Source organism: Rhinolophus sinicus, linkage group LG09 (assembly GCF_036562045.2).
Source record: "Rhinolophus sinicus isolate RSC01 linkage group LG09, ASM3656204v1, whole genome shotgun sequence".
NCBI lineage: Eukaryota > Metazoa > Chordata > Mammalia > Chiroptera > Rhinolophidae > Rhinolophus > Rhinolophus sinicus.
Window position 1 is genome coordinate 85,434,046 of NC_133758.1, and position 127,134 is coordinate 85,561,179.

Here is a 127,134-nt window from a genome sequence, read left to right on the forward strand (position 1 = left end):
CCACGCTGGCAGGTTAGGACTCCGTGAAAATGAGCAGCATAAACATCAAAATAACCCACAACAGACGCCTTAAGCAAAGAGTTTGCATTATGATTACAAAACATACATATTGATTTGGGGGTAGTAACACAGATCATTCAAAAACTATTTACATCTTTTTCATTCAAATAACAAGCACGACAGAATGCAGATTGTGTGCAAGGTGCTGCAATAGATGCTGTGGATATTGTGTGCCAGGCTTTGTGGATCTTTAGAAGCAGATGCACTTCTTAAGATTTTTTATTGTTACTTATGTTTTTCATTCGAAGCATACCAAGTTATAGTGACAGAGGAAAGTGCTACATAACACCAAAGGGAAATACACCAAAAGAAAAAAAGCCTCTCCCTAAAATTAGTTGATAATACAAAGGGTGCCAAAAAAATGTATACACATTTTAAGAAAGGAAAAAAAACTATTAAAATTGTAATACTCAATATATACCGATAACAAAAGATGAGTACAAGTCACATTTGATTTCTGCAATGACAAGAGGGGTTCAAAGTTGTTACCATCAGCATCCAGACACTTCTGATTACGGCAAACAACTGCTTGAGCAACGTTGACCAAAGTGTCCACTTGTATACATTTTTTTGGCACCCCCAGCATTTATATTAATTGAATGTCAATAACACTAGACCTACTACGATCATATGCACAGCCTCAAGAGAATAGTGTTATGAATAATGATAAAGTAGAAAGAATGCTTTCTACAGTAATAAAATATTTGATCTTTCTGTACTCTGTGCTGGGGGAAGCAAAACAAAAAAATTGTAACAAACATATGAAGAATCCTCATTAGACTAAGAAAAAAACTACCAAGAAAAAGTGATTTTATGTCCTTTGTTAAACAACTTAAACATTTATCTAAACAAGCATTATTATATTTAAGGAGCCAAATTCTGCCTCAAAGGGAACCAGCTGGCCATGAAATATAATCTCTTTAGCTGGATGGAGGATAAACAAAGTTTAGTCCTTCGTGCAGAACATGCAATGAAGATAGAAAGCACATTGCCCTGGGATTTGTCAGAGCAGGTGTCAGCAGCCTCTGTGATGGTTGCCAAGTCTTTATTTATTCACTTTCTCAGTAACTGGAAGACAGAAGCGTTCTAGTATCTTTAGATATTCACACACACATGCCCAGAATGGATGCACTTTGAGGCAGCTAGGTTAAATCTATAAGCAGAAACATTGCGAAAAATACCTGGTTCATGTTTGCTACTCTACTGAAAATGTGGGGGTAGGGCATCCCCCCAAAGAACCTCTCTTCCCACAATTCCAGTGACTGTTCCTAGGGCCTCTTTACAGTTCCCAAGAATTTCCTCTTATAATGCAAATATTCTTTAGACAGACCACACCTTACATTCATCATTGCAAAAGCTTTAGTGAAGCCGGAAGACAGATAACACCAGAGCATAGTTATGATCTTATGATCTGAGGGGAGGACAATCAGTTCTATGTGGTTATCTGGTCTCATGGGTGTGGGTATCTGGGCCAACGTGACAGAGACAGGCAAAGAGTGTTGTTGGTGAAGAAAGGGAGTAGCTGCTTCTTTTCTTGCTGTTCTCCTTTCATCTGTGTTGACCTCTCAGAGGACGGTACACCAGATCAGCTTTGAGGCAGAATACCATACCACAATTATATTGTATGCATATTTATGCTATTGGCTAGATCAGTAAACAACAATAATGGAGTTCTGACTAGAAGCGGCACACTGTATTTGGGATTTATGGGAATAACAAACAATATAGTTTGGTTTACCCCTAGTTTGCTAGCAAACAGAAGTTTTTACTGCTCTTTACCTAGTGACCAGAGCCAGGTGGAGCAATGTAATTAAAATTTTCCAGGTCACCACAAAAAAATTTAAAAAGGCTTAAGTGCACTTGGATCAATAAGGAAACATATTTTCTGTTTTCCTCCTATATTTTTCTTTTCTTTTCCTTTTCTTTTTAAGTTGATCCTAAATAAAGTTTCTTTAGTCTATACATAAGAACAGAAATATTATGTAAGATTGATGACAGAATACTAAGTGGAGATCTTTAAAAATCTTTATAATTTGATAAATACTATAACCAAATAAAAACTCACAGCCACCTTTAGGCTTTCTACAATAGGGGGTTTTTAGCCTATTCGCTCTGTGTTTTCCATACACAACCATATCTGTAAGGCATTTTGTTGTGTCTTCTTGACTACCCAATATCCATCTCCTGCTTCTTTAAGATGAATTGTAGTTTTCCTTGACAAACTATTTATCCACACATACACACCCCACCTCTCAATCTGTGCATTTTGGGTGGCATAGCATCCTGGTCTCTGGCCAGTCAGAGCAACAGACCCAGGAGCATGGCTTAGGGACCACATGACCCAAGTTGGTCCCATTACAATGGCTGCCAGGATTTGTGTGGAAACTACCAGAGAGACACTTTCTCCCTTTTCCTCTGGACTTGAAACTTGGAGAAGTCAGGCCGAGAGCTAGCCTGAGAACAAAGCTAACACAGGAGATGGCAGAATAAGGAGAAATGGCAAAACTAGGTCCTGATGATATTATTTGAGTCCTGTATCAAGCCCTTAGATATTCTTCTACATAAGCCAATATATTCTTTCTATTAAGCTATTTGGAGTTAACTTTCCTCTCCCATGCAATCGGAGGAGACCTATCTGATACAGAGACCAATTTGGTTGTTTCTTCTTAATCTATGACAATTATGTCCTTTCTGTTTTTATTCCCTAATTCATTATATTAGATATTTAACAAAATTACTATATGTCCTTAACAAAAGTATACTTTCTTTCACACTTCATGTCCAAAGAAACTTTGAGGAATAAGCTGTGACATAGCTGGCATTTCCTACAATAGACAAACTATTTAGGAGGAATCTTGTCATTGAGTTGTAATCCTGTTTCTTTGCATTGGTGTCATACGCTACACAGTTTCATGTTGACTTAAACTTAAAGTCCAAATTTTCACTTAAAATGCTTTCAGAATGATTACATTATGAAACGGCACTGACATGAAACATGACAACAGAAGTAAAGATTACCTGGTAGAAGTCAGGCAGTGCAATTAAAGACAATAGAAATTGCCAAATCTTTTTAATAGATCATCGAATTATAAAAGCTAGGAGCGATTAATACAAACAATACATGCTATAAAGAACCATAGTCAGACCCCCAAATAACTATCTGTCAAAAACCTTTGGCTGACTTTCAAGAGAAGCTATTTAACTTCCAGAAACACTTAATTCAATTAAAGATAAAGTATGAGTTTAATCAAATTGGAAATGCAGACAAAATCCCAGTGCTCACCCATGTTATGCTCGTATAATATCAATGTATTAATCCTAAATGTGTTAAAGAAGTTAGCCTCCTAGGAAATGTGTTTTCCACGTGGTGCTATACATGACTGCCCATGGATGAGAATGATATAGAACAGCCTATAGATTCCAGATATAAAGAAGAGTTAGAGTCAATCTTTATAAAGCTAAAGACATAAAATGTCATTATTTACATAAATTTATTAACACACAGGTACTAAATTTTATTTATAGATTCTGGTTCTAAGAGGCAGACTGGCATATGCTGATCTCTTCCACATAAAACCAAAAACTAAGAGAAGAGAGGGAGAAAAGGAAGGAGGAAGGAAAGAGGAAGGGAGGGAGGGGAAGAGAAAGAGAAGGAAAGGGAGGGGCAAGGAAAGGAAGGAAGAAGGGAAGGTGGTGGGAGGAAGTCTTAAGAAAGGCAACTCAGGGTGGGCATGATACTGTGAAGTGTCACTGAAAGAAAGACTGGCAGCCGTAATCACAGCCATAAGTTTAAGAGGCATCCATTGAATGGGAAGCCATCATAATTGGAAGTCATTATAGGCAGGAAACCTTTGGGGCCTTTACAACTGGAGCACGTCACAGCTGCTATGCTAAGAAAAGTCAAGACAGCCATCCTGAATGAAAACACCGCCTTTGCTATGGACGCGTGGTCTGGTATCAGAACTACATCATCCCCACTGGGAGTCAATTTGGATACCATGGAGGAGACTGCCATAGCCCAGCATATACGCAGGGTAATTCTATCATAGAAGGTAAATGTCTAAATAAGGTTTACTAATTACATGGCAACACCAAGAAAGACTGTCAACAAACTCAGCCCTTCAACTCACAAGAAAGAACTTAACACCTGATGAAATGAGTTAATAGAAAGGTCTTCAATTAATATTTAATACTATAGGAGAAATAAAGCAGGGAATTTAATCAAGAACAAGTGGTTATGACACAAGAATAAATAGTAATAAAAATAATCAGTTAAAGGTCTTAAAAATGAAAAATATACTCATCAAAATATAATAAATAGACTGAACAACATATTGGATGTACTGCAAAGAAAATTGGTGAGCTGGAGTATATTGCTGAGGAATTCTTCCAGAACATAAACAGGTAAAGAGATATAAACTCTTGAGAAAATTCTAAGAGACACAGCAAACAGGTTCAGAAGTGCTAATATCTGACTTAAAGAATTCCTGTAAGAGGAGAAGAAAGACAAAAAGTAATAGCTATGGTTGGAGGAATAGAGGCGAAGAATTTCTAAACTAAGTGACAGGATTCCTTTGTCAAAAGAGCTCACCAAGTGCTACAGAAAAATAATTCTGTAAGAACAAAATCCAAGTCTAGAAACATCAGAATAAAACTACAGACCATAAAGGACGAGGAAAAAATGTTTCTATTTCTCCTCTTCCTTCTCTACCGAGGAAAGATTTCCTTCCTTCCACCTCTTTCTTCGGAGGTGGCAGCAAGGCCAAAGGCACAGGAGGCAGTCATGAGCCTGGCGCTGAAGGGGTGGTTGGGCCATGGGGCCTGCAACGGATTCAAAGCGGCGGCAGTGCATCCAGAAGAGGAACACCCCACAAAGCAAATGGCCTATATTCTTTAAAACCATCAAGATCATTAAAAAAAGGGGGGACAGGCTGAGGAACTCCTCCAGGAAGAAGGAGAATAAAGTCACATAACAACTAAATACATCTAATCCTGGACAAGAAAGGGAAAAATATGCACACACATTGTTGGCACATTTGAAAAAATTTGAATGGAGTCTGTGGAGAGGATTGTGATCTTGCCTCTGTGCCAATTCCTGCTTTGGATGATTGTATTGTCATTATGTAAAAGAGTATCTTCGTTTTGGATAAATATACATTTACATATTTAGGTGTGCTGGAGCATCATGTGTATCACTTGTTTTCAAATTATATAGAAAAATAATAATGACGGCTATATGATAAAAAGGTAAAGAGAAAACAAATGTTGACAATTGGGGAATCTCGGGAAAGAAGCTATGGCACTTCTTTGTACTGTTTTTACAATGCCTCTGTAACTTGAAAAGTAATACAAAGTAAATTTTTAAAAATAGAAAAAATATCTAAAAGCCACAAGTGCAAAAGAGAGGGAAAAAGGTAACTCACAAAGGAAGAATCACATTAATATTAGGCTTCTCATCAACAATGTAAGAAGATAAAGAATTAACATGATCAGAACGTTAAAGGAATATAATTTTGAGAATAGAAGTCTACAGGTAGCCAAATCTTCACCAAAAAGTAAAATAAGACACTTTTATACAAAGAATTCAGTTTATCTTCTATTGACCTTCCTTGAAATAATTGCTAATAGCAAAATACCAAACAAACAAATAGATGAGACAGAATTAGTGGTATTCAAGAAGCGCAAGAGGGCTAGTAAATCGTCATGGTTATAGCCACATTAGTAATGGTTATTTTTAAAACTGACTTCATTTACAAACGAGAACTGCAATTCCAAATGAGAAAAATTAGATTCATTGAGGTGGTAGTTAGGGACTACAGGTGAACAGGAGAAAATAGAGATACTTATTAACTATATATGTATATGATAAAAATGTGAAGGCAACAGAAAAATGAAAGCATCAAAGTATAATTTCCAAAAAGTTAAAAACATGATTTCAACTCATTGAAATAAAGAACACATGTCAAAGGTTTATAAACAGTTTACTTGTAAGCATTTAAAAATGCTAGAATAAAATTGCTAGGTTAGATACCATTTTTTTTTTAAGTCTCCGAAGCACATCCTTTCAATGTCATTAAAGAGCAAAGATCTACCCAAGGATTGTTTCAGGCAGGGTTCTGCATCCTTTTCTGTAAAGGACCAGAGAGTATATATTCTTGATGTTTCAGGCCACAGGGTCTCTATCACAACTATTAAACCCTGTTGTCACCCCAAAGTAGCCATAGACAATATGTATATAAACTAATGGGCATGGTTGAATTTAGCTCCTGTTGGGCCGGATTTGCCCTACGGGCTGTAGTTTATAAAACCCTGATCTAGAGATATATACTGTGTTTGACTAACTGTTTATTGTTGATTAAAGTTCCCAGATTTAGTGTATTTACATATTAACTTACACTTTTTTTTCCAGTGGGAATGTAAATTTTTTCCTTTGTTAGAAAACATAACCTCAAAGGTTATGGCTTGTTGCCTGGGAGAAAATCACCAGTTTTATATTTAACCCAGAAATTTTATTCTAATAACACTTTATTAAATAGATATAAATACATAGCTCCTTAAATGTTATTTGAATTTGCTGGAGTATCTTACCAGTTTCCTTATTAATCAAATAAATAAAATATTTGACATGAGAGTCATGCTGTTACCTTTTTAAAAATTATACGTTGGCAATACAAAGTGCCCAAAAGGGCAAGTGTGTGTGTGTGTGTGTGTGTGTGTGTGTGTGTGTGTGTATTTATCATTTCTAATATGGACAGAAAGCTACAAATTATCATGTATTAATTTGGTGCAAAAGTACTTGCGGTTCTTGCAATTATTTTTAACTTTTTAAACCTCATTTACTTTTGTGCCAACCTCATAACTTCAAAGTTCAGCACTGGTAGAGTCCCTAGATTATTAAATAATCTATGGATGGTCCTTAGTATCTCCTAATATGATATGAAAGGATATACTTTATTCCCTTCTGCCTTATTTCCAAGTTCTCAGAAAAAAAATTAACAGGGAGAAAAAAAAGGGAAAATACTTTATTTAATGTAATATAACAGGAAATGAGAGAAAATAATAATCATTATAAGTTGAAAATTCAAGACAGGAGAGCAGAAATACTCTAAACATATCAGTAATTACAATATATATGAATGGATTCCATTCTCAAAATAGATTTAAACTAATCAAGCTCTATTAACAAAAAAATGAGTATTGTATACATAAGAAACACCTTTAGCAAAATGACACGGGGCAGGTTTTAAAAAGTAGGGAAAAACCTAGCAGGCAAATTCTAGTTAAAAGAAAAAAGATAATGTCAGATAAACAAATAATTTAAAGCAAAAGTCATTCAGAAATGAAGGAATGACTTATTCATATAAAAGCCATAAAATGTTAAGCACCAAGCAATATAATATTTATCAAAAAAAAATTGGAACTCCAAAGAGAAACTAACAACTTCACAATTACAGTAGGAATCTTTAAGATGCCTGTCTCAAGATATTAACAGATCAAACAGATTCAAAATAAGTATGGGCAATGTCTGAACAACATACCTTAATATTTCCTAATATATACAAGTATATATATGCGTATCTATGTATATACTCACATATACACATACATATACATACAGAGGGTGCCAAAAATGTATATACAATTAAGAAAGGAAAAAACTGTATTAAAATTGTAATAATATAGACCAATAACAAAAGATGAATACAAGTCACGTTTGACTTCTGCAATTACAAGAGGTGCTCACAGTGGTTACCATCAGCGTCCAGACACTTCTGATTACGGCGAACTTGAGCAATGTTGACCAAAGTGTCCACTTGTATACATCTTTTTGGCCCCCCGATACATAAATTTATGTTACCATTCCACAATCTAAAAAATTTTGGACTCTGAAACACACATCATATCTCAAGTGGTTTCTATAGGAATTGTAGACTGGTGCAGTATTTCTTCTGCACTCTGAATCTCAGATAAAAAGGGCAATGAGGGTAGCTTTTCCACTCCGATATCTATTTTCCAATCCTAAAGCTTCCCAATCAAGTATGTTTCTGTGGCAAGTCTCCAGTTTTATGACTATTATAATATGTTAACTTAAACTGTTTAATTTTTTCTTTCTTTTCTTTCATGCAGAGAATAATGGAATGCAAATATTTTCCCTTGCCTAGAGGCAGGGTTTGAATATTAAGGAAAAAACTAATATTTTGATTGCTAATGATTCAGCCTGTGAGGGTAATGAACCATCAAAGGTTTATTGTGGAAAAAAAACACACAAAAAAACAGGAGAATTAAACTTGAGGGAAGAAAAAGTACCTGTGAGGAAAGTCTGAATAGAAAGGAATGGATTTCCCACCACCTTTCTCATCCCTGGCTGAAAGGAAGTTGGAAGGAGGTGAGTAAATGAAAGGGGGTACCAGAAGGAGCCCCAGGAGCTTTGGAGCCCAAGGAGAGAGCTTACTGTGTGGGAAGAAACAAGTAGGTAGACCTAACTGAGGACCACCGCCACGAGCACCCTTCCAGTGGCCAGACAGTGAATGCAGGTTAAGTAAGCAGGAGCTTTCACTTGAGTGAGAATGTCACTACTCCAGTTGATCCTCTCTATATCAACAAGAATGCATTTAATTAAAACCCAGTTTTTCACCTGTTCATTTTGAGCAGGGATGATGCCTTTTGAGTTACAGGATTTTACTAAGCCCTGTCTGAATAACCCACAGAAAAAATTTCCCTCCCGATTATACTTTGGGACCTCTCTAAACCCAAAATAGGGTAGATAGAATCCTGAACAACTAGTGTAGTAGTGATGATGGGGAAATCACTCCTTGCATTGCTGTGGCAGGGGGGAGTGGTGCAGAACTAAACAAGATTTTGTTTTGTAAGTGGCCTATGAGACTGTCCTATATGTAAATGACTTGTAAATATAGACTAGTTCAAGCCCCTAGCTATTCGAACAGCTCTTTATCAATAATGTGGGCAGTTTTAATTACTGAACAAATCTACAGACTTTGAAAAAGAGTACAAGGAATCATATTACAAATAATTGCAGCGAATGGAACAGATTTAACACAAAAATGGATTTTGTATGGGCACTACTAAAACAAACTACAATAACAGCAAAACCCTGAGCAACCTCTGTAATCTTACAGACCTATTTCTTATGTTGAGTAGGTCTATATGTTAAGCCTGGAGAAGGAAGCAAGCTCATGGCTTTCACATTTTCATAGACCATCATTCCGCCCATTCCAATATGCCTGAATTCCATTCATACCTGAATTCCACTCTTCCTTAAGAGTTTCTATAAATAACCAAACCAAAGGGAGCATTATGTTAATCATCTTCAAAAAAAGATAAAATCATGACTCTCACACAAATATATTAACACGTCAAAGATAGTTAGCCTATTAATTGAGGAACCCATTACAATGGGTTCCAAAGGAGACCTCAAATAAGACACATTTATGAATCTGCAATATTGAGATGAATTTGCAAAACTGGCCTTTCCACAGGAGGAAAACATGTTTTCCCTCCATTAGACAGAATTTCTTGGCGCATCTATAGACAAGAATTATTTGCATTGTTACCATTTTCTACAATTTAACTCTACTCTGCACAGAGTTGTAAAATAGCTTCCTTAGAGACAAAGTTGCATATCCCTGTAGGATCAGATAATCCCCAAAGGCTTTAGTATTGTATAGAATATACAGACAGTCATCTCCTTTGCTTCTTCCAATGCATTATATTTCCCCTTACAAATATTACTTGAATACAATTTTTAAATTGTCACAACTATTTCTGCAACTCTATACGTCAAGCTGAAGGTTCTGATTTAAAGGAAATGCTCATCATTAATGTGGATTATAATAAAATGTCAAGGTTTTTGATAATTGTCAAAGTATCAATGACAGTGAGTAGGCAGAAATGATTAGTTCTTGTTCTGAGACTTAGTAGATATACTTACCGTTTGCAAAAACTTAGGCAAGGGTAAAGAGAGAGAAAAATATTTTGTCAATCATTACTTTAAAAATAACACTGCGTAGAAGAAACATCTTGATAATCATCAACAGCATGTCAATAAATACTTTTATATGTGCTGCAATATTTCTAAGATCAGTAGAAGGGCTCTCTTAATTCTCAAGAAAGATTACTGAGGGGAGAAGTGGCAGTAGTTCAGACTTTCTTAGAGACATTTTAAAGAGACCGGGGCCACCCAAATTGTCATCCTTGAAATATTCTTTACATTCCAAGACAAATTAAAATATGGTGAATTAAGTGCTAATGGTAGTTGACATATTAACTATGGATCCAAATACTGGTACAATATAGTTTTTCTTTAATATATTGCATATCACATATGCACACACCAAATATGTACATTATATATAGCAAAAAGTCTGCTTTTACAATTTTGAATTATCATATCTTTGTATAAATGTTATAGCATTGACATATAATTTTTAGGGGCTCTCCTCCAAGTCTTTTGGTTACAAATAAAACCCTATATTGTAACACCAGAAAAGGATCTAAATTGTTTTTAATATTACTTGTTGATATGACAGAATTATATTGCAACAAAATGTAAGGACTCCCTCTTATATTTTTCCAAAGAAAGCTGGGGAAATTCTGCTATTACAGAAAAGCATACATAGAAAAGCTATTATAGAAAAGCATATACAGAATAACCTTCTTGCCAAAATCAACTAGAAAATGCATGAAACAACAGTTTGACATCAGGCTCCAGACAGCAGGCAGAACTGGAAAGCCGGAGTCCTGCAGTGAAGGTGAGCACACTGAGGTGAGCCTCTGCACTGTTTTTCCTCAAGGCACCTGCATATCTGCAGCAGAGAGAAACAGAGGCTAAACAGAAAGACAAACTTGGCCTGCAGCACTCTCACTGGGAGGAAGAGACAGAATTTGAGTTGAAGGCAGCCAGTGGGGTTAAGACGTGAAGAAGAGAAAACACGTAAAAGTGATCCTGAAAGGCTGCATGCAATTTCCCTGCAAAGAGTCTGTCACCTTCAAAACTGTACATACACAAAGCACGACTCCCAGAAACAAAACCATAAGTAGCGCTATGCTAAAGAGCTAGGCAAAGATTTTAGCAGTGCAGTAGTACTGAGGATGTGTAGATTATAATTCAGGGCTCACAGAGGTAGAGAGGACATAGGAAACGTCCCCATGACAACACTTGAGACCACAGAAAGACAATAGCGTAGAAATAAGGGCTACATTAAAGGAATGAAGGCAAATTAGAACTGCCCCAGTCCGATGAGTGTTAAGAATCCACTCTCAGCTACATCAAGGTGATCTGCCATAACTCTATCTTCCTATCAAAATGAAATTAAATTATCTTTGGGAAAAGACATTATCATCAAGGACCTCTATAGTTCTTCATTCAGACGTCCAATAGTCTACCAAATTTTACTAGAGAACACTAGAAATTGGATATTATAAGAAATCAGGAAAAAATTGAGAATAGAAATAGAACTAAAGATGGCCCAGATACTGGAGTTATCATTAGAGACTTTAAAATAACAATGTTTTATATATTTATGAAAATAGAGAAAATAATGAAGAATTTATAAGAAAATAGGAATCCACTAAAAAGGATTAAGTGGAAATTGTACAACTGAAAATATAATAATTGAAATTAAGAATCCAATAGCAGAATTTAATAGCAGATAAGGCAAAAGTGAAGATTAATAAACTGGAAGATAGTAACTAGAAAACATCCACATGGAAAGTCAGAAAGAAAATTCAATGGGGACAATTCAATGGGGGAAAGAATAGTCTTTTTAAAAGTGGCCCTGGGACCACTTCACATCTACATGCAAAATAATAAAGTTGAACCTGTAACTCAAAATTAACTCAAAATGGATTGTAGCCCTAAATGTAAAGCTAAAGCCATAAAACTTTTGGAAGAAAACAGGTATATTTACAAGACCTTACTCTTCAAGACCTTAGATTTGGCAGTAGTTTCTTCAATATTCCACCAAAAGCACAGCTACAAAAGGAAATAAATTGGATTTCATCAAATTAAAACGTTTGCACTTCAAAGGACATCATCAAGAAAAAAAATACAACTCACAAAATGTAAGAAAATATTAGCAAATCATATATATGATAAAGGACGCATCTAGTATAAAGAACTCTTACAACTCAACAATAAAAAGACAACCAAATTTAAACATGAGCAAAGGATTTCTATAGATATTTCTCATTATTTAAAGGCAAATCAAAACTACAATGAGAAATCATCTCCCAACCGTTAAGATCACTAAAATAAAAAGACAGACAATAAAAGGTATTGGTCAGTATGTGGAGAAATTGGAAATCTCATACATTTCTGGTGGGATTATAACATTTTGCAACCACTTTGGGGAAAAAGTTTGGCAGTTCCTCAAAAAGTTAGACATGGTGTTAATATGAGTATATTCAAGAGAACTAAAAGCATATGTCCACACCAAAATGTGTACATGAATGTTCGTAGCAGTATTCATAATAGTCAAAGAAGTAGAAACAATCCAAATGTCACTGATAAGTAATATAAAATGTGGTAGATCCATACAATAGAATAGTATTTGGTCATAAAAAGAAACGAAGTACTTATACATGTTATATACCTTGAAAATATTACGTTAAGTGAAAGAAGTCACACAAAAGCCATATTTTGTGATTCCATTATATGAAATGTCCATAATAGGCAAATTTATAATGACAGAAAGTGATTATCAGCTTCCAGGGGCTGGGAAGAAGATGGAATATGGACTGACTGATAATAGGTACAAAGTTTCCTGTACAAAGTTTCTGTTCAGGAGTGCTAAAAATATTCTAAAATTAGTATTTACAACTCTGTAAATATAATAAAATTAGATAATATATTTACAACTCTGTAAATATAATAAAAACCACCAGGTTTTTATTATATTTACATTTAAACCACCAAGGTTTTACTATATTTACATTTGTCGTACTTTAAAGGGGTAAATTTTATGGCATGTGAATTATATCCCAATAAAGCTGTTATAAATTTAATCACATTAAGAAACAAAACTGAAAAAATCCATCGTAGATATATGTTAAAAGAAATACTACAAGAGTTCTTCAGTTAAAAGGAAAATGATCCAGCTGAAAGTTTTGTGATACAGGAATTAAGGAAAAGCACCAAAAATTCAGAATGTAAGTAATTCTTAATCAATGTTAGTTGATTTTTTTAAAAAGTATCTTTAAAAATGGATCACAAAACAAGGTCTTATTTAACTTAAAATATATGGAAACTAACATATCACAACAATAGCACAAAAGGTGAGAAAGTTAATGGAATCAGAATGTTTGAAAGATCCTTACATCATCCAGAAAACAATAAAAACACTTATTTCAGGTAGATTACAACTTAATGTAGACAGTAATAGTTCTAGGATGTATGTTGTAATCTCTACATTAACTAACTACAAAAGAATATTTTTAATGCATTACTACAAAGCTAATAGAAGTAGAAAAAGAACAAAATATACTTACTAATTCAAATAAAGTTAGGAAAGGAAGAAAAAGAGACAAAGGCAAGAAGAAGTAAATTTAAATCAAGCCTAATGTAGTAAATTTAAACATAAATCTATTTTAGCTTTTACTTCCCTTGACTTTGAAGTCAAATTCATAAAATCCTCTTTGAACACGAGGCCCATAAGTTTAGTACCTATGTTTTCTTCTATGCAGTTTACTGTTTCAGGTCTTATGTTTAGGTCTTTGATCCATTTTGAATTAATTTTGATACACAGTGACAGATAGGAGTCTAATTTCATTCTTTTGCATGTGGCTTTCCAATTCTCCCAGCACCATTTATTGAAGAGGCTGTCTTTTCTCCACTGCATGTTTTTGGCTTCTTTGTCGAAAATTATCTGTCCATGTTTATGTGAATTTATTTCTGGGTTCTCAATTCTATTCCATTGACCTGTAACTATATCAAACTAAAAAGCTTCTGCACAGCAAAAGAAACCATTGGCAAAATAAAGAGGCAACCAACCAAGTGGGAGAAGATTTTTGCAAACAACACCTCCGATAAGGGGCTAATATCCAAAATATATAAGGAACTCATACAACTCAACAACAAAAACAAACAATCCAATTAAAAAATGGGCAGAGGACCTGAAGAGACATTTCTCCAAAGAGGACATACAAATGGCCAAGAGATATATGAAAAAATGCTCAACATCACCAATCATCAGAGAAATGCAAATAAAAACCACAAGGAGATACCACCTCACACCAATTAGAATGGTTAGCAATCAATAAGACAAATAATAATAAGTGCTGGAGAGGCTGCAGAGAAAAAGGAACTGTCTCATACACTGTTGGTGAGAATGCAGATTAGTGCAACCACTATGGAACGCAGTGTGAAGGTTCCTCAAAAAATTAAGCATAGAATTACCATATGATCCAGCAATCCTTCGCCTGGGTATCTACCCAAACAATCTGAAAACATTTATCCATAAACATATATGTGCTCCGATGTCCACTGCAGCTTTATTCACAGTGGCCAAGATGTGAAAACAACCAAAGTGTCCTTCGATAGATGATTGGATAAAGAAGTTGTGGTATATATACACAATAGAATACTATTCGGCCATAAGAAAGATGAAACAGTGCAATTTGCGACAACGTGGATGGATCTTGAGATTATAATGCTAAGCGAAGTAAGTCAGACAGAAAAAGTAGAGAACCATATGATTTCATTGATATGTGGTATATAAAACTGAAAACAACAAAAGAACAACAAAAAGAAATGAAGAAACAAAACTCATAAACATAGACAATAGTTTAGTGGTTACCAGAGTGTAAGGGGGTGGGAGAGTGGTAGAAGAGGGTAAAGGGGATCAAATATATGGTGATGAAAAGAGAAATGACTCTGGGTGGTGAACACACAATGTGGTATATAGATGACGTATTACAGAATTGTACACCTGAAATCTATGTAACTTTACTAACACTTGTCACCCCAATAAACTTTAATTAAAAAAATTTTAAACACAAATATAATGGTAATTAAATTAAATATAAATTGACTATATACTACAATTAAAATAAAATTATTCAAAATACATTTTTTTAAAATCTGCATCTGCTTACAAGGCACCCACGTTGAATGTAAGAAAACAAATTTGAAAGAAATATATGGAAAAAAAGGTGATATGCAAACACTAACTAAAAGAGAGGTGTTTACTAAGATCATATAAAATAAACTTTAAGGCAAACAATAGTAATAACTAGAAATAGAGACATAAAAATGTAATTTTTTAAAACAGTCAATTCAAAAGTATACCACTATATATATAAAAGTATACTACATATATATCATATACTATATATATATAATATCACACACACACACACACACAGGGTGCCAAAAAAGTGTATATACATTTTAAGAAAGGAAAAATATGTATTAAAATTATGCCGATGGCAACCACTTTGACCACCTCTTGCAATTGCAGAAATCAAACATGACTTGTATTCATCTTTTGTTATTGGTATATATTGAGTGTTACAATTTTAATACAGTTTTTGCCTTTCTTACAATATGAATACATTTTTTGGGCACCCTCTGTGTGTGTGTGTGTGTGTGTGTGTGTGTGTGTGTGTGTGTGTATATATATATATACCTATTAACAGAGTGTCAAAGTATGATAAGCAATAACTTGACAGAGCTCAAAGGAGAAATAGATAATCCACAATCCTGGTTGGAGAGGTTAACAAAATTTAGTAATAATCAAAGAAGACAAAGATATAAATCAGAATGTAGAAAAACACAGCTCATTGACCTATATAAAACTCTATCCAATACGACGGAATTCACATTCTTTTAAGGTGTGTATGAATCACTTATTAAAGTAGACCATCTAATCTCAAATAAACTTGAAAAAAATTGAGTCAAACAATAAATTCTTTCACCAGTAGTAATTAAGCTAGAAATTAATATATCAAGAGATATCTAGAAAACCCTCCACGAGTTTAGAAATTAAACAATACAATTCTAGGTAATTCATAAGTCAAAGAAACAGTGATTGAAAATAGGAAATATTTTTAATTGAATGATAATGAAAATACAAAATATATCAAAACTTATGTGAAAAGGTAAAGGCTTAATTGCAATTATTAGAAAATAAGAAAAGTTAAAAACCAGTTACCTATGTTTCTATCTCAAAAGTAGGAAGCAAAAGAAAGAAAATAATAAGGATAAGAACAGAATCAGTAAAACATAAACAAACATGCAAAAAACATTTTTAAAGCCAATATCTGAAAATAAATGATAAAATGGATTAACTTTTAGAGAGGCTAAACCAGAAAAAAACATAAAAGAAAACACAAATTACCATTATAAGAAATTTAAGAAGTGAACATTATTAAAGATTTTACAGTCATTCAAAGTATAATAAAAGGGTATTATGAACAATTTTATGTCACAGCATTCAAGAATTAGGATGAAATAAAAAATTATTGAAAACCACACCTTCTCATAACATATTAATATGATATAGAAAATTAAAATAGTCCCATACCTGTTAAAGAAATTGAATCTGTAATGAAAAATCTTCCCAAAAATAAAAATCCAGGTCCAGATAGATCCATGGTGAACTATTGAAAACATTAAAAAAAAAAAAAAAAAATCACTTTTCTAATGAAGAGAGGGAACACTTCTATCTTGTTTTATGTGGCCAACATAATCTGATACTAAACTCTGTCAAGGATATTACAAGGAAGAAAAATTATAAGCCAGTATTCTTAGAAACATAGGTATAAAGACCTTACATGTAAAAATAAATTGAATTCAGGAAAGTATAAAATCGTAAAGATAAAAACATCAAAAAGATTTCCTAATCTTGACTTAAACAACCTGTATTAAATACTACTTCCAACACAACAGAATACATATTCTTTTAAAGGACATATGAAACATTTAGAAAAATAGATTATTATTATGGTCAACAGACCAAGTGGGATATAGTCAAAGTATGCAAACTTGGTTTAATATACAAAATTCAATCAATGAGAGATGTACTTTCAATCTGGTGGAGTAAACTCCTACCAGATAAATCCACTCAGAGATAACAACTATAATTACTAAACAAAATACAACTAACTAGAGGTACTGGAAAATGAACAAAAGTTAGCCAATTCTGGAGGCAATTAAACTTGGAAGAAGGATAGCATGGGGTGAATTTCTCTTTTTCATAACATGTAGAGTAAGGGGCTGTATTCATGCCATATTTAGATTAGTTAAAACTCCAGTACAAACCATTAAGATTTTTAGGCAATAGAACCAGAGGACAAGTTCAAAGTGGTCATAGCTGTTGAATCTCAGAAAGAAGAGAAACAGGAAGCCATAAATTTTCTATATAAACTCTGATCAAATCTCTAGTTGAATTTGATAAAATCCAACATCTGTTTATGATAAAAATTCTCAAAAATAGCAACAGAAAGACATTTATTCATTTTAATAAAGGGAATCTACCAAAAAATCTACAATTAACATTATACTTAATAGTGACAGTCTGAAATCTTTCCTCCTAATTGAAAAAAAAAATTCCAATCACAATAATATTAAAAATAATAGAATACTGATGAATAAGTGTAATAAAAGTAGTTCAAAAACTACATACCGAAAACTTTAAAATACTGCTGAAAGAAATGAAAAAAGACTTAAACAAAAGGAAAATAAGCCATATTCATGCACTGAAAGATTCAACATTTTTGAAAAAGCCATGCTCCATAAATTGAGCTACACATTCAAGTTTGAGCTATACTCAAGTTTGAGTCATAGACTCAACACAATAAACATCAAAACCCAGTAGTTTTATTTTGCAGAAATTAAAAAGTAGATCTTAAAATTTATATAGAGATGCAAATCACCTAGAATAGCCAAAATGATTTTGAAAAAGAGGAAAAAGTTAGGAGAGTTATACTGTCTGATTTCAAAACATACTGTAAAGTTATAGTAATCTGAACAATGTGGTTCAGGCATAAGGATAGTCACATAGACCAATAGAACAGAAAAGACAGTCCAGAAATAAACTCACATTTACATCCAATTGACCTTTGACAAAAGCAAAAGATAATTTGATGGGAAAAGAATCTAAAAAAAATAGAAAAAATGTCCAGACACTAAAAATAAATTTAGACATACCTCACATCATATGTAAACATTAACTGGAAATGGATCACAGTCCTACATATATAAAAATATAACTTTTATAGAAGAATATATAGGAGAAAATCTTTGTGACTTTGAATTAAGTAGCAAAATTAAAACCACCAAACCAATAAATAGTATTTAATAAGAGTTTATTGTGCATATAAAATAGTTCACAAACTGGGAGCTTTCAAATTTAAAATTGATATGAAGCTCCGGGGCATGACATTATAGGATGGCTTATAAAGTGAAAAGGTGAAAATTGTTTGACCTTTAAAATGACTGGTTAATACAATGGGGTTTCCAGATGGGAAGGGATTGGTTAAAAGTGATTATCTTGTGCCATTTTTAGGAATATGACTTACGTTTCTCGTATGATTATCAGAAGCATTTATGTAAGAAGCAGCCCAAATTATTTCACTTGTTTTACTAAATTAAGTTAAATTCAGTTTTACTTGTTTGAGTTGAATGATTTTGTCTGCTCAGGGAATTTTCAAGACTGGTCTCTATTTTGTATTTAATTTTAACACAGGCAAGAATTTTAGAGCAGCTATTATAATCATAGTCAGTGACATAAACAAAAATATTCTGGTAATAAATGAAATATTAAGAAATCTTAGTAAATATACAGGAACTATGTGGAAGAAACTAATGAATCCTAAAAGTGAAAAATGAAATCTCTGCAAAACAAAACGAAATGAAAAAAACAAACCTTGGAAAGGCTTAGCAAAAAAAAAAAAAAAAACATAGAGAAAACAGAGGAAACAGTGAAATTGATGATACAAGAATAGAAATTATTTAACTGGGAAAAAAAAAGCACCCTACCCCCAAGAAAAATTAGAAGAAAATGAGCCAAGACTCAGAGAAGCCTGGGACAATATCAAAAAAATCTAACACATGTAGAATTGGAGTCCCAGAATGAAAGAATGTGGCAGAAAAAAAAAACTACGAGGTGTGATCCAAAAACACGGTGAATGTTTAAATTTAAAAAAAAAAAAAAAAAATTAGGGCAACCATTTGGCTCATTTGGTTAAAGCGCAGTGCTCATAACACCAAGGTCACTGGTTCAATTCCCACATGTGCCAGTGAGCTGCGCCCTCCACAACTAGATTGAAAACAAGGACTTGATTTGGAGGTGATGAGTCCTGGAAAAACACACTATTCCCCAATATTCCCCAATAAAAAAATTAAAACAAAAAAAATTTATCTGTTATCTCTACTTTTTTGCTAAGCCTATCCAAAGCTTTTTTTTTTTAATTGCAGATTTCATTTTTCAGTTTTAGAATTAATTTGTTTCTTTCACATAGTTCCTGTATCTTTACTATGATTTTCTAATATTTCATTACAATAAAAGACACATTGCCATGAATCCCCCTCAAAATACTCCCCCTCACTTCGAACACACTTATCCCATCGTTCTTTCCACTTTCTGAAGCAGTTCTGGAAGTCCTCTTTTGTGAGTGTCTTTAATTGTGCTGTCATGGCTGCCTTGATGTCCTGAATCAATTCAAAATGTTTTCCTTTCATGGTCATTTTGACTTTGGGGAAGAGCCAGAAATAACAGGGTGCCAGATCAGGTGAACAAGGTGGATAAGGATACTTCGTAATGTTTTTATTTGACAGAAATTGCCGTACCAGAAACAATATGTAACACAGAGCATTGTCATGAGAGGATGAAGGCACTCATGAAAGAGGACTTCCAGAACTGCTTCAGAAAGTGGCAAAAATGATGGGAAAGTGTGGTTGAAGCAAGGGGGTGTATTTTGAGGGGGATAAATGGCAATGTGTCTTTTACTGTAATAAAATTTTTTTAGTTAAATATTCACCGTATTTTTTTATCACACCTTGTATTTTAAGAAACAACAGTCAAAAATTTCCAAAATTTGATTAAAGGCATAAACATAGATACTGAAGAAGCTTGGTGAACCATGAACATGATAAATGTGAAGTAGCTATGTGTAGGCATCTCACAGTCTATTTGCAAAAAACAAAGAAAAAGAGAAAATCTTGAAAGCAGTCAGAAAAAATGACATAATTACACAGGGAACAATAATTCAAATGCTCACAGACTTTTCATCTAAAACTATGGAGACCAGAATTTCATGAAACAATTATTTCCAAGATGGTGAAAGAAAAAAAAATGTCAACCCAGAATTCCATACACAGCAAGAATGAAGATGAAATAATAAAATTTTCAAATAAAACTAAGAAAATTTGTCACCCAGTATATCTGCTGAAATGCTAAATAAAATTCTTCTGAGTGAAGGGAAATGATAACCAATGAAACTTCAGATCTTCAGGAAGGAATAAAAATATTTGGCAATGTAAATATCTTCCCACTTAATATCTTTAAAATACTCCTAGGCGTTTAAGCCAAAAATTATAAAATGTTCTTGTGGTATTTATAATTTATGTAGATGCAACACATATGAAAATTATCACATAAAGTATTGGTTGGGAATAAAAGACATATATACTTAAATGGCTTCTATATTATGTGAACTATTAATAGTATATTATTAACTCTAAATTGAGGTAAAAAGTTAAGGATACATATATATATATATTAAGGATATATATATATGAAAGGCTATATATAGGATATATATTAAGGATTAAGGATATATATACCCCCAGAGCAACCACTTTACCTGGGATTATAGTCTTCTAAAAAGCAAAATCTGTGTTTTATTCACCTTTCATCCTGAATCATTCGCCACAGAATAATGAATCTAATGAAACTGAATATAATGAAACAACGTTTGTTAAGATGTTTTGAATCAATTCCTTTTAACTAGCTCACACTTGCTCACAGCTGAGGTATGACTCTACTCTTAGTACAATGACATATAGTAAAGGCATCATAAATTCTTTGTTACTACTACTGTTATTATTATTATCATTATTATTATTTTCTTAATGTCTTTGGAAAATAATACCCTAGGTTACAATTTCTGAATTATCAAAGAATAATAAATTATCATTTAAGGGCACAGGTATAGAGTACCCAGACAGGTTTTTGAGTTTCACTGACTACGCGGCCTCTCAATTTATTTGTGTGTAAAGTGAGATCATGATAAAACTCACTTTACTGGGCTTTTGAGAAGACTAAATAAAAATTCATGTAAATTGTTTAGCATAGTATTTGGCACACACACAAAAAAATCAAACAAAAAAAACACACATTCAAAAAATATAGGGTGCACTTATTAAAGGGAGTTTTGGGGTTGATGGTACTCAGCACAACTCTTCAAAATTTTGTAATCCATGGATAATTACATATATCAACTCTGTACTAATCAGAACATCCATTCCCCAGCCTTGGTGGATCACAGTGGTGTCATATAACTCCACCGTGTTATGAGAGCTTCCATATTTTCAAACTACTTGTGTCCACAATTAAACAGCAAGATTGGCTCTACCACCCTATGAAATGATTAAAACACTGATCAACAATCTTTTTGCAAAATCCTTGGGACCTGATGTCTTTTGGAACTCAGAACTTCTTAGATTTAAGAAAGTTGCAGATATCTCATGTAACAACCCCAGGGGGATCTGGCAGTAGCTCTTAATCATTCACATCAATAATTCTTCAATCATACATATGACTATTCACACAAGGTGAGATAGATAAAGTCTATAACTTGCCATAGATCAGTTCATGTCAGATCTTACCACTTAATGAGTTTGCTACAAAATGTGCCATTTTTTCCAGCTTTTCAACTTTAGAATTACAAATAAGGGATTGTGAACCTATGATAGCACACACTTAAATTGCATTTACCGTGAGCTAGGCATGTTCTAAATGCTTTACATATCAACATATTAATATGTGAGCCACAACAAGGCTAGCAGGTACACACTATGGTTAGCTTCATTTTACAAATGAGGAAACTGAGGTACAAAGAGGTTAAGTAATTTACCCAAAATTATACACCGAATAGAATGTGGGATTGGAGTTTTCTTCCAGAGTTTATTCCTTAACCACTTTGCAATGCTGGCTCTCTGAAATCTAATTTAAATCCTAATTATCTATAAACTAACACATTTAAAGGTCATCCTAAGAAAAACAATTTCTAAATTCAGCTGGGTATCAGTCAGTTTCTGGCCAATGTGACCAATAGAGCTATAGAAAAATTCCCCTGCTCTATGTGCATTCTTACACTGTGAACAGAAATAGAAAACTTTACTCATAAAGTACCAATACGTACAATATTCACCAATTTGTACCAATAACCACATTTATTTTTTCTCTGCTATGCTGGCAGGAAAAGAAATAGCAGGGAGTGAGAAATTGGTGGGGGAGGCAAGCAGAAGGGAAAATAACATGTGAAAATCAATAGAATCCCAGTGGGTAGTCTTTTGTCATCCCCATGTGCTCATCCTTTCCCTTGAGAGAAGAGGGTGGCAAGTTGTCTGGGCTTGACTAGAAGTCATACTGCTTCAGGTCTCCCAGATCTCCTTTGGGGAATTATATAACAGTCACATTAGAAGGCTGGTTATTGATTTAGAACATTTCTCATCTCTGATTCACTCAATGTATTAAATGCAACTTGAAAAGCTTTAGCAGAATTTTCTGTAACTTAAATTCAACTACAAACATACAATGGTTTCTTTGAGGCCCCTAGTAACTGTAGCAAATTATTATACCTTTTCTTTGAAAATCAAGTGATGAGCATTTTCCAAATTAGATTTCCTTATAGGAATATAGTAACCATAATCTGTCCAAGTATCTTCTGTTTAGGTGATTGGCTTTGCAATCTAGGACGCTAGCATTGAAAATGCAGTGGTGTTTTTTTTAATGAGAGTTTTGATTGTTAACCAAAGAAACAGGTATTCATTTTGTCCTTTGCCATCCTGGATATAGTCAAATCTAGGCTGTGTCTGAAGGTTGAAGATTATCTTAATTATATGTATATATTCCTGTTGAAAAACAATCTGCCTTATTTTATATTCTTGCTTTCCTAGTCTCATTTCATGCTCTGGACCCCTAGGTAATCACAATGTTGGCTCTTACATTTGAAAAACAAGTTTAGTGAGATGAGATTTGATTCTCCTTGTAAAAATGTTGGTCCACTGTAATGTTGTATTTATGGCATTCAGAGCACATACAGAAAGTAAAGAAATCTAGGAATCAAAGGGTCCAAGAACTTACTTAGTTATAAAAAAAATGAAAAAGCTTAGTTAGCCGGACCCATCTCAAAAGATCTGAAAAACTAATGAGAATGTAACAATAAATGAATGACCATCAGACCCCAGCCTTGGATGCCACCAAGGAGTATTTAAAAACAAACAAAAACTTATGATAAAATGGGCAAAAGTGGAAAAGGACCAGACTATATAGATGAAACTTTCAAGTAACTCAGTAGCCCTATTATCTCTCTCCCGAAGGGCAGAAAGACCATCACCGCCGCTGTGGGACAGTGAAATATTCTCCTCATTGCCTAACGGAACCAATCTCCTCTCTTATGGGTGATCACAGCAAGGGTAAGTGCACTAAGTGAATCAGGGAAAGAGATTGCCAGCAGGGATGTCTGCACACAAGGCGTAAAAGAGCTCTTCTCGGGGTTTTACCAGGACAATCACATTAAGGGAAGAGAAATTTTCAATCAACTAGGAAGAAAAGGTTATTATCCCGGAAGTCCTCTTTTTTTTTCACCTGGATACAAGTAAACATCATGCGTTAAGAAGAAGGAAACTAGCATTTGCATATCCCAGTGGCCTAGGCAACTTGATGGGGACTTTGGTCATGTGATCTCATTTGACAGTGTAATCAATAGTATGATTTTGATTTCTTCTTCCCTCATTTTACTGAGGAGCATAAAGGAGAGAAGCTTAGTGACTCGTTCACCGTCATTCTATTAGTAAATGATAAAATGGGATTCAAACACAGGTCTGTGTGACTTCAAAGCATATGCTCTTGCCACTGCATTTGGAAAACTTTGCCTCCCAACAAACAGATTCCCTTCTTGCCTCACCTCTCAGAAATGCAAGCTCATTCCTTTAGTTCTTAATTGAGGCAGGAATTCTCCTTCAAACTGGACCGCCCTTGCTTCCCCTCAAGCAGAAACTCCCCTTTCGTCCATTGTTTTCCTTTGAACATCTCCAGGGAATCCCATCTGCAAAAACACTTGGGGTTGGAGACCAGCAAAGTCAGGACAAAAGGACAAAATCCTTTTAAAATGTGCTTTTTGAAATAGAGGGAATGGACATTGTTTTTGTAACACAAATGAGTCCTGGCAGTTTGGGTTTAGGTCTAGTCTACGAAGACGACTCCTCAAAATGACATCTGTGTCCCCAGGGACCAGGTTTGTCCTGGAATGCCTAGACTACAGGCCTCGTCAGTGGACACTGCTCCACAAGGATCTCTGCGTCTGGGGATGGAGAATGTGGAAATGGACACTGAGCCCCGTCCTCAGGTCCTCGACTGTCTTCATTTGCCTTCACACCAGCCTTGACAGCACAGGTGAGGGAAAATTAAAGTGAGTGTGGGGAAAGAAATGTGACACTACAGATTAAATACAAGTTTTCTAACAGTCCAGAGGCCAACCAGACACAACCTACAGCAGAGCTTAATTGTACCTACACAGTAGTTCCACCATTGTTTGCACAATTCAGGATACCTCCTTTGCTGCTACTAAGGTATGTGAGGGGCTAGATTTCAGGATCACATGGACCGTGTTTACAGGTAGCTCGCTCAGGTTATAAAGAGACATGATGAATTCTTCTCACCACAGAACGCTTCTGCAGAGACCAGAATTGTACTGCTCTTCAGATGTGCTGTCTCTCTTCTTGTCCAACAATCCTTCCTAGCTTTCTTAGTAGTGGATAACAGCCTCCTCATTTTTTCAGAAATTCGGTATTACTCAACTTTATTAAACTCTCAACCTTCTGAGAATACTTGACTTCTATGTGTTGCCTATATACACATTTTTAAAACTGCGCGTGTCATCTTAATTTATACTTTATGATACTCTGTGAGAATGAGAGTCAAAAGTAAAAGTCTCCTGAAGTCAGTATATGAAAGATTAAAGTTCTTCCTAAGACTGGGAAATTCGGGAAGATGGACTTTAAATGAGTAAGCTTAGCACGCAATGACTAATAACAAGAGATAGAAAAGAGAGAAGAAAACCCCTCAGGCCAGTCCTCGATGCACTAACTGTTAAAGAATGTTTACTTAACCAATTCTCTTTGTGCTGATTTCATGTTCATCAAGTAAGCTCCGGGCTATAATCTGACATCTCATATTCAATTATCTACAGGAAGAGAATGGATTGGTCACAGAGTATAGTTCTCTGGTTAGTGTAACAACTGCATTTCCCAATAAAAATTAATAAACTGGTGCTCAGTTTTGGGTATGAACCTTGTGAGCTTGGTTTACATGAAACTGTCACTGAGAAATGCATCCATTCATATGAGTTGACTAAAACTTCAAGCTCAGACAAGCTCAGGGCCGGATCATGTGCTGTGATAAATTCACCAAAATAAAGTCCCCTCACAGGGATCTGTGCAGCATCTAGAAAGCCAGCTGCTGGCATGGCTCTGACAACACATCTCTCACAAACTGGGTCTCTCGACACATTTCTATTACTCTGTGCACCAGTGTTAACCGCTGCAGCCCATTAATTGTTGGCATCCTAGTCCGCCCTCTGTGCAGGAATTTACCACAAACAGAACATACTCTTCACATCTAATTGGGAGAAAATGCACTTTTGTTGTTTTCTCATGCCACTTATGTCAATTATCAATTGTCACTTTTAGCAAGAAAAATGAAATTCAAGATGAGAAAGCCAATAATCACTGCCTTCCTCTTACCACCAAGAACAGCAAGCTAATACATAAAAGATAACACTATCAAAAAATATTCTAGACTTACAGGCTTTTTCCAATTTATTATACATGTTTACTTTCACCAGTTTCGATTAAAAAAAAAAAACCAAGGTTATTTTCCTGTGCAATTTTTCTGTGTCTTGAACATCTAAAAGCAGACAGATTTGCAAATCCATCATCAAGGTAGGATATTGTAAATCTATTTTATTTATGTTTACCCATGTTATCTGGAGAGTTGTTTGCTTTTCCCACTGTTTCTGGGGGAAAATGAGAGCTCTCCTTTACAGGACCACCATAAACAATACTAATGTAATATCATGACAGACAACATGAAGAAGCACTTTTCTATCAATTTCCAGGTGTATTTTGAATTAAATTAACCGGTATTTATTGAGTCCCTAATATGCGAGTCCAGCATGGAGGAATAGTTTATATTCATGAAAATGTTATATTTGAAGTAGGTTTTATGAGTTTGTTTGAAACTGTCTTGAGACAAAGACAGGTAGGGGGTGAGTAGTCATTTGTTCTCATGTTGCCACCATAGAAAGTTTCTTTTTTCTGGGAAAAATGAAATAAGATCGATAAGCGTCAGTACTAACTATATTATGGGCAAAGGAGAAAGAAAGTTTACCTTGAACATCTCAGCCATGGAGTCTTAGGAGTAGTCCTGGTGATCGGTAATAGCCCTTGAGACTGACTCATCAAGGATGGTTACTGCCACCACAGTCCTGTGGAAAGACAGTATGCCTCCGTGGCTACAAATTACAAGCAATATCACACTTTAAACCCACCTATTCCAATTCCTCAATAAAATTGTGGTGAAAAGGGAGAAGAAAAAAATGTTACATTGATGATAAATGATATCCATAACAAAAGTATACAATTTCTTACCTCTTGTATTAGGTCTTTTTAAATATATTCTGTGCTTATTGTTTTTATAATGTAGGGGATGATGTGTCTTCTGACTGGGAGGAGAGGCTGAGGAACCGTAAATTCCTCACAGTCCTGGGGAATGGGACTGCATTTTCAGGCTGCCTTTGAAAAAGGAATGAGTGATCTTTGATAAGGATACAACTTGCTAGGTTTAGAGAATCGACTATGCCAAGAGTTACACTGTTCTCTTTCCCATGAGGAACCACAAAGCCCCTCTGAGAACTTAAAGATGCAATGTAGCTTATTAGAAACAATATTGAAAGTCCCACAGACTGAATTTTGGTAGCTTAGATATATTTTCTTGGTTTATTTTGGTTTTCCTCTTTCTGTGGTGTTTCATTTTTAATCTCCCTTCATCCACGTCATCTCAACTTCTATTTATTCATTAAGTTCTATTTTTCATTAAGTTTCAATAATTCCAGCTTCTCTAGTATCTGTGATTTAATATACAGTGGGCACTAGCCATTAGCCATTCTGCTTCTTAATAGAGCTCTAATGTCTTTTTCTTTTTAAGTGTATTTTTCCAGGACCCATCAGCTCCAAGTGAAGTAGTTGTTTGAATCTAGTTGTGGAGGTCACAGCTCACAGTGGCCCATGCGGGGATCGAACCAGCAACCTTATTGTTAAGAGCACTGCACTCTAACCAACTGAGCTAACGGCTGCCCCTCTAATGTCTTTTTAGGAAATGATTTACCCTCTTTGGGTACGATCGCAGCTCGAGAGTAACTGTAGGTACCCTCCTGATCAGGCTCCCATCTCTAAGTACAGCCAAAGGATGCACATGTGACCTGACATCAGCCTATTGAATGCTTTCATCCTCCACCATCAAAGTGAAGCAAGAACAAACACATGATTGACAGTCATATACCAGACTGCTCCAGCCATGCTATGGTATTTGTAATTCCTGCTTCTCTGTTCTTCCGAGCTACCTGGAATCCTCCCCATTCTCAAGTCTGGCCTCCTACCTAGCATCCAACTGATTTTGGATGCTCTCATCAGGAACTGAGAGCTCCTGATAACTTTTGAAACAACTTCAGTTTTTGCCTCATTGCGCCAGTGTACTTCTGTTGCTTGCAACCAATATCCCTCACTAACATACTACATATATCAGTACAGATGCTTCTGCACTTATCATCGGGTGACATCCTGATAAACCTATCATCAATTGAAAATATCATAAGTTGAAAATATATGTAATACATCTAACTTATGGAACATCATGGCTTAGCTTAATTGACCCTAAACTAGCTCAGAACACTTACATTCGCTTACAGGTGGGTAAAATCATCTAACACAAAGTCTATTATATAAGAAAGTGCTGAATAGCTCATGTAACTTATTGAAAGCTATATTGAACGTGAAAAACAGAATGGTTGTGTGAATACTCACCATTAACGTACACAGCTAAAAGTACGTGGGGCCTGAAGAATATTTGAGGCATGGAACTAAAATTAATTGCTGGATTATGAGAATGTGACAGCAACAGGATCACTAATATCTCTTCTGATGAGGCTTGAGAATAGCTGGTAGAAAGCACTGGGGCATCAATGCATATTGATGGTTTAACAGGCATAGTATTCATCAGCATATCGCTTTTACACTGTCATTAAGTAAAAAAAATCATTAAGTCAAACCATCGTAAGTCAGGGACCATCTGTACCTGCTTATATACTTTACCATAATTTTTGTAGCTCTATTTTGTCTCCCCTATAGGACTTTACATTACAGAGTTAATATTTACTAAATGCTGAAAATCTTAGGATAATAGAAAACATAACCTGAAAGGGATTTAAAAAATAAGTTAGCGATGAAGAAACAGACACGACAGCTCACGTAACTTGCCACAGTTCACATACTTAGCAGTGGAATCAGGACCGGAACAAAGATTCCCTGCTTTGCTGTTTATTACTTTTTCCACTACAACAAGCTTCCTTCTTATTCATTAAGTGATTTTTTTTGAAAACACTAAGACTAAACTATGAATCATTTCTCAGATAATATTCAAAGAGAATATAATATGCATTCAAATAAGGAGACTAAGAGCAGTTACAGAGCACTCTAACAAAACAATAGACCTACATCTTCATTTTAGGATGTCATCCTGCAGAGCTAATGGGACACAGGAACTAATTCCCAAGAAAGTGCCAAAGAAAGTAATTTCCCATAAGAACCCAAGGAAATATACTGCTCCAATGATGACTGCAATAACTGATATACTATTCAAAAGCCCTCATTTATCATGAACTTTATAGAGTTATTTCCATACTGAATAGAATTTTTTTCTCTCAGTTTCTTCCACGAGTTAGCTGCAATACTTAATGTCCCAGGGTTAACTCCAAGGTATCACGTTGGATTCAGAATGACTATTTGCATAAGTGTAGCTGGAAGAAGTTTAAGAATTGTGCTGAGAGGTCTGTAATTCGTATTAGAGAAGAAGCCGGGAACATTGCTACAAGAGAGCTGAGCACACGTCCCTTGCAGTCCGTGCATTCTTTAACGTGGTTATGAAAGAACTACTCTAATGAGAGACATCCTGTATTGCTCCTGCCAGATATTTCCATCTCTGGGGTTTAAATCTAAGTCCAAAAGGAAATGTTTCCTGTTCTGGGGTTTAAATCATCAATGTCAAAGAGCAGAACTTTTAGTTGCAATGTTTTCATTATCTTCCACACAGTTTCTATATTTTCCACACAACTTCTGTGGCAAATTAATAGTTTGTTCTTCTTTCTTTCGGCATGATAAATATGAACTATTTACAACAACATGTGAATCCATCATGTCAATCTCCTGGCAAACAGATATATCATCGAGAATCGAGATGTCAATTATAACTACTTAAGTATGTGCACCCCTATGATGGCCAAGGAGTTAATCCTCAGGTATGAAGAGTATGAAGTTCAGTAAAATGAAAAATGGAATAGCATAAGAGAATTTTTTATAATTATCCTGATATAGTAGGAGCATTGAGGTCCATAAAAGAACAGCTGTATGTTGTTTTAGTAGTTTACCTCTGAGGCCAGAATTATTTAGAATTATATGCTAAGTGTGAAATATGAAATATAATTAGATTAACAAATCAGAGTCTTTGACAAGGAGGCTAGGGCCAAGAAAATGCTTGAGAAATTTTTAAGGAAAACAAAGTTGCCGTCAATGTATTTTACCACGGTCTACAAGGCCTTCTGAAACTTGGGGTCTGCCCACTCTGCCAGAGTATCTTCCATCACCACCTGCCTGACTTTCTCAATCTTACCTTGGGGCATTTTACCATTTTGCCCCAGAGAATGGAATGAGTGGCTCTTTCTCATCATGGAAGTTCTCAACTCAACAAGGCTTCCTAGAGCACCATAGCTAAAGTAGCTCCCTACCCATTCCCATCTTCACAGTTACTTTCTACTCATTACTCTATTTGATTCATAGCATTAACATCAAACAAAATTATCCCACTTACCTGTAATTAATTTACTTATAACTTGAACTCTATGGAGGAACAAACATGAAACTTTCGTTTTTTTCCAATCATTGCCTTCAACCTTACAATGTTGAATTTTCCTTTCCTGCTTCTTAACAATAACCCAGGTAGCTCTCAAATCTGTTGGGGTTGTTTTCAGATATTAAAAATCGAGTCTGGTTGACTTTTAAGCCTTAGTCTTATTCTCTTTCTCAGGATGTTTCTTTGCAGTAGCCTCCTTCACAACTTGTCTCCATTCCTTCCATTATTAGGGCTTCTGGAATAGGGGATAAAAAGGAAAACAATGAGAAAGATAGCCAAGAGCTTTATGTAACTGGCTGCCTGTCGGTGGTTCTCGCATGGTCACAGAGCCTTCTCTGGGTAACACTACATGTCCTTTGATGCTCTCCTTGCAGGAAGCCTCCAACAGCTGGTACTTCAGAAAACCCTGAGGGATCCCTGACATAGTCAATCCCACTCAATCTTGCTCCTTCCAGCCTTCCCATAGCAGTGGCCCAAGGGGTACACCACAAAGCTCTTGGCGTCAAGACCTTCTCATGAGGTGGGATACCAGGAGGTCAGCTCAAGTCCACCTACAGTTTATAGTGTCTATTGGAACTGGGGGATTCTCATTTCTGTTGCACGCAAAGGTTTGAGGACAGGCCCCTTCCTCTCTTTGTTCTGCCATTTGTTTCTGATTCTTTTCCTCTGTGTTAAAATGGCAGACGGACAAGTACACGCATAAGCAAATGATCCAATAGAAAATGCGATGCAGTCTCACTTACTTGCAGATACCCCCAATCTCTATGGGTGGCATTCTTGCATCTCCTGTCATTTGGCTTTTGGGGTTAACAAACACTCACTTGACTTTCAGGGGACACCTCACCAATCCCACCAAGTAGAGGAGAAGAAAATGCCAAGAACTCTCACTTTAAGCAGTGGATTCTTTCTCTCTCTCTATCCCCTCTCTAATCACCTGTAAGAGAGACTACATGGGAATGCAGTAAGGGGAGACGGCCTGAAGTTTGGTAGAATCAGTTAAAAAAAAAAAAAACCCACAAGCCTCGAGGGTATATCTGTCTCCAATGCTTTACTGCTGTCTTTAGAATCTGGAGCACTCCACACATTTTTAACCTCAGATTTGGCTTTTAGCCATCAATTTAGGAGTAACAACAACAAAAAAATCTCTTTTACTCAGCATTCTGTATTAAATTTTATTTTACTTATGTGTGCTTGCTTTTTAGCGTCTACCGCCAAAATAAAAGTTTAAAGAGGGCAAGGATGCTTTAATTCACTACCATATCCCCAGCCTCCAGTGTAGGGCTTGGCACATATGAGGCGCTGGATAATATTGATTGATTGATGGTATCCATGAAAGAATATAGAGTTTAAGGAAAGTTATAGTTTGAGGGTTTTACCACTACCCAGTGTTCAGAATAAGAAAAGGGGATCTCAGGTCTATAGTAGTGACCAGACTAAGTTTTCAGTAAAAAGTTAGTGACCAAACTGTAATGAGAATCAGGGTTACCCCTCCCCCCTTCCCTTTTCTTTCCCTCTGTCTTCCCTTCTTCCTGTATTCAACACTGATGTCCCTGTGTCCTCTCTCCTTTCTTCTCTCCCCTCCCCCTTCCTTTCTTTCTTTCCTCCCTTCCTCCCTCCTTTTCTTTCTTAAACAAGGAACAACAACAAAAAATGTAGTACCTCATATCCATCTATGGGACAGAGGAGATTATACTAATTTAAGGTGAAATTGTGAAATTTTGGGAAACCATAACAAGCTGAGTAGTTTAGAGAAGATCTTTGATATAAAAGTGAGTTTCAAAGGACCTTAAGCAAACCAAACAGTAATACAGCCATAAACAAAGAACTTAGCATTCTTCATATCTTTAATATGAAAAAGATCCCTGTCATATAATTGCTTTTTCACCCAAACTTTTAGGAGAATAATATTTCTTTAGTTCCTCCTCCTCCTTTTCTTTTTTCTTTTTTCTTAACTCAGAATATTCTCTTATCAAATTCACACTGGGGAAAGAAAAGTACTGTTCAATGTCTCCCTTGGTTCACTGCTGAATTCTCTCCTGAATTTTTTCTGTAGGCCCACAAATGATTTCTGATCAAGTGCATCAAAGACAGAGATATATTCTGAGTCAATTCCAAAAAGGAAAGCCAAAGGACTACCCAGGAGCTGCCAAGAGCAAGCACACTATTTTCACTTAGAGTGCATAATTATTTGGGATGGCCTTAAAAAGGAGTGGCTAATGATAATGGAGTGGATGGCCATCCTCCCCCCACCCCACCCTAAAGGACCTCTTTTTACTGCCGTGGAGTTTGGGTTTCTAAAATGGTCCCTTCTGAAAATACTTCCTCCTTTTCCCTTCATTGCTTTCCCTTCATGTAGGTCATTCTCCTAGGCCACGTGAAGCAGCCACTCAACACTTTGGCAACTGCCACACTTGTAATGAATGATCTTTGAATCCTCCTTCCCACTTACTACATCTAAGCAATCGCCAAATTGTGAAGTTCTACCCCAGAAGCAATTCTCAGCTCTGTCCCACCACTTCTCCATCATCAAGTCAGTCAAGCACATTGTAGGAAAAAGAAAACACTACGCATCAATGTAAAAGAGTATGTATCATTTAGCGCATAACCTTCCAGGTATCTGATTCTAGTCTTTCATTGTCCTTGAGTTATTTTACAACTCTGTAAATTTTAGATAACTGATAACAAGGCACAATTATTGTCTATAATTATGTAAATTATGTCCAGTGGAAAATCAGTTAACTTTCCTCCCTTCCTATCCACTCCAATGAGGCCAATTTTACCTCTATTTGCAGATTTATTTCAATATTCCTTATTTACAAATGTGTCTTTTAAAATTCTCCCTTGAACTTGTAATACCTCACCAGTTTCCTTATTAATGAGTTAAAATCTTTAACCTCTACTCATTTTTATATCTGCATAAAAGTTATGATTTTACCTTTCTAAAAATAAGCATATTTAACATATTCAACGATGATACACTGTCACTTCTTAACATTCAAGGTCATCAGTATTTCCCCTTTGGCCATCCTACTCCCCATGTACACTTTTTGATATTAAAACAGTGTAAGTCTTTATTCTCTGAGTACACAAAGGGAGCTTTTGTTTCTTTTATCTGGTTCTTGGCCCAGACTATGTATCTGTTCATGTCTTGTTTAACTCCACAGCTGAACCCATGGACCAGTGGGTACACTGTACCACTGGGGCAGCCCAGATTTTATAGTCAAGAAAGCACCCTGTGTATATGGAAGTCTGGTTGTGTACTGCCAAAAAAGTTATTCCTCATTGGTGGCAGCAGTTTTTGGGAATCTGATTTTATGATCTAACTATTAGCTGGTCTCTGTCAGGATATAATAGGGATCTGTAAGGTGAGAGAAGATGAAGAATCAGGTTAGCTTTTTTTTATTTGTCTTTTTGACATATGTGAACTCAACTCAGTCGAGAAAACATTTTATGCTCATGGAAAGTAGAACATCCCTTTGAAATCTGCTCTACTGAGTTTTTATGGTTCTGCGTTTACTGTTAACCTGTGATTAAGGTTATAGAACTAAAGCTGCAAGTGCTCAGCAAGTCTGTATATCTGTAACTGCAAAAAACCTTTACCTCTCAATGTGTTTGACATTTTCCTACCTCCGGAGTACATAAATTATGAAGTCTCTCAAATCCAAATAGCTCCCTTCTAATTGGTTCTTAAAGAAAAATGGTACTTACGTTAACTCGAATATTCCCAAATTGCTCAAGAAATAAAGAAATTGGACATGTAAAAAAGTCTTACAAAAACCTCGAGATCAGAAGTAGGTTTGTATAAAAACACAAGTTCACGTTAATAAAGTTGAATCTTTTACAAATTAGGCTGGTTTGATCATTTTTGGGTTAACAACATCTATATGATTCTTCCCTGTTTTTATCAATGTGGTTGTATGTTTGCTCATGCTGCGTAACAATATTACCACAAACTTCTCAGCTTAAAGCAACACACAATTATTAACTCATAGTTTCTGTTGATCAACCAATGCTAAGTTTATTAGGCCTACTGCAGTAAGGGAGAATACCACCTTACGAGATCTTACTAACGTCTCAAAATGGGGAGAGTAAGGGAGGTTAATTATAGGGCTTGAGGATCAGGGATTAAATGATTGAAAGCAGGTTTGTCAAGACAGAAAATGAATTGAGACAGGAGACAGTCCTTGACATAATAATTTAGGATTGAGGGACACAGCAAGGTCAGCTTCTTCACATGAGTCTTTATAAGTAAATGTTTTTTGTTTGTTTGTTTTTTATAAGCTATGTATTTAGCCAAGTGAGCAATCTATTATTTTGATAGGAGATAGAGCTGTTTGGCCGGATGAACAAACTATATGGATAAATTGCTTTGTAGGAATTTCCTAAAGCAAATAGTGAAATTGTTTATTGGTTTATAGCTTTATATTCCTGGGCAAGAATTTCCTGGAACAAATATTAAGTCAAATTGATAGAGGGGAACTTAGCTCTCAGTCCCAATCATGAAGCTATGTGAATACAAATGGTCTAAATTCTTTTTCTTTCTTTTTTTTTTTTTTTTTTGTACAGCCAAACTACCTTCTCTTACTGGATTTTCAGTAAAAATACTAATCATGTCAAAGTTTCCATGCAGACTCCTAAAGAGCACAGCAGATCTGGACCCAGACATGGTGGCTGTAGAGACCTCCTTCTGTAAGGTTTAGAGGCAGGTTGAGCGCTGGGGTGGTGGGGCCTGGGGGGTGGGGCTGTCACTTTGCTGGGTGTTTGTCTGTGTTCTAGATGCTGGGCTGGGTATACAGGTGGCCACTGGAAATGAACAGAGCAGTCAAGGCGTCCCAGATGGTGATCGCACACTGGTGGCTCATGGGCCTTGTGGTGGGGCTGGGTCCTCAGCCTTCATGTATTTCTGCAGGTTCTCAAATGGCCAAGGACTTGAAGTGGGAGCAAATGGTCTAAGTCCTTAAGTTAGAATTCTGATAAATGATTTTCTAAGTTAATTTAACCAAGATTCTTATTTAACTTTAAAACCTTAGACTATACTTAAAAGTTATTTAATGCTGTTAAATAGACACCTAGATAATTAGACACCTAGGTAATTCCTAAGCAAAATATAACACTGAAATGTGGTCACACAACATATTTTTAATCTATATTCTTTGTCTCGTATAGTGGATATATGTGTTGGTCATGTTAATGATTGTGTTCCTTTTGCTAATTTAAAAGATGAAAAATGGATTGTGTGACTCTAGAGGGTTTTATGTGTGTATTCATGAATTTTGCTAATTTGTTAAACTCTGCATGATAGATACTTCTACACTCCCAGTTTTCTCTATGAAATAGGGATTAATTTGATTAGAAGTTATAATTCACATAGATAATAAAACTACACTAAAGCAATAGTAGCAGAAAAGTCTGACTGGGAATGCAAGGTAATGGAATGTGTTTTTGTTTTCATGGAAAGGAGAGTAGTTTTGCCCTCAAATAAAAAGTCTGGTTCTTCCAGAATGTGAAAAAGGATTGCATCACTCAAATCTTGAATACATACAGAAACTCATCTATTGGCAGAAAAAAATAATTGTTTTTTTCATTTGCATCAAACTGCAAGTAATGAGTTTGAAAAGAAGTAATAAAATGTATTCAAATTTTGACAAAGTTCACTCAGTTTTGATGGGTATATTGGTAAGATAATTTAAAAACGGAGGGAGCTCATGAATCCTTTATCGCTAAATAGAATATTAACACAAAACTAGAATTTAGTTTCCTATATATTAAAATGACAATTTATCTTGAACCATTTGGCTTTCTCTTAACAAGAGGTATTGAATGGGAGCAAAATATGCCACCCAAAAATATACCACTTTGACATACTGGTTATTTTTAATTAAAGTTACTTGAGAAACAGCCAATGCAAGAAAGACACGCTGACCCCCACTTTGTTGCCCTGCAGCAGGGATTAAATCTCCCATGTGAAAGGTACCTTCCCTGCACCAGGAGGGTAGAAGGCATCCTTATCATCAGAGACAGGGAATTCATGGCCAAGAAGTCTGTATAAACAAACCTTGTTACTAACTTAACACCCTCAACCCAAACTTTGTCTTGTCAAATCTTCACAAATTTATTGATTTTTTGGTCTACAAGGCGTAAAAGTTGCCTCCTTTGGTCACTTCTTTGAGACTCATATTTTTATGGGTTCCCATATGTATGAAATCAAACTTGTTTTTCTTCTGTTAATCTGTGTTATGTCAATTCTATCATTAGACTAGCCGAAAACCTAGAAGGTTTGAAGGGAAAAGGTTTTTTCTCCCTATAGAAGTAAATGGTTATTCTTTTACATTCTGTGTGATCTGTTTGCATGGCAGAAATTCTATATCCCATCAAAATAGGTTTCTGTGTTTTATGTTGACTTTGTCAAGTCCTTGATTAAGTGTCAACATATGAAACCCCCAAACCTGTAGAGAATTTTTATAAGAGTTTATTTGAGCCCAAACTGATGACAATTGCCAGGTAGCAAGATCTCAAATGTTTGGGAGAATAGTTTTGCAGCTCCTTTTATGCATTCGGAATTAAGGAGGGGACATAATGTAGATTAGTTAACAAGATTATGTGCTCCCTTGAGGGTAGTTGTGCTTCTGAAAAGAGGCATTTCAAAGGTGTGTTAACCTAGATGCACAGAAGCAATGGATGGGGATTAATTAAGGCAAAGATAAAACTTTCACTAAAAGAATGATATGCCTGGGGTGTGACTATCCACCATGACCTGTCCATTTAGGAATTTACAATCAGATCACCCTGAAAGGTTACTTTCCAAAGAACACCTTTTTCATCCACATAAGCAACAAAAATATAGAGTTCCTTATTTCTAAAATAGCGAAGATTCCTTTCAATTGTGTTACCTTCTTTTTGTTATTTATAATATTGTGTCATCACTTTGATTAGTAGGTAGCCGATTTATTGCTGCTCAGGCAGACCTGATCTGTTTTAATAGGTGATTTAAAGTACTCTGATAACTCTTTTGATTTTGCTTTCCCACAATCATATTCTAAAGTTAGAAAAATTAAATTCTCAGGTTTGTTTTTTTACACATAAAACTTCTTTGAAATTTCCCTTAAGGCCCCTAAAACTTCATAAAAATTTGCTCTTTTGCTTTATAATAGAAGTGATGACCAAAATAATTGTTTCTTGACATAGTCTATAACTCCTAATTAGTTCAACACTACTTTAAGAACTGATCAAAGGAGTTGTCAAAGGGCACATTTTATAGATAAAATACTACTTGTATATATGTTTCTGAGATTGTACACATTACAGAATGAATTAGAAGGCCCTAGAGATTTATCAGTGCTTTCACTGTCCATAAACAGTACTCTCCCCCTATCCATGGGGGATACATTCTAACACCCCCGCCCCCGCCAGTGGATCCCTGAAACTGCAGATAGTACTTAACCCTATATATACTATGTTTTTTCTTATATGTACATACATATGATAAAGTTTAGTTTATAAATTAGGCACAATAAGAGATTAACAACAACAACAATAATAAAATAGTACAATTATAACAATATATTGCAATAAAAGATATGTGAATGGCTTTGGGCCACTTTTAAGTAAAATAAGGGTTACGTGAACACAAGAATTTTGATAGCACAACAGTGAATTTGATAACAGAGATGGCTACTAAGTGATTAACAGGCAGGTGGAGTACATGGCATGGATATGCTGGACAAAGGGATGATTCATGCCCTGGGTGGGACAGCACAAGATGGCATCACTCAGAAAGGTGTGCAATTTAAAACTTATGAATTATTTCTAGAATTTTGCATTTAATATTTTCAGATTGCAGTTGACCGTGGGTAACAGAAACCATGGAAAGCAAAACCTCAAACAAGGGGGGACTACTCTGTGCTCTTACTCCCAGGAAAAACATTGATCAAATTCTTACAAAAAAATTATGTACTGCAGTCAATAGAAAATTGTACTGGATTCAGCTTTGACATTATTGGTTACCACCATAAATTAATCATAATCATTAGTGTCACTGACAGATGATTTCTGTTATCTTTTGATACTGCCAAAAGGCTCACAAGTTAAAATTTTTATCTTCAAAAAAGGACAATCTCAGAATTTCATGGAAAGAACTACACAATGTACTGAATGCTGAATATCTGAGCCTTCTTCCCCAATCAGTCCCCACAACACTGGTTGTCAGACTTATACCCCACAGATGAGGAAATGAACAATTCTGCTTTGGAGAAAATAATAGGCCCAACAACCTGCAGACACTGACATTTAGATGTTCCTCTAAGAATGCTGCCAGGTCTCCACTCATCATCCACTAAAAGGCCCACCCATCAATAAGCTCCAGGCACTTGCACAGAACTTTCAATTTTTTCAGGTCTTCTTCTTGAATATACATAAACAGATACTCAAAGATCACAAGACATTTGACATGACAGTGATTAAAGCAAAAAGGGGAAAGTGGGACTGAAAATAAACAACGCAAGTTTAAATTAAAATTAAAGATATTAATATCCTTAGAAATAAAAATGTATTACACATCCATGACACAAGAATGCTATGAAGATGGAACATTCAAAGAAAAAGTCTTAAAAACTAAAAAAATAATAGTTGATAGAAAAATTTCAACAGAAGAGTTAAAAGAGAAAATTAAGAGAAAAATAAAAAATATAGTATAAAACAAATGGGAAAAGGAGACAAGGAAATTAAAGAATCATTCAGAGAAATCAAACACCTCACTAACAAGAGTTTTGAAAAAGAAAACAGAGAATCTTACCAAAGAGACAATATAAAACTTGTGGACAAAAATAGCAGATTGAGCATACCCACTTACTTTTGGTCTCTCCCTAACCCACACCAAAATGACTACAAAGGAATTTGTTTTTAAGTACACAAATATAGTGAATGAAAAGAGAAAAAGCACTAAAATTTTGGAAGCTAGAAAGCAGACAAATAAGTGGTAAATGACTGAACAGAATGAGGAAACTCAGTCAGAAAGCCAAGATGCAATCTGATTTTATTGCAGAGCTCCCAAAAAGGATAAGGAACTGGTCAGATGCCACGTAATTCTCTACATTGGGTGAATATGTGTGTTGGCAGTGATGAGAGGTATTAGGAAAAAAGCACTACTAAAAATAAGTACTTAAAAAAAAAAAAGTTAAAACTTTCCCCAACTGAAAGAAGTCTGGAGGTTTATGCTTTGCAGAGGGTAGAAAAGATGATCTCTGGCATATCCAGATGATTCAACAACTTGCCTCACCATGTGCTCAGATCTTCCATTCAGCCTTTTAGTGGCTCACACTTAAATATGAACAGGCAAATATCACCAGATCTCTCTAAGAAAAGTATTTAGCATAAAAGACCAAAACAAACCAAACAAAATTAACTCAGTAAAAAGATATTTGTTACAAAGAAAACCTTCACAAAATCTATCAATATCTCAAATGGACACAAGATATGTAATCATAAAACAAATAGGATTCCATGAAGGTGAGGGAGAGGAGAAACAGAAAAAAAAAGAGCTTCTGAAAGTTAAAAATTATAGCAGAAATTAAAAACAAAAACTCAACTAAAGAATTGGGAACATTGAGAAAATCTCCTAGAAAATTAAAAAAATATAAAAATGTAAACATAAACATACATATGAGAGAAAGAAGAGTCTTAGAGAACCAGTCTAGGAGATCCAATATCTGAACAATAAGCATTCCAGAAACAGAGAAAATGGAGAAAAGGAAATCACAAATGAAATAATTCCAGAACATTTTCTAGAAGTCAAGATCATGAGTTTCCAGATTGGCAAAGTCCCAGCACAATGGATGAAAACAGATCCTCAACAAGGCATCATAATAAATTTCAACACACTAGCTGGCTAAAGAAAAGGTGGTTAATATTCAACAGAGGGAAAATATAAGACACACAAAAAATTCAGAAATCAGAATGGCAACTGGAATTCTTAAAGAGCAAGAATGGAACTTCAAAGACAATAAAATAATGCCTTAAAAATTAACAATAGAATGATTTTAAACCTGGAATTCCATTCTCAATCAAAGGATCAATTGATATTCAGGTAAAATTAAAATATATTCAGGTATTCAAAGTCACAAAAAACGTACTTCCCCTGTAACCTTTCTGAAGATAATAATGGAGGATATGCGCCACCAAAATGAAAAGTAAACCAAGCAAGAGGCAGACATGGAATGTAAGAAAAAGAACACCAATTCAAGAAATGCAAAATGAATACCTAAGAAGTAACTGGTGCTTCCAGGGGGATAGTTATAGATCAGTTAGGAAGGTTAACCAGTCCAGGTGAGGGCTCCAAAAGAACTCTCTCTCAAAGATGAAAGTGATCTACCACCTGATGCTTCGGAATATACTGAGAGATTTACACGCCCAAAAGACTTTGAGTCTGAATTAATATGTACAAAGAAAACAATGCAAATGAAAAATTAAGACAAGTATTTATTTGTGAGTAGTATTAACATGATCATAATATAAACACTGAATATTCTTCTTAAAAACATTACTATACTTGGAAGATGAGGTGAATAAGAAATGATTGGATTTTCTAGTAAAGATGGAGAAGTAGGTAAATGCTGTACTCACTTCCTCTTAGGACTACATCAATTACAACTAAACTACAGACCAACCATCATAGAGAATCACCTGAAGTCTAGCTGAACAGAAGTCCTATAATTAAGGACATATAGAAGAAGCCACCTTGAGACTGGTAGGCGGGGCAGAGACAAGGAACAGGCTAGTCCCACACCACCTGTGATCATTAAAAATTGGGAGGGAGGGCCGGCCTGGTGGCTCAGGTGGTTAGAGCTCCATGCTCTTAACTCCAAAGGCTGCTGGTTCGATTCCCACATGGGCAAGTGGGCTCTCAACCACAAAGTTGCCAGTTCAATTCCTCGCGTCCTGCAAGGGATGGTGGGCTCCGCCCCCTGCAACTAAGATTGAACACACCTTGAGCTGACCTGCCGCTGAGCTCCTGGATGGCTCAGTTGGTTGGAGTGTGTCCTCTCAACCACAAGGTTGCTGGTTTGACTCCCGCAAGGGATGGTGGGCTGCGCCCCCTGCAACTAGCAACGGCAACTGGACCTGGAGCTGAGCTGCGCCCTCCACAACTAAGACTGAAAGGACAACAAGTTGAAGCTGAACAGAACCCTCCACAACTAAGATTGAAAGGACAACTTGACTTGGAAAAAAATAAAAAGTCCTGGAAGTACACACTGTTCCCTAATAAAGTCCTGTTCTCCTTCCCCAATAAAATCTTTAAAAAATAAAAATAAAAAATTGGGAGGGATATCTTGGCTGCAGAGATCCTCCCTGAGGAGACAGGGGTCCCAGCCCTACACCAGATTCCCCTGCCCAGGGTTTCAGTCCCGGGAGAGAATTACCCATAACTTCTAGCTGTAAAAACCAAGGAGATGGTGGCTGAGTGGGATGAAGGGCGGTTGCAGGACCAGGTGCTCCCCTTGGAGGGCCCACACCAGACTTACTTGCTGATGGGCTCACTTGCTCTGAGCTTCAACACTGAGGTAGCAGCTCAAAAGGCACCAGGGCATGCGGGAAAGAACTGAATTGTCTAGCTTCAAGGTGAGGGCTGGAGAGACAGCTTTCTCCTGGACAGAGGAACTGGCAGAAGCCTCTGTTTCTCTACTGAGCCCTCGCCCTCCCTGCATGCAGATGCCATATCTGACTCTACATCAAAGTAGCTATCCCCTCTCATCTTCCGTCCTAGTTATTCCCTCAGATCCCACCCTACCTAACTTTTGGGCACACCAAAGCTGCTTCCAGTCACTTTTCCACACAAACCATCTGCCTTGGCTCATGTTGCAAACTTTCCTAAAATCTGTCAAAGGTTCACAAGCAAGCAGATTCTGGCTTTGGCATGTCCTATACTTCTGGCTGAGCCACCCTAAGTCTGGCACTACTGACAGCCAGCCTTGGTTCATGGCTTGGCCTCTCAAGGCACCTCCAAGCAAACTGCAGGCAGTGGCCATCTCTGGATTGCTTTGTGGCTTATGCCAGGTGGCCCCAGGCAGGGGACAGACTGTGGCTGACCTTGGCCTGCAGAGGGTCACCTCTCAGGAGGCCCCAGGGCTGGTAGGCCCAATGGCCAGCTTTGGACTGGGCCGGAGCATCACCTGACTACCTCCAAGGATAACACATCCCAAGGTCACACTGGGCAGGCACTAGAACCCCATTAAAGTGAACCCTGCTCCATAGGGTCAGCCCCTGTATAACAGGTCCTCCACTGTAGTCACAGCGAGTCCTCACAACCAATCAGCTGAGGGTCAATCCTTCCCAAACAGCAATCAAAGCTCAGTTACAACAGGAGAGCACACAGAACCCACACAAGGGACACCTCTGGAGCACTCAGCTCTGGTGACCAGGGAGATTGTGCCACTGGGCCCCATAGGACACCTACTATTAATACATAAGTCACATTGCTAAGGCCAGGAGGCATAGCAGCTCTACCTAATACATAGGAACAAACACAGGGAGGCAGCCAAAATGGAGAGACAAAGAAACATGTCCCAGCTAAAAGAACAAAACAAAGCTCCTGAAAAAGAACTAAACAAAATGGAGACTAGCAATCTACCAGATGCAGAATTCCAAACAGTGGTTATAAGGATGCTCAGTGATCTCATGGAGAACTTCAGTAAAGAGATAGGAAACATACAAATGGAGATAGAAAACACAAAAAAAGAACCAGTCAGAGCTAAAGACTACAATAACAAAAATGAAGAATACATGAGAGGGAATCAACAGTAGATGAGATGAAGCAGAGGATCGAATCAGTGATTTGGAAGATAGGGTAGCAGAAAACACCCAATCAGAACAGCAAAAAGAAAAAAGAATCCAAAAAAAAAAAAAAAAATGAGAAGAGTTTCAGGGTCCTCTGGGACAACATCAAGTGTACCAACATTGGCATCATAGGGGTACCAGAAGAAGAGTTTGGGAGTTGAGTGACATTGATCATGAGGGAATGCTTGACAGAGATGAGTTTGCAATTGCCATGTTTTTGGTATACAGCAAGGTGGAGAAAGAACCTGTGCCAATGTCCTGGCCTCCAGCCTTGATACCTCCTTCTAAGAGGAAAACTTGGGTTGAATCGTCTGCAGAAAAAGCTAAATATGATGAAATCTTCCTGAAAACTGACAATGATATGGGTGGATTTGTGTCTTGATCGGAAGTCCATGAAATCTTCCTGAAGACAGGTTTACCTTCTAACTTACTAGCCCATATTTGGGCATTATGTGACACAAAGGACTGTGGGAAGCTTTCAAAGGATCAGTGTGCCTTGGCTTTTCACTTAATCAATCAAAAGTTAATAAAGGACATTGACCCTCCTCACATTCTTACACCTGAGATGATTCCACCACCAGACAGGGCCAGTTTATAAAAGAATATCATAGGATCAAGTCTTGTTGCAGATTTCTCTGCTATTAAGGAGCTAGATACCCTTAACAATGAAATAGTTGACCTATAGAGGGAAAAGAATAATGTGGAACAGAATCTTAAGGAGAAAGAAGATACTGTTAAACAGGGGACATGCAAGGTTCAGGAGCTTCAAGATGAAGTTCAGAGGGAGAATACTAATCTGCAAAAACTGCAGGCTCAGAAACAGCAAGCACAAGAGCTCCCTGATGGACTGGATGAGCAGAAAGCCCAGCTGGAGGAGCAACTCAAGAAAGTCAGGAAGAAATGTGCTGAGGAGGCCCAGCTGATCTCATCCTTGAAAGTTGAATTAACACGTCAAGAATCACAGATTCCACTTATGAAGAAGAGCTGGCCAAAGCTAGGGAAGAACTGAGTTGCCTACAGCAAGAGACAGCAGAACTGGAGGAGAGTGTTAAGTCATGGAAGGCCCAGCTGGGACCTCTTCAGAAGCACCTGCAGGATTCTCAGCAGGAAGACAGTTCAGTGCAAATGAAACTGATGGAAATGAAAGAGATGGAAAATCATAATAAGCAATTAAATTGGTGCAGTAGCCTACACTGCATTCTTGTAAATGGAGCTACAGATTATTGTATCCTGAGCACCAGCAGCAGTGAAACAGCCAACCTGAAGGAGAACGCTGAAGGCCAGAGCAACCGTAAGTCCATACACCATGAGTCTCCAGCAAGAAGCAGTCCTGAGTACTGCTTTCTGGTGTGACTGATGAAAACGAAGTGGTGACCGCAGCTGTTAATGAAAATGTTTGTCCTGAATTTACCAGTGACAGACATTCAAAAGAGGAAGATCCATTCATTGTAGAATCAAGGTCACTGACAGACCAATTGCAGATACAGACTTGGATTTTTTTCCAGTCTGATCCTTTTGTTGGTCGTGATCTTTTCAAGGATGATCCTTGTGGGAAAACTTGGGAGGTGATCCTTTCAAAGGTTCAGATCCATTTGCATCTGATTGTTTCTTCAAGCCATCTTCTACTGATCCCTTTGTCACTTCAAGTACTGTCCCTTTCAATGCACCCAGCAATAGCAGGAATACATCGGTAGAAACATTGAAGCACAATGATCCTTTTGCTCCTGGTGGAACAGTTGTTGTTGCAGCTACTGATGTGGCTACAGACCACTTTGCTTCTGTTTTTGGACATGAATCATTGGAAGGTAGATTTGCCGACTTCAGCACATTGTCAAAGGCGAACAATGAAGATCCTTTTAGTTCAGCCACACTGAGCTCTGTCAGCAGTGTGGTCATTACAAAAAATGTGCTTAAGGAAGCATCAGTCAAAAGTGTAGGTGAACCCCTAGCACTGCCACCAAAGAGCGGACCTCCAACAAAACCCTGCCTAGCACCACCTATATCCCTCTGAAGACGAGACTGAATGGGCCAGACAGGAAGAGCAGAGGCTTGCCCGACTCAGTCAGCAATAGCAGGAAGACTTAGAACTGGCTGTTGCACTCAGCAAATCTGAGATTTCAGAAGCATGAAGAGTTCTCCAGTCCTCTGTCAACCATACAACACTCTTCTGCCTGAATACTGAAGCTATTTACAGTGTGTATCAAAACTACCTATGAGCATGGGAATACAAAAGGTTTGAGACTGCTGTAAATATGGGGGGGGGGAGATATTTCACGAAAATGGAAACAAACTAACAAAAAAAGTTGTGGTAGCAATGCTTATACCAGACAAAATAGACTTTAAAACAAAAGCTATAACAAGTGACAATTAAGGACCCAGTAATCCCACTTCTGGATATTTATCCGAAGAAACCCAAAATGCTACTTTGAGGGGATGTGTGTATCCATATGTTCATTACAGCATTGCTTACAATGGCCAAGGTGTGGAGGCAGCCTCGGTGCGTGTCAATGGATGAATGGATAAAAAGGAGGCGGTACATACAGACAAAGGAATATTGCTTGGCCAGGGAAAGGAATGGGTTCTCACCATCTGCGGTGCCATGGATGGACGTAGAGGGTGTTGTGCTGAGTGAAGTATGTCACACCGCAAAAGGCAGATGCAATGTGATTTCACTTACGTGTGCAATCTAAAGAACAAAATAAATGAACAAACAAAACAGAAACAAACTCATAGATAGAGGACATTTTGATGGCTGCCAGATGGGAGGGGGGTTCGGAATGGGTGAGAAAGGTGAAGGGATGAGAAAGTACAAATTGGTTGTTACAAAGTAATCACGGGGATGTAGGGTATAGCATAAGGAATATGGTCAATAATATTGAAACAACTATGTATGGATCAGATGGGTACTAGATTCACTGGGGTGATAGACGGGAGGGCAGTCAGGTGGGCAGGGTGAAAAAGGTAAAGGCATTAAGAAGTACAAATTGGTAGTTAAAAAATAGTCAGGTAGATCACTTCTTAAATTATATAAACGTCTAACCATTATGCTGTACACCTGAAATCAGTATAAAATAATTTTGAATGTCAACTGTAATTGAAAAATGTCAAAGGGGGGACAAGGCAAAGGGGAATAAGAGGTTCAAACCTCCAGGTATAAATAAGTCATGGGGATGTAATGTACAGCAGAGGGAATATAGTCAATGATATGGTAATACCTATGTATAGTACCAGGCAGGTTCTACACTAGTCAGGTAGATCACTTCTTAAATTATATAAATGTCTAACCATTATGCTGTACACCTGAGATCAGTATAAAATAATATTGAATGTCAACTATAATTGAAAAATTTTAAAGGGGGGACAAGGCAAAGGGGAATAAGAGGTTCAAACCTCCAGGTACAAATAAGTCATGGGGATGTAATGTATAGCACGGGGAATATAGTCAATAATACTGTGATAGCGTGGGACGGTGTCAGATGGTTGCTGGACTTATGGTGATCACTTCTCTAGGTATATAAATGTTGAATACTATGGTGTACACTTGAAACTAATATAATACTGTATATTAGTTATATTTTAATAAAAATCTTAAGAAAATTAAAGAATAAAATAGGTAGGCTAAAAAAAGAGAAAGAAATGATCGGTGGTAGATGACAATCTAGGAAGATGTACAACGTCCTCATTTCCAGGGTGAAATGACAATAGTTAGAGCCTAACACTAAAATCCAGCAGTGGTCTTGAACATATGGAAATATGGATATAAACATTAAACAGAAAGGGGCTGGGAGAAGTTGCCTCTGAAGAGGTGAAAATGGAGGAATGTTTAATTTTAATACAAATAAGAAAAAAGAAAACAAAAAGATTAACCCCGTAGTGAAGGAAATGTGTTTCTAGATTTAAAAGCTAAACCTAGAACTAAGCACAATTAATGATGAAACTTCAGAACAACATATGTAAGACAGGGTGGGGAAAGGGACGCATATGTTAAGTGCAAGAGAGTACCCAATTTCTAAAGAGTTTTCAAAACTCTGAGGCAAAATTATTTCTTTCTCACAATTTGAGCTGAACGAAACTATCAATTGAGTATGGGGAGAAAAATAAAGATAATTTCAGGCACGCAAGATTTAAAAAAAAAAAAAAAAAGTACCACTCTTTCTAAGGACACTACAGAAGAATGCACTTTCCAAAAGGAGACTAAACCAAGGAGGAAGAGGCATAGGGAATTCTTAGGAAGACAGTGAAGGAAATCCCAGGGTTAACAGCTATGTAGGAAGCTTGGAGAACTGAGGGCTCCAGGAGGATATTTCCATGGGAAAACAAAATAGAAATGATGGACCTGAACTACTGAGGTTTAGAAATCTACAGAAGAGCTTAGCTTTTACATAACAAGAATAAAAAAATTGTTCAAGGAAGGTAACAGGACACTATAATGCTTAGTTATAAATATTTTCAGAGTCGTAACTAAAATCGACTACTGATTTAATTTTTTTTTAAGTTGTCTCCTTACTTTTTTGAAAGAATAGAAGAAGGGGAAGAAAATGGAGAAAAGTGCACTAATATCTAAAATTAAAGGAATACCATTATCACATAATATTTAAGCAGATGGAAGAAAATCCTAAAAGACGTGAAAGTGGCTCCTCTGTGACATGAGACTCAGATAGAAAAGGAAAGGCAGGGAACTGGCATCTGTCCTTGTATTTCAGTTTTTAAACTATTTACTTCTACTTTGAAATTTTTTTCAATTATATAAAGAGGATTTCAACAAAGAAAAGTCCTCTAATGTTCTAAAATCTTTTTCAAATCAGAGATGAGATCTAATGGTGTTACCTGCAAGAGGCAAATAAATGTGTAAAATAATACGGATGTTTTGAAGACGTTGCAGAAGAAAGAACAAGCAGGCACCAGACTAAATGATATTCATTTTCTTTGTGGGCTTCATAAAATTGTGGTAGACTTCAGTTACTAGACACACAACTGCAGCAGCCACTGTGAAATCCACCGGCCACAGGTATTCTGGAAAGTAATGCAAGGCTCAAGTATCCACTTCTGTAACTGACTTTGTTTCTAGGTGGAGCTCCATATCCTTGGAATGGTTAGTGGCTTACTTTCAATGTGACCATTATATTTCCTATCTTTTTTGCTTTTCCCTTTTAGCTGCTTCCTTGAAAGAATGATCAATTCTTCTGTAGGATGTTGATACCATCTTAAATTACAGAGTGGCCATCAAGCAAGAGAGAAGTGATGTATAATCTTCTGCATGACACTAGTCATCGTCATCATAATGTCCAGCTATATACTTATTACATCCAGCAAATTCACGTTCTTTGCTTTATAAATGACTAGCTGAACTGCTTGTTCCCATAGATCAACTGGAACAAAATGTTTGTTATCCAAATTCTCTCAAATTCTTATAAAATAATTATGTATTGCACCCCAACAGAGAATTTTACTGTATTCAATTTTGACATTGTTATACAAGGCTATACACTGATGTAGGTGATGTTGGATCTGCCGGCAGTTTCTGAGTGTGGGCCAGGATCGTGTCTCGTGAAGCCGAAGAATGGAAACACGGACCAGGGAGAGGCAAAAAGTTTTAAAAAGAGGATAGTTTATTAGAGGCAGGGGAAGAGGTTGCAGCTACCGAACGGGAGGGGGTCCCGAATGGGGGGGTGCCTGTGACTGAGGCAAAAGCTCTTTTATACCTTCCCTTGCCTGCTTGGGGAAGGGGAGCTGTTTGGAGAAGGGAACTTGTTTGAAGACGGGAACTGGCACCTTCTAATGAAATTCCTCTACCAGGTTTGTTCTGCTTGCTCGTCCTAAAGGAATTAGCAAACTAACCCACTCTTTATCTATCAGATCTGCTCCATTTGTCAGGCCAAAATGAATTTTATGATTAACCTCAAGGCCTTGTTACATTATGTCCTGGAGCAAAGGAGTGATTTCAAAACCTGAAGTTTTAGGATATGGCTGTCTTATTTATTCCACCAGGGACCTCCCTGTCTACCTAGGGACATGCTAACTCTCCTGTATCAATACCTGAGTGTCATATTTGAAAATAAATGACAATTAATTAGATATGGAAATCCCATCATTAAAGAGCATATGTTGTATTTTGTGTGAAAGCAATGCCTACAAATCCCACCCAAGAAAACTGGCCGGATACCTGTTTTATGGTTGAAGCTTCACAGGTCACAAGCAACATCACTTACTGGTTAGCCAGGAATCTCAGCATATTTGGGACTTCAAGTAGAAATGAATTTACCAGAATCTATAAGCAATGAAGGTGAAATCTTGGCGGGTGGGTGTTCTTGGGCTTAGTTTACTAGTCTCAGGATAGAAAACAAATTATTGAATCTTTTAAATTGATGCTTTTAAATTATTTAATCCTATACTACTTAATGAAATTACTCAGCAGAATGTAATCAGTTGGCCTCTATAGTTGCTCCATACTGAATGCTCAAAGAGGCACATATGGTCAGTTAATAGCTCTTGCTAAACTAGGCCAAAACATAATGAAACCAGCCTTTTGCATATATGTGATCAACAACAATCTCTAGAGGTGTTTTTTTTAATAATCAAAAGATTCGACTGTTAAGCTAAATTATTTAAAACTTGAAATAAGGTAAAAAGGTGAGCAGCAGGACCTTTCAATATTACCATGAGATATTGTTTAACAGACTAAACCAAAGATTATTTAATTATCTAAAGGAATGTATCTGTGCTTAGCTTGGCTATTTTCTATTAAATACCGGTCTCTACAACATATATGTTAACTTGTAGATATTGACTGGTAGATAGCAAGTTTAAGAACTGCTGGTGAATTTAGTGACAATGAACTTTGAAGGAAGAAAGAATCTTTTATTGAGCATCACCCAAGTGTCAAAAACTATACATTACTCACATAGTCATAAAAACAACCTTGAGTGATAGGTGTTATATCTTCATTTTACAAGTTAGAAAGTTGAAGTTGAAAAGATAAAATGATTTGCCACATTATTTAGCTAGTAAATGGTGGAGCCAGGTGTCAAACCCTGAATGTTCTTTTCAAAACCTACACTCTTTTATGGTACTACATCATTCTACCCCCGTAGTATAAACTTTTTTCTGATGGCCGCGAAGTTTTACCTGCCATTTCAGCAAACTGAGTATGATATCTAAATGGCACCCCGCCCCCCCCAAAAAAAAATGCTGCTTAGAAAGGCAGAATTTCATGGTGAGAAATGTAAGTATATATTCCGTGTACATAGAAGAAAAGATCTATGAGTCATCTCCTGCAACCCACTAAGTGTTTAGTTGAAAATTGCTCTTTATCATCTAGCTAGATGGCAATTAGAAGGTGTGAGACAAAGTATCCCTTAGGAAAAACTGGCTAAAAAATAAATCATTTAAAGGGTTTTACAGACATTATCTAACACATTTTCACACATCCCTCTGAGCTACACAGCCCTACACAAAGAGCGATCCTAATTTGTTTATAGACTATTCAAAGGTGATATAGTATAAAATGGAAGGCCAAGATGCTGCTAACCAGATTAGACTTACCTAAAGCCTAGAGCAGTTTTGGCCATTTTAGCTGAAACACCACTAAGTTAATTAACCTCTATTGTTTTCCTTAACCTACTTAATGAAAATGTCAGTACCATTTGGACTAGAAGGCTGTGAAACCAAGCAGGTCATTTAGAATTTTTTTCTCCCCTTCAAGTTGCCCCACTCTTATCTGATCAATGGTTAACATCCTTCACTTTAGAAACAATGGGAGCTATTTATATTCGCCTTCCCTAAGGGAAATGGTACCTTTTAAAAAGCTGTGAACTGTGAATTTCCAGCTAATTTAAGACAACTATTCCACAGAAAGGAGAATTTGTCTTAGCCTGTGAGGAAGACTCAGGGCAAAATAATAGTTACACTACCATCCCTCTCCCTTTACTCATTTAATGGATAGGAAATGTTGATTTCACCTGAAAAAAAGTGTGCAATTTGGGAATGGAGTGGGAGATGCAATTTCTGTCCTAGAGAAAAGGTATTGAGGGTGGTGAGGTGAGGCCAAGTTTCACATGTGAAAATTTAACATGTATTGTGTTTTCTGGGTTTTCTTTTTTAAACATACTTCAATGTAAACAAGAAGAAACTGTAGTAATATTATGATAATCTTTCCCAAGCTTGTCCCCACTCGTCTTCCCTTGTCAGTAAATAGTCCTTGAGGACAGAACAGAAGTCATCCTTGATTCTCCCTCTCCCTTATCTCCCACATGCAATCCATCAACAAGTTCTATCGATTTGACTTCTGAAATCTGTCTCCAAACTGGCCACTTTTTTCTTATCTCCTCAGCTTTCACCTTTGTCCAAACCAGTAAAGTGAATGAGGCTACCAGGGTAGAGAATAAAGACCTTTCTCAAAAGCACAGGCGTTTGGGAAATGCTACAACTGGTAAAAGAGGAGCTGAAAATGGGGGGAGAAACAATATGAGATAAAAGGAGAATTTAGATAGAAAGGATCAGAGACCCAAGGTTGACCCTCAAGCATTTTCCAGTCTCAAGAAAGACATGTGTGAAATATAAGGTGAATTCAGAATGTGTTTCTTATATTTAAGACAAGTATAAAAGAAACATTTACTTTATACAAACTTCCAAATGATTACTAAGATTTCTGCATAATTTTTTTCCAAGTGAATTCCTCCGTATTAAAAAACAAAACAAAACAAAACAAACATGTAATAAAATAATTGAGTACTACTTTAGAATTTCTTATTCTTTTGATTCACTTTTTGGATAGTTGACAAAATACAAATCAGGCATTTGGTTTTTGTTTTATTTTGTGTACAATCAACTGGATCAAAAATCCAAAGGCCAATCAATGTTCAAATTCATTCTGATCAAAATGAGTTTTCAGTCTTCTACAGGAAATTGTTTACTTGTTCAGACAAGCCAAAATTTAATTTGGAAAATACTTCTCTACTCCATAATCTTAAAAATTCTAAGAAGAGAAGTGTCTCAATTTCTTCCAGTGTTCTTCATTAAAAGATATTTAATCTTAATTTAAGAAATATTAATATTTATTAAGTTCAAGGTATGTTCAGATATTAAAAGATAAGTTTTAGAAGACGATATAGTATGACTTTCATACAAATATAAAATGAACATGTGTCAAAGCTTTCATTTAATTCACTAATTAATGAGGGAACCAGTTAGATATCACAATTGGGTCAAAGGAGAATTCAAAGAACCACACATATATGGACATTCAGAATTGTGAAATAAATTTGCTAAACAAATATAAAACTTCAAAACTGCTCAATATCTGCAGAGTAATAATCAACTGACTCCCAATAAGATACAATTTGCATTTCTGTATACAAGAATCATTTGCATTAATATAAGTACTATATAACTTACAGGAATGTAAAATAATTTAAAGTCAATAAAAGATTCAGAGACCCTATAAAATCAGATAATCTGGACAATGCCCAGTTTTCCATTGAAGACAACCGTAATATCTTATTCTATTTCTGTCTTTCACAAACTTTCCCTACAAATAATACAAAAAGTACTAACTCCCTGTGCCCCAATGCACAAAACCTGGAGGGAGGAGAATGAAGAGGAAGATAAACATAATAACTGAATAAATTATAAGGAACAGTGGGTATATCCCAAAAGACAGAATTTGTGTGTATTGTGTGCATCCAATACACACAAGACGCACAAGTAAGGAAGACCTCTGTTCTGATTGGATGGTGCCTGTGCTGAATGCATACTTAAGCATAGACAGAAATAAAGAACTATGGGAAATCAGAAGAGGGAAAGAGTTATATTTCGATAAGGAGCCATAGGGCTTACTTCATGGAAGAGGAATGCAGCAAGTCTTTAAAGGAGAGAGTTTTTCTGATTGTAGTAACCATTTCACAAAGTATGCACATACCAAGTCATCACATTACACACTAGATATATAAACAAATTTTATTTGTCAGTTATACCTCAATAAAGCTGGAGGGGAAAAAGAAAGAAGAACGATTTTAAGTAAGTAGAATATGAGGTACAGGGAAAAAATATATTTCAAGTTAAGGGAATAGTAAGAGAAAAGCAACAGACATATAATGTTCCTAGCTTGTAGTTTAACAAGGTTGGGTGAAATGAGAGCTAAACAGAAGATATTGAGATTTAGGCCGAATCATAGAAAATCTTAAACATGTTAAGAGGCTGATATTTCATTTTGTTCCAATAGGGAGCCACCAAAGCTTTTAAGAAAGGAAATGACAAGATCAAATATAAGCCTGACAAAAATAATTCTAGCATCAGTTGAGATAAAAACTGAGATTGAAAAGTGAGAAATTAGAGGCATAGAGGCCAGAAGAAACTTGTTGCAATGGGCAGGTCAGAGCCTAAACCAGAGCATTGTGGGGAGAAGAAAAGAGCTTTGAGGAAGGCAGAATGAACAGGATATTGTGATTCACTAAATAAGTGAGTCTAGGTTTTTGTACACGCATATCAGTTAAAAATTCGAGCATGCACCCCTCTAACTCATGCATATATTTATTTGGCTATAAAGTATGTATTGATCTACTAATGAACTAATATATATAATTTGAAACATTCATACATGCTCACAAACTTTTTTTGCTCTCAAAGAGAGAGGTTTAATTCATGTTTGGATGCTTAATTTCTAAACGTCTTGCTAATTTTGATGGCTTCATATCAGTAGTAACTCTCATCTCAATGTACTTGGAGCAAGATCCAGGGTTTACAATGAGTGGATGTAAATTCTCATTTCAAACAATCTTGATAATTTCAATTTTTTTTCTGATTTCGTACAGATTTAGGTTGTCCATATATGTTCGTGATGTATATAATCTGTGTTTATATATAATAGATATGATATATACGTATGTGTATATATATACATATATATGTGTATATATATGCACACATACTTTTTTTTAACTATGTAATGTAGCTTATGAAGAGCTTGTATTAAGAGTAGGCGATCCCATTCTGAATATTCTTCTTTTTTGCTAGTGTTTGTATGATTAGAATTATCTTCAATTCACATTCCCCACTGGGATTTTTAGTCACTTTCCATTTTGTGAGTTCAAGTGAAAAGAGGTAATATAATCTGTGAATCCCTAGACTCACAGGCACAATGTGCTTTCTCCTCAGGATTCCTCTCCAAGCGTACTTGACACAACTCTACATGTAGACCAAATCAGAGTACCAGGGGAAGTCCTTATATTAAATATTAATGAAGCCCTTGTTTGATTGTAGTTAGGGCTGTTGGAATAACTTTCTAGGCCCAAGATGAAGCAACTCCTGCCCCAGGGTGCCACATCAGCAAACTGAAATTTAGATAATTTTCCTGTCCCTGTAAATGCTCCACTTTACCAAAAATGCAATATATCCAGTCAGTCAATCCCCAAACACCAAGCCAACTCTGGGCTCTATACTTGCACCCTTGTTTCTTTTTATCGCAAACAAGGTAGACTGTGTGGCCCCAGTCGATCAGATAGTTGCTATTTTTTTCTTCCTTGTTCTTGGTTCTTTATTCTTCCATCTATCTTGCAGTTCTCCAAAAGGAGACTATCCACTTCATACAGTATTAAATAAAGTTTGTTTGTATCACCTAAATTGTTTTCTTTAATCATTTTTTAATAGAGATTAACTATAAATAGAAGTTTCAGTACTTTGTTCTGACTATCCAACAGCTCATCTTGTACACACACTCCCCATTGAAAACCCATATTTTAGATAAGGCAGAAAGAAAATGAGTCAAAAATTAGCAGGAATGACTGGAAGGATAGTAGTATCAATGAAGTAAATGGTAAACATAACAGGATAATGTGTCTGGAAGGAAACTAAAACTGGTTCCCGACATATTGAGTCGGAGGTACCAAGAAATACATACTCAGTGGAGCTGTCCCTGAGCTACGTGAAAGAGGTCTGGAGCACGTGAGAGGAATCCAGGTTACATGCATGGATCCAGTGTATAGTTGAAGCCAACTCATAATGTAGTTTTCCCAAGAAGAAAAGCAGGCAAACAAGAGAATTCTAAAAGGCACTTTCATGTAGGGGGTTTTAAAGCAAGAGAACTCTCTTCTTAGAGATGCATGGGAAAGGAGAGAAGAGAGCCAGAAGAATGTAGTGGCATGGAAGCCATAAAAAGAAGATTTTAAGAAAGCAAATATTTCAACTATGCTGCACAGCCAAGAAGGATGAAGCTAAGACAAAGACATTGAACTTGGTCGACATTTGAAAGACTGGTTTCAGTAATTAAGTCAGTTTTCAAGTGTTTAAAGAACCAATGAGTAGTTGGGGAAAAAGTGGGAACAGTAACCATAGACTGTTCCTTCAGGAAGTTTGACGGTTAAGGGAGAAGAGAGATTATGTAGAGAATTAAGGAAGGTGCTTTGAAGAGGAGGTGTTTTGATTTTATATGTAGAGCAAATAGTGAAAAGGGATAAACCGAAGGTAAAGGTAAAGAAGAAACCTTATGAGACCAGGTTCTCAAATAAAATGAAGGTATTGCTATAATCAAGGAAGTAGATAAAAGAGATAGATTTGGGAAGGGAGAGGAAGAATTTTTCAAGTCAGAAGGGAACTATGGTTAATACTGTATTGCATATTTCAAAGTTACTAAGACAGTAGGTCTTAAAAGTCCTAATCACAAGGGGAAAAAATTGTAACTATATATATGGTAATGGTTGTTAACTACACTTATGGTGGTGATCATTTTGCAATATATACCATTACATTATACACCTGAAATTAATATAATGTTATATGTTAATTATACTTCATTGAACAAAATCATATCAGTATAAGCAGTAATGAATGGACACAGTGGAGCAGAAACAGTTTGTATTAAAGATTCTCACCTCGAAACTGTGCTCCTCCTATTGCGCTGGCTGCTCCATTTTGGTCTCCTTTTCCTGTCCTTTTTATCCCTATGACCTCCTGTGGTACAATGGGAAATAATTATTTGTGTTTTTTTACAAAAAAAAAAAATGAAGGGAAAGGATAAAGTGTGATAGTTTTTTGTTTTGATTTTATGCACCTTGAACGTGGTCCTATCAGACAGTTTATCTTTTTATCAGCCCATTAGGAGGGTGAGGAAAATTTATGAGCATTAGTTAACATTCTGGACAGGTTAGGGGTGGGCAAATAAACTTGGAGCTCCTAACTAGTTGTTAGCATCATCCAGATTTGAGCTGAAGAAAGTTCAGTCTGATCAGAAGTATGTCTGATCAGAGGAAGTAAGACTAGATTTTTGGGCCAGCACTGAGGAAGATGAGTTAAAAGGATGAGAAATGCAGGCAAGAAAACATGACTTAACCAAGGCAACAGCAAGGGGATGGAAAGAAGGCAACATATTTCAGTTATTTAGAAGGGAGAATGGGAGTGGAGCAAGTGGATATGACAAAGTCAATACCACTCTTTCTAGAAACTTGTCAGAAAAGGAAAGAGAGACAGCGAGGTAAACACACAGGAACACAGAGTTCATGGATGTGTTTCACTAAAAAGAGAAACTTACTGGTAGGAAAGAAACAGCCAAGAGAGAGGGAGAGGTTCAAGACGACACAGAGGGAGGATGATTGACAACTGATGGAGTTTTCAACACCTCCAAGAAAGCGGGACAATAAGAGATTCACAGCAGAGGCGAGGAATTAGCTTTAAACTAGACGGAAGAAAGGAAGAGCTCCACAAAGCATTTACAGTATTTCAGAAAGCCTTCTGGAAATTGCAATTAAATAAAATGTCAAGTTTCTTTACTTTTGGCAGGCATTAAATCAACTCTGGTTATTGCACACTGATCAGAAATTCTAATTTGCTGTTGATGACATCATAGAAATTTCTAGGTTGGGATTGGCGGAGCATATATTGTTAGCAGAGTTATTTATCTGGTTTTTACAATGTCTTATTTAATTCTTCTAGCAAGCATGTGATCAACCTTGGATTAGAAGAATGACAGCTGAAATTAAGCGAGCATTTCCAGGGAACAGTGAGTGCCTAGTGTTTGTACACTTATTTAACTTTATTGCTTATTAGCATTACATCCATGACAGTGATGTATGTGATTTCATTTAAGTGACAAAATCTTTCAAGATATGGGATCTGTGGATGAAAACATAATAAAAAGAGTCCTTGGATGAAAAGAATTGAGATCACTCGATCTCTATTGTCCCTTCACATCTAACATTCTATAATTTGAAGAGAGGCCTATACACACAAGTTGGGGAATGGCTAAATGGGAAAGTTGTAAAGAATACTCGAAAACACCCCAACTAACCAATGACTCACTCTAAACAAGGCAAGGAGAAAGGGAAGCAATGTAAATAACCATTCCCACCTGGAAGGCAGCACAGGCCAGACCAAAAATTTAAATTTAAATTAAATAACAGAAGGGCGAAGGATAGATAGCAAGGGCTTAATAAAGGAGGAGTGCTGGCTTTATTGACAACTACAGAACAGAAATGATTGTCCTGAGCAAACTTTTTTATGTTTGGCACATCCACCTAGCCAATCCTTGTGTACACACAAATAGTGAGATTCTTTTCTCACCACCATTTACACTAAGTTAGGCTCATTCTGGACCTTCTACTCTGTGGTGTATCTTCGCTCACAGGAACTGGGCAAACGGAGGGCTTTAAAAAAAGTTACAAGAGAAATGGGCCCAGAAGATGAGTTAAGAGTTAAGACTGGTCTTATCCGTGGGTTGGGTGCTTGGGCTACCAGCAGTCTCAATACCTGGCAAACCTGGGGACAGCCAGGCAGACCAGACAACCTTAAGATAAACACTGGTGACGCCGGGGTGGCCTTCGCACCCTACTAAACAGGTTCAGGGCAGGGCGTAGAAAGCTCAGAAAAAGAGGAAGTGGAACTATGTGTACTTTTCTTCCGGAACTGTAGTTCTGTTGCCCCAAACTAGGCTCAGGTACCGGCCAGTAAACCAGATAAAGCCCCAAGGCTCGCTTTCGGACCAGGTTGGATCCCTAGCCCTCTCCTCACATCCCCATGTCTCTGCGGCAGCCACTGCCGCCCGCAGGCGCCCGTGACCCGGTGACTCCGGAGGGCCATGTGCGGCCCGTGACCCCGGAGCACTGGGCATCCGGACCCCCCTCGGAGGCGCAGCCTCTATTAAGGCAGGAGGCTAAAGGGGAGGAGGAGGAAGGGGAGGAGACAGGCGTCCAGGGCGCCTCTGGAACCGGCACGGCGGAGCAGCGGCGGAGGGGCTGGGGGGAGGCCGCTGAGGCCGCTGGAGCCGAGGAGGGGCAGGTGGAGGCCGGGGGCACCGCAGCGGCGGGGTCAGGTTCCCCGGCGGGAAGCGCGAGTGGCGACCGCGGGGACTGGCGGCGGCTCCTCGCCTGGCTGCGGCGGCGGCAGCCCCAGTGCTGCCCCTGTGTGGCGCCCCTTCCCCGCTCCGCCGCGCACTGTTGTCATGGAGGAACCAAGATGGCGGCTCTGGCCTACAACCTGGGCAAGCGGGAGATCAACCACTACTTCAGCGTGAGGAGCGCCAAGGTGCTGGCGCTGGTGGCCGTGCTGCTGCTCGCAGTGTGCCACCTCGCCTCCCGCCGCTACCGAGGTGAGCGGGCCCTCCCCCTGCCCCGGCTGGGGGAGGAGGCGACGCGGCGGCTGGAGGCCGCCCCCCGCGCCCAACACACGCCCACGCTCACGCGGCCGCCCGCCAGCCCGCGCGCCGTGCTCGCGGGGGAGGCGGTGCCCCCACGTGCCCCCAGGTGTCCCCAGCGGCGGGCCAGGCGCTCCCGGCCGTCTGAGCGGACCCCAGTGCGGGCCGCCACAGTCCGAGGCCCCGTGATTCTGGGCCCCCCGAGCGCCTGCGCTGGGGTCGGAGGCGACAATCCGGGCCTGGCCAGAGGGGCTGCCGGGGTCCGGGTTCCAGCGAGAGCTGGCTGGGGGGAGATGCGCCAGGCCCGGGGCTCGCGTGCAGGAGGTCGGACAGGTGGCCCTTGGGGACCAGCCCGGGACGCACGAAGGCAAAGGCCGCCCTGCAGTGGGGCACCTTCGTCAGGAGTGGGGTCGCCGATTCTGCGCCCTAGGGGTCCTGCGCCTTAGCTTTTGTTTAATCCGTCCTCTGCCCTGTAACTACAGCCGGGCCTGCTGTTGTTGGACAGCGGCAGGAGCCGCCCCATTTTCTTTTGCCACCGGGGGCTACAGCTGGCAAAAGATGCCCTTGGCCAAATGGAGGAGGTGTCACCCAGCCTTTGTGAAACGTTTGAAGGGTTCTGGTTGCACACTTTTTACAAAGTCAAGGCACTGGAGCAGATAATGTGAAAAGAAGTTAGGGGTTGACAGGAGTCGAGGTGGGCAATGAAAGCAAGTTGGAAGCAGTTTGAAAAGAGGCCTTCGCTGTGTGTTTTGAAATTGGTATAAAGGGGAAAAGGAAATATGACCTTATTTCAGAACGAATTACTCAGTAATCAAGGATATATTTACTTGTCCTTGTTGATTGATTTTTAAAAATTCTGTGTAAAAATGTCACTAGGAGAGAGAGTGACAGGCTGAGGGAAATTAATGATATCATCTTTTATTTTTGGCTCTTAGTAATATCGAAACCATTATCCGTGACTGTGAGATTAATTGGTCAAGATGTAATGTGTAATAAATTGACAGGTGGGCATTTAACGCTACTTTCATTTAACTTCACACCCACTTTGGCAAAATATCCAGTAAACGAGGTATTGGAATATGAGCTCTCTTCTCATCCCAGGAAGTCTTTCAAAGTGTAGAACATTTTGATCAATTTTGCTGCTTTGTTTTCACCAATACTTGAGGATTAAAAATCTTGTACTCTAGTGCCATACTGGATGAATAGCTCTTTATATAAACACACTAAACCGATTTAAAAAGATAAATACTCTTATGTCCTTTAGGCCTTTCTCCTCCAGCTTCCTATAGATCACAGCCATAGGGTCTAGCAGGGCACTGCTTCATCTGCAGTTGCTTTAACAGATCATATGCAAAATAAACAAGCAAGGTTGATGGCATTAGTTGGTGATTTTTAAGAAAATTTTGTAACTACTATTAATCACAAGCTAGTTTGGTATAAAAAGACAGTAATCTAACTCAATTTTGTGAAACTTCGGTGCCATATTCCTAAAGGTAAACATGTAATTTCCACCTTTTATTAGGTTGGTGCAAAAGTCATTGCGGTTTAAAAGGTTAAAAATAATTGCAAAAACTGCAATTACTTTTGCACCAACCTAATAATTATGCTTTTATCTTTTGATAAGCTTGGGTACTAATTATTATATTTAGATTATTTCATCCTTTCAAGATCTGTCATCAGCAGGGAAAGGAGAATGTCAGATGGAACCTTATGAGTCAGTGTAGCAATCTGGGGTTGTTTATAAAGCCTCCTCCAGAAGCTAGTTATCAGCTTCCCTAGGTGCTTCAGTGCCTTGAGTGTGAAGCAGTACACCTGGTGTGTGTACTTGCCCAGACTGAATGTCAAGAATTTGAGCAAGAGACTGTTTGGGAAAAATAGTCTTACTAGGAACTTTTTAGGCCATCCTTACGCTTTGGCAGTGTCAAACTGAGTCAGAGGCAAAATACACTTGATAACCATATACTTGAATCACAATATAGATCTTTAGAATAAGAAAGGATCTTCTTATATTAGATATAAAGGTTTGGGCAGTATATTAAAATCCCCAATCTGTGGATATGAATATGCCTCAAGCAAGGTATAGTGAATGCAATTTGAATACATATGTTCAGTATCTCTTGCTTTATTTACAAACCACAGAAAGTAAGAGAATTACACACAGCAGAAAACAAAGCTTGGTAAACAGGACATGCTAACATTGAACATTTATTACATGCCAGATACTGTTCTAAAGGTTTTACACACTTTAATTCATTTTGTATTTACAACAATTCTATGAGGTAGATACAATTAATTATATTCCAGCCGCTGCCCCTGCCCCATTTTTAACATGTCTGTAATCAGGATGAGTTTTTAAAACTTCGATTGCATGTCAAAGTTTAATTGATGACATTTTTCCTCCTGTTACATAAAATAGTGATGTGTTATAATTAATGCTTTTAGATTCATCAAGTTACAGTATTATTTACATTTTAAAGATGACTCATGAGAGGTTAAGTTGCCTAAGGATACAAAATTAGTCAGTGACTGAGGTAGGATGTAGAACCCAGTCAGCCTCACACCATTATTTCGTAGTCTGCCTTTCTCAGAGCGTCTCACATGGTGCTGATGTATAGAAGATGGAGTGAGAAAGCATTTTCCAGAGGGACATGTATTAAACCATTTAGAAACATTAATTCAGCCTCACAGTACCAGCCAAGAGTTTTCCTATTTTTCCAGAAAAGTGATTTTCTAAAAGTTACATGTGTAGAACTTCAAAATCTGACTATTTAGTTTTTTATTACCTATGTTTTTGGGGTTTTTTCCTTCATAAACTCCAGGCTCACAGTCTAAATATGCTTTGCCCTTTTACATATCTCACAAATACCTGATTTTCTATGCCTGCAATGTCCTTTCTCTCCTGGAAACAAAGTACAGATTTTTACTTTAAGGCCTGGTTCAAGTGTCACCACCGCAGAAGTAGAAATTAGGAATTAAGTATTTCTACGGCAATTAGTACATACTTACCATGTTGTATCATAATAATTTTTATCCTTCTCCCCCAGACAAACTGAGAGCTTCCAAGGGTATTTTATTTATCTTTAAATCATCACAGCTTAACACACAGTAGGAACTCCATATACAAGTATTGGATAGATTTTTAAAGTCCTTATTTTCTTCAGTGTTCCTCTTAGCATTTGGTTCTTTTGCTGTTAATTGAATTTCATGTCCTAATAGCATGTTCTGATCTGGAGTTTAAAAAGTAGAGTTTATTTTTTTGTGTGTTTTTTTTTGTTTTGTTTTGTTTTGTTTTGCATTATATTTCCACATAATATAGTAGAATGACATTTAAAAAGTAATTATTCTTTTAACTATATATTTTTCAAGCTTTATCAGCCTCTAATTACTGAATTACAAAATGTCCATTAATATTGTGATTACAGATTGGAAACATTTCTGTGAAAAGAGGCCAGTATCTGTCACCCTAAGGGTAGTTCCAATCTGGATATATTTTTATTTTTTAATTGACAAAGTTAACTTGCTTCAAATGCCTTAATTTTGTTGAAATCTAATTCCTTTCTATCATTAGGCATATTAAATACAAATGTTAAACATTGCATGTTTTGGAGAAAAGTAGTTCAAAGCCTCAAAAATTAAAGCAAGAAAGTAGATGTAGTTCTCTTAGGCTTTTCTTTCTTTGCTAGAAAAATCCTAATCTATATGACACTACTTGTAATGAGGCACTCCTAGCTTGTCTTAAGAGAAATGTAAATGGTGATTTTTTTCAACACAGACTAAAATATAACTTGCTGAATTTTAGGCAAACAAAATATGCTGTAGATTATATTGTAAACTGTATGATCTGGTATTTTCGTGGTTGGTAGTAAAAAACACACAGCTTTGGTAAGATAATTCAGTCTAAAGGTACAGTGTACCAGAGGTATTCTATTCAAAGGAAAATAAAAGCTATGCTTTATGTAGCACATCAGATGTTTTCTTTAGTTGTTACATTTTGTTTTTCAGCTTTTTTTCCTCCTGTTTGTCTTTTTACTTATTTTGCTTGCTTTTTAGTATCTCTCTATTATAGAAAAATCATGCATAAACACCTAAAACTAGATTGACAAACCAGAATGCTTATGCTTAAGATAACAGAATGAAGAGGAAGACAGCCATTCATCTAGATAATCTTAGTATTGGAGATAGCTGAAGTAAATTCTATCCCTTTAGTTACTGTGTGTGTGTGTGTGTGTGTGTGTGTGTGTGTGTGTGTGGTGTGTTTTCATGGCTTGATTTATCTGAGCACTTGGCAGCGTTCATCTCACGTTGGTTGTATTAAAGTAGCTATCAAAATTATATGAGGCAATTGAATGTAATGACTGGAGATTTTCTTCTGTTTGGGGTTTTTCTGGGTAAATTTTGAAAGTAAAATATGTGCCTGCATATTGTTAGTATACATAATAAAAATGTGGCATATTCACTTATTTTAACATCTAGATTTACATTTAGTGATTTGATCCAAAATATATTTCTTTCCCAGAAAAAGAAAACTTCTTTTAGAATTTGGAATTTTGTGTAGTTTTCTTTTCTGGATTAGGTTAACTTATTTTTAATCAGATTATAATAGTATTTATTATTACTACTATTTTTATGACAAATACAAATATAAAAAAGCCAATCTCTTCTCGTATTTTCAGTTGTCTAGTTAGCAATTCTTTTACTTTTCTAATGATTCTTTATATGAGATTCTGTCTATTAAAATAGTTAGTGGTTTGTCTTCTAATAGGACCTTAACTAATATACAGAGACTATTAAATTCAGATAAGGGATTATTAAAAAAAAAAACAACCTTTGCATCATAAAATATTTTAAGAAGAATCATCGTCAACAAGCATTCATGAGCAAATTAAGAATTTCTTCCCTGGAAAGACTAGTAGTCTCAAAATACGTCCTGTGTTTACAGTGTTTTTTTGCTTAGTAAGAACTTCAGATGTTTTGCTACAGGTTTTTTTTTTTTCAATATGGGCTCATCAGATTAGAGCTGTTTTCCACGAGCTGAACTACTGAAAAATAGTTTGTGAGTAGTAGTATTGAGAAGGAAACAAAGAACTTTGCATTTTTAAATACATTTTCTGGTGGAGAAAAGACTGATTATTTTAAGATGTTGGCATGGTATGTCCATTTCCAGAAAATCATATTGAGAACCCATATAGATGATTAATAAAGAATATAACCTCACATACTGAAGATTGATCAAGATGTGTTTCTATTTAGGCTTCTATTAAAAAACAAAACACAAATAACTTTTGTTTAAAAAGGGAGGAAGAAAGAAAAGAAGAAAAGGAAGAACAAAGACTACCTAGTTATTTGCAACTTCTTATAACTTTTTTAGAATATAAATGTATTACTAATTGTTATGCTCCTGTAGTTATTCTTTCTTACTCCTTGATTATTTATGTAGCTTAATTTTGTTTTTTAGAACTGGAACTAGTTTTTAATAATTAGAAAGAATTAAGAACTGATTATTTATAGTTTCCTTAGAGAGATGTTATTAAAAATTCTTTGAAATACAAAAAGCTTGCATAGGCTACATATATAATCGCAAAAATTTAATTGATATTCTGCTTTCCTTATCAGTTCTCCACCAACACAGTAATACAGTATTTGTACTTTTCTGTTCTAGTTTAGAATTTATGACACTGAAGTACCATTTTCACTATTTATACATAACTGTTTTGCTTGTATCTGTATCACCTTTGATATGTATGTTGGCCAGATAAATAGATAACTGGATTGAGAAAAGAGATGTGTTCTACTTTAAATATCTTCAGGTCTCCCCTATCCCCACTCTGAATGGTTCAGTACAATATTTGTTCTGTAATATTTCTCTTACCAGATTCCCTGTCCTGACTTTAACAATTTTAAAACAAATAGAGTGTGCTGTTGACTGTTAATAAAGAACTTGAGAATAAATTAAATAATACATATATTATAACCCCATGGTTAATCTAAACATCTCATTTATCCCTCACCATTTGACATATTTGAACTTTTTAAAGAACTCCAACACCCTCTTTAACTTCACTCATTTAAGCAAATGTACAGAAAATGGCCAAAGGAAGAACGGTGACCACCTGTCCCAGTTTACACAGAACTGGCATGTTTCCCAAATGTGGGACTTTCTGTGTAAACCTGTGACAGCCCCAGCCAAACTGGGAGCTGTTGGTTGGCCATCCTAAAAGAAGGCAAGAGCTGTCAAGGGAAGTAGAGAGGCTGAATATTAATAACTGAAATCTACAGTTTATTACTGATACTGACCATGTGTATCTTCGGCCACTTTGCGGCTGACAGTTTTAAGTCTTATCTTTGCAAGACTGTAAAAGGATGCAATTTTATTAAGCTTTTTAAGAGGGTCTCTCGAATAAGTCTTTTTCTCTATTCACACATTTATAGAATAGAGATGACATACTTCCTCTTAGGGTAGTTGTGAAAATCAAGGAGTAAGCATAGAAAATACTTCAATATTAACTAGGTTTCCAGACACGCTAAAACACTATGTATTGGAATAGTTGAATTCATTTCCAAAGTTTTCTCTTTTATCTCTTAAAGTTTTCTTTCCCAACTAGAAGTAGGAATGATAAACAGATATAAAGGCTAGTTTGAGATTGAGATGATGTCCCCAGAAAAAAACCCTAAAACAGAAGGAATGGCCAGAGCAGTGAATGTACCATTTAGGAGTTAGGAGCCTCTTCTAGGGTGAGGGAACTGTCATTAGTGGCTATTATCTTCCTGAATAGTAATGAAGTGATATTTATAGAGTTTCTCATGGATGAGTAATATGCACCTAACAGGTATAGCGCAGGATTGAAAACTTTGTTGTCTCACAGAGTTTACATGGGATCAGATAACCAACATATGAAAATTTAACTATTGTTTACAACACTGTTGTGTTTAACTGTTATAGGCAATGATTCATGTGAATACCTTCTATCAAGTGGCAGATTCCTTGGAGAGAAAGTTTGGCAACCTCATAGTTGTATGATGCATAAATACAAAATCAGGTGAGCTTTCTTCATTGTGTTGTTTGTTTTTTCTAGGATGGATTGTAATATCTAGTGGAGAGGGCTTGATGAAGCAAAGAAAGTGCTGTATGGTACTTCTTTATATGATTGTAGAGAATTGGTGAAGGAGGGTGGGGTAAAAGTGAATCCAAAGTATGATTGATGCCAAAAACATTAGGGAAAGAGCTTTGGCCAAGCTGCTTTCTCTCCGGTGAGATATAAGCACGCGAAAGACAGTATTGCCCTTGAGTGAAAGACTCCTGCTGTGGGTCTTGGAGAGCTACCTCATGGACTAATTCTGAAATAATGGCTATAAAGCAAATATGGTTAGAGTACATCTTAAACACTTAATAAATGGGGGCTCTTCTTATTGAGAGTTTGTTGATCATATAGGGACTGGTAGGTTAAACAAATATGACCACCTGTTTTTAAAGCAGTGTAACTATGTATAACAATGCTGTACTAATTTCTTCACAAACTATGTCGTTGAAATGTCAATGTACTGATTTTATTTATTTTAATTAATGTTTCTCTGTGATTTCAGTGAGGCAAAGAACTGCCTTGTGGATAAACACATTGCATTTATTGGAGATTCCAGGATCCGTCAATTGTTTTATTCTTTTGTAAAACTAATTAATCCTCAATTCAAAGAAGAAGGAAATAAGGTAAAACATGTCTATTTTCGTCATGAGGGTATTGTTTTAAAAATTAACTGACTGAATATTGTTAGGAGGAATGTGCCTCTTCACATTAAGACAAGAAACTATGAAAAGTTTTACTCTGGTTTTGAGAAAAGTGGAGGGAAAAAAGGGATGATTTGCGATAATGGGGAACATAAAAACAAGATGTGGGGAAAAGTATTGACTGGCAAGCCTTTTATTAACTTAAATTTTTAGTTTTCAGAAATAATAAATTATTTCCATGGAAAATCTTCTAAAAATTCCCTAGAAAGAAAATAAAGAGAAAGTATTCCTTATCCTCCTTTCAATATTTGCCATATTTGTTTTCAGTCTCTTTTTTTAAAAATATATTTGTAATGTTTTAGCATGTACAATGTAATGTCTTGCTTCTTTCCCTATCACTTATCATAATTCACCATATTATTTTTTTAATTTTTTTTATTGGGGAATATTGGGGAACAGTGTGTTTTTTCCAGGGCCCATCAGCTCCAAGTCGTTGTCCTTCAATCTAGTTGTGGAGGGCGCAGCTCAGCTCCAAGTCCAGTTGCCTTGTTTTCAACTTTAGTTGCAGGGGTTGCAGCCCACCATCCCATGCGGGAATTGAACCAGCAACCCTGTTGTTCACAGCTCGTGCTCTAACCAACTGAGTCATCCGGCTGCCCCTCCGGCAGCTCAGCAGCAGCTTGTTGTCTTCAATCTAGTTGTGGAGGGCGCAGCTCACTGTCCCATGTGGGAATCGAGCTGGCAACCCTGTTGTTCAGAACTAACCAACTGAGCCATTGGCCGTCCCATCACCATATTATTATATAATCAACATATGGATCTTCATTAATGGCAGCATATTGAATGGATATAATGTAATTTTATATAACTTTCCCTTTTCTCAACTTTTGGTATTTTTCTAATTTTTTTTATTTTGCAGTTTAAAAGAGGACGTTTTTATTTACATTTTTGTGTGAAAACTTTGCTTTTTCAATTTATACTGTAATCAAGGTACATCAGGGCCTAAATTTCTTCAGCATTATTGGTACTGGGCAGTCAAGCTATATAGTTAAAACAATGTAACAACAAATATATGCTCTTTTTACAGACAAGTTCTTACTTTAAAAATATATCTTCTAGATAAGCATTCTTCTAGGAGAATAAACAAAACTATATGTTATATAATATGTGCAAAAACTAAAAATATATATATAAAAAATATATCTTTGAAAACGTTAACAAGCATGAACATATCTCCATGTTTGTTAAAAATTATTTTTTGTGTGAATTATCTCATCATATCCTCCTGTTTATCCATTTTTTAAGTGATCCAAGGTGCTAATCCCTGTCTTCAATTGCATATGATTGGGAGTGAGAAATGGCAAGGAGAGAAAAGTGAAGTACAAGAAAGTTCAGAATTGTAGGGGAAATAGCTCATGAATTTGTGATTAAAATCTGCCTGTCTACATCAGCTTGCTGTGGTGAGGAGCTGGAAAATTAGGGATTTCACAACTAAGTACCTAGGCACATAGTGAAGATGATGGTAGTGGAGACTAAATTCTTAGGAACTATACTTTGCAAGAAGAGTCCTTAGGCTATTAGATGTTTTGTCTATTGGAAAAGGCTACTATTGATTTTAAAGCTGAATAATGGAAAATAATACAGTCAACTTTTCATTTTATTTGGTGTCTACAAATGTAGTTTCTGTTTGTATTTATACACAAAATTATACAGACGAGTTGGAACTATTTAATGATATTATTACAGTTCAAAGAAAAAAACTTGAGTAAACTTTTAAAAAGTCGATTTCTGATTTCAAAGAAACAGTTTTAATATTTCTAGACTTAGAATAATGTGACTTCCTGAAAATTGGAATAATGGATTTGGCAACAGTTAGTTGAAAAAGGTATAATGGTTTAGTCTACAGCCAAAAGTAGGTACAGTATGGTACATTGCTTCTGAGGCCTACTTATAACACCTAGGTTTCCTTTTTTTTATTCTACAGGTGCACATTTATCCCACAATTATCAAATAAGATACATTTAAATTTATATGCATTTAAAAAAGAAACAAAGACAGTTTGTCTCACTCACTTATTTAGCCTTGGATGGGTGGAACAGGAATATTGAAATAATTCTTTGAATTTGTTTCTTTTCTGTATTGAGGCAATCTTTTTTAAAAAAAGAAGCTTTAGAGTAGGACTTTTTTCAAACTATGATTTGTGGAAGACTAATTCTGTGAGAAGCTCTGGTCAAGTAAGTTTGGGCAGAGCTGGATATCATATCCCCTTAGATGGTTTTAATTTAGGCTAGGATATTAAAAACTTGAGAAGTCTTGCAGCAAAGAAACCTGTTTGTTTTGATTCCAGCTGGAGGGCAAACTAGACACTCTGGGGGCCCCTTCTACCTCAAACCAACTGAATCCTAGATTTAAAAAAAAATACTTATTGGTGTATTTCTAGAACTTAAGGAAATGGGAAACACTCCCCGAAAACGAACAAACTGTGAGGCAAAACCAGAGATGGGAACAATAGCAGTAGGCATGCAGTAGAGATTCAGGTTGCCCTGAAGACAGGTGCCAATAACGGTAATGCCCTATATGTAGAAAACTAGGTGTTGGACCAGCACATTTCTTAGTAGTAATATTGGAAGCCAGGACATAGTAAAATAATAGCTTTAACATTCTGGAAAAAGTAAATTTCAACCTAGAATTGTATACTTAGCATAGAAATTTCTCTATTCTTGAAATATAGGACATTTTCAGATAAACAAAAACTGGAAGGGTTTATTGCCAGATAGACTTATACTAAAGGATTTTTCTAAAGGATAAACTTCAGGAAGGAGGGATATAAGTCAGAAAAAAATTATCTGAAATATAAGAAGGAATGGTTACAGAAAATAGTAAACGTGTCTGTAAATCTAAACAAATAGTGCCTGTCTAAATAATTTTTTTTATACTTCATAAAAAGAATATACTAAAGAACCGGCAAATAATAACATAAGTCAGAGGGAAATGATCATAGTTAAAATATTCCAATATCCTCTTTACTCTTGAAGGTATTATTTTATACCGTAAAACATAAGTTAAAGATGCCTAGTAAAACTTCAAGGGCAAGGATTAAAAGGATAGAATTAGGAATTATAAATTCCAAACCTGAAGAAGAAAAAAATGAAACAAAACTAAACTCATCTAATGCCAAATGTGTTTTATACATACAAACACACATACATACCCATACGTACACATGCACACACATATATAGAAAGCCATTTACATGTACATGTAAGAATTGGTGTTTACATGCATGTATGAAAAATCTGCATATGTGAAGGAGCTAGAAATCAAAAGGTAATATAGTGGAAACATAATCAAAATAAGTGCAAGTAGTCTAAACTTGTCAGCTAAACACAGACTATCAGATTGATTTTAAAAGAACATTCTGCTACTTAAAAAGATAACTTAAAGTAAATTTTAAGGCATAAAGTCTTATCAGGGATACAGATACTTTTTAATGTTGAAAAGTTCAAATCACTAAGATTTTAAACTTATAGGTATTTAATAAATTAGCCTTAAAATACATACAGCAAAAACTAATATGAACATAGTGAGAAGTTGACAAGTTCTCCATCATAGTGGAGAACTGTGCACTGCTCATGCAATTAATGATAGGATAAGGAAATCAAATTACTAAACACATAGTAGACTATTAACATACTGATTTTACAAACTTATAGCTCAATACTTAATACACTAAAAATTGAGAGGATATGTATTTTCAAAGCACGCATGGAACGTTTTTTGACCATATATTGGGCCATTAGGCAAGTTCTGAAAATATCAGAGAATTGGTATCCTTGTTTCTCTATTAGGTAAGTTCCTTTATATTCTAATTTAACCTGATAAAAATTCTAGCAGCCTACAGTAAATGTTCTTCATGGTGAAATGTTAGACACATTTTCATTAAAGTCAGGAAGAAAACAAAAATTTTCATATTTTCTGTTTCTATTCAACATTGTATTAGAGGTCCTTAGCCAAAGAAAGTTAATTTAGAGATGTAAGGATTGCAAAGAAGTAAACTCAGAATTTCATATGATATAATTATCCATATAGAAAACCCCAAAGAATCTATAGAAAATTTACTAGATGTAATACAAATTTTAATAGCTGGTTATAAGATGAACACACAAAAATTCATTATAGTAACTCAATAAATCTGTTAAAATTAGTCTCATAACAACATCCCAGGAATATGGAGTTTAAAAAACACTATTTAAAATATACTGTATGCAACAGTAACAAAAACAATATAATATATAGTAATAAAAGTAGCAAATATGGAAGATCTATATGCAGAAAAAAATCATAAAATTTTTTCAAAGGTAATTTAAAATATATTAATAATTAAATGGAGGATATATACTATATTCTGGAATGGGAAGACTCAGTATTGTAAAGATGTTAGTTATTTCCAAATTGATCTATAGGTTCAATATAATTAGCATAAAATCCTAATATAGTTTGTTGTGGAACTTTACTGGTTGATTCTGAATTTTATATATAAGAGCAGTGGACCAAGAATAACCATGACAGATCTGAAGAACCAGGTGGAAAGGACTTTTTCCTCAATATCAAGACTTATTTTAACTCTGTATTAATTAAGACAGTGTGGTATTGGTAGAGCTAAATGAAGAAACCAGAACAGAATATAGAACTCTAAAATAGACACATGCATGTACAAAGACTTCATAAGTAATAGATATGTCACTGAAGATCCCTGGGGAAAGGAAGGTCTAGTCAATTAATGATGGTGAGGCAACTGGTTATGTATATGGAAAAAAGTGAAATTGGACCCCTACCTTATACCACCAAGTAAAATCATTTCTAGATGAATTTAGACTTAAATGTGGAAGCCAAAACTTTGAAACCTTTAGAAAACAAATGTAGGAGAATATCTTCATTACTTCAAGTATGGAAAAGTTTCTTACATAAGAAACAAAAAATACCATAAAATAAAAAATAAATTTATGTATTTAAGATTAAGAGTATCTGCTCATCAAAAGATACCTTAAAGCAAAAAGACTAGCTATAAAATGGAAGAAGATATTTGTAACATATACCCAGGAGATAAAAGGAACTACAAATTAATAAAAATGATGACCCAACAGAAAACAGGAAAGGCATGACCAGGTATTTCACAGAAGAGGAAACATAAATCCTGGTGTAAATATGAACGATATTTAATCTCATTAGTAATTAGGGAAATCTAACCTTATTAGTAATTAGCAAATTAAGACCATACCTACTTGACTGACAGAAATTAAAACTTGACAATGGCAAAAATATGAAGTCTGACAGGATGTATTAGAGAGACTGTGTCTCATAAACTGTTAATGAGTATTAATTGTTACAAACTCTTCAGAAGATAATTTGCATTATCATGTCAGGGTGAACATTTGTGTAGATAACCTTTAGAACTATTTGGAGAAACTCTTACACATATATTAAGAGACATATCCAAGAAGGTAACTACATATCAGTGCTGTTTATAATCTAGATTTGGAGCATTGTATCAAATGACCTAGACTCAACAAAAATAGTAAATATAATATTTAATGATACTGATATAACAAATTGACATATATATAAATTTGATATGTATACATTAAAAAGTCAGGGAATGTTCTAGATTAAATGAGACTAAAGAGACATAACAATTAAATGCAATGCCTGATTTTAGTTGAATTCTAGATTAAAATATAAGAACTATAGAGAAGACATCAGGAAATTAGGGAAATCTGAACATGGGCTGTATATTAGATTAGATAATATTTTATCACTGTCAAATTTCTTAGGCGGGATTCTACTATTACAGTATGTAAGAGAATGTCCATGTTCTTAGGAGATATATGCTTAAGAATTTAGTGAAGAAATGTTATATCTGCAATTTACTTTCATATGGTTCAGCAAAAGGGTGTTTGAGTGGTCATTATAATTTCTTCAACTTTACAAACTTTGCTGTAAGTTTGAAATTTTTCAAAATTAAAAGTTGGAAAGAAAGTTAACTAAACAATATATTATTTGAGGATGCATATACATGTGATAAAACTATATAATAAAAAATATATAAACAAAATTCAAAATAGTAGTTTCCTTTAGGTAAAGCAAGGAATTAAGAGAGGGAGAGGTCCACATAGGACATTCATTGTGTTGGTAATGCGCTGACGTGTGCCATGGATTCATGAGTTGTAATATATTTTTACTGTGCTTTGTGACTTACATATATGTGGCGTATTCTTTTGTATATATCAAATGTCCCATTAAAATAATAAAGGAAAAGAAGAAAGAGGTTGAATCAACTGAGCTATGCAAAAACTAGGAAAAAGGAAATTCATCACATATTATTCCTTTGAGGAAGAATTTTAACAAAGTTGGGATGGGGTAGGAAGAGAACACTTGTGTGATTTTGTCTGACCCAGTATTTCCCAGACTTATTTCACCAAGGATAGTCTTTTCATATAACATGCCATTGAATTAGTGGTCCCAAGAGCCCTTTCAGGAAATGATACTTAAGCATCATTTAAAAAGTTAGGTTGTTGGTAAAAGCAAATTTCACAGAGATACAAAAATAAATATTGTATGTCTAGTTAAATTAATGAAAACATTTCAACCTTGGCTTTAGAAACAGAATTAGCTTCTTATTGACAACTTCCGTCCCTACCCTACTCTGGGTTTTTAACTCTGAAAGAATTTCTGTTCTTTATATGGAACCCTTGGTACAAGGACTTGTCTCCAGATTTTAATTTTTTCTCCAACTGGACTGTTGATCTATAATAGTCAAAGTGAAACCTATAATAACCTAGAGTCATATACGTCTATTCCTGTTCAGACAGGACCTATACCCTTATATTGGTGAGAATGGATTAGATATTGCCGCAGCAACAAAGCACTCTAGAATCTTAGCAAAACAGAAGTTCATTTGCTCCACACAGTCATTCAGGGATTCCTGCTATTGGAAATTTCTACCATTTTCTAGTCGTACCATTGGAACATTTCATCCTTCAGTCTCTGCACCAGGTTAAATCAGAGACTAGAGGATTGCCTCGGGAAATTCAGCCCGGAAGTGACCCACATGACACCTAGCCATTATGTCAGCCAGAACTAGTCATGTTGTCCTGCCTGCCTAATGGGAATGAACTCAGGAAATGTAGTGGAGCAATCCATCTCTGCCATACATAATACTGGGACTAAATTAAAATTATGGCAATCTTGGCAAAAAGATAATTTATATAGTTCACATATCTGCTTGTTTGTAATTGAGGTTTTATCTTTGAGCTACACCTTAGATGTTGAAAATCACATATAAACAATTTCACTAGTGTCATTTTCTGATATTCTACGCAGGTCTTTTCCCCTTCAAGTTGAATATAGATAATTGAGATATGATGCATAAATAAACCAACAAAAGCAGCTAAAGGAAGAATTATTTACGTAAAATGTATTCATTAATATTTCTTTGTTGTCTCCTTTTTTATGGCAGCATGAAAACATTCCTTTTGAAGACAAGATTGCTTCAGTTAAAGTGGTAAGTTCATATAAAATAAGAAGCGAAATGTTATAATGTCGAAACTATATTTATTGGCTAATAATTTATTTGCAGATCGGCTAATGCTTTGTACATGCTAAATATATTTCAGTGTATTGATAGTGGATAAGAATAGTAAAATAATTGAATAAATGTTTGTGTACACCATTTTGTGGAATAAAACAGAAAATTTGGTCTCGACTTTTATCCAGGAAAAAATAATCCTGTACATTAATTTGAAACCAGTATGTGTTCAGGATTAATGTCCATAAAAGAATATATGTGAATTTTCTGAATTCCCAGTCAACAGTGACTTCTCCTAGATATTGCGAATACAGTGGGAATCAAGACAAAAATATCCCACCCCTAATGGAGCTTGCAAGTCATTCTAGTTTTCTACATACAAATAAATGCATGTGTGGTAAGGATGGCAAAAAGGAATGGAGCATTAGGAAGCTCCAGATCAAGAAACTAAAAGTAGATTTCCTCATTGAGGAAATGATGTTTTAATTGAAGCCTCAGAGATTAGTAAGAGCAGTGGAAGAGTTTATGAACATTTTTGGTAGAAGGAAGAGTATGTGCAAAGTGCTGGAGAAAAAGGAGCACGTAGAACATTCCCGGAGCTACAGGAGAACCCAAAGGGTACTTAGAGCAAGGGGGGAGGTGGCAGGAGAAAAGGCAGAATGTCTTGCCAAATTGAGATGGTAGATGATGATGTTATAGACAGGTGGTGTTTTACTTTTAAGTACAGTAAGATATATATTAATGTTTACTTTGAAAGGTAGGTTTAACAGTTTCTTTGACTTTTTCTTTTCTTACATTTCTCTTAGGATTTTCTGTGGCATCCAGAAGTTAATGGTTCTATGAAACAGTGTATCAAGGTGTGGACTGAGGTCTGTATTTGAAAATATAGGACTTTCTGGTTTTATGCAACCAAATTGTAGAAGCTCTTCAACATCCATTGTTTTTCTCCCCTTCCTCACCTGTCCCACTTCTGTATTTCATACCTTTTTGATAGCAACTAAGCTGTGCTGAATTGATTCTATCACTTTACTGAGAAGTGAAAGTATTCTGATCCAGTATCTCTGCTATCACCCTTCTAACCCTAAGGCGATTGTGCTTATCCCACACTTTCCAGACTTAAAATTTTCTGTTACTGCTGTAGCTCAGTTAATTCAAGCCCAAGTAATCTTTCTAGCACAACACACATTCTCTTGAGCGTTTTGTCACTTTGTGCTTGACACTCATGCCCAGCTACTTAAGGAAACTTTTTTTTAATAGCCTGTTTTCTTTCCCTTTTATCATTATATTTGTGACCCAAAAGTTGAGACTGGTATGTTTTGGCTCATAACGTTCAGAGATAAATCACATATAAAGGCAAGCATGCTATTAAGATCAGAAAACCCCTAAGTTTCCACAAGACCACTTTAGAATTTCCGTGGTAGTCTCCATAGTGCCTCATCTGTCCTTTAATTAAATGTGTATTGTTTTCCAGAAGGATTTACATTTGGGATGGATAAGACAATATTCAATTCTTTTGACCTTGTTTTGCTTGATTACTTGTGCTACAGTGGTATTTTTCTTTGCATCTTTTTACAGTAAATGTTTAGTACTGCAACCACTTCATACACCAAATAAGCTTTTGTAAGATCTGGTGGGAACCTGGTCAACATTTCTAACTTTGTTTCCTTTAGAAAATTTATTTAAGTTTTCAAAGAAAATAGACATACAATTTCTAGAACTCAATTTTCTGGTAAATTGGAGTCTTACATAATTGTGTTTTGTTTTTTATTTATATATTTTTAAATGTCTGGAAATATACACTAATGTTATATGTACTTTCAAGTAATTTAAACATAGGTTTTGTATTTGTGCTAGACCTGAATTTATATCCATTCATGTAGTAGAAATTGATAAACATCAGTACAGTATAATTTATAAGTCCTGCAAGTTTAAAGAAAACCTTTGTTATTTACTACCTTGGAGATATGTTTTATATCCAGGTTTTCAGTTCTTATAATTTGCTGAGCTAGTTTTTGGAGCATTAGATTCTGTTGTAAAACTCCTTAAGGTTATTGGGAGAAAGGAAAGATTTAACTTATTTAGGTAGATGGTCATGTAATTACCTAAGATTGATTAGTTGATTGGTTTTATTTATTCAAAGAGTATATATGTATTGATTATTTTTTTTTTACTGTTTCCATAGTAAGCTGCTAGCCTGAGAATACAAAGATCCATATTTTTATTTATGTACTATTGCTAGCTTTGTGCTTGATATTATGAATGTGGCTGGGAATTAGCCCCATCCTCAGCCCTTGTAGAATTTCCACACTAAGTGACAGTGATTTTCTGATGAATGATGATATGCTGAGATGAAGGGTAACAATAGATTGAGCACAAAGGACTATGAAAGCACCATGGATAGAGGCACTTAGGATGGGAGTTGGTTAGAATGTAGGTGATAATCTAAGAAAGCTTTAGAGAGCAGATATTTCCAAAGAACTATAGGTCAAAAAGATGACTCGTATAATCATATAACCTATAGAAATCTAAAGGCATACAAGCAGAGTTGAATTTAGCCGACTCAACTGTTATTCAACAGATATTTACAAATCTAGACACTGTTAACTGTTAATATCCACGTTAACTAAAATAGAATTCCTCTCCTCAAAGAGCTTCTGGATGAGTGGCAGATATAGGTAATTAAGGTAGCAATGTAGTGCCAAAAATAAGGGAATTATAAGGTACAACAGCATTACAGAGGATAGGCACGAAATGTAATTTTTAAAGTTTTCAAAACTAATTTTCAGATAATGTGACCTTAAAGGCGAGGGTTTGGAGTGAGAAAGAAGGGTTTTCCCGTGCACAGGAAATAACATATGCAAAGATGCCAAAGATAAAAGTATATAGCCTATTCAGGGAATCACCAGAGGTTTTAATGTTACTGGAGCTAGAATTCAAAGTGCTCCTTTATTTCTGTTAGTTTTGATTTTTAATATTGTGTGCTTTATTTTGGGAGAGCGTTGAATAGAGATGAGGTAAGCAGACACTAGTTTATGAATAATGTCCTAAGCTATATTTGATGGGGTGTAGATTTACTTTATCCATTTTCTGATTACTTCTTAATATTCAGGATGTGTTTTCTAAAAGTAAGGATATTGGGTTGAATTTATCTTGAGGGTAGTGGAGAACCATTGAAAGTTTTAAACCGGAGAATGATGTGATATAGTGCGGTAGTAGTAGGAAATGAGACTAAATTGTGAAGAAACCAACAATTTAGATTTAAATCCGTAGGTGAATGGTAGTCATTAAGAAGTCTGAGCTACTTAGATGGATTTGGGGAGTCTTGGTATGGAGTGCGGTCATATTTGAAGTTGCTTGAGTGGAAAAATGGAATAGGCAGAGAGTTTAGAGAATAAAGAAGAGAGTTGAGGAATGGAACTATCCAAAAGATTCTAAGAAGGGGCGGTAAAAGTGGTAAGAGGAAAAAGTAGGAGAAGAATAGCTGTCAGGTAACACAGGGAAGGAAAGAGTTTTAAAAAGTGAATAGTCAGTAGTGTCACTGTAGGACCTAGATAGGGTAGAATGAAGCTATACGACTTGGCAATCCAGAGTTCATTCTAAGAGCAGTTTTAATGGACTGAAGCCCAAAATCAGAATGTGATAAATTGAGGCATAAATGAGAGAGAAAGAAACTAGCATAGTGAAGGCAGAATGCTCTTCCAAGTAACCTGTTGGCTAAAGGTGTGAGGGGGAAGAATTTGAGAGTGAGACAAGGTTAAAGGAATATTTTTGAGGATAAAAATGATTTAACACTTTGTAGATTGTGGGAAGAAGAGTGGAGAAGGCAGTTGACACTGATAATATGAGAGTTTAAGGAGCTAATGGATATAACCCCTGAAAGTAAAATACGGAGGGGATATAGACATAAAGGGTTAGCCATTAAGAGGAATAGGGACATATTTTCTTTATTCACTTGTCAGAGGAAGATAGTCTGGGAGAACATATGGATGAAGTTGTAAGAATGGAGGAAGGAAGGGAAGGCAAGAGCACACAAGCTAGATGAATTCTATTTTCTCTTTGAAATTTGAGAAGAATTAGACTTGCTGTGGCGAGGGAGGAGGCAGCCAAGAGGGACCTCTATAATGAAACTATTTGGGATAAGCACTGTGAAGAAGGAAGAGACGGAGCCACCTAGGGATGAGGAAAAACTTTCACTAAAATAACAGTGTCAAATGAAGCACTTTGTACTTTCTCTTAAATTAACTCATTTTAATATAGATTCTTGCTACTCGTGAGATAGGCAGGAAGATATTATATATATCTTATAAAACAAGGGTACAGACTCAGAAAGGTTGGTTAAGGGTGCTATACTGGAAATGGGAATATCTCTGAAGGGAAATAGGTTAATTTTGTTATTTTTCTCTGCTTTTATAGCTTTCTGTAAAAGTACTGATGACTTTTATAATAAGATAATAACTCATTTTAATTTTACATATGGGTCTAATGTTTTTCTAATTTCTTAGTTTTAATTGTTTCTTGTGCACATGATTGTAATGTCAAGTCTTCTATGTTGTGGAAGGTACATTGAACTCAGGAGTGAGAAAACTTAACTTGTAGCTTTGTCTCTGTCAAGCTTCAGCTATAAACCATTCTGAGTACAATTGGCATTTGAGGAGGATTTCGACCAAGTTGCTTCTTATTTTCCCCCACATTGTAGTCTATAATAACTATCAGTTTATTTTGTTCAATACATACTGGACTTAGCTTTCCCAAAAGATTATGTTTCTTTAGGGCACTGACCTTACATTTTATTTAATATAAACTGTATATTTTATGAATACTTTTAAATTGGCCGACATAATATACTAGTGTTTTACTCTTAGGCAGTTTACTCAGAATTCAGAATAATATTAGGCCATATTAGATTTCCATAGTGGTTTTTGGTTTTTGCAGTTTTTGTAAAGAACACCAAAGAATTAACCATACGAGCCTCATGCCATCGTGACTAACCATATAACCATGTAAGGTTTTTTTAGGCATTGGTTGTCCATCTTGTTATAATAAGAATCCAGTAAGGAACTCTAGAAAATTAAAACACATTTAGAAGGAAGAAGACCTGAAATTTAAGGGAAAAAATTAAGTGATGTTACTTATATTAATTCCCTCAACTGGATAAAACACTATTATAAAGATTTTTCTTTCTTTAGGATTCTGTTGCAAAGCCCCATGTGATTGTAGCAGGAGCTGCCACAGTAAGTTATTATCTGTATTCTTACATAATGACTTTTGTTTCATATTTAAAGACATGCTAAGCAAAAATTAACTTACGTTAAATAGAATTCTTGATTGTACTTATATTTCAATTCCTATTTCTATTATAATTAATGAGACTGATGGATTTTAATAAAAAGTTCTGAATGATCTTAGGAAATTAGTTGTTAAATGTCAATATTATTTTATATCTAAAATTATATTCTTCTTGAACATTATATATTGAAACTCTAATTTTTTATCAGCTGTTTCTAACTGCCTTTGTATATTTCATGAAATAATTTGACCATAATTCTAGCATTGAATAAAAATGGGAATTATCTTAAATAATAATCTTTGTTACAATAAATTACATACTTTAAGTTTTCTGTGATAGATGCTGAATTAATGCGTAATTTTTACTTCGTCTTAGTGGTCTATCAAGATTCATAATGGCAGCAACGAAGCGCTTTCCCAGTATAAAACGAACATTACCTCCATAGCACCACTTTTAGAAAAATTGGCGAAGACTAGTGATGTTTATTGGGTCTTACAAGGTAAGGAATGAGTAATGAAAAAATGTCATTTTGTATTTATTTTGAGGCATGGATTTTTATTATCTTCTATTTCAAGAAGCAAAATTACCGCTTTATGAGAATAAATTTTGAAATAAGGTTTGCAAAATTAGAATAAATTTGAGTTATTTTCTTTCCCTTTTTGAACTTAAGGAACAGATTAATATATATAATATGTAAAAAATAAATAATAAATAAATAAAAATATCCTCCGAGGAACCCCAGCAGACAGAATGGCTGCAGAATACATTCTTAAAACAAATGAGATACTTCCTTCTGATTATTTGTTTTTTACAAAGTATATTTATTGTGATTGGGAAATATAGGAAAAAATTATTAAGTCTATTTCATAATGTTAGATTCATTTGAAAGTAAATATTCTTTGGAATTGACAGAATATATTTAAATTCATACCATCAAGGTTATGCCTGGTAATGAAATTCTTAAAGAGAAAGTTGACATTAGATCGACTCATTTCAGGAGTTTATTGAATGTCTATTACTTAATGCCTAGCACAATATGAAATGCCTTGGATTCTTTAGCAATTCAAGTTATTTGTCAGCAACTCATGATTATTTCCAAGTTGAATGTCAAGTTGAGAGAAATAAAAGCGCTGGTGATAATTTGTTCCACAATCTCTATTTACAGACTCATTGTTAACCTTTCTCTTACTAAAATGAGAAAAAGTTAAATTTAAATTGTTTATGATAAATGATAAGAGACCTTGATCCTCAATATCACCTCTTAATTGTGTGAACAAAGTTTGCAAAATTAAACAGTGACAGGAGGAAAAAAAGATTGGCTGCTATTCTTAATCAGGCAGTCTCCTACAATCCAGTTTTAAATTGCCTTACCCAGTATAAGCCAACATCCAAAAATTTTAAACTTTGAAGGCATACTGGAACATAAAAATGTTTCCTGAAAGTTGTGTACGTAAGAGAGGTGGGATACAAGTTAAGTCTACGGGAGATATTGATTGATTCAAAAATTGAATATAAGATAGGAAATCTATTGCAAATCTTGGCCAGCTTTATTTAAAAGTGAATTATTAGGTGGTTGGAATCCTCTGAACTTTAACAACAAAAGATGAAATGCAGTCAACTAAGTTGTATGACCACAATTTCTACCAATAGGGATTTTTTTTAATGTGTTTTTACTAATGTGTTTCATGTGCAGATCCTGTTTATGAAGATCTATTAAGTGAAAACAGGAAAATGATCACGAATGAGAAGATAGATGCCTACAACGAAGCTGCAGTCAGTATTTTGAATAGTAGCACGAGAAATTCTAAATCAAATGTTAAGATGTTCAGTGTTTCCAAATTAATTGCTCAAGAAACCATCATGGAATCTTTGGATGGCTTACATCTTCCAGAATCAAGCAGAGAAACTGTAAGAATTCTTGTGTCTGTCAGTAGAGACTAGAGTATCTATGACAATGGTCATAGCTGTAACTCACTATAAATGTTAATTTATTTCATTGCAATCCTGATTACTTGTAATTATTCTACCTAAACATACATCTAGAAATAAGTTTGCTTTCATTACTGAGCTGAATATATGTGAGAGTTTTAATATACTCTAAGAGAGAAAGAAGTTATGGAAAGGAGGAAATGAAACTTCATTTATTGAGTGCTAGTTCTTAATATGCCTTGTCTCATAAGAAGTTTATAAGTTTTCATGTTTGAAAACAACTGTTTTATGTTCTTACCTTTAACCTTAAAATTTAAGCTTCTGTGAAGAGCACATTTTTTAATATGTAGAATAATTTTGATTATTTCTTTATAGTTCTTATACCCTAAACATTATTCAAGATACATAATAAATACTGAAAAAAAATCCATATTAACAGATGGAAAGGGATGTTAGTTTAAGTATGAAAGAGAGCTGCATAATTATGAATTTTCACACATAGTACAAATAGATATTATTTAGAATTGTTGTTTTCTTATAAAGCAGTGATTTCTTAACTTTTTTTGAGGATTGCATAACCTTAAGTGTTTGATATGAAGCAGTGGTTTTGTTCCTCTCATACAGAAAAATGCATGTTTGTGGATCTACACACATGGTTCTTGAACTACTTTAAGAACCTCCCGGAACTAGTAGTTAAGAACCTCCCGGAACTAGTAGTTAAGAACCTCCCGGAACTAGTAGTTAAGAACCTTGGGAGGCAGTTTGTAGCAGTATCTGCAAGAGTGCCAGGCACAGAACCTCCTGAAGTCTCAGGGCTAAAAGGATGAGGTTTTCTAAAAGGTTGAGCACTTTGAATGTTTATGCTTAAATAATACAATCATCTTAGAGTTCCAAAGATGCCCAGACTACAAAGTTTTTATAAAAGTCGATTTGACTGAACCTTCAACTAGATAGAATCTTGACAGTTTGCCTAGAATATTTTTATTATAATGAAACCATGTTGAAAATTCCACATTTTACTTAACATCAGAAATCTTAAAACTGTAGAATCCTAAATAGTTCATAAACTGTACACCAAATAAAAGGCATATTACAAATATTATTAGCTAAGTGTTATTTTTTGTGGCAGTTATTTTACATTTGTTTTCTTTTTTCACATCTAAGGACTGGGACTCTAAAGTATCCTGGTATCTTCTGTATTAAAAGTCTGCTAATTAAAATTCTTTGGTCTTTGACATCTCTCAGTATTTTTTTAACTGAAGGCCACGAACCACTAGAAGCCATGAAATGAATATTTAAAAATATATAGGGAATAGAACAGAAAAATGTGAGCGTGTATTTCAGGTAGTAGGATAGGCATTGTTTCCTATATATGTGTCTGGGTTATATTATAAAATGAATTTTTCACTATAGATCATAGCCCAAGAAGTTCGAAAAGCCCCAAACTAGCTATTACAGATTGAAGGAATACCATTATTTGCATGAGCGTTTGGGAAATGTAGCAAAAAATAAAAAGCATTTTGGTTTCAGTGCTGAAAAGTCGGTAGTATTCACAGGAGAAAATCTAATGCAAAATGCATTCCTGACAAGATAATAACCAAATAACTTGATTTGTTCACAGAGTGCAATGATTCTCATGAACGTGTATTGCAATAAGATTTTGAAGCCTGTAGATGGTTCCTGTTGTCAACCTCGGCCTCCTCTTACTCTCATACAGAAGCTCGCTGCTTGCTTTTTCACTATATCTATTATTGGATATTTAATTTTTTATGTAATACATCGTAACACTCATCGGAAGAATAAGTCATGTACTGATTTGGAAAGTGGAGAGGGAAAGAAAAATATTATCAATATCCCTGTGTCTCAATTAGAAATACTTTTACAGTCTTTTTGCAAACTTGGCCTGATTATGGCTTATTTCTATATGTGTGACCGTGCAAATCTGTTTATGAAGGAAAACAAATTTTATACACATTCAACTTTCTTTATTCCAATTATCTACATCTTGGTTTTGGGAGTATTTTACAATGAAAATACTAAAGAGGTAAGAGTCATTTTCTTTTTTAGCTCATTTTATCTTTCTTATCTCATTACAAACTCTAGATTTAAAAAAATATCATGCCAGAATATACATGCATGTATATAGAAGAGGACAAAGGAATATTGTGGTTGTACTTTACTAAGTGGACTCTGTTGCTTTTTTGAAACAATTTTGAGGAAGTTCAAAGAGTCTGGTGAAGATTGTTGAAAAGTTGGAAAATAATGACCTATGAAAAGATGTCATGGCTTAGTGTTATTGTGCCTGCACGGGGATGGAGAAAGTAGAGGGGCTCCCAATTTTATAATAGTCTTCCAACATGAGTTACTATTATCTTTTATAAAGTAAAAAAGTATAATTATGTTAATAAATGCTTATGTGCACCAACATTTTATATTTATATATTTATCCGTCCGACATATATACACACAAATTAGAACTTACATAATGTGGTCACTATTTACAATATTCTGAATTTCCTATTTTAGCATTGCTGTAATTGCTCAGAATATTAGTGTAACTCCTTTATAAGGAATGATTTATTTGCATTAATAAATTCTATTGTAAGAAATAACTCATATGAGGATGATTAATCAGTTCTTCATCTCCAGTGAGAATATCCTAGGGAAAATAAACTATAATAATAGAGCTTTCTTTTCTTTTCTTTTTTTTTAGCAATAGAGTATAAGAGACCTGTAAGATCTTTCCTAACTGAAATCCTGATTTTCTTAATGAAAATTATAAAATGTCATTTTTTTCATTTATAAACATGTCATAGTTTAAATGTAATCTTAATATAACATAAAACATAAAATCTTTTAGTTTATATTAGTTTTCAAATTTATGTTATATTTTAAATAGTTTTATTATATCTTTTATCAAGAAATAAAATGACAACAGTCTTTCACTGGTTTTACCCCCAAGGATCTTTTGACAAAAGCATTAACTTTACATCCCATAAGAACAATTTTAACATACTTAATATATACTGTCCAAATAATAGCTTCATGGAGAATTTTAAAATAGATTTTGGTTCTTTACACAGACTAAGGTATTAAATAGAGAACAAACAGATGAATGGAAAGGATGGATGCAACTTGTGATTTTGATTTATCATATCTCTGGAGCAAGTACAGTAAGTATTTTGAAGTTAAGATTATATAGGAAATAACATCACTTTAATATTACTTTAAGGACACCAACTTTTTTGTGTTTTATAACCTCTACCATTTAGAGACACCTCTTATTTCTAGCCCAATGTTTTTGCTTTCCCATTCTTCTCCTACCACCTGACTCTTTGAGAATGCATAGTTTTAAAAACAAAATAAATCTTTTTTTAAAGCTAAGGCAATAATTTATTTGTATTTACTTGTCCTTAATTTTAATATAGTACAAACAGCTGGTAATCTAAGGATATTATTTCATATAATCCTGTTGAACAACTAATTTAAAGTTACTAAGAATCTTTGTAGATGACACTTAATTGCAAAGGATTTAGAATAGGCAAGTTACTATGAAAAGAAATCAAATTAGATGATTATTTTACATTCTACCCTTCACCATATTTTAGGAAGTTTGACCAAATATTTTTAAACTTTTAACGTTTAAAAAGCTTAGAACTCTCTTGCCCCAGTGTTCAGAGAACTCAAATACTGATGGACTGCCATTGTAGACCAGGTAGGATGTGCCATATTTTCAAAGTATTACCTTCTCCATAAGTTGGAGGACCCTTCCTTTGCTCACCCAGTGCCTTCTGTACCTGAAAAAAATCATTTTTTCCTTCTCCCTGTGTGTCTTAAAAGACTTAGGATCCTCATGGTCTGGGAACACCTTGTCTTTAGCAAGGGTAGAAGCAATGTAGTCAGAGTTGTAACACTTCAGCCACATTACAATTAAAACAGCTTTTGAGGGTGAACCTAGGTATCTGATAACCACTTTACACATAAGCTTTTATAGTGATGATACAAACTGATTTCCATCAAATACATCGTAAAAATTTAAGAAACTCATTTATAATTTGGGAACTACTGAACTGTTTTATTTGCTTATATAAAGCACATGACTTTAAACAGTATTCAAACAGAATCAATGATAAATTGAGATGACAGAGAAGTGTTGCCCAGAAAGAAGAGTTTTTAAATTTTCATAGCAGCAGTTAAGAAGGCAAATAATACTGGGATTTTCCGATATCTCTAACAATTTGAAAGTAATGTTAATCTTCATTAAGCCTCTATTATTTTGAAAAATTGTTGGTGATTTTATGGATTGTTTGAAAAGCAAAAAGCAAAGGAATTAAGTATATTTTTTACTGAAATTATATGACTATGATATGTGTATTTGTGGCAGCAGTGAAATTTCCTGTGACTGAAAGGGACCTAATGAATTCAAGTAGCTTTGGAAGAGCAAAGACAGTAAAAGAGATCCGAGTCAAGGAGAGATGAAGATAGTAAAATTTAGTTTATAAAGCCCAGTTCAGAGTTTGTAGAATAAATGTGGCAGATTCTCCCAAAAGTGAGTAGAGATGCATATTGAATCCTAGAAATATCTCTGACGTATGAATAAAGATTAAATTAATTTGGGGGGGTTGTTTTAAGAAAATACCACTTAGAGACATAATTAATTGCTGACATATTAAAGGGTAATGCTACTGTAAAAAAAAATCAGACAGAAAGAATTAATGGCAGATTAAGTTCTCAATTCAGTGATTTCAGAAAGGATTTGGATCATAAAAGGATGCAGGCAATTTGGCATTCTAGTATAATCATTTGCTAAGCTAGCATTCTAATACATCTTAGACTACACCCAATATATCCTCAATTACAATTTAAAAAAATCCCTGTTCTGGAAGGACATACTTTTCATTAACAGATCATTTGTTATGATTAATTAACATATCCTTGTTCTTTTATACTACCGGATTTTGTGGTTAAAAGTTACCTGTATCTACATCAGCAAAGCATTATTAGCATGGGCTCTAACGTATTTTGGGACTTGATTCTTGGATATTTGAGAGATCATCTTCATTAAAATGTCTTTTTAACTGTCACGATTATTTTAATTACCTAATCTTAATGTTTTTTATTTTGAGTAAAATACGTCAAACTTTAGTTGTGCCGTGTTTTTATACTAAAATAGAAACTGTGTCAAAAATCACAGAGAATTATTAAAATAGTACAGATGGTCTGGCAGATTGCAATTGCTGGTATACACATTCTTTTAAAACATAATTTATATCTAATATGACTGAAATACTATGGATTTAACATGGAAAGTATAGCAAAGTAGTTATATATAGTAGATGGTTTCATGTTCCATTGTGGGTTTTTCCTTTGAGAGTTTGTAAATTAGTTTTATAAAGGGACCTGAATGAAAGGTCTTGATGGAATAATTTGTGAGACTAGAAAAAGAACAGAACCAGAAGTCAGCCTAGCTACTAATTCTACTGAAGTTGGAATTTAAATATATTTTTAATACTGAGTTTTTCATGTAAATAGCACTTAGCTCATGAAAGACAAAAAGAAAAACAGTTTAAATTAAAAGATTAAAGAGGAATGACAGCTAAATGCAATGTGTGGTCATTGATTCAATTTCCTAAATAAAAACAAAAAAACATTTTCTTAAACCATAAAGGACATTACTGGGACAATCAGGGAAATTTGAATATGGATTGTATGGTAGATACTGTTACATAAATTCCTTGGGTATGATAATGATAATATGGTCAGGTAAGAAACTATTTTCTCTTCTTAGGAAATACTTGCTAAAATATTTAGGGATGATGTCATGTAGTCTGAAACATACTTTTAAATGGTTCAGCATAATATATATAGGTGTCCATTATACTATTCTTGCAACTTTTTGTTGGTTTAAGCTATCTTAAAATAAAAATTTGGGAGAATTATTGAAATCATCCAACATTGGCACAAACTTGGCAATTCACTGTGATAGTGTTTAATTCAATTTAAATAAATTGTTTTTCCTGTTTAAAGGTAATAACCAAATGCCAATTTTGTAGGCCCAGCCTCAATTTTGAAGGGACTTGAAAGCATGTTTTATGGACAGTGGTTAAAGTAATTGGGAATGGTTAGCCTAGATTTAAAACCTGTTTTTAAATAATTGTAGCACTCTTAGATGTAAAAGTGATTAAGCCTGTGCATACGGCTCTCAGTTATGGTAGCCAGTAGCCACAGGTGGTTATTGAGCACTTCCAACAGAGCTTTATCAGAATTGAGATGTGCTGTACTACATAAAGTGAAATACAAACCAGATTAAGTATGAGTAATTACAGTAAACATACTAAGTTGAAAAACTTAGTATTTAAAAAAGACAATAAAACACCTCATTACATGTTCGAATGATAATATATTAGCTATATTGAGTTAAGTAAAATATATTTATTAAAATTAGTTTCACTTATTTCTTTTAACTTTTTAAATGTTCTGGTAGCCATATTAAAAATTTACTGTGTGGCTCGCATTTTATTTCTATTGCATAGTACTGTCCTAGAGGGCTGAAGTTGGTAGTTTTATAGAGTTAGATTTCAACTTTTCATGAAAAGTAAATTTATAGCAGTCAATGACCTTCTGAAAATGGAATGCATTGTCTTGGGAATTTGTTTTCTGATACTATTAGTGTTCACATCCTCAAAGGGAGCATATTAGAGTACATTTAAGAATGAAGTAAGGGCACAAGTTTAGATAAATTCGATAACTCCTGAGGTTATTTCAGTAGTACATTTCCCACCTTCATTGCTGTATTCTAATATGTTATACCCTCATTGAAAATTTCTGATCTAATGATGAGATAAACATTTAAAAACTAATGATGAGGAACAATAAATAAAAACTCTGATATATAGATAGTTGGTACTGTAATAACTCAGAGGAAGGAGAAATGACTTTCATCTGAGAGTAAAGACTGGAAATTTTGAACAGGGCTCTAAAGAAGAATAGGATTTGAATAAACAAAATGTGGTTGGGAGAAGAACATTTCAGGGTATAGTAAACAGGTAAACAAGGGAGAGGTGACAGGGAAGCACAGGAGGACCAGTTTAGGAGACAGAGAATCTAACAGTTTGACTAGAGTGGAGGCTGTGTTAAAGAATTTATGAATTATTATAAATTCAGGGTTTTCTTCCTTCCAAGAAAAACTATTATTAACCCTAAGAAAAGGAAAACGTTCAAGGATGCATTCAAGAATATATGCAAAAAAATGCATACATTCAAGGCCTTAGAAAGTCTAGTTAAGGTGTCTGCTTAATTATTGTATTTTATCTTACAGAGCATCACTTGGGGAAGCACATTAACTAAAGTGGCCATAAGCAGTGTTAATGCTGGATAATTACAAAGGTGGTCACATTAGTCCATAAAATAGAAGCCAAAAAAATTTTTACATCAACTTAGTAATTATCCTTAAAAGAATGGCCTTATCATTGCAAGAGTTGAATGTTACTTAACAAGACTTTTAAAGATCATTTTTAAAAACAGTGCGCTAGTTATGTTGTGTAGATCATGAATTTGCACCAAAAGGACCATTGCTTGGTGGACAAGTGAAATGACAGTGTTCTAAGGTTATGATACTTAGGACTTGTAAATGAGATAATATTTCCAGTGACTCCATAAAATACATACTAGAAATGTTGTATTTAATTCAACTTAGAAGTGAAGATGTGATGCTCTGAAAAACTATGGTAAGTGATTCTAAGGGTCTTGGTCATAAGGAAACATTTATGTAGGAATGTAAAATAAAATTGTTTTATAAAATCAGAGTGAGAAGGAAATAATATTTCTAAATTATCTTTGCATATGCTTTTTAAATATGTATTTTTTGCTAAACAATTAAATGTAATTAGTCATGTGACAATTTTATTTACAAGTCTAAAGTCAACTTAAAGGGGCCAAAAGTGTAGGATTTTTGTTTCGTTTTTTTTTTTCTCACTGGGAAAATGTGAAATCCAGAGTAAACTTGGTATTCAGCGTATATGGTGATTAATTATTATAGATATCACAGGTTTAATTCTAACTGAATGAAATGTACAAAGTGCTTTATATTTATTAACTCATTCATTCCTCACTTGAGGAAAGAAGTGATAGTATCGTTTTGCAGTTTAGAAAACTCAGACAAAGTCACATAGCTAATAAGTGACAGAACCAGAATTTGAATCTAGGTCTATCTGATTTCTACATTTTTTTAACCCCTGCTATGATGCCTAACTTTTGAGAATAAATCTTTTTATTGAGCTAATGCCAAATGGCAATGTGATCCATTATCTTGGTTAAATGTACTGGTTATGAGAATTCAAGGTATGGTTAGTGCCGGTGTGTATTTTACAAACATATATTTTGTCAACAGTTTTTGCCCGTGTACATGCACATTCGGGTTCTGGTCGCTGCATATCTGTTTCAGACGGGGTATGGACATTTCTCATACTTTTGGATCAAAGGAGACTTTGGAATCCATAGAGTATGTCAGGTAGGAATGCATTCATTTATTTTCTTTTTCTGTTTTTCATTTCAGCATGCGTTTGTGCCTAATTGTTGAGAAAAATATATATATACATATATATAGTTATTTTAATGAATAATTTGAATTTATGAGATAGCACTTTAAAGTTGTGTTATTTCTGTGTTCTATGGTTAATAATTCGAGATAAATAATTTACTACTGAGGGAAGAGAAAATGTAAGTGAGATTAATGTATAATAAAAGCACTAGTACGTAGGGGACAACATTGCTGATTCACTTTAGTTTCGTAGACATGTACAGTTGCCTGGGATGGTTATAATATGCTGTTTTCTCTCTCTAAGAAGAGGATTAATATTTATTAAATTTCTACCTTGTGCTGGGCAATTCCTGAACATTATTTTATTTACCTCTCATTACAATCCTGATTTGTGATCTTCATGTGTACAGAGGAGGTCACTGAGGCCCAGAGAGGTTAAATAATTTGCCTATGGTTGCATAGCAAGTGGTGCAGCTCTAATATCTATCTGCTCACGTTTTTTAGTCTTTGAATGACATCACACAGTCGGAGTAACTTACAAAAGTCCCCAAGATACTTTCTAATTTGCGTAATATTATTTTGTATCTATGAGAACTCTCAATTTCATCCCAAATGGGGTAAATCAACATCAAATAGAGATGAAATAGACACCTTTTCTTGAGATAATCTAATCTCAGCTTATAAACTGTAGCCCTAAGAAAGAGGTTTATGATTCTTTCCCTATATTTAACAAGATGGCAGTTGTAGCCAGAGGACAGCGCAGGCTGGTGCTTTGCTGGGATTTCGTTAATATAATCATGTTTAAATATTTTATATTCAACTCTTTACAGTGATCGTAGAACAAATATAATTTTAGGAATTAGTAAGATATACTCGTAGTTATTATTTTAGTTTTAAATGTTTATACACTGTCAGAAAGAATCTGCCTTTACTCTTCATGAATATCTGGAATGAAAACCATTTTCTTCTCTTTTTAATAGGTGTTATTTCGTCTCAATTTCCTGGTAGTGGTGTTATGTATAGTAATGGATCGGCCTTATCAATTCTATTACTTTGTTCCCTTGGTCACTGTATGGTTCATGGTCATATATGTTACTTTAGCACTGTGGCCTCAAATAATCCAAAAAAAAGCAAATGGTAAATATACTCTCTTACTAATGTTAATATATTCTTTCAATGTGCTAATTTTTTTTTTTTTTTAGTTGCTAAAGGCTATTGTTTTTTTTGAGACATGTAGACAGTTTAAATTTATGTGTAGTATTGACATTTTGAAAGTTTGTTCTTCTATTTCTAAAATGTTACAGCTAGTAGCATTTAACAGTGCAGAATAATAGTTTGTATCTATATTATGTGTTTTCCATGTTTTTTAAATTAAATTTTTCAAAGCCATTTTACCTATTAGCTAATGCAACTGTTTCGAACTGTCTTGTCCAGAGCCGGATGGAGAGAGCTAGAAGAGAGAAGGGAAAGCCAAATAGGACTCAGTTCCCTACATCCCACTTTAATCTTGACAACTTGGCTTTATTTGATTTCTTATATATATATTGAGATTTTGAATACACATTCATTTGCAAAAGGTTCTTTATGTCAAACAAGTTTAAAAAGCACTAATATAATTTATCTTCTAGACAACTCTTTAAACCGTTGTTATTATTAACCTTGTTTTACCAAGAAAGAAACCTAAGAGTCCAAAAGGTTGTCATCTTCAAATCTCACTTAAACAGTTACTGGTGATGTTCAAAGTGAGGCCAAAGTCATTTGTCTTAACGCTTTTCCCCCTTAAGATCATGTCATTAAAATAAAAACTTGCCCTTTCTGGAACAATAAAAATTTTTATTTTTAATAATATATTTAACTTAACTCTTTCAATTAAATATTGTATATCAAAAAATATTTTCTGTTCACTTCCATTATGATATCAAATAATTTTTCAGGAAGGAGTTGAGTTGCAGCCTTTAATAAAGTCCACTAGTGTCCTTTGGACAGCTTCTGTAGTTTAATTCTTTGACACAAACCCACCACATTAATCAAATGAATAATCAATATGTATAAACTGTGAACAAATTACTTAAAACATACATATGTGAAAACTATATCTTATGGTTCAATCCTAGTCCATTAGGGAGTTCTTAAGCTCTCTCTTTAGAACTTCAGTATTTAAGCTGTTTTACCAAAGTTATATTCAACATGAGTGTTTATTAAAATTACACTGAACAAATTGTTCCAAATTTTGTTGTAACTTTCAATAATGAATAGGTATAATTGAATCCAGGAGATATTTTCAAATATATTTATAGTGGATGAACAGCAGGTATATAAGGTATCAGGTGTTTGTTGTAGCTTCATTCCTAGCAAGGACCCTCCATCTTTTTCAATTTTTTTTCCTTTTTATCCTACTTGTAATTTATACTACTTAGATATATTTTTTTTGTATCCTCTAAGCAGCTGTAAATTATTTTAAGAACTATGCAGGGTCTTAATATGTTAAATAGAGATTATTTAATGTTTTCGTATGTAAATGTACATTTCTTAGTAAATTAAATGTTTTCTCTCTTAGGAAATTGTTTCTGGCATTTTGGCTTACTGTTGAAACTAGCCTTCTTGCTGTTATGTATATGTTTTTTGGCATATTCTCAGGTTTGTACAGTCTTTTTAGTTTATATTTTGTTCTATTTTATTTTAAAGTTCAAGTCTATTAAAGTATGTGAGAAGCGTCAGAGCTTTTTTTTTAGCTTCATTTTTTAATGACTGTAATAAAAGTGTCACTCTGTAGTTGAGTACACAGTGTAGTTCCTTTGAGACCTATCTACTTTTGTTACCACTGTATTTGTTGTAAGAGCAATTTAAAGCTCTTCCTCTGGCACTTGTTCGGAATCCATTTTCTTGAGTTTGATCAATCAAACGTTTATTGAATGCCTCTTATAAGACACTATTCTGAGTGGAAATCAAAATTCTCTTGACAGAATTTGCAACTTGGTTTGTGCATTATTCATTGCATCAAAGTGTTACTTGATTTTTCCTTGACTGCATAGAGTGAAATTTTGGCAGTTAATAAAACCAACTTAGGAGCAAAAAGGTTTATATATATGTAGTATGTTTAATTTAATAAAAATGTTGATCATTTTCTTATCTCTAACCTTTTATCCTCCTATTATGATGGTTGAGATTTCTCAGCTAGGTTAGCAGGATGGCAGACTGCTACCTGCTGGTCAGCCCATCAGGCAGACGTATCATTTGGGCAGTATGATATTTATAACAAAGTATTTTAATTTGAATGCCTATAGTTGTGGTATGTTAGGTTGCTCTTGTCTCTAACACTCTCTGTCTTGTACCTGCTGATTCACGTGCAGATGTTATATAAGCAGTTGGCGTGCGTGTGTGTGTGTGTGTGTGTGTGTGTGTGTGTGTGTGTAATTCTATAAAGCTGGGGTTTGGGGTTTTTATTGCTTATTTTGTAGGCTTTCATACTTATTTTCATACTAAGAAATAAAGCATTTATATTTCTGCCTGACCTCCAAGGGTTTTTGCAGGAGATATATAAAATAATAAGGAAACAATAGGCAAATATATGAAGAAGTGCCAGGTAATTACAACAGCTACTTAACAGTCATTCGTTAAAGTTCCCAACACTCTGGTACAACTGAGAGAGAGAAAGGAAATTGGATCAGAGGTTCAAGAGTGGGACCAAGAAGGTTTCCGCTGTTTTGGATGAGTGTTGACCACTGGGAAAGAGAAAATGTACATAGCCCAGTATAGCCAGTGTCTTTCACAAAATGGGTGCTCAGTAAATACTTATTTAATGATCACATTAGAAACAAATTTTTAATCAGAAATAGTTGTAAATTATAAATACATCATATATATGTGATATATAAGGTCTTGTGTCTTATATATATATAATCAAATATTTCTATATTTTGTGTGTGTGTATATATATATGATATGTAAGTACTTTATATTGCAAATCTTGTTAAAAATCATCCTTAATATTCTGGAGCATAGATAGAACCTATTTTTAATAAGCTATAAGCATTTTAAATTCTGTCATTAAAAGGAGAATATTACATTTCATTAAAATAATAAAGTTCTTCTGACATAAGGATTCAGCATTACTTAAAATATAATACTGCTTTCATATTTTTTCTTTGATTTTTATTAGCCTTTTTAAAAATTGTGATGTTACATTTTTTTATGCTGTAACGTTAGGTCTAACAATGGAGCTGTTCTTAATAGAGTTTGTCGCATTCTTTAGTCTGGAAATTGAGGTTTTTGTTCTATTCTTTGAAAGACTTCATTAATGTGCAGGCATGTACCCAAGACTTCTGCCTCTTCATTTTCAGATTTTTCAGGCTGTCAGGTTACAATTCACTAATTTGACCAGAATAAAACTGTAAACTTTGTTGCAAAAGCTAGTAATGGCATTTGAGTGTGGTTGAGTAAGGTGACTAAATTCAGAGAATTCTTTTAACTCAAATGGTTAATTATAGAATATTAAGGACGTTTAGAGAAAGAAAAGCTATATTTTAACCATCACCATCATTCTGTAGGTTATTGATACCATATTGGCTGAAGCCTTTTTGTATTTTTGTGTTTCATCAGTAAATAGCTGTTTTGTATACTAGATTTAAAAATTTTAATGGAATAATTGTCCAATTACCAGCTTTTGAAAGATTTTTCAGTCTCAGTAGCCTTTCGTGTGCAGTGAAAGTTTAAGTTAACAAAAAAGTTTTAAGTCGTCTTTATTAGCCATTAGTAAAATAATTTTTTCCAAATGAAGTGATAAATGAAATAAATAGAATCTGAAAATTGTGAGTGATGCTTATATAATCGTAACTTTAGAAAACTACAATGTATAATGAATTGCAAAGCAAGTCTTGACTAGTACTATCATAATTTATTTTCTGGATTCCTTTTCTCAGGGTGCATTTGAGAAGATCTTTTCTCTTTGGCCATTGTCCAAATGTTTTGAACTGAAAGGGAATGTATATGAATGGTGGTTCAGATGGAGGTTAGACCGTTACGTATGTATTTACCTTGTGATCTTTTGCCATTTCTAATTATACTTTTTAAAATTATTTGGAAATCTTAAATCTATTTTCATTTAGTTTTAGAATAAGGAAACATGTTGATTTCATAAACCAGAACAGTCCTGCCTCCCTCCTATTTTTATAGCAGAGAAAGGGTATGCAATATATGTATATCAGCAGGAAAGTACTGTAAAAATGTTGTCTATAAAGTGGCCTTTGTGTGAGTCATAATTTTGACTTATAGGTGATTCTTCATGTATATGCTTCAACCATTCAACACAATATTTATTGAGACCCAATATATGCTCTAGTGTTGGTGTTGTGAGGGGTATATTAGGGAAAGCCAACTTACCTCCAGGCTTCTAAGCCTTATAATCTAGCTTAAAACCAAGATTACGATTTACAATCGGGTGCTGAACTTTGCACTATGCATTTGGAGGTAGAAGTGTGCAGAGAAGAGAGAGCAGTGTCATGGATGATGCCATGAATTTAATCTTGAAGGATAGTTAAGATTCAGTTGGCCAACATATATAAAACATCTAGCATTTGGAAAATAATAGACAATAAATGTATTACCCGCCCCCCCTTTCCCTTTTCCTTCCATCTTTCACTTAACAAAATGTTTTCTTTATTTTTTTTTAATAGTAATACGTTCCCATTTACTTCTTTAAAAAAGATGTTTTTCTTTTATTAAAACACAGCTGACATACAATATTATATTAGTTTCAGGTGTACATCATAGTTATTCAGCCGTACCCACCTAGCTCTATACAGTGTTATTACCACGTTATTGATTTTATTCCCTATGCTACAAATATTTCCTTAATGCCTATTCTGCGCCATTTCTGGCTTCCAATGCCTATGCACTTTCCACTGAACTGTATTGTGTTTCAAAGCCACGTATGAATAAAAAGCTTCGTTGAAGTCTTGACATCAAATAATTTTAAATTCTCAACTTTCTCATTAGAGCAGTCTACTATGACATGGTAGTGCACGTTAAGTCTTTATTTAAAAAAGAAAGCTTCTGTGTGTTCTGATCTGCCATGTTTTTTTCACTCTTATTATGTGCATATCCTCTTTTTAAAAGTGTGATCTTGGTGGTGTTACTGTTGTTTGATTTGATTGAAAGTACCAATATAAAATGTTTTGTCTTGGTTGAGTACATTTAAATGTTATTATGTGTCTTCAGAATAGTTTTTTTTATTACTTTTAAATTGTCTTTATTTCTTCACTTGCTGCTGAAACTGCTCAAATGAACCAGCTTATCTCATATTGTTAGGAGAGATGTTTGCTCATCTATTGCTGATAGTTTGTAACAATCATGGGCTTTGTTTCATCACTTGAAATTTTACTCTTGAAGTTTAAGCCCTAGAAACTCTGAATCTTTAACCTCCTAACCGACTCACTTTTATACATATTTTTCTCATTTACCAGTTGTTGGGTTTTTTTTTGCTATTTATTGGAAAGTAGCTGTTTAAAACAAATTTTCTCTCTTATTTTTCAGGTAGTCTTTCATGGAATGTTATTTGCTTTCATTTATCTGGCTTTACAGAAGCGTCAAGTACTTTCTGAAGGAAAGGGTGAACCTCTTTTTTCAAACAAAATTTCAAATGTTCTGTTGTTCATTTCAGTAGTTTCTTTCTTGGTAAGTTTCAAAATGTAATCTTCTAATTTTCCAACATCCTAAATTGCATAGAAAATTAACTTTAAGAGATAGGAATTTAATCATTTATTTTTTTAATAATATTTTATTTTTCAATTACAGTTGGCCTACAATATTATATTAGTTTCAGGTGTACAATATAGTGATTATACATTTATGTAACTTATGATCACCCTGATAAATCCAGTACGCATCTGGCACCATATATAGTTATTACAATATTATTGACTATGTTCCCTATACTGTGTTTCACATCCCCATTAACTATTTTGTAACTACCCATTTATACTTCTTAATTCCCTCCCCTTTTTCACCTATCCCCCAATGCTTCTCCCTTCTGGCAATCATCAGACTATCCTCTGTATCTATGGGTTTGTTCCTCTTTTGTTTGTTTGTTTATTTTGTTTTTTCGATTCCACATATAAGTAAAATCATATGGTATTTGTTTTCTTTTCCCTCAGCACAGTAGCCTCTACATCCATCCATGTTGCAGAAGGCAAAGTTTCATTCTTCTTTTATCGCTGAGTAATAGTCCATTGAAAATATATACCATCTCTTCTTTATCCAGTCGTCTATTGATGGATAATTAGGTTGCTTCTATATCTTGGCTGTTGTAAATAATACTGCAGTGAACAGATGGATGCATATTTCTTTTCAAAGTATTGTTTTGGGTTTCTTCAGCTAAATACCCAGAAGTGGAATTACTGGGTCTTTCTTTGTCTCTTGTTACAGCCTTTGTTTTAAAGTCTGTTTTGTCTGGTATAAATATGGCTACCCCAACTTTTTTTTCTGTTTCCATTTTCATGAAGTATCTTTTTCCATCCCTTTACTTTCAGTCCATGTGTGTCTTTCAATCTGAAGTCTCTTGTAGGCGGCATATGTAAGGGTCTTGTTTTCTTACCTAGTCTCCCTGTTGACTTGAGCTGTTGCTCCAGGTGTGTCCCTTGTATGCATTGTGTGTGACCTCGTGTTATAGTTGAGACTTGATGCTTTTGGCACAGCAGTGGGCAGGATTAACCCTCAGGATGACTGATTGTGAGGACTGGCTGTGACTGCAGTGGAGGACGTGCTGTGCAGGGCCTGACCCTATAGAGAAGGATTTGTTTTAGCGGGGCTCTGGTGCCTGCTGAGTCTGCCCACTGGGTGTGTTAGTTCTAGGGCCTCTGGGAGTGGCTCTGGTGCAGGCCAAGGTCAGCCGCTGCCTGTGCCCTGCCTTGGGCCACTTGGTATGAGCTACAAAATGATGTGTAGATGGCTGCCATTTGTGCTGGGCTTGGAGGTACCTGGGAGAGGCTAAGCTGTGAACTGAGGCTGGCTGCTGCTAGTGCCAGGCTTGAGGCTGCTTTGCAAGAGGTACAGGACACACCGAGGCCAGATACTGCTTGTTTGGGGTTTGTGAATCTTTGAGAGATTTTAGGAAAGTCCACAGCATGAGCCAAGGCAGGTTGTTTGTATGGTAAAAACACTGGAAGCAGTTTGGGTGGGCCCACAGATTGGGTGGGATGAGGAGAACAGTGTTAGCTAGGTTAACGGAAATCAGATATGGCGCCCACCTGTGCGTGCAGCTGGGTGGGGGAAGAGCTGAACAAAGGAACAGTGGCTTCTGCCATCACTTCTGACTGGAAGAAAACTGCCCCTCCAGCCCTTTTCCTGAAGCCAGACAATTCAGTTCCTCCCTGTATGTCCCTGGTGCTTTTCAAGCTGCTACCCCAGTGCTGAGCTCAGAGTAAGAGAGTCCATTAGTGAGTAAATCTGTGCGTGGGCCCTGTAGGAGGACCTTCTGGGACTCCAGCTGCCCTCCCTCTCATTCAGCTACAATCCTTATTGGTTTTCACAACCGGAAGTTATGGGGACTTCTTTTCCCTGCACTGGAACCCTGGGCTGGGGAACCTGGTGTGGGGCTGGGACCCCTCGCTTCTTAGGGGCAACTGCTGCAGCCAAGATATCCCTCTGGATTTTTAGTAGTCAGACATGGGTGTGGGACCAGCCTGTTTCGCATCTCTGCCCCTCCTACCAGTCTTAACATGGCTTCTTCTGTATGTCCTTAGTTGTAGGGCTTCTGTTTAGCTAGACTTCAGGGGATTCTCAATGATGCTTGTTCTGTAGTTCAGTTGTAATTTTGAGGTGGTTGTCAGAGGAGGTGAGCACAGCATTTACTTACTCTGCCATCTTGACCAGAAACTAATCAATTATTTTTAATAAATAAAATCTTTAAAAATTATTTTTCTCTATATTTTCTAAATTGAACATAAATCTGAACTGAATACATATACAAGTTATTAGAAGTATGGAAAAGAACTAAAAGCTTAGTGAAATAGGAATTTTAAAAGTTATAACAAGGTGTTCAGCATGTAGAGCTATCCCTGCCTTATGGTCACTATGTCCAGGAAAGCAAAGACCTATGCCCCTTCTGCTGCTTTCTTATGTTTGGGCAGTTGAAACACCAAAACAAGTAATGAGCCAACCTTGGGGAAGTTTTGGCTAAAGTTTTTTAAATATGATGAAGTATAATGTTATTAATTAATAAAACTGTTTAAAATTTTCTGAGAATGCTACCTCTTTAAGGCATAATTGTTTTTGTGAACTGATTCATATATTTATTTTTGTTTTAGACCTATTCCATCTGGGCTAGCAGTTGTAAAAACAAAGCAGAGTGCAACGAACTCCACCCATCTGTTTCTGTGGTACAGGTAATTATCTTGACTTAGAGAAATGTTTTCTTCTTCTTGATAGAATGCAATCTCTGGTGGAACAGAAATTTGAAATCAAATTTTATAAAATGTAAGTATATTAATTAATGTTTCTAAGCCCTACCTTCCTCTGTTGTAACAGGGATATTAAAATCTTTTTTTAAGGATTGTGATATTAAATGTATGGAAATCATCAGTATCTGTCACTTATTAGGCATTTAGAAAATGTTAATTCTACTTTCATATTTGCTTTTCTTCATGTATTTATTCAAATTTATTTATTTATTTAATTGATCATAGTCATCAATGATCTATGTGTTAAGTACCATGCTACATGGAAGAGGTTCAATGTTAAACAAGATAGAGCTCCTGCCCTCACAGAACTTATAGTCTAATATAAAATATGGATCAATAAACATTCATTCATTTAACATTGATGAATTTTTTTACATTTTTTTATTCATTTACCAAATATTTGAGACCTGGTATGCACTAGATGATATGCTGAAGGATACAGTGGTAGCCAGATCAGTCAGAGTTCCTACCCTTTTTGCGCCTACATTCTTATATTACAGGTAATAATCATAAAATTGCCTTGTAATTATAAATACAAGTACGTGATGCCATAAGAGAATATCATGAGGGGATTTGACCTAGTTGGAGTTCGGAGTGAGGGTGGTTGGGGTCAGGGATGATTTCCCTGAGAAAATTAATCTGAGAATGGAGGGATGGAGGCATAGCAGGCAGCAAGAACATAAGCCTTGTGGTGTAAAGGAGCACGCACATTCAGAGAGCTTATCTGTGGCCATTGGGGCTGGAACTCAGAGAGCCCGTGTCTAGAGACGTGTGTGGTAGTGACTGGAAGGTGGGCGGAGGCTAGAGGATTATGTTTTGCAGAGATACTTATGGTTGCAGGCAATCACAGTGCATCCTGGTTAGTGCAGTGATGGTGAAGTACAGGGCTCTCTGGAAACACATGGGACTTCTTCCTAACCCATCTTGATATCACAGCAAGGTTGTTGGAGAACCGAGTGTCTAAGCCGAAGCCTGAAGAATGAGTAGCCCAACAAAGAGGAGAAGGGAGAATTTCTAGAGGCTCTTCGCTTACGAAGAGAGGTCTTACGTTCTCTTCAATGCAGGACTATTTTATTCCTCTTAAATCTCTGTATAATCAGTAGCAACAAGCCTGTGTTAGACTCTGCAAATACAGTCGGTAATGAAATTTTAAAGAGACTGTATTCATATAACATTTTCATGACTTTTACAGACAATACTAGTGCTTACCCATAACTCTTTCCATATTGTATCTGATACCATTTCTGTAACTCACATGATGGGAGATGTTACCCCTCTCAGTGTACCAATACAGAGCAATGTCAGGAGAGCTAAGGGAGAGAGTGGCTGCACACAGAATTATAGTAACATTCCCTCCCAATCACTGCCCTCCACATACTCATATTTCCTTAGTTACTTTTTGTGTGTGAGGGCCTCAGCTGTTCCACTGCAGAGTAAAAGAGTGGACTGGGAGCACAAACTTGAGAAAATACTAATTGTATTGGCTTGCTGTTTTTTGCAAGGACACTTGTCCCCCATTGTAAAAGTTGGAGAGCAACCAGGTAGCCCCAAATATTATAGGTTACAACCCTATTACCTTTCATTCTTATTTTCAGATGTCAACAGAAGATCTAGGTGTGGGGTATGTGTGTGTGTGTGTGTGTATAAGACATTATGATTATATAAATATATGTATATATGATTATATATTCTTAGAGTACTTATCTGAGTGGACTTATTTAAGATTTTAAATACATACAAAATTCCTAAGGTCCTGTTAGAAAGTATTTTCCCAGCTTGACCCAGCAGTCTTAGGCATTAATCCCTGAATCCTAATTTTTTGGTTTGCCTATCAATTTTGATAGAAATTTCCAGAAGGGATTAACTGTAGAACAGCATACAGGTGATTAACCATAAATGATATATATTAAGTGCTTAGCTCAGTACTCAGCAAGTTATAAATGGTGAACAAATTTTAAGCATTATTATTATTTCTATATCAAGCTAATAAGAATGATTCACCAAACCTCAGTTGTGTTCTCCTTGGTTATTATTTCTTTGATTTTCTATTTCCCTAATCATATTGTTCACTAAGTGTATGACAAAACACAAGACTTGAATATGCTAACGAAATAAATACACATTGGGACTTGGTAGACAACAAAAAGAAAGAAGGAATGTGATATGCTTAGGACTATTCTCGGCTTTCCTGATGCTCAGACTGGTGGTTTGTACATATATGTATCTTTCTAGCATTTTCTTTCTAGCATTTACAGTTTAAACAACATTTTAATTATAATAACTCATTAAATGATTTTATGTGTAAGGGCTCTATTTAAGTCTCACCTTTATGATTTTTGCCATTTATGTTATACCACTTATACTATTAATTACCTGATATGTTTCTTTAAATGACTCACAACATATGCTATAAAAAGTACCTCAGGGGGGTGGCTGGTTAGCTCAGTTGCTTAGAGCGTGGTGCTAATGACACCAAGGTTGCCGGTTTAATCCCTGCATGGGCCACTGTGAGCTGCGCCCTCCTTAAAAAAAAAAAAAAAGTGCCTCATATATGTTTTAACTTTCACATTAACCTTTCAAAATAAATTTTATCCCCATTTGTATAGATGAAGAAACACACTTAAAGTAGTAAAGTACCTTACTGTAAGTCCCAGAACTAATGAAAGGCAAAGGCTAAATTAAGTTCAAACTTGGGTCTCTTTGATACTATTGCTCATGAAGATCACTCAACTAAATTATACCTAAATACCTGAATTCATGTGGGTTCCTTTTTCCCAGTGACAGAGTTCTCCACATATTTCCTATTTCTTCATTTTTTGTGTGTTTCAAAGACCTCTTCCTAGATCCTTTGACAAAATGCCTACAGTGATCAACGTTGAACATGTGGTTTTTCTCTGAAGTGTAAATAAATTTTCAATTTCTTTTATGAGAGAAGGTTTTTGAAAGGTGTTTATGAAAATGGAAACTCTTTTTTTCTTTACAATTTCTTTCTTCTCTATGAAGAGAATGGATTCTCAAGAGAGTTCTTTCCTTGATAGACTGGTTACTGGATGTGTCACTGAATTGGAAGTTCAGAGAATTCAAGATTGTCCCACCTGGTGCAAAACTACTGGGGAGAGGGATGAAGGCCAGGAGCCCAAAGGGTGGAGATTCTCTCTGGGGAGAAAAGAGGCAGAGGGAAAATATATTACATGTGAATGTAGTTTAAAACATCATTGGGCTGACAATGTAGAGCAAGCATGAAGACATCTTAAAAGTCATGCCATTTCCTTTATTTACATGGCTGTCAGTGGAAGAAAGATTTTGGAGAGAGTAATGGGGGTGGGGGGCTGCAAACCACACAGATACTTTTTGTAAGAAGCAAAATTGTATCATGGGATTTTATAAATTGACCTAATACATAGGCCATATCACATAAATATGATATCTCCTTCTATACAAAGGGCCTCAAAGTGGCTTTATATTTTTTCCAGTATACATAAAACTGTTCAGCTATGTACTATATAGTATCTGCACTGTTACGCAGTATATAGAGCACATGTTCAGAAACACGGTTTGCATAGCCTCTAGAAAAAATGACTTGCTAATAATTTATCATTGAAAAAAAATTACATATGTATCAAGCTCAAGAACATAAAGAATAAAGTTATGACTTGACAGAAAGTAAAATGCTCTTAATAAACAGATTATTGATATTTACCTTTGTGGTTTCTCTTTAGATTTTAGCTTTTATCCTAATAAGGAATATCCCTGGATATGCCCGTTCAGTTTACAGTTCATTTTTTGCTTGGTTTGGAAAAATTTCATTAGAGGTTGGTGCATTAATATTTTGCTCTATTTTACACAGCCAAGTGTTACATGCATGTTTGCATGTATGTGTGTATGAGTGTGTGTGTGAGTGTGAATCCAACATACTTTTTAAAATCAGAGCTGTATTATTTATGGAATTATAGGGAAAAAACTCAGTACTTTACAAAAGCAGTATTGTAGAATGTTTTTAAAGTCTTATTTAAATGACTATACATAGATGACTTTCACAGTATCCTTTATATTGTCTTAGGCTTATAAGCACAACCAAGGTGCTGATATTAGGAGAAAAAAAAATGAAATAGCTATAAATGAAATCAAGCTGAGAGGATTTTGATTTGTTTTCATCTCTATAATATTACATTACTGGAATTTAGGTTATTTATTGATGCTTAACTTATCATAATAAAAATTCACCCTTATGATTAGAAATTTGGGGGAAAATTTAAAACTCATCACATTTTTAATGTAATACCTAATATGAAATTATCTACAAAATCCGTTTAAAGTAGGTTTTGAAATGCATTCTGAATATTCTGAGCTTTATTTGAAATAGACTATTTTAAAACAGTAGAATTCATGTTGTAGTCATAAAAGATATATTTTAGAACATAAGCTTTATTTAAAAGATGCATTTTAGAGTATAAGACTTAAGTTGTCTTTAAAACAGGGAAAGTAAATTTCTTTCTGAGTTCTTGAAAAAATGTTCTGTTATTTTTTTAAGTATCATTTATATAGAGAGATTGTATAGAATTTTAAATTCTTGATCATGAATGACTTACCACGTTTTTGTGTGTACAAAAGAATATTTATTTTGCCAGTCCCTTAATATTTGAAGCATGAGAGGTTTTTATCAACTTTAATTGAATGAATTTAGTATATCTATTACAAATATGTAAGTGTCATAATCCTCATATTTGTTGAAGTAGCTTAAGCATATTTCTACTCTGATATTTTGAAGCAATGTGATGAAAGAATCATGTTTGGAATCACAATCAAAAGAAATAGTTGTGTCATCTAATATGTAATTCACGTAAAACTTGAAATACACTTTAGAAACATGCACATATAGTTCAAGACATTTGTCTGGCCATGCATAGCACACATGAGGACGTCTTAAACTCCATGCCATTTCCCACTCATATATATGCATACATAAATATATTTAAAATATATACATATTTGTACTTACATATAGTATACACATACGTGTACTAGATACACACACACAGACATACACACACACTCATTCTTTATTTGGTGTCTGAATACTAGAGTCCAGATAACATTCTCAGCTGTCTTCTACGTCGTGCAAAGAAATGTTTGTAAAATTAGAAGGTCCCTATGGTTCATCTCTTGAGGACTTTGAAGCAGTGCTTCAGCAAGGTGGAGTTCTGGAGAGCAGGGTGCAGTAGACTATTCAGGGCCAGGCATATAATAAAAGAGAATTTAATGGTTTGGGAAAAGCCTGCTAATGTACTTAATGCTACCAAATGTTTAGAGTAGGAAAAACTGTTATATATTCATGAACCCTCTGTACATACATCTAACTTTGAATATTTTTCCTCCTAGCTCTTCATTTGCCAATACCACATATGGCTGGCAGCAGACACGAGGGGGGTCTTGGTGCTCATACCTGGAAACCCTATGCTTAACATCATTGTCAGCACTTTCATATTTGTTTGTGTGGCACATGAAATTTCTCAGATCACTAATGATCTTGCACAGATTTTTATTCCTAAAGATAACTCATCTCTGTTGAAAAGGTTGGCATGTATAGCTGCATTTTTTTGTGGACTCCTCATTTTATCATCCATTCAAGATAAATCAAGACATTAAGTTCTAAAAAACTTAAACTCTTCAAGCTAACTTTGTATCTGCCTGGAGGAGAAAAACATCTACCTGAAGATACAACTCAATGTGTAAATAAAAATTTGTGGTGAGAGGACAGCTCAGTGACGTTGGTTGAACATTTGTGGTTGTATATATTGGAAATGTACATATCCAATGTGAAATACTGAAAACAGTTGATGAAGCAGAGTGCATTGTATAGGACTGCATGTGAAACGTCTTTTCTACTGGATCTGCATTTCCATTTATAAATGACTTTAAGTTAACATATGAAAGCAGGGAAATAATTACCTTTCCAATAAAAATTATAGATAATTTAATTAGCTTAGTGTCACACTGTTTTGATATTTACTAAATTTGTGGTAATAAGATTGTCTACACCTATATTCATCATGGAACTTCCTACTTCACTGAAAACTTTCTTACTGAAGAATGACTGCAGTATTGTTTTCTTATTATATGTGCAATGATGCGGAATGATAAACAGTATGCCTTTAATTTATGTGTTCTTGTTCTGATGTTATATGTGTTCTGCCATGATTGTTTTTCTAACTGTGGTGTTCAGGTATGCTAGCCTAAATCTTTGTACACTTTGTCTCACAAAGTTGTTCTAGGCTCCATGACAGGGTTTTGTCATTGTCATGTTGTTGTTGCTTCTCTTTATAAAAAGGTCAAATTTTCTTTTCAATTCCAACATTCACCTGTTTTCTTTCCTTGAGCTATACCAGTGTAATACCAGTTACCCTGTGGATCCATTTAATATGTTTTCCCCTGACCAATTAATTTTTGTATATTATTTCCAATGTTTGGAAAGCTCTTTATAACCATTTTGGTATTTCTTATTATTTCCCCCTAGTTTTTTGCATATTTATCAATCTAAACTTGTGCAGTCTAGTAATGATTCAAGTTGTTGTGATTGAGATGTATGACCATCAGTAGAATTTTAAGTAAACTGGTGACTTTGGGCAATATATGTTTTGGGTTTGGTTTGGTTTTGTACAAGCTAACTGTTAGAGGTATAAATTTATTTATCTGTTGTACAGATTTGTTTATGACTTTTAATGTTTGAAAGATTGCACTTGTTTGCTCTTACTATGTGTGGGATAAAATATATTTTCTGTTCATGGTATATGAAAATATGGAGTAATTTAAACAGTGAATAAACATTCTGTGGATTCTTATTTTTGTATTGGCAAACTATCAATTAAACTATATGTGTTCTTTTTTTAAACGAACTGAATCCTTTAGTGATTGGTTCAAAAGTCTTAATTCATTTCTTCAGCTTAAATTTGCTTTTCCAACCTCTCAGTAGATAGAGGTAGATGACCGTGATAGTTGAAGAGGGATAATTAAGTTATCAGAGCTTTGGAGGATAATCTGCCTTTCTGCCCAGGAAGTTTAAGCATTATGGTTTATTAGTAGTCTTACGTGAAGATTTTAAAATTTAACTATTATTACTTGAGCACTGGATTTATGTGCTAGCTTATCTTCCCATTAATTGAGGAATATTTCTCAGACAGAAATGTGTTCTTTCCTTTTCTCTCTTCTTCTGCCCTTACTTAATCTTTTGACATTTCCCAGATAGACAATTGTAATGATTCATTGCTCTGCCTCCTAGACTGCAGCCTTATAAGTAGAGAATGGTATAGTTATAAATCAAAAACTTCCAAGTACTGTGATCACATTATTCTTGTGGTGTGGCTTGCCAATGAGTAGAGTGCATTTTAATTTAGCTTGTAAGTTTTATCACCTGAAGAAGATTCTTCCCGATGAAACAGTTGAAAAAGAAAGATGACCAGTATTTGTTTTTGGGAAGCACTTATGTCTCCAATAGCAATACTCAAGTAAATATAAGTTTTCTCTCCTAATGAACTCGAGCCTAAAACTTAACTGTTAAATCCTGTTTTTTCATCACGTGCTCTTAATATGTCCCACTACTTTATATAAAATAGTTAAGATATAATGCATTTGTAATTAAAATTATGTTTATATTTGATTTTCTTAATGAGTTTTTATGGATAAGAGGTTATTATGGTAGAAGTTACCACCATGATAGCACCTATATATGGTATGTTTTAATTTTTTACTGCATATACTCAGACACTGACTAGTTACTGAGTCAGTAACTAGTCAGTCAGTTAACTAGTCAGTTCTGAGTCAGTAACTACATTACTCAAAAAGATGTTTAACAAAATATTTACATATGCTAAAATTAAGATAAAAACCACAGAGGTGTTCTAAACTCCGATTTTCTGTAATATAGGTCACGTTGAGAAATGTACTATATGGCTCCAAACAGTACTTGCTTGCCTCAGGTCTACCCCGATCCTTTCCTGTTTCTTTTGCCAAACTTTGCCATTTTTATGGATAACCAATATAGCATTAAAAAGTCAGAGCCGTCACCTAAAACCACTGTATTTATATGCTAGATCCTATTATTTGCTTTAGGTGCTAGTATAACGTAACATTCACACCCTACCATTCCATTATAAGATAAGTTGACCAGTTAAAATTTTAAAGATGGGTGAGTTTTTTCCTCCACAAATGCTTTATTATTTCAGATGTTAGTATAGGAAGCAATTAACTTAAATGATAAACATGTCTGGTTTTTTTTGTGGTTTTTTTTTGGTGTTTTTTTTAGTAAATTGTAAACCATTAAGGCTAAATAAATAAACCATACAACCTAGGGCAGAACCTTCATACAACAGACAACAAAAGCCAGTTTGTCGAAAAGTGTGCAATTTTTAGGAGAATGCTCCTCCTTTAGATTTGGACTTTTACCAATCTAGGAAACCTTGGGAGAACCAAGTTGGAAATTTTATGTTGAACAGTATTAAATCCCTGATATGCTCTCATTTTTGACCTACAAAAATGGCAATTTCGTATCATTCAATCTAACAACTTCCCTTATTGAAAAAAAATAATAACTTGGTTAATTACCTGCAGAATTGATCTTGATTATTTCAAAAATTCTAAATATTAAGTTTGGTTATATTTAGGGTTATTGTGAAGATTGGTGAAAACTTCTTAAGACACTCATATTTGGAAAGCTTTAAATCCATATTTTTCTTTTAATGAAATCTCTTCTGGTTCTTATATGAATTAGAAATATTAAAAGAAACTTACTTAAAAGTTACGTCCATAAAGTAGTATAGAAAACTATTTTCAAAAAACAGTTGATATTATGAGCTATAAAATATCTAATAGATTAGTTAGAAATACTTTATTTAAATCTTATTTCTTATTTATAAAATACCATTCCAGAGCATAAAAATGGGATATAATCTACATTATAAAAGGAAATTTGTGGTTGTCTAGAAGTGCTTCATGTGTAGGGCAAATTTTTCATGCATGAAAGTTATTGTAATATTTTAAAATCCAGCTAGTTGTATTAGCTTTAACTTCACTGATACCTAATGTCTTTATTTAGACAACATGTGAACAAATTTTCTAGTAATGAAAATTGCTAAAAATAATCAATCGCAAACTATTAACAAGAATTTATTTTTGAATTCTAGAGCTACTACCAATGGATTATTTAACCCTTTTTAATCTTCATTGCCAAAGTATTATAATACAGCCAGAATTTAGCTGAGGGTAAAAGCTCTCTACAAGATTGGCCTGAATTCCAGCCAGGCCAATCTTGGTGTTCCTCAAATATCATATACTGTTCTTTCCCTTTGTTCTCACTCTTTCATCTACGTAAATTCAACTTACTTTTTCAGTACAATTTAAACTCCACCTTCTCTGTGAAACCAATACTTTAATTATCCTCTTTTATTAAACTATTCTAGCATTAATTACCTAGTATTCCTTCAGTAAGATTGCAACCCAAGGTCAAGATGGCATTTCTCATGGATAAAGTGCTGTGCACAAAGTAGATATAGAGAGGCTTGATGTCAGCTGAGAAGTTCTGGCTTTGTTTCTCCCATCTTAAAAACAAAATTCTTTATCTCTTGCCTTTCCAAAGCTACTGCCTCATTTATCTTCTTATATGGACCTGAACTACTCTTGTTAAGATCAACAAGCACCTCCATATTGCTAATCCAATGATCAGTTCTCAGTCTTCACCTTACCTGACATAAGCAATATTTGACACAGTTGATTGACTGCCTCCGTTTCCAACCACCCTCCTTCACTCTGCTTCCTGGCCTTGACCATTTCCTGTTTTCCTCCTACCTCTCAGTAGCCATTTCTTCACAGTCTTGTTTCCTGGGTCTTTCGTATCCTCAACCTTTAAACTGCAATTCCACAAAACTTACTCCTGAGACCTTTATTTACACTATACCTTAGGTGATATCACCTAGTCACATGACTATGCTGATCACTACCAAATGTGTATCTTCAGTCTGAACCTCTTCTCTGAAATGCACACTCAGATAACCACCTGGCTGTTTCACATCTCCATTTGAATATCTAAGACAACACGTCTAAAACAAAACTAAGCTTCTTCACTACTGGCCAAAAACAACTAAGAACACCCAAAATCTTTCTCTTCACAGTGGCAACTACATCCTTCAAGTTGCTCAGATAAAAAAGAAAATTTGATTCTTTTTCTCTTACGACTGGTACGTCTTTATTTTATTTTGCTATATTTTACTGTTTTTAGTAAGTCTTGTCAGCTTCATCTTCAAAATATAATTCAATAACTCAACCACTTTTCATCAGTTCCAACGTGATTACCCTGTTCCAAAACACCAGCTCTTTCCTTATTATAATAGATTTATTTTTCTCCATAATTCTGACCTACGAGTACTTATACTTACCTTTTTTTTTTCCATTCTCCTCCCCATCCTCCGCGATTAGAACATAATATTTCTAAGGACAGGGATTTTTTCTGTTTTATTCACGATGGTATCCCCAGCTTCTAGAATAATGCCTGTCAGTCATTTGCGGTGAATAAATGAGTTAATGAATGCTGAAAAAAAAAAAAAAAAAGCTGTGTCAAGTATGAACCCCATTCAAGACAGGTGGGCAGCCCTTCAAATGATAAAGCAGTTGGGAAAATACTTTTCCTTGCCAGTCTGGATAAGAGGCTAAAGATATGCTTTACTTGGGTTTTAGGATGTTGATTTGCTAATGTAAAAAAATTTTAACCCACTTATGTAGCCAGGTAAATAGTGACTGCTGTAGGGCGACGATCTTTCTGTCTTGGATGACAACTATCTGCAGAGCTGAGCCCCAATCACACCAGGCAGAGCATAAGTCTTTTACTCACTATGGGTTCTAGCATTCCTTATTTTCTTGCTTTATGCTGGGGCCACAATTTGTCATTGAACTTACGCTATTATTTTTCATATAGTAGAGAATTATTTCTTTAGACTCATGTCTCTATCAAAAGTAGGAATGTGAAAAGATAAACCAAGAAAATCATGTATTTTAAAAAGAGAGAGGGATTGTGTTTTTTAGTGGAAGTCAAAAATACTCTGCGTTCAACAGGCAAAATATGACTATGTCAAAGAACACCACTTTAAAAAACATGAAATAAACTCCACTAAAAACAATTGCCAGTACACAGAAATGTATATGTGAATGTCAGTATAAGTAATTCATATTGATGAATTAAATGAAAGCCTGAAATTTCAACAAGACAATTTTAAATGAAAAATTTAAAAATGATAATACTGTGAAATTCAGATATATATTAAGTGAAAAATATGGCATACTAACATTTAACAAACGGAACGCTTTTAATATCTATTGAATGTAGCAGAAATTACATGCCAAAAGTAAATAAGCTTTTGAAAATAGAAGCATAACTGGGAAAACTATTATCTCCCTCAGTATATCGAGATATAGCTGAGAACTTACAGAAAAAGTTTAAGAAAAGTTTAATTTATGAGAGCCCAGATATCAACAATACCACCTACTTAATTAATTGTGCTTTCAGTGAGAATTCTAATGTAACCAAATGACTTCTTAAATTATATAAATGTCTAACCACTATGCTGTACACCTGAAATTAATAGAAAATAATATTGAATGTCAAGTGTAATTGAAAAAATGGGGGAAAGGTGACAGGCAAGAGGTTCAAATTTCTAAGTATAAAACAAATAAGTCATGGAAATGTAATATACAGCATGGGGAATATAGTCACTAATATTGTGATAGCGTGGTACGGTGTCAGATGGTTGCTGGACTTACAGTGATCACTCTTTAGGTATATTAATGTTGAACAACTGTGGTGTACCCCTGAAACCAATATAATATTGTATATTAGCTATATTTTTAATAAAAATCTTTTGAAAAAAGAAAACCTATGTCAGGTTCATTATAAGGAAATGGCTTATTGATTGATTGGATTGAGAAAATCTTAAAATTTGATATAGGCTAATAGTAATAAAGTTAATAATTGGTAAGTATGAAGTATGGTAAAAGAATGTGGTATTATGGTGATCCCAGGTTTTGCAAAATGAAACAAATTAGTGATTTTTCACAAGGACATGGAACTTAAGTCCACTTATTATTTCATTCCCTGGGAATGACTTTATGCTAAAACATTAAAAATAGAATGCTTTCTGGATATACTCATTGATATAAACTGAATGTGCTCCGTGGCTTGTATTACAGACAGGTCAGTGTTTTGCTGGATGAATTGGATATACCACATGGGGACCCTGCTGTATAGTAGGAGATTAAGTGGCATTGTACCTAGAGATTTTTGGAACTATTCAGAGAGATTGAATTCTTCACATCATTCAAGAGAAAATGACCTTGTTAGCATAATTGCAAAGACTGAAATAAACATGCTCTATTTTGACTGGAAATTCACCCATGTTACTAGTTGGAACATTTCTCTACAAAGCCATTCAAATTGATTGCATAAATATACAACTTAATTTGTTCTTCATTCATAAGATAATTGTGATTTAGGGAAACTTATTTGGCAAGATGTATTCTCATGCAAATAATGGTTTCCAGAGAAGAAAGTAATGGCAACTACATTCCCAAAATTGTGGAGCTGAGGACTGAATTCTAGAAAAGTTTTTCTGATTTTAAATCTCACCAAAAAAATGAATAACACAGTTTTTCCTTTTCTTATTACTAGGGATAGTAAAAATTAGGAGACTCGGTGGCAGTTATATAACTGCCATCGATAACGGTTCCAGAACCTGAATATGACAAAATTGGAATACCCGAATTCTACATACACATTAGAAATAGTTGCCTTAAAATATAAAAAAAGATTATGCAGAAGTTTTATCCATGTTCAAAAGTGATAATTATGAAGAATTTGGGGAACTATGAAGCTGAATAAAATCAAATAACCCTTGTCTTTGGTAAATACCCTTGTCAAAGATAAAACTGTACTGAACAATGAAAAATCTGACATTTTACATCTTAGCAAAAAAACGGTATCAAGATTCTTATTCCAAATTTAAGGTAAACCGAGAAGAAAAATGTTGTAACTAAATTTATTTTCCCTGTATTGTTCATTTCCTATTTTAAAATATCTCCAATAGTATAAATGTTTCTGTTACATTTAAAGGCTTATGCCATCATACAATAAAAATGAAGAAACCTTGGTTCTATATCTGGAATTTTTATTTTAATTCTTAGCCCTCTTCGTTCTACTTTCTGTTTAGTCACAGTAAGTGCTTGATTTTTTACTATAGCGTTTTTCATAACTAGGCCAGTATGTTTGTTTGTTTTGTTTGACAAGTCATAGGGTGAAAGTCCTGCTAATAAAAGAAATAGATTCTCTGTGAGACTAGACTAACCAGCTTTTGGACAATAATGCTTGGAGTGGCAAGATTTGGTTTTCCTAGGTTATTCAGAGGGAAAATCGTGATAGCATCTCTGGTACAGAGAGACAAGACTAGAATGAAGAACCCAAATTTTTCTTACCTCACCTCCTTCCATGTCATCCTCACCTCAGGACACTATCACTGGAAAAGAAAAAGTGATGGAAAAATATTTAGTTGAAGTCTTAGCGGCCCAGCACTTTCAAAACACATAAGCATGCAGGGATACGAAGCTGGCACACTTTCTCAGAGACTACAAAATTAAAAATGGAACCTATAGAGAAGTAAAACATGGGCAAGAATATCCAAGAAAAAACTTAAAGAGTAATGGAAGGGGTAGGACTTGCACAATTGGATATTTAGACACATAATTACGTTACAGTTATATCAGTGTGGAATAATAGATGCAAGAATATATAGATTAATGGACAGATTAGGAAACAAACATTTTTATTCTGAAGATATTAAAATAAGGTAATAGTTTGATTTCACATTACTAGGGAAAGGTAGAAATATTCTTTAGTCCCAAAACATTTGCTTAACAGTGAGGTGGGGGCCTGTCAATTCCCTTTCTTACTCTATATGCCAAAAGACATTTCAGATGATTAATGGATTAAAAAGAAAAAAAGTAGAAAATGTATGTGACTATCTCAAGATGAGAAAAGACCCACTAAGGATAAAGCAAAAGGTAAAGCCAGAATTGCTACATTCCATTACATAAAAATTTAAACCAATATGCCAAAAGATATCAATAGAAAACATACAAACCGGAAAAGTTTACATCATGAGTATTTGACAAAAATTTAATATTCTGAGTATATATAGAGCTCTTAAAGTTTAGAAAAACCAAGGTACTTTCCAAATTTCAGTTGGTTCTTGATTAATTCTATACAGAAAGTCACTTCATTCAGATACCGTGATGTACTTTACATGAATAATTTAACTTGGAAAAACATCAGAACATCACAGTACTCAGAGCTAGGCTTTCTATGGATGCTTTTCAGGAGTTGGCGGGAGGGGATTTTTTTTAAATGGCCTCTATGTTTAGTTACGCCTTCCTTACATATTTTCCAGACTAATATTAATTAAGATTCGGTTATACTGAGCAGAAATTTGGAACCTCAATAGCCCATCTGTCTGTGTGAGAGTACATATTCAATTTTTTTTTTTACCTAGAGAGAATCTTGGCCAAGCTCTAGAGTATTACCTCAGAAAATACTGATTATTTTACTCAAACTTCCCCAAAAGATGTCGCTCCTACACTATTATAATTCAATGTCCTATTAAGACTACTTTTTTCCTAAATCTCTTGAATAGCAGAACTCCAGGTATAAGATATCCAGTATTTAACTGCCAGCTACCTAATATCTATCACCTATGGGATTGGCTGTGGCTAACAGTATCTATAAAGGAACATTAAGGATTTGCTTATCATTTCTTCAGATCCTTTAAAAAGTACTCCAGAATTAAGTCAGGCAAGCACCTAACAAAGTCACCTGTACAATATCTTCTTTATGTACCCCTAGAATTTCTCTTTGGTTTGAAGCCATGGGTCAGCATTTGCAAGACACTCTACAAAGCATTATATGAAATTCATCATTGTGTCAACTGTAAGAATGTTGTTGATTATGTTACACAATGGCCTCTTTATGTGACTCTCAAGGGTTATTTCATTCTGGACTTTGTATTGGAATATATATCTTATGGACACTGTGAGTTGGCTTTTCACATTTGCTGATAAAAAACTAGAGCTAAATTTGTTCTCCATTCCAGAGAACAGGGCACTTTGGTCTTCAATGTTTTTATTAGCCTCATTCTTGGTCCCGTTTTCCTCTTCATCTACTTCAAATGATGTTATCTGGCCATATGTTGTCTAGCCCTGTGAGCCACCTTGCGCTCTTTTTTGGAACAAGGCAGTGTGGTGGTCCTAAGTGTTTCTTCAGGCCACACCAGTCAGCATGAGCAATAGAGACATACCCACGTAGCTCATAAAACGTCCCAATAGCATATGTTCACGGTTCTCCACAACTCTCCCTAAGAACAAGGCTTAGAGTTCTCCTTCGGTTCCCTCCATGTTGTTTTCTGTCGTCTCAGCCAATGCTGTTTCCAATTGTATATATTTTAAGCATGACCAAAAATTCCAGTGGTAGCTGTGCTGGTTCCTTCCCTAACTGCCATTTCTGTTTCCATTTTGAAGCTAACTGCTCTGAGGACCCAATGCCAGGCCACAGCCTCGAGATGTTGGTACACATTTGCCCTCAGGACAGGGCAGTGACCTCTTCTGTGGATACTTGCTTCTTACTGCCACATTGTCATGCTATTGCTCTGAGAGCATCTGCTCTCGTGGTGAGTAGCTTCATCTTGGACCATGAATAAGATGTTCCCTCCGCACTAGAATGTAGTCTCAACTGTCCCTTTTCCTGGAGGGTGCTGGAGGATACGGGAAAATTTCTGTTTCTTGTGGCTTTAGTTTTCCTAGCCCTTCAGGGAAATTTAAGACACCGTAAAAACCTGACATAATAGTGCTTAGGAGAGTAACAGCTGCCCCTTGCTTAACCCCCACTCTACACATAGCCGCCTTGGGAGAAACAGCAGTATTACCTTTAGGGGGCTCTTATCCATGAATTTCCACTGTGACCTATGGCAAAGGGAGCAGTGACCCTTGGCAGATGAGAGTGGCAAGAAGGAAAGTGAAACTTGGAGGAGACATTGAGTCGGTCACAGGAAGTTATACTACTTAGCCCCTTTTCCATATACCTTAAAAGAAGGCAACATTAAAGAGGCCTATTCCATGCAAAGGCCAGGAGGCCTCCTGAGGAGACGATATTTAAACCTTGGGAAATTCTCATACAGAGCTAAGGAATTCTTCAAGGGAGAGTAATTTTTCAGTAGTTGGGTCAATAGGAGAATCATGCCATAATTAGTTATTTTTAATTGTTTCTTAATAAAATGCCTATTGATTTCCTTTATCCATATGTAACTTAAAGCTTGTCTTTTTCTAGGTAATCTGTAAGTGTTCTCTGTATAATAAGGATGATAACCCTCCTCCTCCTCCTCCCTCCCTCCCTCCCTCCCTCCCTCCCTCCTCCCTCCCTCCCTCCCTCCCTCCCTCCCCTCCCCTCCCCTTCCTTTTAAATGTGCCACCATGGGCTTTTGGTTAAACCTTCCTTAGACCTTTTATGGAATAAAATGACTGAGTCTGTGCTGTGTGGAGCAGAAATTTCAGCCCTCAGTGGCCCATCTGCCTGTGATTAAGACCAAATTCCAAGTGTTTTTCTGATCGGCATCTTGGCCAGTTCTTTCCTACTTTCACAGCTCGTCATGATGTAGCAGTATGATGGTTCTTCTGGTTCCCACAGGCAGAGGAAGTGTTTCCCCTATCCCTAGGTCTCTTAATGTTTAAATTTGCACTCAATCAACCAGAGTAGTTGTACTCCACATATCACCGGAGAGGTTTTACATTTTTATGTTTGTTTTGCTAACTATAATATTTAGTCTTACTAAGTCCATCCTATTTTACACTATTTTGTTGATTACTCTTTATCGTTGTGGTTAATTTTTCTCATTTCTAACATGTTGCAATCATTCAGGTTTTATTTCTTTACTACTGATTTAAACCTTTAATACCCTGCTTCTACGATTCAAGTGGTTATCTTTAATTCTTTCCTCAGAGTCCTAATATTATCAAAGGTGAAATACATAAAAGTAACAGCCATATTATTGGAACAAAAATTAAACTTGCCCATCACTTCCCACATGAAGCCTGTGTACACTTCATTTTTGGCAAGGTGCTATCCTTGAAAATACCAGTGGAGATATAAGGGGATATCAGAAAGAAGACACCAGAGGATTGGTAAGCCTCTCTCTCAGCATTCTGGTCATCTTTAAAATACCAGGGGAAATATGTGGAGATATCAGAAATAGGAATGTGTACAGCCTGTGTCCTCCAGCTTCCTCTTTCAAGGTCAACTTCCTTCATTATTTCTTAGTATGGATTTCTTTTTGAATAGGGAATATATTTCGATGATTCAAAAAACAAAACATATTAAAGGCAGGTAGTGAAAAGTTTTATTTTCCTCCACAGCCCCTCCTCTGTCTAATTCTCATGACACCTCCTCCCCCATAACATGTAGCCACTTTTACTAGCTTTTTATGTATTTTTACAAAGTTCCTTTATACAGTGTAAGAAAATAACATTCTTATTTCTCCTCTCAATACAACATATATCATATTACCCAGGTTTCTGTACTTTTTTTTCCACATAGCAATATCCCTTGGAGCTCTTTCCCTAGCAACCTATACTTTCCCCATTCTTTGTTACCATAGCATAATGTTATATGGCATGAGTGTCACGTAATCAATCCACCGTTTCCTTATGGATGCCTGTTTTGATCCACCATTCCCTTATTAATAAGAAAAACCATTTCCTTATTGAATAATTCTAAATAATTAGTATCACAAATAATACTATAATGAATAGCCTTCTTTATATGTCATTTTCCACCAATATGATTATATGTGTAAGATAAGTTCCCAGATATGGGACTACTGGGTCATATAGTAGATGCATTGTTAATTTTGATATTTACAGCACGTGTGCCCTCCTTAGGGACACTGGTGATTTACACTTCCAACCAGCACTGCACCCGTGCTTGTGTCCTACAGCCTCATACCCTACCACAGTGTGTCATCAAATTGATCATGTCATATACTTCAAAGCAATTAATATTTCCATTTCTGTGAACATTTTGCTTAGAGTGTTTTCCATTTATCTATTATTGGTCCTTTTCTTATCAACGTAGAGGAATTCTTTACATGTTTGGGAGATTAGCCCTCTTTCTATGATATAATAGAAATACTTTTCCTCAGTTTGTCTTTTGCTTTGCTTATGGTGCTTTTTCTTTATAGAAATTTTTAAAAAGTATATATAGAGAAGAATTTTTCAATATTTTATGACTTCTGGATTTTGAATGGTGTGTACCTAATGAAAGATTTCCCCACTGCACAGTGATAAAAGAAATCACTTTAATTTTTTTCTATACCTTATTATGTGAGGTAGGGAACCAACTTAGTTTTGTTTCAGATGACTACCTACTTGCCAATGCTATTTATTAAATAGTCAATTTTTTTTCATCACTGTTTTCGGATGCCACATATAACATATACTAAGCTCATTCCTGTGTATGGGGCAATTTATGTACTTTTTACTCTGTATCACTAGCTATTCATGCAACAGCCCCACAGTTTACGTTATAGAAGCTTTATAATATGTTACAGATGCTCATCAACTTACCATGGGGTTACATCCTGAAAACCCATGATAAATTGAAAATATTATAAGTCAAAAATGTGTTTAATGCACCTAACCTACAGAGCATCACAGCTTAGCCTAACCTACCTCTTTAGTTTCACAGCTACACAGGTGGAGGGGAATCATGCTTCAAGACCTGCACTTAATATATCACATCCAGGAGTCTCATTTTCATCGGATTTAAATAATGTTGGTAATGAGATTTTGAAGTTTGAGCTGATAAGATTGTGAAATTTAGATTCAGTTGATGAGATTTTATTTATTTATTTATTTTTTACTTTGAGCAGATGCCGCAACAGGGTGAGACTCTTGAGAAGATTGGGAAAGAAGCAAATGTTTGGGAAGGACATGAATCTTTGGTGACAAAAGGGAGGACTGTGATAGGCAGAACTGTAAGATCGCTCCCAATATTTTACCCTTATGATGTGATTATATCCTGTATAACTCCCTCTCATTCATTACAGAAGGGATTAACCATATGGTGCAATTGAGTAACTAATCAGTTGACTTTGAAGTAATTAAAAAAGAGATTATCCTGCATAAGCTTGACCTACTCAAGTGAGCCCTCAATAGAACAACTGAGCTTTTTCTGAAGGGAGAGGGTCAACATGAGAGATATTCTCCGGCTGGCCTTAAGGAAGGAAATACAGTAATCTCCTCTCACCCACAGGGGATGCATTCCAAGACCCCATGGATGCCTGAAGCCACTGCTAGTATTGAACCCTATATATACTATTTTTTCCACATTTATATATATATATGTATATATATATATATATATATATATACACATATACATATATATATATGTGTATATATATATATATATATATATATATATATATATACACACACATACCTACAATAAACTTTAATTTATAGGTTAGGCACAATAAGGGATGAACAACAACTAATAATAAAACAGAACAATTATCACAATATATTGCAATAAAAGTTATGTGAATGTGGTCTTTCTCTCTCTTCAAATATTGAACTGTGCTCACCTTTTCACTTAAAGGAAGCACTTTACAGCTTCTCTTTGGTGTATTGGAATTGCCAGCATCACTACTCTTATACTTTGGGAACATTAAGTAAAATCAGGGTTACTTGAACACAAGCATTGTGATACCATGACAGTCGATCTGATAACCCAGATGGCTACTAAGTGACTACCAGGAAGATAGTGTATAGAGTGTGGTGATGTTGGACAAAGAGAGGATTCACATCCTGGGCAGGATGGAGCAAGACGGTGCAAGATTTCATCACGCTACTCAGAATGATTTCATTCAATTTCAATGTGCAATTGAAAACATCTGAATTGTTTATTTCTGCAATTTTCCTTTTAATATTTTTGGACTACAGTTGACCATGGGTAACTGAAACCACAAAAAGCAAAACCACGGATATGGGGGACTACTGTACTATATTGTGAACAACTACATAAGGGGCTACATGGTAAGGGACTGAGAGCAACCTCTAGAAGCTAATACAATCCCCACCTATAGCAACCAAGAGAGCAGGGGCTTCAGTACTACAACCACAGGGAATTGAATTCTTCCAACTATCAGGGAGCTTGGAAGAGCATCCTGAGTCTCAAATGAGGTCATAGCCCAGGCCAACACCTTGATTTCAACCTGATGAAACCCTGAGCCAAGGACTCACCTAATCCATACCCAGACCCCTGAACCATGGAATCTGAGATAATACACGTGTTGGTCTAAGTTACTCAACTTGTGATAATTTCTATACAGCAGTTGAAAACAAATCAGTGACTCCTATATGTCTCCAATGCTTCACTCTTTTAAAAAGAAGTGTCTATTGTATTTATCAAGTCCCTGTCTCAACATTCTGTGTTGAGTTGTGGGAGTGGGGCAGATTACTCACAGTTTTAGTATATGCCTCCGTATCAAGAAGAGCCACATCCAAGGAGAAGCATCTGAACCTGATATAGATCATAAAATCCTGCACTTGGTTGCCATATTTGGATGAAAATTTGGAGTCTTGAAAGGGGTATAGTGTATTTTGCATGTGGAAGGAACATAAGTAATCAAGGTTAGTGTACAAACTATGGTAGATAGATTGCATCAATGGTCTCAGTTAATAGCCACCTCATATTCACAGTCGCCCCTGTAATCTTATATTTTCCTCTCACTCTGATTTAGGGCTCAGCCAGTTACTACTTACTTTGACCTATGGAATATTAGCAAATGTGTCACAAAGAGTGGCTTGAAAGAAGATGCACACTTTCTCCTAATCCTTTGTATGATTGAGTTACTCTCTCTGTGTTTCTGCTGGACATGAGACCATGTCCATGGCAGGCTAATTAAAGGAGATAAATGTGGAGGAAACCAAGTTTTCCCACATCCCAACTGAGGTCATCCTAGACCAGCCAGTAGGTGGCCAATTCCAGGATATGTGAGGAACTACAACTGAGACTAGAAACTTCTAAGCAATCCCAGCCTAAATGGTTGACCCGCAGTGACCTAAAAAATGCTTATTGTTTTGGAGGTGGTTTGTTCCACAGAAGAATTGTAGCAGGAAATTACACATCAATAAATAAAATACATAGCATAACCTAGTTGAAGGATACATCTCCCACCCTATTTTTAGGCACTTGGCATTTCTCACAAAATATTATAGACTTTACAGGCTTGGGAGCCACTCTGGTGCATGGTTTATGGACATGACAGATCTGAGTTCTGTTTAGAAACACCTTATGGCCATGTGGACACCGGTGGGACCATGTGCAAGGCGAGGTCCCCACACGGAGCTGCCAGAGCTGCAGGTGCAGGAGGTGGTGGACTCCGTGGTGAAGAGTCTGGAGGGCAAGAACATCTGGAAGATGCAGGGCCTCGTGTTCTGGTGCAGCGCCAGCTGCTGCCATGACAGCCAGTCCTCGATGCAGCAGGTGCTCCAGTGCACTGAGCGCGGCCACATGCCTCTGGCTCACGCCCAGGCCCTGATGACCAGCAAGTTCAAGAAGTTCCAGGACCACCTGGCGAGGTGCACCCTGCATTGCAACAGCAAAGCCCAAGAGTCAATAGATGCTGGGAGTAAAGAGCTTCAGGTGACGTGGCGACTGGAGAGTTGTGTGACCCAGTGTGTGGATGACCACACGAACCTCATTCCACCCATGACCAAGAAGATGAAAGTGTCTCTGTCATCCATTTAAAAATAGAAGTTTTTGCCATTGGCCATCGTGGCCGAGGGCAGGAACGTATTTAAAAAGAAGAATGAGAATTTGGGTCTTTTTAGCAAAGTTTATGAATGAAGAAATTCAGGATGGCAGCAAGTTCAAGGCATATGTCACTTGCCTCCACACTGGTTCCTTTATATTTTAATTCTAGAAAATGAAATGGAAAAACTGGTGCTAAAAGTTGAGTCAGAGAGTTTTTGAGAGCCTAAATTTCTAGTGGCGAGTGGTTATCCTCCCTTGTACGAGCCAGCACCTTCCGAGGTACCAGGTTCCTCTTAGTACTCAGGTGCCAACAGGTTCCTCTAACCTGCCAATGATCTAGCGGGGTGTGAGGAGAGCTATTTGTTTGCTGCCAACCTCCTGTTTACCAGAAGCATCACACCATTTTCCATAAGCTGTAAGACAAAATCCATGAGGTCATTAATTTAAAAGGGAAAATACGTTTCTGGGTCTTTTGTTTTGCTTGGTTTTGTCTTATATACAAGGGTATGAAGTTGAGTTAAGATGTGGAGTTCGGAGTGGTAGTTTGGATAAGAACTTTGAAAGGTTCTTTTGGGTATCCGTTTCTGGCCATCAAGACACGGATGTGCATTTCTTAAAATTCTCACACATTACATCTTTCAGCCTGGAGCCGTCCAAACACATGATGTCACACTGGGTATGGGAAGCAGACCTTCCCTCTCACTGGCTCCCATGATGGGCCCTGAGGCTGTCTGCAGCAGAGAGACAGGACAATTTTGCAGTGACACTCTCCCTTGAGGGGAAAGGGCCTTTTGATTGTGCTATATTACCAGTATCCAGGAATGAACAGTCAAAGAGGAACTGTTGGCTGCTTAATTGAGTTACAAAGTACCATTTGGAAAAGACCTGGTTTTCAGGAATGAAACCTACATCCAGTGTTGCTTACTTAGCCACCTGAAATGATATAGTCCCACTGAGACAATCCCTTGGCAATCGGAAGGTCAAAGAAGAAAAAGTAAGCAACTCGGGTGAGCTGTGGCTCCTTTAGAGAAAAAGAGGGGCAGTCCCCCATTACCAAATACCAGTTTTGCCTGGGGCCTTGGTAACATGTAGTGTTCCTACCCCAGCTCTGGCGCCTTACTGTTTTGATAAGGACTGTGTTCCCTTTTGACCAGCTTATTACTTGAAATGATAATATAGCTTGTCTGTGCTGTTTCAGGACTGTGATATATTTTCCTAGTGGTCTAGATTTAAAAAATAAATACGGTTTAATTTTTCCTTCAAAAGAAAGAAAGAAAGAAAAGGCCGTTAAGTGTCTAATCCGTGATGACCATCCATCAAGATGAGGCATTAATGTACATTGCTTTGTCTCACTAGGAACTGCGTGGTCCGTTAATAAAGAACTCGTCTGTGTCAATGACCCTCACTATTTGGCTTGACTTAAGATTGCATGGCCTCAAATTCGGATCCCTGAACACAAAGAGAGAGCAATTTTAATTATTCATTTCAATTTTCCAATAATTTTCCAACATAAGAAATCACCATAGATAAATTAGGTCATAACTGACTATTTACTTTTGAAATGTGTTTATTCTTCTTTAGGTTTGTCTAAGATAGCCCTGTTACACATTCACCTAAAACAAGACCCCTGGACTTCATTATCTTTATACGTGACAGAACCTTTGAACACTTTGCACTGATATAGATATTACCAACCATTTGTATACATACCTAGTTAACATTTTACTAATACTATCTGTTGTAGCCAATAAAATTTGTTTCAGCTGCTTACCACTTATATACACAAACTTATATACACAAAAATTTGGCAAATGACATTGAAATTACTGAGATGGCACATCTACTCTACTCTTTACCCTAGTAAGATTTGGCCTTTGTAACTCGTTAAAAAAAAAATTCAAAACTGAATCCTTGATTTTATCCTTGCTATATATTTTTTTACCCAGCCTTCTCAAACTCAGTAAATGAGTCAAAAACATATCCAGGAACTAAGTCCACGGCTCTCAAAGTCAACTTGATTCCTCCTTTACCCACATTTCTAATCTGTCAGCAAATCCTACCGAATCCATGTACAAACTATTTCTCAAACACAAACACTTCTTATCCATTTTTTCTTCCCCATCCTGTTCCTGAACAGTTGCTCTTCTTTCCTCTGCATTAACCTCTTGCCCTCTTATCCATTCTTCATATTCTAGTTAGAGTGCTATTTTTAAGACGTTCTGAGTTCATCTAGTATTTTCCCTGCCCCAGCCCTGAAAGCAGCCATTTCCTCAAGAAGTTCTGGCTTCTAGAAACGAAGATTTGGCTGTTGGGTGTTGTGGGGTATTATTGCTTCTAGGTTCTCTCAGTGGCTAGAACAAGGAAACATGTAGATGATGTACACACACACACACACACACACACACACACACACACACACAGTCTTCTATCTGTAAAAAGCTATGGGTTCATACTGATCTCTCCAATTCCATTCCAACACTACAGAGTTCATTTTAGCCTTTCCCCTTTCCAGATTGTAATTCCCTTCTCCAAAGCTGAGAAACATGACTCCCATTACCCACAAAATCTTTACCTATTTGCACAAACCTAAAAGATAAAATCATTTTCAGAATTGTGAACCCATACTACAGTAAACGAAAACAAACTTACTAGAGTAGAATATTTATTTGTGGTTCTTTGGCTTTTACCTTAAAGCAAATAGTCAAAACACTATATGACAATTACATAAGCTAGTTCTACCCACACTACTTGAGTGTGATTAAGTTATTCATTGTACGTACCACTGGATTCATTTGTTTTTGTTTGTTTTTTTGGGGGGGGGTTTCCCATTAGTAGGATATTTACTTTTCTTTCCTTTATTTGAATATGTGAAACATTAATATGGTTCTACATCAGAATCATACCAAAAATACTCCCGGAAGGATTACTCTTCTGCTCCCATCCCTCACCCCAACTGCTAGCCTGAACCTCAGGCAGCTGGGAAGATTCATAAATTGCCTCTAATTGTTTTCAACAAATGCCCCACGGAAAAGATTTTTCTTACTGGGTGAGGTCTGAGCCTGGACAGCCTTGCAAGTGGTTATCCAGGGACTCACCAGACAGGTAACATAATAATGACAATTGATCTGGAATGAGGTTTTGAAGGAACTCCAACTTCATTCTGTCCCTTTTGGTGGCTACCAGACTGTTGGTTTACCCTGATTGCAGGCTGTTTGTTTTCAAAGCTACCTTGGAGCTGGAGAGGAAAGGATGAAAATAGGGCAGGTTAAAATGCCAGGAAGCTTGCTGTTCCTACAAAGATTTAACTGTTTTTCTAGGCAAAACCCTCCCCACATGCTATAAGCCTTTGGTTAACTCCCAGAGTTTTGAAAAAGTTAATTTTGACCGTTTTTTTGCCAGTTTTCTCATTTACAGAGGAGAGAATTTTCAGTGGTCTTTACTTCACCATTTTCGCTGACCCAAAGTGGTTTTTAAATGTAAATGGGTTCATGTTGCTTTTCGATTTCAAATGCTTAATTTCCAGTGCTCTTAGAATAAAATACAAAATCCTTCATAAGTCTGTCAGGACAGGGTTCTGTTTACATCTCCAGAATCATCTTTTTTTTTTTTTTTTTTAAGCTATTGGTTTCTTTTTTTTTTTTTTTTTTTTTTTGCATTTTCAATATGATTTCTTTTCTTATTTTTATTGAGGTATAATTGACATATAACACTGCAGAAGTTTAAGGTGTACACCATGTTGGTCTGATACATTTGTACCTGAATCATCTTTAATCCCACTTCCCTTTCACTCTGTATTCTCCAACCATGCAGAACTCCTTTACATTGTTGAGACCAACCTGTCAGAAAACCCAACCCAAGTGCCTAAAGCACAAAGAACCGGTTTGTGACCATTTTGTTGGTTCCCCTCATTTTGGTCCAACGGCCTTATTTTCACCCTTGATCCAAGAAGTGCATTAGGAAAGATTACATTCCTCTTTCTCAGAAGCCCCAGTATAACTGAACTGTATTTCATGGGCTCTACTGGGTCAGAGGTCTAAATCATGTCCAGAGGGATTCAGTGTTCTGACTCGCCAGACCTGAGATCTTGTAGTAGGTATGGAGTCAATTCAAGTGAAAGCCCCTGAATTGGAAGTATGGCAAGGAATTGTTGCCTAAAGAACAGTATGGAGAGTTGCCAGAAGGATAAATACATGCTGGACAGAGACTACAACCACTGTGTTCCATTCCGTTACCTTTGGGTCCATTTCACAGGATTGCTAAGCGTGACTGGCACACGATCATTTTTCCAATTTTATCTTAAATGTTTTCTCTCAAGATAAACCTATTTCAATCATTTAATAAATAGCTGCTTTCCCCATTCTCTGTTACAACACTTCTTTAACCTTCATAGCCTTTACTAACTGACGTGAGACTGATTTCCTCAGCAAATATTTATTTAGCACCAACTAGTGCCAGACAGTATACTAGACTGTTTATTTTCTTTCATAACACATTGTCTGTTTTATTTGCCGAGCATAATTCAAAGCCTAGAACATAATAAGCCCTAAACAATTATTCACTGAATGAATGAAATGACCCTGATAACTTAATTCAATAAGATATTTTGATATGTTTGCGGGGGGGTGGGGAGGGTGAGGGGAAGGAACATAGGTGATATAAAGAAGTTTATCACATAAAAATCATAGAAAAATTCAATGTTATATACCAATATTAGTAATATAAAATTAGTAATATGAGTCCACAATACACTAGTAGAAACTCTTGGGACCAGGTATATTTTAATATTCAATTGTTTTCAGGTTTTATTAATGTAATGTATATAAATTATGTTCCTTATATTATGTAACATATTCAGTAGGGTTAGGGTAATATTCTGTTATGAAATGTTAAAATTTCTATAGCAAAACATCACACCAAGTAGGAGTAAGAAAGACAAAATAGGCATCCTCATTTTTGTTTAAGTCAGGTTCTACCATGAAATAGATTTGTTCTGAACTTATGCAAAAATCAAGATCTTTGGATTTGAGAACTTCAGGTAAGGGATTTTGAACTTATAATCATATATTTTTCTACAAGAATTCAGTGCAATATTTCTCCAAAATATGTTTACCTAGCTTATTATATCTAGGCAGTTTTTTGTTGTTGTTGCTTCCACTGAATTAATAGTTCTAACTCATAATTTAGGTTATTGGGAATGAAAGAACTATTATTTGCATGATTATGTTTTCCATTGTTAAATACAGTGGTTAGTCCATAGGCACTCATCATGTTTTGTCCAGTCCACGTTTGTGTAGCGAAGACAATGCTCGTGTTTACCACACCATTTCCTCTTCATGAGAACACGGGAAGATTACGTTTCATAGTGTCCATAGTAATTATGTTTGGATAATATGACACTACCAGCCAATGGAGTATAGATGAAAGTGATCAAAGTCATTTTGAAGCCTAACTCTTAAAAATATCCCACATGACCTTTCAGCTCATTTTTTTTCCCCGTAGAAATCCTGGATATCATGTGTTCCAGATCATATAGCACCCAAGATGGAGGAAGACAGTACTAATTACACTGGGCTATGATATGAGTAATCAGTAAACTTTTACTGTATTAAGCCCCTGTGATTTCAGGGGTATATTTGTCACATTAACACAGCTCACAAAATAATTTTTCCCAAAATGAAAAATCAATCCTCTCATGGCATGAGTTTTCAGTGGAAGAGCAAAAAGCTCACCAAACAATTCTCATTTATATATTAATTTCATGTATATCACAAGTTGTATGCTATGCATCAATGATTTCA

The 127,134-nt window shown here is 35.5% G+C and overlaps 1 protein-coding gene, 1 long non-coding RNA gene and 2 pseudogenes across 2 annotated transcripts; 3 read left to right on the top strand and 1 right to left on the bottom strand.

Annotated features, from left to right (window-relative positions):
- Positions 1-16,601: 16,601 nt before the first annotated feature.
- On the bottom strand, positions 16,602-26,788 carry LOC141573088 (uncharacterized). The gene is made up of 3 exons (XR_012498653.1): positions 26,694-26,788; positions 24,211-24,351; positions 16,602-16,677 (listed from the first exon to the last, which is right to left on the bottom strand). It is a non-coding gene; the product is annotated as an uncharacterized LOC141573088 (long non-coding RNA).
- Positions 26,789-28,802: 2,014 nt separating this feature from the next.
- LOC109446440 (epidermal growth factor receptor substrate 15) lies at positions 28,803-45,324 on the top strand (annotated as a pseudogene).
- Positions 45,325-58,209: 12,885 nt separating this feature from the next.
- On the top strand, positions 58,210-106,283 carry CASD1 (CAS1 domain containing 1). Its single transcript, XM_019729718.2, has 18 exons — positions 58,210-58,884; positions 65,870-65,966; positions 66,511-66,631; positions 74,166-74,210; positions 75,041-75,103; positions 79,421-79,465; positions 79,897-80,020; positions 81,215-81,429; positions 83,072-83,494; positions 84,534-84,623; positions 89,840-89,959; positions 90,970-91,126; positions 92,547-92,626; positions 94,909-95,010; positions 96,521-96,661; positions 99,292-99,369; positions 103,164-103,256; positions 104,824-106,283. The coding sequence occupies exons 1-18, from the start codon at positions 58,314-58,316 to the stop codon at positions 105,088-105,090; spliced, it is 2,832 nt and encodes a 943-aa protein (XP_019585277.2). The 5' UTR covers positions 58,210-58,313; the 3' UTR covers positions 105,091-106,283.
- A 12,962-nt stretch (positions 106,284-119,245) lies between these two features.
- LOC141573089 (protein FAM136A pseudogene) lies at positions 119,246-121,461 on the top strand (annotated as a pseudogene).
- Positions 121,462-127,134: the final 5,673 nt, after the last annotated feature.

Bases quoted from the DNA above. Each gene is read 5' to 3' on its own strand.
- CASD1 (XM_019729718.2), top strand. From the start codon at position 58,314: ATGTCTCTGCGGCAGCCACTGCCGCCCGCAGGCGCCCGTGACCCGGTG. The intron at 84,624-89,839 runs GTAAGTATTTTG...TTTTGTCAACAG, and splicing joins ATATCTCTGGAGCAAGTACA to TTTTTGCCCGTGTACATGCA. The intron at 92,627-94,908 runs GTTTGTACAGTC...TCCTTTTCTCAG, and splicing joins GTTTTTTGGCATATTCTCAG to GGTGCATTTGAGAAGATCTT.